The sequence below is a fragment of the Cucurbita pepo genome, chromosome LG01 (assembly GCF_002806865.2).
Source record: "Cucurbita pepo subsp. pepo cultivar mu-cu-16 chromosome LG01, ASM280686v2, whole genome shotgun sequence".
Taxonomy (NCBI): domain Eukaryota; kingdom Viridiplantae; phylum Streptophyta; class Magnoliopsida; order Cucurbitales; family Cucurbitaceae; genus Cucurbita; species Cucurbita pepo.
In genome coordinates, this window is record NC_036638.1 from 982879 (window position 1) to 1116017 (window position 133139).

The 133139-nt window shown below is 35.3% G+C and overlaps 21 protein-coding genes, 3 long non-coding RNA genes and 4 other non-coding genes across 49 annotated transcripts in view; 14 read left to right on the plus strand and 14 right to left on the minus strand.

Annotated features, from left to right (window-relative positions):
• The first annotated feature begins 2650 nt into the window (after positions 1-2650).
• On the plus strand, positions 2651-7967 carry LOC111779288 (actin-related protein 5-like). Of its 2 annotated transcripts, XM_023659409.1 has the most exons (12): positions 2651-2900; positions 3033-3103; positions 3379-3503; positions 3741-3785; positions 4618-4720; positions 4964-5073; positions 5530-5639; positions 5731-5821; positions 5904-6344; positions 6548-6675; positions 6868-7210; positions 7327-7967. In XM_023659409.1, exons 1-12 carry the CDS (start codon positions 2800-2802, stop codon positions 7822-7824), a joined length of 2166 nt encoding a protein of 721 aa, XP_023515177.1. In that variant the 5' UTR covers positions 2651-2799; the 3' UTR covers positions 7825-7967. The 2 variants fall into 2 exon arrangements, with proteins under 2 accessions (XP_023515177.1, XP_023515186.1); XM_023659418.1 differs by lacking the exons at positions 2651-2900; positions 3033-3103 and having other exon boundaries at positions 3459-3503; positions 4613-4720.
• Positions 7968-8324: 357 nt separating this feature from the next.
• LOC111800448 (telomere repeat-binding protein 4-like) lies at positions 8325-12302 on the minus strand. 3 transcript variants are annotated; one of them, XM_023684160.1, is made up of 10 exons: positions 12052-12302; positions 11339-11475; positions 10466-11252; positions 10170-10391; positions 10024-10080; positions 9865-9944; positions 9530-9774; positions 9002-9322; positions 8851-8914; positions 8325-8764 (listed from the first exon to the last, which is right to left on the minus strand). In XM_023684160.1, exons 2-10 carry the CDS (start codon positions 11417-11419, stop codon positions 8576-8578), a joined length of 2046 nt encoding a protein of 681 aa, XP_023539928.1. In that variant the 5' UTR covers positions 11420-11475; positions 12052-12302; the 3' UTR covers positions 8325-8575. The 3 variants fall into 3 exon arrangements, with proteins under 3 accessions (XP_023539928.1, XP_023539911.1, XP_023539920.1); XM_023684143.1 differs by having other exon boundaries at positions 10466-11255; XM_023684152.1 differs by having other exon boundaries at positions 10466-11255; positions 12173-12301.
• Positions 12303-14122: 1820 nt separating this feature from the next.
• On the minus strand, positions 14123-14982 carry LOC111779364 (NDR1/HIN1-like protein 6). Its single transcript, XM_023659520.1, has 2 exons — positions 14672-14982; positions 14123-14555 (listed from the first exon to the last, which is right to left on the minus strand). The coding sequence occupies exons 1-2, from the start codon at positions 14980-14982 to the stop codon at positions 14156-14158; spliced, it is 711 nt and encodes a 236-aa protein (XP_023515288.1). The 3' UTR covers positions 14123-14155.
• A 4975-nt stretch (positions 14983-19957) lies between these two features.
• LOC111789888 (expansin-A4-like) lies at positions 19958-22434 on the plus strand. Its single transcript, XM_023670610.1, has 3 exons — positions 19958-20167; positions 20702-21020; positions 21793-22434. The coding sequence occupies exons 1-3, from the start codon at positions 20023-20025 to the stop codon at positions 22100-22102; spliced, it is 774 nt and encodes a 257-aa protein (XP_023526378.1). The 5' UTR covers positions 19958-20022; the 3' UTR covers positions 22103-22434.
• Positions 22435-24378: 1944 nt separating this feature from the next.
• On the minus strand, positions 24379-24512 carry LOC111783099. The gene has a single exon (XR_002813282.1). It is a non-coding gene; the product is annotated as a small nucleolar RNA snoR143 (small nucleolar RNA).
• Positions 24513-25619: 1107 nt separating this feature from the next.
• LOC111789899 (AP3-complex subunit beta-A-like) lies at positions 25620-32944 on the minus strand. The gene is made up of 11 exons (XM_023670617.1): positions 32538-32944; positions 32300-32376; positions 31824-32073; positions 30978-31604; positions 30291-30464; positions 29911-30037; positions 29714-29823; positions 28611-28811; positions 27396-28366; positions 26989-27258; positions 25620-26114 (listed from the first exon to the last, which is right to left on the minus strand). The coding sequence occupies exons 1-11, from the start codon at positions 32751-32753 to the stop codon at positions 25739-25741; spliced, it is 3399 nt and encodes a 1132-aa protein (XP_023526385.1). The 5' UTR covers positions 32754-32944; the 3' UTR covers positions 25620-25738.
• Positions 32945-33463: 519 nt separating this feature from the next.
• On the plus strand, positions 33464-37950 carry LOC111811671 (protein INVOLVED IN DE NOVO 2-like). 2 transcript variants are annotated; one of them, XM_023698675.1, is made up of 8 exons: positions 33464-33830; positions 34294-35234; positions 35376-35557; positions 36126-36215; positions 36310-36597; positions 36713-36934; positions 37221-37463; positions 37633-37932. In XM_023698675.1, exons 2-7 carry the CDS (start codon positions 34313-34315, stop codon positions 37443-37445), a joined length of 1929 nt encoding a protein of 642 aa, XP_023554443.1. In that variant the 5' UTR covers positions 33464-33830; positions 34294-34312; the 3' UTR covers positions 37446-37463; positions 37633-37932. The 2 variants fall into 2 exon arrangements, with proteins under 2 accessions (XP_023554443.1, XP_023554436.1); XM_023698668.1 differs by lacking the exon at positions 33464-33830 and having other exon boundaries at positions 37633-37950.
• A 228-nt stretch (positions 37951-38178) lies between these two features.
• LOC111794366 (ras-related protein RABE1c-like) lies at positions 38179-55684 on the minus strand. Its single transcript, XM_023676338.1, has 10 exons — positions 55674-55684; positions 41715-41788; positions 41487-41603; positions 40791-40863; positions 40341-40441; positions 39832-39897; positions 39304-39401; positions 39029-39091; positions 38842-38934; positions 38179-38725 (listed from the first exon to the last, which is right to left on the minus strand). Exons 3-10 carry the CDS (start codon positions 41557-41559, stop codon positions 38642-38644), a joined length of 651 nt encoding a protein of 216 aa, XP_023532106.1. The 5' UTR covers positions 41560-41603; positions 41715-41788; positions 55674-55684; the 3' UTR covers positions 38179-38641.
• LOC111794351 lies at positions 42930-60030 on the minus strand. 3 transcript variants are annotated; one of them, XM_023676322.1, is made up of 19 exons: positions 59605-60030; positions 57884-57963; positions 56792-56842; positions 55008-55526; positions 54631-54888; positions 53661-53726; positions 52803-52982; positions 51580-51631; positions 51189-51473; positions 49909-50019; positions 49165-49353; positions 48520-48795; positions 46537-47160; positions 45493-45968; positions 45359-45419; positions 45196-45264; positions 43891-44180; positions 43540-43806; positions 42930-43337 (listed from the first exon to the last, which is right to left on the minus strand). In XM_023676322.1, exons 1-17 carry the CDS (start codon positions 59824-59826, stop codon positions 44094-44096), a joined length of 3606 nt encoding a protein of 1201 aa, XP_023532090.1. In that variant the 5' UTR covers positions 59827-60030; the 3' UTR covers positions 42930-43337; positions 43540-43806; positions 43891-44093. The 3 variants fall into 3 exon arrangements, with proteins under 3 accessions (XP_023532090.1, XP_023532081.1, XP_023532094.1); XM_023676313.1 differs by having other exon boundaries at positions 43540-44180; XM_023676326.1 differs by lacking the exon at positions 57884-57963 and having other exon boundaries at positions 43540-44180; positions 59605-59802.
• Positions 60031-60440: 410 nt separating this feature from the next.
• LOC111788183 (UDP-glucuronic acid decarboxylase 6) lies at positions 60441-63301 on the minus strand. 4 transcript variants are annotated; one of them, XM_023668451.1, is made up of 13 exons: positions 63211-63301; positions 62718-62831; positions 62227-62313; positions 62060-62147; positions 61877-61968; positions 61740-61804; positions 61568-61656; positions 61400-61477; positions 61218-61311; positions 61076-61142; positions 60920-60983; positions 60801-60841; positions 60441-60720 (listed from the first exon to the last, which is right to left on the minus strand). In XM_023668451.1, the coding sequence occupies exons 2-13, from the start codon at positions 62805-62807 to the stop codon at positions 60535-60537; spliced, it is 1041 nt and encodes a 346-aa protein (XP_023524219.1). In that variant the 5' UTR covers positions 62808-62831; positions 63211-63301; the 3' UTR covers positions 60441-60534. The 4 variants fall into 4 exon arrangements, with proteins under 4 accessions (XP_023524219.1, XP_023524226.1, XP_023524210.1 ...); XM_023668458.1 differs by having other exon boundaries at positions 62718-62834; XM_023668442.1 differs by lacking the exon at positions 63211-63301 and adding an exon at positions 62973-63101.
• Positions 63302-63753: 452 nt separating this feature from the next.
• Positions 63754-64365, plus strand: LOC111809115. Its single transcript, XR_002817175.1, has 2 exons — positions 63754-64061; positions 64141-64365. It is a non-coding gene; the product is annotated as an uncharacterized LOC111809115 (long non-coding RNA).
• On the plus strand, positions 64228-64300 carry TRNAR-CCG. The gene has a single exon. It is a non-coding gene; the product is annotated as a tRNA-Arg (tRNA).
• A 370-nt stretch (positions 64366-64735) lies between the features above and the next one.
• Positions 64736-66156, minus strand: LOC111806773 (CASP-like protein 4C1). Its single transcript, XM_023692225.1, has 3 exons — positions 65442-66156; positions 65124-65259; positions 64736-65044 (listed from the first exon to the last, which is right to left on the minus strand). Exons 1-3 carry the CDS (start codon positions 65687-65689, stop codon positions 64823-64825), a joined length of 606 nt encoding a protein of 201 aa, XP_023547993.1. The 5' UTR covers positions 65690-66156; the 3' UTR covers positions 64736-64822.
• A 537-nt stretch (positions 66157-66693) lies between these two features.
• On the minus strand, positions 66694-66765 carry TRNAP-AGG. The gene has a single exon. It is a non-coding gene; the product is annotated as a tRNA-Pro (tRNA).
• A 1378-nt stretch (positions 66766-68143) lies between these two features.
• Positions 68144-68916, plus strand: LOC111777589. Its single transcript, XR_002812403.1, has 2 exons — positions 68144-68536; positions 68636-68916. It is a non-coding gene; the product is annotated as an uncharacterized LOC111777589 (long non-coding RNA).
• Positions 68917-72263: 3347 nt separating this feature from the next.
• Positions 72264-73565, plus strand: LOC111805385 (dof zinc finger protein DOF2.2-like). Its single transcript, XM_023690463.1, has 2 exons — positions 72264-72444; positions 72567-73565. The coding sequence occupies exons 1-2, from the start codon at positions 72406-72408 to the stop codon at positions 73437-73439; spliced, it is 912 nt and encodes a 303-aa protein (XP_023546231.1). The 5' UTR covers positions 72264-72405; the 3' UTR covers positions 73440-73565.
• Positions 73566-74788: 1223 nt separating this feature from the next.
• LOC111777580 (actin-97-like) lies at positions 74789-77512 on the plus strand. The gene is made up of 5 exons (XM_023657241.1): positions 74789-74846; positions 75551-75620; positions 75737-76130; positions 76380-76993; positions 77069-77512. Exons 2-5 carry the CDS (start codon positions 75561-75563, stop codon positions 77132-77134), a joined length of 1134 nt encoding a protein of 377 aa, XP_023513009.1. The 5' UTR covers positions 74789-74846; positions 75551-75560; the 3' UTR covers positions 77135-77512.
• A 71-nt stretch (positions 77513-77583) lies between these two features.
• On the minus strand, positions 77584-78553 carry LOC111802207 (epsin-3-like). The gene is made up of 4 exons (XM_023686491.1): positions 78444-78553; positions 78246-78368; positions 77995-78156; positions 77584-77920 (listed from the first exon to the last, which is right to left on the minus strand). The coding sequence occupies exons 1-4, from the start codon at positions 78551-78553 to the stop codon at positions 77584-77586; spliced, it is 732 nt and encodes a 243-aa protein (XP_023542259.1).
• An 821-nt stretch (positions 78554-79374) lies between these two features.
• Positions 79375-80290, minus strand: LOC111779673. The gene has a single exon (XM_023659784.1). It carries the CDS (start codon positions 80225-80227, stop codon positions 79502-79504), a length of 726 nt encoding a protein of 241 aa, XP_023515552.1. The 5' UTR covers positions 80228-80290; the 3' UTR covers positions 79375-79501.
• A 1069-nt stretch (positions 80291-81359) lies between these two features.
• Positions 81360-86061, plus strand: LOC111779655 (serine/arginine-rich SC35-like splicing factor SCL30). Of its 3 annotated transcripts, XM_023659767.1 has the most exons (9): positions 81360-81475; positions 81798-81881; positions 82060-82246; positions 82418-82495; positions 83904-84065; positions 84294-84331; positions 85066-85141; positions 85197-85402; positions 85636-86061. In XM_023659767.1, the coding sequence occupies exons 3-9, from the start codon at positions 82068-82070 to the stop codon at positions 85770-85772; spliced, it is 876 nt and encodes a 291-aa protein (XP_023515535.1). In that variant the 5' UTR covers positions 81360-81475; positions 81798-81881; positions 82060-82067; the 3' UTR covers positions 85773-86061. The 3 variants fall into 3 exon arrangements, with proteins under 3 accessions (XP_023515535.1, XP_023515527.1, XP_023515541.1); XM_023659759.1 differs by lacking the exon at positions 81798-81881 and having other exon boundaries at positions 81361-81475; XM_023659773.1 differs by lacking the exon at positions 81798-81881 and having other exon boundaries at positions 81364-81475; positions 85217-85402.
• Positions 86062-86959: 898 nt separating this feature from the next.
• On the plus strand, positions 86960-87031 carry TRNAK-UUU. The gene has a single exon. It is a non-coding gene; the product is annotated as a tRNA-Lys (tRNA).
• Positions 87032-87837: 806 nt separating this feature from the next.
• On the plus strand, positions 87838-94004 carry LOC111779642 (2-oxoglutarate dehydrogenase, mitochondrial-like). 2 transcript variants are annotated; one of them, XM_023659738.1, is made up of 9 exons: positions 87838-87962; positions 88075-89746; positions 89970-90196; positions 90288-90620; positions 90832-91078; positions 92107-92235; positions 92651-92866; positions 93058-93181; positions 93364-94004. In XM_023659738.1, the coding sequence occupies exons 2-9, from the start codon at positions 88193-88195 to the stop codon at positions 93597-93599; spliced, it is 3066 nt and encodes a 1021-aa protein (XP_023515506.1). In that variant the 5' UTR covers positions 87838-87962; positions 88075-88192; the 3' UTR covers positions 93600-94004. The 2 variants fall into 2 exon arrangements, with proteins under 2 accessions (XP_023515506.1, XP_023515514.1); XM_023659746.1 differs by having other exon boundaries at positions 87842-87962; positions 88091-89746.
• Positions 94005-100337: 6333 nt separating this feature from the next.
• Positions 100338-102569, plus strand: LOC111793655 (WAT1-related protein At2g39510-like). Its single transcript, XM_023675640.1, has 7 exons — positions 100338-100595; positions 100674-100736; positions 100825-100941; positions 101023-101263; positions 101339-101500; positions 101923-102074; positions 102154-102569. The coding sequence occupies exons 1-7, from the start codon at positions 100402-100404 to the stop codon at positions 102356-102358; spliced, it is 1134 nt and encodes a 377-aa protein (XP_023531408.1). The 5' UTR covers positions 100338-100401; the 3' UTR covers positions 102359-102569.
• Positions 102570-106097: 3528 nt separating this feature from the next.
• Positions 106098-108198, plus strand: LOC111793663 (WAT1-related protein At2g39510-like). Its single transcript, XM_023675652.1, has 7 exons — positions 106098-106350; positions 106603-106665; positions 106753-106869; positions 106950-107190; positions 107266-107427; positions 107622-107773; positions 107847-108198. The coding sequence occupies exons 1-7, from the start codon at positions 106157-106159 to the stop codon at positions 108019-108021; spliced, it is 1104 nt and encodes a 367-aa protein (XP_023531420.1). The 5' UTR covers positions 106098-106156; the 3' UTR covers positions 108022-108198.
• A 955-nt stretch (positions 108199-109153) lies between these two features.
• On the minus strand, positions 109154-116084 carry LOC111793634. 4 transcript variants are annotated; one of them, XM_023675628.1, is made up of 7 exons: positions 115996-116084; positions 115544-115776; positions 111361-112770; positions 111182-111250; positions 110893-111091; positions 110288-110387; positions 109154-109499 (listed from the first exon to the last, which is right to left on the minus strand). In XM_023675628.1, the coding sequence occupies exons 2-6, from the start codon at positions 115544-115546 to the stop codon at positions 110317-110319; spliced, it is 1752 nt and encodes a 583-aa protein (XP_023531396.1). In that variant the 5' UTR covers positions 115547-115776; positions 115996-116084; the 3' UTR covers positions 109154-109499; positions 110288-110316. The 4 variants fall into 4 exon arrangements, with proteins under 4 accessions (XP_023531396.1, XP_023531370.1, XP_023531378.1 ...); XM_023675602.1 differs by having other exon boundaries at positions 115954-116084; XM_023675610.1 differs by having other exon boundaries at positions 115917-116084.
• A 6179-nt stretch (positions 116085-122263) lies between these two features.
• On the plus strand, positions 122264-123097 carry LOC111810929 (zinc finger protein ZAT12-like). Its single transcript, XM_023697782.1, has one exon. It carries the CDS (start codon positions 122367-122369, stop codon positions 122949-122951), a length of 585 nt encoding a protein of 194 aa, XP_023553550.1. The 5' UTR covers positions 122264-122366; the 3' UTR covers positions 122952-123097.
• A 2814-nt stretch (positions 123098-125911) lies between these two features.
• Positions 125912-128916, minus strand: LOC111790553. 7 transcript variants are annotated; one of them, XR_002814497.1, is made up of 5 exons: positions 128777-128916; positions 127934-128128; positions 126897-126974; positions 126473-126776; positions 125912-126248 (listed from the first exon to the last, which is right to left on the minus strand). It is a non-coding gene; the product is annotated as an uncharacterized LOC111790553 (long non-coding RNA). The 7 variants fall into 7 exon arrangements; XR_002814486.1 differs by having other exon boundaries at positions 126473-126803; XR_002814490.1 differs by having other exon boundaries at positions 126473-126541; positions 126612-126974; positions 127925-128128.
• A 516-nt stretch (positions 128917-129432) lies between these two features.
• Positions 129433-133139, minus strand: part of LOC111790991 (protein ALP1-like) — a 4249-nt gene continuing 542 nt past the window's right edge. Inside the window, exon 2 of the mRNA XM_023672153.1 lies at positions 129433-130621. Within this exon, the coding sequence (XP_023527921.1) occupies positions 129579-130621 (1043 nt within the window). The 3' untranslated portion in view covers positions 129433-129578. The remainder of the gene's footprint in view (positions 130622-133139) is intronic.

The following is a 133139-nucleotide window of genomic DNA, read 5'->3' on the forward strand; positions in this document are numbered from 1 at the left end:
AAAAAATAATAATAAGAAAAAAAGGGAGACAACAAAATCGTGAAAGATGATTTTGAGTGCAGACCAAAATTATGTCTCAATAAATTTTAAATTACAAAATAAATGTTAATGAACAGATTTGTTTTAGTTAGACGAAATAAATAATAGAAAAAAATAGGACTAAAATCCAATCATATGACCTCGCCAACTTGAATAAGAAAATTCAAATAATTTATCTATTATTGTTGTCAGACGAATACGACTCTCACAATAGTATGATATCCCTTTGAGTATAAGCTCCCATACCTTTGCTTTGGACTTTCTTAAAATGTCTGAAAAGTATTATTTGATTATAAACTTATGACTGTTCCCTAAATTAGCGAAGAGACTTTCATCCTCCAATAATTATTATTATTATGGAAGAAATTGATAATGAAATTAAACTCATTAATTCTCATGTCATAAAACAAATGAAGTAATTAGAAGGAATAGGAAAAAACCCCCATAGATTATGGCATGTTCATAGGTTAGGTAGCAGAATCTCTCTTAAACAAATTAATCCAAATTATATATATACACACATTTCTTTATCTTTGTTGTGCAGCTTTATTTCTTTCTTTTATTTTATGCTTTCAATTTGGAGACAAAAATATGCAAGTTGGACATGAAAATAATTTTTTTTTTATATACATTTCTTTATAATATTAATAATAATAATAATTAAAAATGAGGTATAATTAATAATTATATTTTGTTACGATATCAATCATGTATAATGTAGTTTAACAATAAAAAAATATCGTATCAAAGTGAATAATCATGATGCAAAATTGATAAAGATTAGTACGTTATTGAATCACTTAATCTATTATATATATATATATATTAAAAATCAAAATATCTTTAGAAAAATAAAATATTAAGATCGAGATTGTAAAATAAATTTGTTTTTTTGTTTTTTTATTAATTTCAGTATAACTCAACTGTTCCAAGTGCATGGATTAAGATTATGTTAGGATAGCTCCGGGCCTTTTTGGCTATTTTGTGCAACAAGCGCTTAGCTTAAGTATTGAGATTTTTTTCGAGGTTATATGTCTTATCTAATTAATTTTCGATTAAGAGAAATGCTAGTTAAAAAAAATATTAATATTAAGAGTAATTTTGTAAATGGTATAATGTTTTTATGTAATTTTTTTTTATAGTAAGTGAAATGAAATATACTCACGACTATATTTAAAACTTGCTCAAACATTATTATGTACATATACATCTCCTGTTGGAGCAACAAAGCCGAACAACACCTCCAAATCCGGCGGCCGAAAGTACCCGTCCTTCGGCGGAGCCTTGCGCTTCAAGCTAACCGACTTCTTCCTCGGCGCTGCCGGGCACAACATCGCCACCGGAATCCGGCAGCTCTTCCGTCGCGGCGTGCGGCAGATATCCTTCTTTTCCTCAGCCATGATACTCCAATTGAATCCTGAAATTTGAGAAGATTTAGTAAATTGGAGCTTTAGATTCAGAATTTATAAACGGAGATGAGAGGGGCTTGTTGCAGAAGATAACAGACTCCAAAAACGTGCAGCGGAAGAAAGAGTGATGACGTGGCGAGAGATCGAGCTTCGTTTTGAATCTCCACCGTTCGATTGTTTTCCCGCCTTCTTTCTTAGCGGCTGTAATTCATTGTTCTTCTTAATGCCTTGGTGGGGCCCACAGCGAACAGGATAAAAACTCGGTGTTTCATTAATTAATACTTGTATAGTATTTACTATTTATTTAATTTTTTCATCTCTATTTGTGAAAACATTCAATGTAGTTACTGCCTTCATTTACTATTTTCACCTTTTTCTTTTTTAACCTTTTAAGTCTCATAGATTCAATAATAATATTTGAAGTCTATAATGTTTCCAAGATTAACTAGCATTAGTTATTAAAATATACTTATTTTAAATTTAATAGCTCAAATATTTATTATGAAACTTTAGGATATATGTAACATATTTCATGTGTTACATGTTTCAATTAAACTATTATCAAAGTTAAACATGTATTATAATAATAATAGCATACTTCTATCATAGAGCTGTCATATCATAACTCAATTGCAGTAAATGGGTTTGATTGAAACAATCTGACAGTATTTAATAACTATAATTAATTTGATAATTTCATATTAAATTAATAATATTAAAAATAACTTCTTTGAGCTATTTTAATAAGATATTTATATTCAGAGTCGTGTCTAGCCTAGTCAACATCACATTTATGTAGTGTCTACATATTTTTAATGAAGATATTAATAAAATTTCACGTCTCTATTTATTTTATATTTATGTTAATAAAAATATTCATCAAATGTCAATCTCATACACATGTTTCAAAAAAAAATTATAAAGTCATGAAATTTATTAAAAGTATATATATATACACACAAAATTGTCAATTTATTTAAAAAGAAATTAGACTATGGTAAAAAATCTTACTTATAAAATTTAATGTACAAAGAATTTGATAAAAATAGAAAAATATTAATAATAAATACTTTTTTTTTTTTTTTTTTTTTAATTTTAAATATATAGAAACATGAAGCTTTGATTGTATGGACATGGCTATATTTATTCTCATAACGGTTCTCACAGACCGGTTAAACTAAACCGTCCGGTTGTGATTCGATCTTGGCCCGCCTTCGACTTTCTTCCAACAATCGAAAGATCATTCAGCGTCGTCTTCGTTCTTCTCCAGCTCGCTGCGAGCTAGGGCAAAGAAGAAGAGAGCTTGTTCCAATCCCGATTGGCTTCTGTTTCATCTTTTAAATTCACAAACATGCCATTCGTATCGGAAATACAGAGACAATCTGATTTCAATCACTTTTCTCCTACCACTCCCATCGTCATCGACAATGGCGCCTCCTCTTTTCGCATTGGGTATATCCATTTTTTTTTTGGCTTCAACTCTTAGAACAAGCTGAATGCACTTTCTTTTTTGATTACATTCATAAACTTTGTGTTCTGTTCTTCCCTGAATTTAGAGCTGTTTGTTGTGTGTGACTCTTTCAGATGGGCGGGAGAGTCCGACCCTCGTGTTATTTTCCGTAACATTGTCCAGAGACCTCGCCACAAAGCCACTGGTATGTTTACTTTCATCAGTTAACCTGTTAACATTGTTAGTTTGTTTGATTGTTTTGTTGAAGGTCTGCTTCTTATTTTCCCATGGTTGAAGAATTCACACTTCCAAAGTAAAATGAGGAAAGAATCATTGATGAAAATTTACAATTGGGGCTTAGTCTCATTCTTACTCCAGTTCGAACTCTCTGAAAAATTGAGATCCTCCACTCCTGTGGAAAATATCTCCATCTTTGGTTGTGTACTTGAAGCGTATTCTGCTGTTCTTATTGCGATTCAGGTGAAACAGTTACCATTGTTGGAGACCACGAACCGTCTTTGTTGAAATACTTTGATTGCACACGCTCAAGTCCTCGCTCTGCTTTTGATGGCAATGTTGTTTATCAGTTTGAGATTATGGAATACGTAAGTTGGATTATTGTTTTATCTTTTTTTTCATTAGATTCTATATACCTGAACTAGCCACATTGTCTGAACTTGTTAATTTTATTAAAATTGGAGATAATCGCATGTAGGCAACAATATAAGACATAAATGTTAGAAGAATGAATGTAGGTGTGAGTAAGTGCATCCCCTTGTGTATTTATGTGAATTAGGAGTGTATAAAGTTGTATCTTTTGATTATTTCCTTGCACCTTTTAGGTTCTTGATTTTGGATTTGATCGGCTGGGAGCAAATGGACCAGAGGTAATTTTGCGAACGTTAAGTTTCAACCTTTTTTTTTGTGTCTTATTCTGCCATTCCTCCTTGCCTTTTCTCACCTCTTATTGTTGGTAATACCTGTTGTATCTTTCCAGTCTGATTTTGGGCTCTTGCACTCCATTGATTTCCTGCATAACCCTACTATTTTGATATCTCTGGTTTCTAGCTTGAATTTATATGGTGATGGAGTAAGCTATCTTGGATCCTCCATTTCAGGATAAAGGCCGGCTATTATGGCAAATAGGTTTTGTGCTGTTTGCAATGTCTGGTTGGAAAAAAAAAAAAAAAAAAAAAAACTTCCTTTTGCGAAGTACAACTTCTCTCAGCATAACTTCTTTCTTTGGTTGCATAATTTGGAACTTCTTTTTGGAAATTATATTTTTCTTTCTGCAATCATCAATACTTGAGGCTGTTTCTTTTAACACTTGTGTTTGTAGACGCGGGTACTTTCAGGGTCATATGTGGTCAAATGAATGTTTGAATTCATAATTTTTATTTGGGTATAAAATTATATATAGTTTGAACATTAATAACAGTATCGAATATGACTTGGACTTGGTGAAACAGGTAGAGTATTAGTACTTATAATTCAATATGCATTATTCTTATTTATAACTATTTGTTTAACTCCAGTTTGCGTTATCTCTTAATTTAAACTTTTTTCTTAGAGTTTCAATAATATTATTTNTTTTTTTTTTTTTTTTTTTTTTTTTTTTTTTTTTTTTTTTTTTTTTTATATTTTATTATTATTATAATTCTTTTAATTTTTACATACAAAGTCCTTAATTTGATTTATGTCCCTTTGAGGGCAGAACAGATTGATCACCCCATCCTGATAACAGAATGTGTATGCAATCCAGTCCAATCTCGTAGTAAAATGGCAGAGCTTTTATTTGAGACCTACGGAGTTCCTTCAATAGGTACAATCCTTGTTGAACTTATTATGTTCTTTAATGACTGGGCACCATATTTTATGAAATAATGTTTTTAAGCTTTTTTCTATGGCTGCCCTTGTCTGCTGGGCTCCAGATTAAAACTTAATATATTATGTTTGGCTTGTTGTAGAAACCTCTAGACGTAACCTTTACTTAAATTTACTAATAATATTTGGTTCTGCTTCCTTGACAATGTATTTTTCCTTTCCTTCTATGACTGTACTACAGCATATGGTGTTGATGCGGCATTCAGCTATATGTACAACCAACAACTTGGGATTTGTGATAAAGATGGCCTTGCTTTATGCCCAGGCTTTACTGCAAGCCATGTTATTCCGGTTTGCTTTGTTCTTTCATCCTCTTACCAGTTCATTAATCTCATAAATTAATTGTTCTTTTTTCTTCTGAAAATCCCCCCAGCACACCTAGTCAAAGTCAGTTTTCCTACGTCTGTGTTGGCAGTCACTGTATGTATGAGTTTTCTTGCTTATAATGCATGAAATTGTGTATTGCTGTTGATCTTTCTGAGTATATCAATGCTTGAGTTGGTGTTAACATTGTTGTTGTTTTTTTTTTTTCCTTTTGTCAATTGGCTTTTCTTTTCTTTTCTTCAACAATTTTGCATCGTTATAATCTTGTTGATTTGAGGTTGTCTTTGAAGCCTTCAACTTTGATGTTTCTAGTTGTACTATTACATATATGATTTTATAATTGACTACTGAGTGAACTGCATCTAGGACACTTGATTTTAGTGGAGAGTCAATGATAATTTTATCACCTATCTTTATTGTCAGTTCATTGACGGGGAGCCTGTTTATAAAGGATGCTGCAGAACCAATATTGGTGGATTTCACGTGACTGATTCTCTGAAGCAACTTCTTTCGCTCAAATACCCTTATCACATGTAAGTATAATTCATTTAACATATATACCGGGTGTAAAGTTTAAAAAAAAAAAAAAAAAAAAAAAAATCATTATTTTTGTTCATGCAAAAGGGCCAGATTCACGTTGGAGAAGGTTGAAGACCTGAAGATGGAGCATTGCTATATAGCTTCAGATTATGCATCAGAGGCTCAATTGTTTCAAGTAATTTTCTTGGCTTTATTGTTATTGTTATCATCGTTGTGTCTGTCTTTTCACTCAGTTTGAGTCCTATATCTATGAACAGAAAGGGACCAAGGAAGCAGAAAATAAAACTAGGTGTTGGCAGCTCCCATGGATTCCACCACCTACTGAAGAGCCTCCCTCAGAAGAAGAGATTGCAAGAAAGGCTGCAATTAAGGAAAAACAAGGTCAACGATTGAGAGAAATGGCTGAAGCAAAAAGATCTTCGAGGATCAATGAGCTAGAAAATGAAGTGCGTGGTTTGGAGTTTCTTTTACATCAGCTTGTGCAAGTGGCAGAGGTTGATATTCCGTCCTTCTTGTCAGAGACTGGCTACGTCTCGAAGCAGGAAATTGAGTCCGCTCTGACCAAAGCAACACAATCTTTGCGGAAAGCAAAGGGGGAACCAAAGGATGACCAAGCGGAAGCTGAGGATCATACTGACGCTACAAATGAAAAGTTCCATCTCGTCAACGTCCCTGATGATGTGCTGTCACCTGAGCAGGTAAAAGAAGGCTGTATATGCATGATAAACGCCTGAATGTTTTAAATATTTGTTCTGTTTTGTTCAGCGTTGCCATGTAGTCTTCGTTAAGAGGTTCCAAATGATATATGTGAATTTTTTCGTAAAGAAACAACTCCCCTGCTGAAGTAAGCACTTCTCTTTTTATAATGATTGAAATTTATGCAGTTTAATTTTCTTGGCAGCTTAAGGAGAAAAGAAGGCAATTGTTTCTCAAAACCACTTCTGAAGGACGACAGCGAGCCAAGCAGAAACGTTTTGAAGAAGAGTTAGAACGGGAAAGGAGAAACCAGCTAGATGAAGAAAGGAGATTGTATGCACACAATTTCTTTCTACATTCATAATTTTAGTGTCCAGGGAATCTATTTATTAGTTATGTGCCTGCTGACAGTTACCATTGCTCATTTGAATGGTTCCAGTACTATGATGCCATTATACTGATTTTTTGCAATGACCCACTACTTGTTTAATGCTTATTTTCTCCTTTATGTTTCTTCTGTTGTAGGGAGAATCCCGAGATTTATTTAGAGCAACTGCATGCCAAATACAAGGAGGTTTCTGAAAAAGTGGAGCAGCGAAAGCGGCTCAAGACTAATGGAGGTCATGCAAATGGGAATAATTTGTCTGGAGGAGTAGGACGTGGTGAGAGGCTGAATGCTGCCCAGAGGGAGAGGATGCGTCTTTTAACAACAGCAGCCTTTGATCGTGGGAAGGGTGAGGACACCTTTGGTGCAAGAGACGAGGATTGGCAGCTTTACAAGCTTATGAGCAAAGATAACAATGACGATGACGATGACGGCCCAGATGAGGATGAAGTTGAATTGATTCGTTTATCCTCTAGGCTCCAGGTCAGTCCCATCACAACTTACATAAGTCAGCTTTACCTATTACTGATTTCACATTTCAGTATCTTTATCTTGAATTACCTGAGATATTAAGTGTAATCTCTTACTACTGTAATTAGGATATAGACCCCACTTTTGTTCCCAAGTCAGATGTTGCTCAACCAACCGAAGTGCCAAAATCCCGTCCTCTTACCAAGGAAGACTTCCAGATTGTTATGGGGGTTGAAAGGTTCCGATGCCCCGAAATTCTTTTTCATCCCAACTTGACTGGAGTCGACCAGACAGGATTAGACGAAATGACTGGCGTCTCATTGCGAAGATTGCCATCGTACAGTGATGATATTGCAGAAAGATTGACCAATTCAATCCTCATTACAGGAGGAAGTTGTCTTTTTCCTGGCATGAGGGAACGTTTAGAAGCTGGAATTCGGATGATCAGGCCATGCGGGTCACCTATTAGGGTGGTCAGAGCACTAGATCCAGTTCTCGACGCATGGAGGGGGGCCTCTGTTTATGCTGCTGGTGCACAATTCACAACACAGACTTTCAGTAGGATGGATTATCTCGAGAAGGGCGAGGATTGGCTTCGCAGATACCAATTACGGTACTCGCTTTAGTTAATTTTTAAGTTGGCTGATAGCTTCTGCTTCTACTGTATCCTTGATCATTTATTTTTAATTGATGTATGGTACTTACTACCCCGTGATCTAACATGCTTCTAGTATAATGTCAATAAAATCAATACGTCCTTTGCGAATTACCTGCCATTTCAACAGCTATGCTTGACTAATTCTATCGTTTTGGTACGAGGTACTTTCCAAGTTAAATTACTTTTTATCTTTGTATCTAATATGTTCTTGAACTTTCAATAGACTTTTGACTTATATTTAGTGAATCTATTAGACCTAAAATTGAATATTAAACTTATAATCTTGAACTTGGCCACCAAAGAGTGCTCAAATTCAACACTAATTGCCCTATTTCTAACACAGCCTGACTTTGTCAAGAACATGAAAGTACTGGTGGAATTCAATATACCAAAAAGAAAGGAAGAACCCTTAGGGTCAAAATATCACCTGTCTAAGATTTACAGTTGAGTTTCATGATATTCATCGGCTACAGTAAAACTGAACATATTGAATGTCTAAACACAGAAAGAATCCTGTTAGAATTTCATTATTACAAGAATCATATTTACAACTGACAACTCCTCCCAAATGGGTTGGCTAAACAATGAATCAAAGTGAGGATACAAGAAATTAAAATCATGCTTACAATTTGCCTTCCTTGATTGATTACAGCAGAGTCAAATGTACCTACTTTCCTTTTTTACATTAAATGTGGGAACTTTCCTGTTAGACGAGAAGCCTAACAGCTGGAGCCCTCAATGGCCTTCACAACTCCAGCTTGATGATGCTTGCTGTGTTGCTTTGCCTGATGCTGCGACCAGTAAGCATGTGCAGCCAGCACCCGGTCCAGAAGTTCTTGTGGGACAGGCTCGCCTCTTCTCTGCTGCGGCGATATTCTCGCCGTGTGAACCAGGGTTTTCCATTTATCCTGCAACACACCCTCATCAGGTTAGATTTTTATCTGTATGCAGGAAACCGATCACCTCAACACATGTTAAGGAGAAGGCAAATCACCTTCAAATCCACGTAAGTTCGGTGATCTGCATTCTCAAATGCACGAAACTTAACATCCCGCCACCTGCAAAAAGGAAACACCGGATTTCAATTGGTTTTAACTTGTGCTTCACAAGGACATCAATCATGTTGTTAAAGAGCATTGACAAACCTTCCAGTTCCTAGCTCCTCGACGGCTTGAACCAGTGCTTCTACTTCTGAAACAGAGAAGGGTCTCCTAGTTCGACGCTGTACAACTTCCGAACGCTTAGATTTTGGATTCAAGGGAACTACAGCTAATGCTTCCATAGTCATTTCTGGAACAGGGACTAAAGCTTTACAGTCTTGTAAAGAATTGTCAGGTAAATTGTCAATGCTGGTAGTAATCAGTTCATGTTTATTTTCATCTTGGATTTTGGAGTTGGTCAATGTAGTATTAGGTAAGGCCACAACATCTAGTATTCCCGAGCTCGAAACAGGATTTACAGGCGAGCTGTGAAGAAAGTGACAGCATATATATATAAGCTATCAGATAGAAGCGAACAATCCAAGTATAAGAACTCATGAGAACACCGAGTTCTTACATAATGAACTTGTTTACCCAAACCAAGAAAACAATTACGGAAGTTCCCGAGCCTTCGAAAATCTTGAGATAAAAGGAAACAAACCCAGGTTGTTTGTTTGAATGCAATGGTAATACCTGGGTACAAGTTCAGTTATGTCACATGCTAACATCTGAGGATGATCCTCAGAACACAATGGTGAAGTTGTATTATGCACAAGATTTGGCTCCAATGTGAAACCAACGGTGTCCAAATTGTCTTTACAAGAGAGTCCTGTCTGCAGTAGGGTTCTGTTGTCGTCCCTGACCTTCTTCCCGTGAACAAGAACCCCGACGTGTAATCCACCCTTGAGAATAGCGGTTACTGCCTCAAGTACTATCTTCTGGAGAAAAATAACATAAATACTGCTTTAGGAAAGGGAGAAAAAAAATCCTTTACCAACTGAAAGAAGGCGAACTGCACTTCATTTTACCTTCAGTGAACCAACAGTCGCATTCTCGGGGACATCAATGAATAACTCTGGCACCTTGAATGATCTAATGCTAAATTTTACTGTCGAACAATCGAGCAGATGAGAAACCAACCATAATGCAAGTTTGAAATGCAAGAAAGCTTCAAGAAACATTCATACCATGAGAATCATTGGAGTGGAAGGATGCTTGTTGAGCTGATGATGTTGTCACACTTGCTGCATTTACAGAGGAAATTCATTGAGATTACTAGAAACAAAAATGTTGGTTTTAAAGCTCATAAAGGACACTAAATTAAGCTGAGGACCTCCATGTAATACTGCAGCTAAGCCAGACTTATCGATGTGGATACTCTTTTCGGGAGAGTTCGATACACTTTCACTGCTCATCCCTTCATCAGAATTCACAACGGAGCTTCGGTCGAAAAATCTCCTCCTTTTGTAAAGACCATCCCCGTGGAATCTTCTCTCACTATTGGAATACAACTTCCTCTTGCGAAAAGAATTTCGCGTTTCGTCGTCTATGGAACCTGATGCGAAATGGAACAGTAAGTTACAATGAGTTAAGATGAAAACTCGAAAATCCATAGTTAAGAAATCTCACCCGATCTAGGAACCTCACAGTCCTTCAGTTTTGGAGCTGCTTTCCAGTGTTTTGAATTCAGTAATTTCCTTATTCGTCGGCCTGCTATTCGCGATGGAGGCCTGAAAGAGTTCGAGTGGAAGCTAGATTTATTGGACCTAAATTTTTCATCTTCATCTCTACTTGCTAACTTAAAGTAATTCCTATATCTGGAAAACGAACTGCGAAATCCAGTTTTGAAGCTTGAATTGGCCATCGTTGGTGATTTTTTCAAATCCTTAGAACCGTGTGAATCAGCCATGTTTGGAAATCCAATTCCAAATCCTTTAGTCTCATGCTGTTCTTCATTTATGATCTTCATACCAGTGTCAGTTGATTCTAGGGAATCTGGGGAGCCTTCCTCTGGTTTAGTACAATAATCTCCGAACTCTGTCTTGCAAACCACAGGCTTAACATCACCACAGGCCTCGTCCGAGCTGTTGGAATTTACGACTACCGAAGTACAATCGAAAACAGTAATATTATCTACATATTGGAGTTTCTTCAGATTTTGTTTCTGATCAGTTGTTTCTATAGCAAGATCACAACTTTGGCTGCTGCCACCATCACAGCATTTCACCTTAAAACCCTTCTCTTGGTTCGATTTATCTTCCTTGACGACATTCGTGCCGATCACCGAGTGATCTCCATCGGATGTGTTGCTGCACGCCGTGCTTTCGCCATCTTGCAGAAGCTTCCCTGCTAACGAAGCCAGCAGTTCAATTGCACAGATCTGGCCATCCTCGAAATCCTTCTTTGAATGAACCCTCTTCTAGAATCAACAAGGACAAAACTCAGTAACTAAGGTGCAGTTCAACAAATCAGAGAGAGATCTAAAGAGGAAATTTTACTCACTCGAAAAGATCTCGGACCTCTCGGAACGGTCCAGTCCGAAAAGCCATTGAATCCATTATCCAACCTCTTCTTCATCACCATATCTTAGGCATTCATTGTGATAAAAACTCATCAAACACAGAGATTCACCACTTTCACTGTCAAATCATCCAAACAACAACAGATCAAAATCATTCAATTTAGAAATTTGATTCGAATTGGAATGCAAACAAACACGATTCTTTACTACAACAATGTTAATGCAACGAAGTTTGAGGGTAAAATTGATAACCCAGATTTAGTCTCCAAGAATATTCAAAATTCGAATGCGACAACGAAGAAACTTGAACTGGAAATGTGGAGCAAAGCGATGAAAGAAGTTCCAATCTGAACAACTTGATTAGCTTAGAAGCAAAGAGATAAAAGAAAAGGAAAACACAAATCCAGCCAAAACAAGCTGATTCAAAATCAAAACCCAATCCCAAAAACATCTAAACCGAAGTTAAATCCACAGGATCGGATCTTAAACCCAGTAAAACTTTCGAACTTCATACAATTTCTGAAGACTCAATTGTTCATAATTCCAACACAAATGAAACCAACAACCCAAAACCCATCGAAACAAAAGGAAAAGATTCAAATTCTCAGGCAGATTCCCATTTTTTGCGAGAACCGAACATCCGATGAAACAAATCCAAACTCAGAAATTGTGCGCGCAAAAACAAAAAGCTCACCAGTAGAGGAAGGATCGGAATAAATCATGCAAAACCAAGATCCAAATTGGAGCTGAGATTTCAAAAGAATTCCAGAAGAAGAAGAAGAAGAAGAAGAAGAAGAAGAATGTTGCAGAATTACACGAAATTCAAGGTGGAGATCTGGAATTGAGAAGGGGAAAATGAAACAGATCCATGAAATTTCAGAACCCAAATCCCAAATCCCAAAGAAAGAGTTTGAAGATGAAAATCTCTCTCTCTCTCTGTTTCTCTCTCTCAAACGGAGGAATACATAAACAGTGCCTAAAACCTCTTACACACAGACATATATCCCAAAATGTTTGACCATCAAACCGACACATCCGGTACACACCACCGTGGTTACCGGCTATATCGGGTTAAACCCACCAAAACCCCTTTTTCTTCCCTCTTTCCCTCTCTAAATATCCACACACACACACACACACCGCTTCTTAACGTAATACTTTACCATTATATATTTTTTTAGAATAAAAATACGAAATTAAATAATTCATTAGAAAAAAATAAAAATAAAAAATAAAAATAAAATTATGCATTGTCTAGTCACCCTCAAGGGCTAAGTGGGGAATTTGGTGGACCTAATTTTTAATTAATATTTATTTTATTATTTTATTTTATTTTAGGGAAGAGATTTATTTATATATATATATATATAAAATTGAAATAAAGATAAAAAGGAAAAATTAAAGAAAAATTGAAAATTATGTGGCGAAGAGAGGCGTAAGAGTATATGGAGAAACGAGTGAACCAAAGTGGTTTGCGGATATCCCATTAAAATTCTTTTTAATAAATAAATATATAAATTAAATTAAATTAAATTAAATAAAGAGAATTTTGCATTATCCGTGTGGGACACGTCTCGTCCAGACACGTGGATAGATAAAGCGCGCTTTACTATAAGCCAATTGTTATTTTACTGGATAGGCTCTTCCTTAACCTCCACGTGTCCTTTCGGGGGCCCATTTTAATTTCCATGGGCCCGGTTTCTGGGCCGGGTTTCCTTACAATTTTCCCAATATTATATTTCAATCTTATCTTATCTTCTTTTCTACATCAAAGTTTTGAAATTTTATTTATTCCTAAAAACTTAAATACAGCTTTTTCATATTTATAATTCATTAATTTCAAAATTGAAAATACAAACTTTATAATAAAATATTTAATGATAAAAATTCAAGTTCCTAAAATTATATATTATAGTATGACACAAACTTCCCTTTTGAATCACATAAATGTAAGAGGATCTAAAATCAAAATTGTTTGAGAGGAGAGAGAGAGAATTATGTAAATAAATAAAAAAATAAAATAAAAAAAGGTGGAAGATGATGATGATGATGATGGGTTGGGGTGAAAGTGCATGTGATTGGTCGTGAATACAGCTAAAAGCAAAGCTAATATGAGTTAAGAATGGAAAGGGTCCTAGCCTTTAAAATAATTAACTATTCCTATATCATTTCTCCTCCCCTTCCTTTTAATCAAATTAAATAACCGTTCTACGTATCTACTCTCGAGAAATTTCTACGTTTTGTCTTGTTTTCCTCTCCAACTGATGTGGGATTGTCCAAAGAAGACAATATCCGGTAGTAGTAGACTTCAGCAGTTACAAATGATTTCAGAGTCAGACATCGAATGGTTTAAACTCAAGGAGAGTGAATTGTGAACCAGGGCTAAGTTGGAGAGGAAAATTAAGCATTCGTTGTAAAAGCATGAAAATCTCTTCCTAATAAACACGTTTTAAACTCTTGAGCGAAAATTTCAACTTTCTATCTTCTATAATTCAAATAATTTGTATGATGTCTACGTAAATAATTTCAAAGAAATTTATTTTTTAAATAATTAATTAATTATATTTTTGACATAGGAAACTTGAATTATATTTCTATGAAAATTCAAACAATAGTATTTAATTTTATTTATTTATTTCTTATTTTTGTTTTATACCAAATATTTTTATATGAGTATAAATTAAATTATATTAAGAATTCAAATAACTTAAATTATATGAGGATAGAAAATTAAAATAAATTAACAAAAGTTTTGAAAATTGGTAGAGAATTTTCAAAAAATAAAAAAAAAATAATAATTAAATTTTCAACCTAAACTTGCAATTACTAGCTTTAATACTAATGGCATTATTGGCGCTCAAACTATCCACAACCAACAAGCAATTCCCCAAAATTTTTACTTTCTTAAGCTTCAGCTGTCCCAATTTCACGGCCACCGGCGCCGCCGCACGGAGCTGCAATGGGATGCGGCCGGTCCGCTGCTGCTCCACTAACGCCGCCATCAAAGTGTTTCCTTTCACCGTCCTTCCCGTCAAATCCACGTCCAGCGCCGTCCTGTTCCGGTGGCCATGGTAGAACGCCGGCAAGGACCCTTGACAAAGCTTCTTGTCCGTATACCACACGCTCAATACTCCTCCCTTTTCGTAGTATATTCCGATCTTCTCATTCGGGTTGTAGGCTGTGATCTTCACGTCGAACCTATTAATGTTAACATTAATTAATACTAAAAAAAAAAAAATTAAAACCTAAGAGATTTAGCATTAATTTTACTCTAAACAAACTTTATGATTGATTAGATAATGATTTAACTAAACCTTGCATAGAGCGACATGTCGACGTTGAGTCGGAGATCGCTGATAGTTAAGGAGTTGATGGAATACGTCGGAATTTTCGGCTTGAAAACGAGATAGAGAATTCCAACGACGCCTCCGATCACGATGAGTAGAAGAAAAATAACACAAAATGTCCAACAAAAACATTTGCAAACACACGAAGATCTCGTCTTCTTGGAAGGGAGAAGTTTGGGAGGCGGCGCTGATGGCGGAGGAGGCGGTGGCGGTGGCGGTGGCGGACGTTCAACGTCGGTAACTGGGTGGATTCTTTGAAGGTGATCTGCAAGTGCCATTGGAAGAGTAGTATGAAGAGAAGGGTTTAGATGAAAGTTAGGGTTATAATAAGAAGGCCAAATGGGAGTGGTCGTTCAGCTAACTTATACTTACCATTTTATCCTATTCATTATTTTATGTTTTATTTTGTTCACCTAAATTATCAACTCCAAATAAATTAAATTAAATTTATGAATTACAAATTTTATGTAACAACCGCTAGTAGATATTGTTCATTTTGGTTCGTTACATATCGACATCAGTCTCACGATTTTAAAATATATCTACTAGAGAGAGATTTCTACACCCTTATAAGGAATGTTTCGTTCCCTTGTACAACCAGAGTGAGATCTCACAATCCATCCCATTGGGGGCCAACATCCTCGCTGGCACACCGCCCGATGTCTGGCTCTAATACCATGTGTGACAGTCTAGAAATGTTTCGTTCCCCTCTCCAACCAATGTAGGATCTCAAAATCCACCTCCTTGGGAGCCCAGCGTCCTCACTGACACACCACCCAATCTCTGGCTCTGATACCATTTCTAACAGTCTAGGAATGTTTTGTTCCCCTCTACAACCAATGTGGAATCTCAAAATCCACTCCCCTGAGAACTCAACATCCTCGCTGGCACACCACCCAGTGTCTGGCTCTGATACCATTTGTAATAGTCTAGAAATGTTTCGTTCCCTTCTCCAACCGATGCGAGATCTCAAAATCCATTTTCGGAGTTTAGCGTCCTTGCTGGCACACCACATGGTATCTAGCTCTGATACCATTTGTAACAGTCCAATCCCACCATTACGCATCGCCGTTAGCCTCATGGTTTTAAAACGCATATATTAGAGAGGTGTTTCCACACCCTTATAAAGAATGCTTCGTTTTCCTCTCTAGCTGACGTGTGATCTCACATTTTATCCTTTTATGAATTTCATTATAATAAACTTCTGTCATTTAACACATTTATTTAAATATTAATTCTTTAATGTTTAGGTCAAATTGATATAAAAATAAAAAAAATAATTAAAATAATTAAAAAAAACACACATTTATTTTATTAAAAAAAAAAAAAAAAAAAGAGGCATTTTCATTTTTAGTGGATACCGGATCCAAAGGAAACATGTTGGGTAGGCCCAAGCCTTCAAAATCATTTTTCAGTAACTTAAAAGGCCCAATTTATTATTATTATTATTATTATTTAAAAAAAAAAGTTAGACATAAGCACGTGGTATGTGAGATAACGAATAAATTAAAGAGGACTAAATTATTATTTATTTCTTCTCTTTTTTGAAGAATAATTCAAAATGTTAGATTTATAAAATTATTTATATAATTCAGAATTAAAAATTATTAACCATGAGTAAAAACATATAATTAATAATAATAATAATAATAATAATAACACAGTTGATTATCAAAAGGGGAGACCCTCCACTCATCAACCATTATGATAGAGTGATTTGAGGGCAACTCCTTGGAATTAAGTCCTTAATCTTTCTTTTAAATTCGAATATATTTAGTAAACACCATTCTACTTTTATTTTTTAGAACCCACGTCGGTTGGAGAGAGAAACGAAACGAAATATTCCTTATAAGGGTGTGGAAGTTTTTCCTTAATAGACGCGTTTTAAAACCGTAAGACTAACGACAATACGTAACAAATCAAAGCGGATAATATTTACTAGCGGTGCCGACGATACATAATGGGCCAAAAAAAGATAATATCAGCTAATAGTGGGCTTGGACGGTTACAACGTCCTTTCTCAAAATTAAAGAAGAAAAAAGAAAAAGAATGAATGGATGGATGGGTGAAATTTGACTTGTGATTGAAGAAAGCATGAGGTAAGGAAGAGAATGATGCATTTTTTGGGGATTCTATTGAATGTTTGAAGATATTGGAGGGTAGTTAAGAGTGTTTGATGCTTGGCCGTTATAGTCTCCATCAAGCGATTCCAATCCCAAAAACTACCCTAATTTTATATTGTAAAAAAAATAATAATATCAAACTCAAACGGGTTCTCGTTAATTTCTTGAATGGAATCAAACATTACGAACCAAAAAAGATTTTGATACGAAGAATAGGGACAACGAATGTGGGAAAGGAGGAAGCAAATGATAGCAAAGTTTGCTTGCATTGTAAACTTGGAATTGTGGTGTTCTTGTGTGTGTGGGGGTTGCGTAAAGCTCCACACATTCATACATTTTTTGAATCTAAAGGACAAACCTAAAATCATTATATATATTTCTCACACAAACTCCATTAAACTTCACTTCAAGCAACTCATATATACCATATATCTTTTTCGTCCTCGATTCGATACATGAGTATCAACTATTATGATATTTTGTCGTAAAGACGATGAATTTAGTTACATGTGGTAATTTCTACCCTCCATTCAATTTAATAATTGCTCGCGAGCTCATTGATATTTTATTTATTAAATTATTATGAATTTAGTTAGATAAATGTTTGTATTTATCTCCTACAACTCAGGAGGATCCTATGTGAGGGGTTGGCAGTTTGGTATGAAGTTGTTGAACCATATGCAATAAGGAGCTTAATTTGGTTGATGACGTGGCCAAATCTAATCACATTTTTCCCTTTATTTATAAAGTTAATTTCATCATTATCTTCAAATTTTAAAAAATAAAATAAAAATAATAATAATAAAGAGAGATGATGTTAATAAATGTTATAAAGTTGGGTAACCCAACGCCCTATCTGTAGCTTCATGCCCTAATTGCTGCCCTTTCTTAAAAATCATAACTTTATTTTCTTGTGATTTAATTATTGTGGAAATGCTTCTTTTTTTATTTTTTATTTTTTAATTTCTTTTTAATTTTATGTATTGCGAAGGGAATGATCTCACCGCTCGAGATTAAGAAAAGACGAAAAATGGAACGTTTTTAGACTTTGAGTTCTGAGTCAATCTCTATTTAGACGATAGTTTGAATCTTAATATTGGTAGACGATTATGGTTTCATACCTATCTGCCCTACACCCAAGAAATTAAAGAAAGAGATAAGATTATTTATTTAATTATTTTCAAAAGTTTATTAATTCGAACGGAATACTGAAGAAAACTTCATATGAACACGTTTTTTTGCTCGTAGTCAAAAGTTCCATTTTGGATAAAAAGTATGCACTTCTTGCTATTTATTACACTAATTCATATATTAATACCTACACCATAGGCTAAAATTCCAAAAGTAGTGGGTACGAGATAATTTCATTACTAAAAAATAATTGATAACTAAGGGTAAACACGAAATTAATTCTGCTTCTGAAAATGTTAGAGTCGCTATTGTGAGATCCCACGTCAGTTTGAAATGAGAACAAAATATTCTTCATAAGGATGTGAAAACCTCTTTTTAGTACACTCGTTTAAAATTGTGAGACTGACGACGATACATAATGGGTCAAAGTGCATAATAAACAGTGAGCTTGAATTGTTAAAAATGGTATTAAAGCCAGACATCCAATAGGATGTCAGCGATGACGTGGGCTCTCATAGAGATGATTGTAAGATCTAATATCGGTTAGAGACCAGGACATTTTTCAATCGCAGAAAAAAAAACGAAACATTTTTGGTAAATATATAAAAACGACAAGAAAAATAAGGTTAATTTATCTCAAAGTGGATGGATAATTTTGGTTTTAACGTACGGCTAATGCACGGCGTAATACGTGGACCGATAAATGCGGGGTATGTGGGACCCGCCCATTCTCATCGAGCATTGAAAATATATACATAATTATATATATAATTCATTTTTTGGTGCGAAAATAAAAAGACTTTTATTATGTTTTACCGTAAAAAGAAAAAAAATCAATAATTATTTATAAGTTTTGGAAAATTATTATTATTAAAAATTAAATTTGATTTTATTTTTTTCCCTAAAGAAATTAAACGTTTTGAAATGTTGGTCAACTTTTATATTATCTATTCTTTTTTAAAGGAGCTTGTAACTTTTGACTAACATTTTAAAATAATTTTGAAAAAAAATAAATTTGAGTAAAATAAATTAAAATTTACGAGTTTAATTATTCCGTTGTTATTAAAGATTTATAAAATTTATTAAAAAAAATAGTAAAAGCATTAATTAATTAAGAAAAATAAAATAAAAACTAGATTTACTAATGATTGAATTAAGACATTTTAATCTGCATCCAACGGCTCTAAATGAATCACGTGAAAATCCGATCCCATGATTGTAGTGCTGTAGGGGATTATTCATCTCCCATTGGATTCCAAAATGGAGAATAAGAGGACTTGTGAATCAAGCAAAACCGGTTTCATATCTAAAACCGTTTTGTTATGAGTTGTGATCCACTTTTGCCCTTCCCATCCGCCGAAACTCCATTTGTTTCTTATAGAACGGCGAGGGTATTAATGTCAATTCATACATTAAAAAAAAACATTATAAAAGCCATTTCAAAAGCATTATCAGCTCTATATTTGATTTCTTAAATATCTTTTTTCTAAAAAAATAATTAGAATTGAGTTATGTTTTTAATTTTAGTTATTGTAATTTTAATATTTATCTGAAAAAAATCAGCCGAAAATTTTAATTATTAATGTAACGTGTATTATTATATATATTTTAAATGATTAAAAAAAAAATAATAACTCTACAATACAAATGGTAATGACTCTTATTTTCCAAATTTAGAATAATGAAAGGATAAAATTCACATATAAGTAAAGTTTATTTTGTAAAGTAAATTCATATAATAATATTAATTTCTGAGATTTTGTTTGATTGGGTGAATTTTGAAATATTTATGACGTAATAATAATTGTATAGAAAAAAAAATTAAGAAAAAAAAAAAGAGAAAGTGAATTAAATTAATTATGGAGAGTAATCGGAGCGCGGAGAGACCAAACACCATTAATTAAGGGTGATTATTTNAGTCAATTTAATGACTTTTATTTCTTCCTTTTTTTGTACTCTTAATTTTTTCTTTTTCCTCTGTTTCCCTCCATAAATACCAATCCCCCATTCATCTCAATCTTCACATTCACATTCAAATTCTTCGCTTCATTTGCTGTTCTAACAATGGCTGCTATTCCTATTTCTCTTCTCGCCATTATTGTCTCCTTGCTCTCTGTCGACGCTAGGATCCCTGGAGTTTACTCTGGCGGCCAGTGGCAGAGCGCTCATGCTACTTTTTATGGCGGCAGTGATGCCTCTGGAACCATGGGTATGCTCTTTGTTTTTTTTTGTTTTTTTTTTTTTCACGCTTTTTAGTCTGGAATTATCACGCATTGTATCACCTTTTCTTTCGGTTCGACTGTCTCCGAAAATTCTAGGTAGTTGTAATTCTATGTTTGATCGTTTGACTTGATTGTGAGAGAATTGTCTGCGTTTCATTCAACCTAGTTGTGAATTATCGTTTGATTTTCCTGAGAGGAAATTGTGTGTGATTTTGATCGAATGATGCTGTGTTTGCTCTTTCTCGATCGGACTTTCTGTTAGAAACCTAGTTGTGAAGGATCATTTGAATTAACTGAGAGAGCGTTGTTTGTGTTCGATTCTAATGTTGTGCTTGCTTCTTCTCGAATTTTCTCTCTGGAAGCCTCGTTACTTATGATAACTTCAATTGATCTCGGGAGTATTGTGTGTATTTGGTTCAATTGTCGTGTTGCTTTTTTCGTCGAATTTTTCTCTGGAAAACCTAGTTTAGGACGATCGGTTGAATTGATTTGAGAAAGAATTGTGCGTTTGATTGATTCAGGTGGTGCTTGTGGTTACGGAAACTTGTACAGCCAAGGTTATGGCGTGAATACCGCGGCGTTGAGCACTGCTTTGTTCAACAACGGTTTAAGCTGCGGAGCTTGCTTCGAGCTCAAGTGCGCTAACGATCCGCAGTGGTGCCATGCCGGCAGTCCGTCGATTTTCATCACCGCCACAAATTTTTGTCCTCCTAACTACGCTCTTCCGAGCGACAATGGAGGCTGGTGCAACCCTCCCCGACCTCATTTCGACCTCGCAATGCCTATGTTCCTCAAGATCGCCGAGTACAGAGCCGGAATCGTTCCAGTCTCTTATCGAAGGTAAAAAAGAAGAACTCTCTTTTCTTTTCAGTAGATAACGCCGTCACTTTATTAAACTAGAAAACAAGCCAGAAATTTGCCAAACCGCGTGAGTAATCGAGATCTGTGAATGAACTGGAGTAATCTCGACCGTCTGATTTTCACTGTACTGTATTTTGGTACTTCACAGTGAAGTTGGAAAATCGGGTACAGAGTATTACTTTTTCCGTGGAATCTTTAGACCTAGTTGTCCTGTCTCTGTTCCATGACTTCATCATCCTCATGCCTCTCTTAAAGGAGAAATTATTGGACGCGATGGCACCCTCGAACATGCCATAGACAAATTATAGAACTCATTTTTTTATTTAACAGTCATTATTAAGAGCATATAAATTTTAGACGCAGCAGTTTCAATGAGTGAATTATAGATGGCATTAGTTTATGGCTCCACAATCAGTTCGAATCCTCCACAACCAGTCCGAATCTCTGCCACTGACTGAAATGGGCAGTTTCACGGAGTAAATTACCCATTTTGTCTTTAGATCAACCCCATCCCCTCCTGCTTTTACATTTTTATTGAAGAAGTTATTCTTTGTCGATTTCCAATGCCCTTCTGCCATTGATATGCTACTCTGAAGTTGTTCATCAACTTTCTAATCAATTTGCTTTTCGGTTGTTACCATGTGAATGCATTCATTCTTGTTTAAAATAAATCAGGAATGTGAGTAATTAGGTTGCCATGCCGAAAACAAAATCGTTGAGATTAATTTATTACTGTTTATGAACTCTACAGGGTGCCATGCCGGAAACAGGGAGGAATTAGGTTCACAATCAACGGCTTCCGATACTTTAATTTGGTACTGATCACAAACGTGGCAGGCGCAGGAGACATCGTGAAGGCGAGCGTGAAAGGCAGCAAAACAGAGTGGATGAGCCTGAGCCGAAACTGGGGTCAAAACTGGCAATCAAACGCCGTTTTGGTCGGTCAGTCACTGTCGTTCAGGGTTACATCCAGTGACCGTCGCACCACCACTTCGTGGAACATCGTCCCTTCCAATTGGCAGTTTGGCCAGACCTTCACCGGCAAGAATTTCAGGGTCTGAAAATTTTGAAACCCTTCCCGCTCTTTTTTTTTCTTCAACAACTTGCTTATCTTTTTGCTTTTTGCTTCAATCAAATATGGGTGGGGGTGAAGGGTTTCCTTAGAGGGACGAGAAAGTGCGAGAAAAATGAGAGAAAAGTGAGCGCGGAGTTTAGGGGATTTTAATGGTAGGGGGAAACTTTTTGACTTGTGAGGTGGGAGTGTGTGTGAATGCATGTTGTCTCTCTCATGGGGAAGGAGGTGTATTTCTTTTACTTTGTTTGTTGTAATGAGAAGAATGGCTGAAAGTGGCTGCTTATTACTACAGCCCGCAGCTTTGCTTATTACTATAAATGTCCTTATATATTAGACAGCTTACATGAAATTATTCCTGTTAACCCACTCTGCCTCCTTATAAGATAAACTCGATAACTTCCAAGAAAATATTACCATTAAATTTTGATGTGCAACATTTGAAATTAATGTAGTAACCACACCCATAAATCTATGGGTAATTTAACCAATACAAAAAGTCATTAAAGTAATATTACCTTTTAAAATGATATGAAACTCTAGAGGATTCCATCCAACAACCCTCCTTATTAACAAGGAACTTTAAATCTATAAATTAACCCTAGAATACATACCCAAAATGTTGCAACAGCTCAATTGAAAAATTGTAACTCTCATATGAAAGGTCAGTAGATATAACTGATGTAGATTCCCTTATAAACACAACCAAACTTGAAATCATTTGATGTAGATTCCCGTTTGTGTGTAACAATTTAATGGAACAAGTCTTCACTTTCAGGTTTGTGTACATATTCTCCTCAATAAAACCTTCTCTCTTTAATCTCTGTACATACATGTGCCAAATATCTCTCTTTTTCTCTTTTTATATTCTCACTTTTCACCTCCAATGGACATGGAGAATCATATATTGCACACTATCTTTGCTGGTCTTGGCTTCCACATCTTCAATTACAAAATCATCATTTCATAACTTTTGACATAATTCAAACATGAATTTCATCCAAATTTGCTTGAAAAACTATCCCAAATGAATAGTTATTGACATGATTCTGATTTCGTGCTTGATGAATTATAGATTTTGTTGACCTTCTTTCAAACATATTGCAAAACTTTCAATCATGTCCATATATATTTCAGCTCAAAGGCAATCACAAACTTGACAAAACTTTCGATCTAGTTCATACGAGTCAAGGAGAATATATACAATCAAATGATAGAAGTCAAGGAGAATATATACAATCAAATGATAGAAATCATACGCTCAAATTACTTGAATAAAAATCAAGCAAAGAAACAAAAGAAGTTACCATCAAAAACATTTTTTTTCTCCTGATTTTAATACCAAACAATCTACATAAATGAATGATAATTTACAGTTGGCCATAAATCTATGTGTAATTTAATCAATACAAACGAGAAAATAAAGTACTTCTAATTTTTCATCGCTCAAGAACCAAAAGTGCTTGAAACTGCACCAACACACGCTATTCCTCGACCTCTCCCAACCATTATTTCATATCTTAAAAATCACTCTTATATGTATTTTACATATCTCTCCTTTACTTGCAAAAGTACTCAATCTATTATAAGTGCTTTCACATAAACTATTTGCAAGCCCCAACAGTACCCATCTGTAAATCCCCTTTAAAATGGAGACAAGATTTATGTTCTCCTGATTGTGTGGGTAAAGGGCTTAAATCAATTGTATAACCCATTAGTTGTTGAAGGTTTAGATCGAAGCGAGCTTCACTCACTTAGTCCAGAATACCATACCAATAAGCTTCCTAATCCATAAACTTCATAGTGTTGTTCGAGAACTTATCTCCTAATCCATAAGACAATTGGTTTATTTAGAAGAGGGAGTCAAACATCACATGACTTGCAGGTTGTTTTATCCTTCCTTTTCATGAATGGGTCTGCTTCCCAATTTGTGAAGCTTTTTTTGTATTTAGTTGTTTGACGGAACTAATTCAAGTTTTGCCCAACGTTTAGCTACATTTCCAATATCATTCACTCTCTTAGAAGCATTGTTTTAGAATTCGATAATTTGAAAATCCCATGAACTTCTGAATCATATTGCTGAAAACATCATTCAATCAATAAATATTTCAATTTCCTTCGTTCCGGTCACTGACCTTCCTAAATATATTGCAATCACCTAAGTTTTAGTCAAACTCAGCCAAGATGATCCTTCCGATTTAGGCATTTTGAAAGAATTTTTAAACCAAACATGGAAGAAAAGAAAAAAAGAAGATCAAGGAAGAGAAATATGAGATGGAATCAGTAGACAAAATGGGATAAATTAAACCCATCATCTGTGGATACCATTCCTACGGTTGTCTGGCCGCTGCCTGATAGCCCAAACACCTTCTTTCCCGGAAAATTTTACTTTTCCGAGAAAATCAAGAGAGAGAGAGCGATCAGGCTTTCATTATAGCATCCATTGTTCTATGAGAAAACCCACAAAGAAAAGCTCGTTTCCTCACAAACAACACAACGAATGCCAACGAATGAAAATCATCAAACAGAAATGTGCCAGTCAGATAATGCTTGGGGCTCATATCAAGTGTATAGAAATTTAAAAGAACCCGTCACTGTGAGAGAAAACCCTAATTCAGAAAATCGCAAGAAAACAGATGCAAAGGAAGCTACACAGAAGATAGAAGATACCAAAGCCGCCATAGGAAGACGGCGGCACCTTAAATCAATCTTCTCCTCCATCGATCGCTTTTCTTGTAAAAATCGAACAGGGTTTTCGATTCGAATCCCACTCGAGCCTCTCTCTTTCTAATCATAGCCCACATTTGAGAAAAAAACAGAGAGCTGTGAACTCGAATCTCGGCCGATTAGGGCAAGCAATTCGAACAAATGGCGATTACGAGAAGGGAAAAAGAGACGAGTACAGAGAAGCGGCAAAACTGAGATTAAATAGGAGAGTTTTGGGCTTAAATTCAAGTGCTAGGGTTTCCCTCTCTCTTGAGGCACGTAGAATTTGACGACATGTCGAACCACATGGATTGGACTCGTTCAAATTTTAACGAGACGACCGGACGACAAGGTTCCAGATTCTTTTTCTTCTTCCTTCTTTATTATTATTTTTCATCCCTACGGTTATTTCAAATTAAATTTAAATGCCCAAAAAATGAATAAATAAAACATTCCTTATTTTCCCATAAAACCTTTTGTTTTTTGAATAAATTATTTCACATTCAACTTAAGAAGAAAAAAAAAAAAAAAAAAAAAAAAAAAAAAAAAAAAAAAAAANAAATAAAAAAAAAAAAAAAAAAAAAAAAAAAAAAAAAAAAAAAAAAAAAAAAAAAAAAAAAAAAAAAAAAAAGAGAATAAATTATTTTAGTCGTATAGAAAAATATTTTTAAATTATCTATATTTTTAATTAGACCATTTTTTTTTTTTAAATATATTGAAATAATAAGAATCCAAGGCAATTCCAAAGGTTCCATTTATTGACTCAATTTGATAAAATTAAAATTTTAATATAAAATAAATACAGTAATAAAAATTTACAAATAAATAAAGACATGATGATACTTGACAGCCAACATTTTTCTTTCTAAAAAACAACATTGAAACATCCACAAGTTTCGGTTAACAAATAGCTGAGCTGTTACCGTTTACTGCTGGGAACAGAGGGGTTCCCCAAGAAGTTCACTATCCTGTTCAACAAATTCAACCCGAATACAGTTTCTTCACAATTGACCTTCACGGTTACGTGTAGAGGTTCTGAGCATTTTCCTTCGATAGTCAGCGAAATCAAGCAGGGGGTCGAGTTGCTCAGAAGCTCTGCGCTGAACCGTAGGCACAGACCGGTTGCGTCGTCGAGAAAGTTAGCCACAGGGAGTTCCATGGTTACTAGAAAAAGGTTTGCATTGCTGAGCATCTTCAATGCTAAGCTCTTGCAGATGAGAAGAAATTTATCTTCTTCTATTGGACTGTCGTTCTTTTCATCGTTAAGCTTCCCAAGGTGGTCAGTGAATGTGCATCTGATGAACACAAAACAACCAGAGTTAGAACACCAAAGATGAGGCAGTTTTTGTTCTCTTGAATATGTTAGAGCCATATTACATACAAAATTGACGGTTCAAAAGACTATTAGACACTTTTTAAAGTTCGAAAACATTTTTTTGTAACGGCCCAAGCTCACCGCAAGGAGATATTGTCCTCTCTGGGCTTTCCCTTTCGGGCTTCCCCTCAAGATTTTTAAAATGCGTCTACTAGGGAGAGGTTTCCACGCCCTTATAAAGGGTGGTTCATTCTCCTCCCCAACCGATACGGGATCACACAATCCACCCTTTTGGGGCTAGCATCCTCGCTGACACTTGTTTCCTTCTCCAATCGACGTGGGACCCCCAATCTACCTCCCTTCGAGGCCTAACGTCCTTGTTGGCACACCGCCTCGCGTCCACCCCCTTCGGGGCTCAGCCTCCTCACTGGCACATCGCCCAGTGTCTGGCTCTGATACCATTTGTAATGGCCGAAACCCACCGCTAGTAGATATTGTCCTTTTTGGATTTTCCCTTTCAGGCTTCCCTCAAGGTTTTTAAAATGCGTCTACTAGAGAGAGGTTTCCACCCCTTATAAAAGGTGTTTCGTTCTCCTCCCCAACCGATGTGGGATCTCACATTTTTACAGAAATTTGAACATGAAAGGTCAACTATAACTTATAACTAAAAATTATAAATAATAAAAAAAGGCGACCTACAAGTTCTTTTGTCCACATCTAATCGGGAGTAAAAATCTCTGAGGTGGGCATCAAAGTTGCATGAAGTTTAAGAACACGGAAATAATCGTAGAGCATAAAAAAATACAAATATTCTGTTGCTTATGGTGAATGAAAGGCGGCAGGGATCTACTAACCTCCTCATGTATTCAAACATTCCCGGTAGCTGAGACTCCTTAGCTGTGAAGGCTTCAATGTCCATAGGAAGTGGTCTCACAAAATATCCAATGTCGGGGTGTAGATTAACAGGATGCTTCCTGCCATTGCAGTACAAATTTAACTTCATAGGCAAGAGGTGATGACTGAACTGAGCCTCAAGAATTCTATCGATCGTTTGATCCGGTCCCAGAGATGAAATGTTTTCCATGGAAACTGGTGTCGTTACACTGTTATTAGATGGAGAGGAGCTGCAGAAACAACCAAATTGAAAGAAGTTAGCCGCTAAATAGGAAGCTAAAAGAATTAAGGGCCTCACTACTACTATAAGGTATACATGTACGCCTTACGAAATGCCTAGATCCATCCATGCCCAACTAAATCTCACCTCTCAGTTCCGACCACAACTTCGTCCTTTGAGTCTACAACTTTGCCCGATTCCTCATGAGCCAACATAATTTCAGTCATGGGCTCAGTAGAACAGTTCTTGAAAGATGATTCTATACAAACATGAAGAGGAGATATGCTTGAAGTCTGTGACGAAAATGAGTATTCCACCTTCAAGCCATTTCCTTTACCAGGATCCAGGAGTGGATAGCTTTTACGTGTTACATGTTTCCCAAGATCACCTATAGATATTCTAGCAAAGGATCTTCGATCTTCAGGCTTCTCAGAGGTACTTAGACTTGCTAAATTTGGCTGTTCATTCAACCATGATTCTAAGGCATTCTTTGACATCAATTCATCCAACTCTGTAGAGCCAGAGGGAGAGGCTCCATTCTGCATTTTATGAGAATTTTCATGATCAGAAAGTTCAATTAGAGGATCAGCGCCATCATTTTCTTGTTGATTTTTTGCCCCATAGCTTTCATCTCTGCTACTAGAACCACTGGAAGAATGCTGAGAATTGCAATCAGAAGCACTCTCCTCGTCAAAGGATCCAGACGATGACTCTGCATTATCCGTCTCGTATGAACCACTCTCAGCTGCTCCATCACCTGATGCACTTGCAGCTTCACCCAAAGTGCATGGTTTTGGAAGAGGTTCATAACCAGGAGCAGCATGAAAAACTATTTGTGAAAGAGATCCTGGAAGATAAAAGCGGTAATTGATAGGTTCGGGTTGTATTGCTTTTAGCTGTCCTCCAAAAATGCGCTCCGCAAGTTCCAATGACTGATCCCTAGGCTTAGATAGACTCTCTTCAGGAGCTTCAATATCCAAATGAGATGACAGGAGCTTCTGAATAAAGGCAGCTCGGTCACGAAGGTCATAATTCAAATCACATTTTCCCACTTCAAGAATATAGCCTAAAATTACTTTAAATGTTAGCATATCTTCCCCCTTTGCTCGCAATAAGACCTACAGCAAAAGCAGAATGAGTTTAAAAAGATATTGAGTAAACAGTATTAACTAGTTATGACTGACTTATTAACAGTAGATCAAAAATATTTATCTAACATTTTCATACATCTTATTCTCAAATAAACCTTGAATTAACTGAACTCAAAATGTTAAGAGTGACTAATTAAAATATCTGTAAACTCGAAAATAAAATAATCAAACCCAAAGATCTGCAATTGCCAAATGCAGTTTCTTAAAATACCTTAACCATTGCATTCAGTATCTGAAGCTTCGTTTCCAATGCTTCTGAAATAAACGACCTTGCAAGATACTTGGCAACGACAACCAACATCCTAGGAATAATATCCCCTAAGGTGCTATGCTCCCCTACCATCCAAATAATCATGGAACGGGCTGCAGGAACCTTGACTGAATCTAAACCACGAATCAACTGAATAATAACCTGTAAATTGTGTAAAGAAGTACTTGAAAACCAGATTTTAAACAATATATTATGCATTTTTAAGGAAGGTAAATATGCATTGCGGCTGAACCAAACAGTTGAGAGATAGGAAATAGATACTTGAGAAAAGTTTGAAGTGCATCTACATGCTTGAAACAATGAACGGGGATTTCAAGCTCATCCACATGCAAATTGAATAAATTTTCCAATCTAACATTCATGCAAAGAGCAATGATATATTCAATCATTTAATATAAATGTGTCAACAATAATGGATAGACTGGTGCAAGGAAGAAACACCACAAAGTGATATTTCTAACCTAAAAGAGTTAACACTTGCGTGACCAAGGATGTAACTGAATTTAACATGAACCAAAAAATTTTGGGGCTAAATTATAAATAATACGTCAATTGATAATATTTTTCAGATAAATGAGAGTCGAGAAAAGTAGAAGCTAGTCTAACGGCCTTATGCAACCAACAAGGGATTAAAACTCATCAAAGTGAAAAGACACATAGAAAATGTTTAATCAAGCCATTATTCTTGAAAAGATGAATTAAATATTAAATCATACATCTAGAATCACTATCAGATTATAAACTCAACGAAATGAAGAACCAGCCAAACATATGATGATAATCAATAGACTAGTGTATGGAAGCAATACAACAAAGTAACACTTAAAACCAAAAAGAAAAATAAAATAGAAATATCAGCATGTCGCTATCATGGATATTGCTATTAAGAAGAAACTATACAAATGAAAACCTTTATATAAAAATTAAATGCTGCTTAAGCTCAACAATTTAAGTTCATAGCATGAGATGGGATAGCTACTAAAGATTAAACTCTAGACAGGGATGTGTAAAGGTTATAGATGAAAAGAGGTAGATAATAATGCCTTCTCGTGGCTAGCTGGATCTTCCTTTATAATAAACTTGATGGATGTGATTGCCTGAATCAGTACAGCTGCCTCTTCATCCTTCGTTTCATTGTCACAAGCTGATGTTTCTGCAATTTTTAATTTTCGAGTTGGAAAGGAAAAAAAGAAAAAAAAAAGCTCCTTAAAGGAATACTTTGCAAGCACAAATCACACACCCTTTCTTACTAAAGACAATAGCCAATTCAAACACGTGTTGGCTATTTTTGGGAGACGCCCGGCACATAAGCCAATTGCAGCAACCGTATCAGCTGCAAATCTTCTGTTTGGGTTTCTAATGTAATCCTAGAAACAAAAAGGAAAACTAAGTAAGCATATAAGACCTGGAGTCTAATGCAACCAAGAAAATAGTATGTAATAAAGTCAACTAAAGTTTATTTAGGTTCATTTATGAGGAAGCAGAAACATGAAAAATGATGATTACTAATTCAAAAGGAGCTATCACTCCATATCATCTCCGCTCACCCAACTTTCTCACTCCACATAACAAAAAACAAAAGAAAACAGTGGGAAAACAAGGGGGAATACAGAATGCTACCTGAAACTCATTAAAAATTGATAAAACAGATGAATCGGTAGCAATGGATGAAAGAATCTCAAGCTTCAATGCTTTTACTTGATATGAATCAGAAGAACAGATGAAAAAGTCTTCATAGTGAGGAGCAAAGAGATAAGGCATTGCCTTAGCAAACACTTGAATATTGCAGAGAACCTGTGGAAGTCAATTGAGATTTCTTACAATCTAAAAACAGAAAACTACTGGCTGATAAAAAAACGCAAATAAATAACACACACAGAAACGAAATTGGATTTGGAAAAAATGGCCTTGATTAATTGAACTGTATGTAAATTGTATCATAATTTGATATTTTCGATTTCTGATTTTCATAGATCTCGATATATTGCTGATGTTCATCTACCTTTTAAAATCCCTTTCAGCATGACAAATTGAAATGAAAATGATTTCCCCAGGAACCATCATCACAAAATTTCAACTTTCTCCCTAGCTTATTTAAACTTTTAACTTTATAATAATTCCAAATGAAAATCATGACTCTAAACCACAAAGCATAACATATCTATCTCATTTATTGAAGGATTGTCCAAGCTTCTCTAAGTGAATCTATTAATATAAACCTTATTAGGAAAGGAAACCATTCATAATGTGTTGTCTCCAAATGAAATATAAGATATGGTAAGTAATGTAATAAAATAAGAAAAATACCACATATTTTGCAGCATCACATGATCTGAGTAGAAACACAAGTGGTTTAACAATTCTTTTTATGTTTTCCATTGGAGACATAATCCAGTGTACGCCAGCAGCAGCAAGAACCACTGCACTATTGTTACTCCATAACAAAGGTGATGTACACTGCAATAAGATCCTGATATCATCATTCTCCTTACTAGACACAAAATGTCCATCATCCAATTTAGGAAAAACTTTGTTTGAATAACTTAATCGTGACAAATATTCATCTGGACCTTCAGTATAACATCTGGATATCATATTTGTTAACGCGGTATCACAAAAACCATTCATCTCACTATCTTCTTTGGCTGATGTAAAATTATTTGCAACGCCATTCTTTTCTGAACTTGAATCATCTACAGTATGCAGAGAATGCATAATGGATTCTCTAACAAGCCCAATACTTGCTACAACATAGCGCAAAAGGACTCCAATCAAGATTACTTGACCCCATTCCTCAACATCAGGTAAGACCTCACACAACCTTCGATAATTTCTTCCAATCAAAGTCAGATCATTTGGACAGATAGAAGCAAATGCAGCAGCAGCAGCACCAATGACACCAGGGGAGGAATCACTTAACAGTATCAGTACAATCTGCAAGAAAGCATGCCAAACTTAATTCAAGTACAGTAGCACACAGCAAAAATAACAACCATCTATGGAATAGGAATACTGAATACGAGTTGAGTGAGCAAAGAATCAGACAACGGACTAAACATAATATACACTTCCCCATCTATTTGACCTTCCACCAATAAGCATCCATGATCTAATAACGGCACGTTGTCAAGTCAAGACAAGAATCAAGCAAACCTCTTTAATAGCCGAGGCATTTTCTTCAAGGTGCAAATCATGAAGCTTTGGAAGAGCATTGGCTGCACATTTTCTGACATACACAGACGGGTCCCTGGCACATTTCCTCACTGCCACAAGAGCAAGAGGTGCAATGTCATGTAGACGAATTCCTGCCATCGTCCGCATTGCCCATGCCCTCACAAGAGGATTTGTATCCCCTAAATCCTTCTGGAAACAATTGATAGACAGCAACGCTTCATTTGGATGCCTAAAGTGCAAAACATAACTTACTGTAAATGTAACATAAATTGTCACACCTTAAGCATTACAAATCAGAACTCAAGAGCAGCTCATGATGGGCGAACTTAGCCCATACGACGACGCTAAGATGATAGCATTATAAGCGAAGATCGACCACAACGCAACCATTACTTAGATGACATAACAAAGAGAGCTAATTATGATTCAGAAACTAAAATGCGAAAATACCATACTTTTCAGCATAATGCAACAGGAACAAGTAGGCCAGCTTCTTCACCTCCAATGTCTGAGATGCAACATTCTTGACAACCTGAAGTTCCATTTCAACTAAAAGCATTCAGAACACATAACCACTAAGACCTCCACAGCTCAGTGAATTCACTGACACCGAATTTCCAGCAATTGAGATTGAATACAATGAACCATTATAGGAAATTATATAAATAAACTTGGTATTTCATGAAACATAACCTGAGGAAAAAAGTTGGACACATCAAAACCCTGAGCAATGAGAGCGAGTAAGCGTTTGAGTGCCTCGCATTTCTCGGAGTCAAACTTGCTGTCGAGTAAGGGAGCGATGTTGACATCCTCGGGATCGTCGTAGAGGTGAGCGTCCGTGCCGATCCGAAACACCATGGTCGAAGCTTTACTCAGTGTGTCGGAGGTTGATCCAAATTGAGTGAACATTTCTAGATTCGAATTCCAGCTTCTGAATTGTAAGGTTCGTGAAGAAAAACTTATTCAATATCACGAAGCTCGATTGAAATTCTAGCCGGCGATAGCAGTTAATCCCGGTCAGATTGGATGGATCGAAGAACGGATTCTATTGCCGCGCCATTTCGCTGTGTTTGTCGGAGAGAGCGACGGAGGCCAGCTGATTTTTTCCTTTTTTATTAAAATAAAAAATCATTAATATTATTTATAAATAAATTACAAATTTCGGAGTGCACTAAATTAATAAATAAAAATATCTATAAACTTCATTAGAATTTGAGGATGGATAAGGTAAGTTACGAAATATTTATTATAAGAACGTGAACTCGAAAGGGAAAGCATAGATAAAAATATCTGTTAGTGGTGAGCTTGAGCTATTACAAGTGGTATTAAGGTCAGACATCAGCCCTGTGCCAGCAAGGATACTGGGCCTAAATGGTGGATTATCCAATATCTGTTAGAGGTGGATTATATTTTTTTAAAAATAAATATTTTAATTAATTGAGTTATAAATTTTTTTTATAAAAAATATTTTAAAAGAAATTTATTTAATTTGAGAAATATCCAATATATGAAAAACAATACACTTTTATTAAATTAAAATATAGATAATGTGAAGAAATATTTAAGCAGTAATTAAGAGAGAATTATTGAAATTATTAAATTGCATAATATTAGGAGGCGCCAAATCCTAAGCATGGCTCGCCGCCACTTGGGGAGGCTCAGAAGTCAATAAGCTAAATTTGTTGGTGAAGCTCACAAGCTTCAGCCATGGAGATCAACGCTTTCGGAGTGCATGAGCCTCTAATGATTCCATCAACGCGCTCACACGCGCTACGATTTTCGTCAGGTTTTGGTCTGAGCCTTAGCGAGCGTACCCAGCGCAGGCCCCAATTCGACTTTCTCGCATTTCCACGGCGACTCACTTTTCCATTGTCGAGAACAGACTCGGTCCTCACTCCAACCCTGAGTCTTTGATTTGCTCTCAATTCGTGAATTCACTTCCCCTTTCTCTCATCAGACGCCTTTGGATTCTGCGATTCTTGTCAGGTGATCTATGTTGTGTTTTTGCTTCGTACCGGTGTTCTTTTCCGTTTGAATTGGGGTAGTCCAGATTTATCTGGATCATTTCATGCATGATTTTGGTTCTGTTGCATGAATTCAACTGCATTGCATTTCTCTTTTGAGCTGAGGCCTTGCGATTCTTGTGTACTCCGATGTTTGACATTTGGCTTGGAATTCATCGTTCTTGTTCTTTTTGACTGATCGGACTCTACTGTGCATGTTTAGATGTTATTCATGGGTTTTCTTTTCCTCCTTTCATGTGGAAGTGTAGGCTTAGTTAAGGAGCTACGGATTTTTGAGCAGCTGTTTGTTAGATTTCATTACTTATCTATGGGTTTTAGGATGGCTTTCGTTGTGTTAGGGGTTGGTGCTGGACACTTGAATCCTATAATCTGTAAAGCATCAATTACATATAAATATGAATCTAACTTGAGGTATTCTTCTCTAGGTGCTCTACATCTAGTTTTATGGGAAGTTCCTCATCTGACGATTCTGATGTGGACACTGATATCAGTGAATCTGAATTGGATGAGCGGGAGAGCAAGTCCTATGAAGAACTTAAAAATGGAAAACGCATTGTAAAACTCTCGCATGAGACATTTACTTGCCCCTACTGCTCGAGAAAAAGAAAGAGGGATTTCTTATATAAGGATCTCCTGCAGCATGCTTCTGGGGTAGGCAACAGCCCTTCAAATAAACGGAGTGCCAAAGAAAAAGCTAATCATTTAGCTTTAGTGAAATATTTGGAAAAAGATCTAGCTGATGCTGTTGGTCCATCAAAACCTGCAAGCAATAATGATCCTGTTATGGATTGCGATCACGATGAAAAGTTTGTGTGGCCATGGAGAGGAATTGTGGTAAACATTCCGACTAGGCGTACAGATGATGGGCGATATGTGGGAGAGAGTGGATCAAAGTTTAGGGATGAGTTGAAAGAAAGAGGATTTAATCCCACAAGAGTTACTCCCTTGTGGAATTACCGGGGTCACTCCGGTTGTGCTATCGTGGAATTTAATAAAGATTGGCCCGGTTTGCATAATGCTATTTCTTTTGAGAGGGCTTATGAGGCAGATCACCATGGAAAAAAGGATTGGCTGGCTAATGGTACTGAGAAACTAGGAGTTTATGCCTGGGTTGCTCGTGCTGATGATTACAACTCGAGTAATATAATCGGGGAACATTTGCGCAAGATTGGAGACCTGAAGACCGTATCTGAAATTATTGAGGAGGAAGCACGGAAGCAGGATAGACTTGTGTCCAATCTTACAAGTATCATCGAGCTCAAGAACAAACATTTGAGAGAGATGGAGGAAAGATGTAGTGAAACTGCCACCACTCTTAACAATTTGATGGTGGAGAGAGATAAATTACTTCAAGCTTATAACGAAGGTTTCTTATATAGAGCTTGAAAATTTTCTTTCTTGCACTTCAAAACCAGGAAATCTGTTCCATGTCATTGCAGATTACTTTTTCTTTCATGGACTTTCATGTTGTATCGATAAATTCATATAAGGTTTGTCACATCTACAGAGATAAAAAAAATTCAATTGGGTGCAAGGGATCACCTTAAGAAGATCTTCAGTGATCATGAAAAACTAAAGTTGCAACTAGAATCTCAGAAAAAAGAGTTCGAGTTAAGAGGAAGAGAACTGGAGATGCGTGAAGCACAAAATGAACATGAGAGCAAGTATTTGGCTGAAGAAATTGAGAAGGTACACTTTTCTTTTCTTCTTTCCCAGGAATTAAGAGATGCTGAAATTACGAAAAGATAAGTTGCATTCGACTTCACTTGAACTTTGGTTTTCAAAACAGCATTTTTTTTTAAAAAAAAGATCAATACCTGTCACCTTTTTCTTTTATTGTTTGCAAGTTTATTTTTTTAAGAATTGTTTTCAATCACACTATAGTAAAACAAAGTTGTAAGGCATAATCTTTGTTGCACACTATAGTCTTTAGCATTTTGGGATGTGTTGCACTTAAATCTTCGTGGAAATATTTCAACTGGGTTTTTTCCTTGCTCTTACTTCTTTCTTCACCTCTTCGACCTTTAAAGGCATTTGGCTCACGAGTTGGATTTGTATCGTTTGGAGTTTGAAATTTGGTAGGTAGGTTTTTCTTATTCTAGGCCACAAGTCTGCTAATCTCTTGGGTCATATGCTTTTAGGCATCTAATGCCCCTCTCTTGTGCTACATGCTTACTCAGAAATCACAAACTCACGAATCAGATGCAAACAACGTAAATTTAGGTTCATTTGATTTATATTCTTTTTTGCCTGTCAGTATGAGGTGAGAAATAGTTCTCTTCAATTGGCTGAGTTAGAGCAACAGAAGGCTGATGAAGATTTTATGAAGCTGGCAGATGATCAGAAGGTTTGTTGGCACATCTGCTTTATTAATTATCCAAATATTTCTTTATCAAATCTTGAGAGCAGGGTGTACTTATTTGTGATTTCTAATGATTCAGAAACAAAAGGAGGACCTCCATAATAGAATAATCCGACTGGAAAAGCAACTGGATACCAAGCAAGCATTAGAGTTGGAAATTGAGCGTCTACGTGGGTCGTTGAATGTTATGAAGCACATGGGAGATGATGAGGATGTGGAAGTCCTCCAGAAGGCAGAGACAATACTAAAAAGTTTGAGTGAAAAGGAAGGAGATCTTGAAGCTCTTGATGAACTTAACCAAACATTGATAGTAAAGCAGCGCAAGAGTAACGACGAACTCCAAGAAGCCCGTAAAGAGATAGTGAATGTAAGAATATTTTTTTATTGCAAATAACTTTCTTAGTCATTTAAACAAGATAAAAATTCAAGATTTTGTTCTAGTCTAAAACAAACTCATACTGTTTAATTCTCTCATTTCTTAGGCTTTTAAAGATTTGCCTGGTCGTTCCCACTTGCGTGTTAAGAGAATGGGTGAACTAGATACAAAACCATTCCATGAAGCAGCGAAGAAAAGATATAATGAGGATGAAGCAGATGAAAGAGCTTCAGAGTTGTGCTCATTATGGGCAGAATATCTCAAGGACCCAGATTGGCATCCTTTCAAAGTAATTAAGGAAGAAGGAAGGGATAACGAGGAAGGAAAGGTAATTCTTTTGCTACCTCCTTTCATCAGTTTAGCTTCTTGCAACTAAGAAATGTTGGCATTTTTTGTCTTTAGAAGATGAGATTATGTTTAAGAACTTCAAGTTTCTTGCCCCATTACTAAATTGTTTCTTGTTCGTAAACATTCTTGAGTTTGTATTTTTATTTTTGGCTCACTGGGACGATTCATACTCTTTTGAATTTTAGAGGCATTCTCGAGCTACATAAGTTTTCGTTACCTGAAGGCCCTTTAGATATTTATATTTAACTCTTATGGTGATGATTTAGGAAATTGAAGTTTTGGATGATGAAGATGAGAAACTGCAAGATCTGAAAAATGAGTGGGGGGAGGAAGTGTTCAAGGCTGTGACAGCAGCTTTAAGGGAGATAAATGAATATAATCCAAGTGGAAGGTATATAGTATCGGAGCTATGGAACTACCAAGAGGACAGGAAAGCAACGTTGCGAGAGGGAGTGAAATTCTTACTGGACAAGTTGAAAAGAAGCAACTAGGAAAGGGAACTCCCAAAGGTTGGTATTCGTTGTTGTGGTTGATAAACTTTTCTGGCTTTTTGACTGGAAATAAGAACAAAAATTCTTATTAGAGCTTGAGCTTGAGCTTGAATCTTCTTGAAGTAACTTGCTTATCTATTGATTTGATCATTTTGTCAATAACATTTGATTTGTTGAACTGCTGCAGCTGCCATGATGATCAAACCAACATATCATTGTCTTGAAACAAAGCGCAACAATGTTCTACACTTTAGATGAAGTATCACCAGGAGATGGAATGTGAGCCATTACGTTATGTCGGTGTATGTTTTCAAGTCAGTCATTTCTTTCCTTCGTACCAATTATTTCCAGATTATGAAGATTCAGATACTGCTGACTTGCTTATCTATTATCATTTACCCATCTTACTATTTAATTTGTTTGAAGATAAACCTATGATACTTTATCGTCTCCGATAACCTGCATGTCATGTGACGTCCAGTCTAGATACCGAATGTTTCTATCTTATTTATCTTCCAATAATCTAATCCTGAGCAGCTTTAAGAATAGCTTGCCCTCAAAAATTGAAGACAAAAATCATAGGCCACAAGAAATCAATATGCATACTAAAAAAAATTTCTTTCAATTTCTTTCTCAATTTCATTAGTGAAAAAACTAGAAGTGTTACTAAACCATCACAGAGACCTGAGTATAATATGCATGATCTAAGGAATAAAAAAATAAAATCACAAAATAATCCAACAAGCCAAGGAAATTAATTGCATGGATTTAGCATCGTCCAAGAGTTAACAACATTCAATAATTCCAATTAGAGTTGGGCGTTAAGAAAGGGTCTTATAATCCCAATTACAGAACAACTGATGCAGCAGAGACCATCATTCTTCCCTGCTCCTAAAGAAAGAAAATGCTTCAAGAATCTTGATTATCTATCTACACCAACAACACGTAACGTAAAATAATAGAAGAGTCCTAAATCCCAACCTCCAATATATAAAAAAAAATAAGAAAATGGAAAATCAGACTGTCTTCTGCCAAAGTAGAGGAACAAAAAGAAACAATCAAACACATAAGCATGGATGAACAAAAGCCCCACCACAGTAGTCTCACCAGAGGCTTTGATTTTGTTCCCAGAAGGCACCACCACGAAATGAAGAGCGTCTTCGCTCTTTCAATTGGTTTGATCTTCTACTACCATTTTACGAGCCACAGCAAGTTGACTTTTGAGCGGCTTGACCATCGCCACCACCTGCGTCTGGCTTGTTTATTTTGATTGTTTGAGGCTGGATTACAAACAGATCTCATCCACGTTAAGGATTTTATTGGTGACAGCAATTTCTTCCTACAAGGCTAAAGAAAATTCAAAGCAATCCAGGATTGAAGACAACGAAGTAAATACCTCTGACTTGGAATCAGTGTCTGAAAGCCTTTGCTTAATGTCCCTGGCAATTGAAAAGAAAACCTCCTCGACATTCATGTTTGTCTTTGCACTCTGCGGATTATGTTAAAATGCAAGAACTAAGTACAAATAAATAAATCCTACAAAGATTCCAACTTTATGCGATCTTGAATCATTTCTAACTTACGGTTTCAAAGAATTTGATTCCATATTCATCAGCAAGAGCTTGACCCTTAGAAGTAGGCACAGCCTGCGACAAAATAAAAGAAAGACACACACAAGGTAAACACAGGATAACATCAACTTGAAATATTAAAACTAATTCCTATTTTGTGACATTTGAAGCTAAGTATGAGCTTTAAAGTGGAGTTGCATTCTAGATTCTTGAACCTGTAATTCTTTGGTGCCAAGCAATAAGAAAGATAAAAGGTTGAGGGTAATTGAGCAATATAATATGCTTACCCTTTTACTTTCATCCATATCAGCCTTATTTCCTACCAGTATCTTGTTCACATTATCAGATGCATGCTGTTCAATATTGCGAATCCAATTCCTAATGTCTGAATAAGAAAAGAATAGACTTCGTAATAGATGGAAATAAGAAAACAGTAGAAATGATTAGAGACCATAAGGGTACGACTCAAACCCAAAAAGCCAAAAACACCTCAAAATATCCAACCAGTTGGTTGGTTCGGTTTTAATAGTCGTCAGTTGTGGTTAGTTCATTCCAATTTTGATCCATTTGATGGCTGGTTATTTTAGTTCAAAGAGTCATTTTTCTTAAACTATAGGCTAATTTGACATCAGGGACAAAAAAATATTCGACCCACTCATTCCCCTAACTAAAGCTCTAAGTTAGAAAATCTTGAATGAAACGGTAGATAGAATGAACAATAAGCCCATCAAGGTCAAACATTTGATATTACATATAAAAGATGAGCGGAGGTAATGCAAATCAACTAATCATAAATAGGCAATGAAATAACTCACTGTTGAAAGATGACTCGTCAGTGACATCATAAACCAGCAAAATTCCCATGGCTCCTCGATAGTAAGCTACAGGGTGACAAACAAAATTACACCAAAGGTTCAAACTACAATCTCAAAATTAGTGACATGATAGAGTCTTTCACTTCACTGCCATTGGAATAAAAAATTGTTTTAGGGAGTTGGAGAAGAAAGTTACTTCACCACCGCTTCTCTCAACAAATCACATGACAACAATTAGAAGCACTCATTCTCACGTTCGACCTTGATATTCAGTTCTAATCCTTTTCATTACTAAATTGAAAGAATTGAACGGTTGATGTCAAAATAAACATCATAAGCTAACATACCTAAATGAATAGAACTATATGTATATTTAAATTTCTAGCCGTCACCTTCAAGCTTTATTCCAAAACATTTTGATCATACAGTTAGATGCCCATCTTTCATAGAGGAAGCATCTGTTCTAGTACAGTACATAGAAGAAATAAAACCAAATATTAGATACATACCTGTTGTGATAGTCCGGAAACGTTCCTGACCAGCTGTATCCCAGATTTGCAATTTGATTCTCTTCCCATCAAGCTCAATGGTTCGTATCTTAAAATCAATACTGCCATAAGATGCATATTATCTGAGATTACAGAAACGTTCCAAACTACATTTTTTTAAAATGAAATTCTATACTTTCATTGAGAAAAAAAAAATGAAACAATACACGTACTTGGAAAACATAGAGTTTTTCGGGCAGAACTATTAATATCATACACACCAGTACATGAAAATGTCAAACCAGCTATCTGATAAACTGACAATCCTTCCAAACCACTCTTGTCCCTCATTTCAGCTAATAATCCCAACCACAAATCTATTTACATTGCTAAACTTTATGAATGTTTTCAAATTGATACAGCACTAAGACGTTTCAACATGCAAGCTTCAAGGGAACACAGGCTACAAACCCAATTGTGGTGATAAAACTGGTTGTGAAAGAACCATCAGAAAAACGCAGAAGCAGACAACTCTTTCCCACACCTGCAAAATAATCGAAATGGAAAAAGCTTACAAGAAGGCTATTGAAATGCAAAATGGTTAGGCTCACAAATCTGACGCCCATTTAAGCATAACACTCAATAATTTCACCTCGATTCCAACAGACATTTAAGCATAACACTCAATAATTAAATTAATGTTCTCGAAAAGTAATCCCAACGGCCAGCCTTCTTAAATTGAGAAATAAACTGTTCTCTCCGTTGGGCGTCAAAAGATCACGGTCCCTTTTACCAGGTCTTACGACGTTGTTGCACACAGAACCATGGCGCATACCACCAGAACATGAAATATAGAACACAGCATGTCGAGAATGCCAAACTTGAGCCCAAAAGAGTCCCAAATAGAGGGAGCGATCGACGAGAATCAACCATTTTCAAATCAAAAGGTCCAAACACAAATTGAGAAAATGCAATAAATTTAGTCTCACCAAAACGAGAAAACCCGAAATCATGTTGATGCAAACAAATCCACACCACGCTACACATAACCCATTCCATCAGATCTCTAACAGCACCACCCATTTCCATTCCCATCATTTCCTCGACACCCAAACATAAAAAGAATTCAAAACTCAAAAAACAAAAAACCAAGGGTTGGAAACATACCGCTATCGCCAATAAGCAAAAGCTTAATGAGGTAATCGTAATCAGCACGAGCCCTTGCCGGTGGTGCAGCCATCGGTTTCCAGTATCCTTCAACGAAATTCGATTCCCTTCTGCGACCTGGAAAAAGGGACAAACACAAAAAATGACTTCCTCTATGAAATGAAACGACAACTCTGTCAAAAGATCGAACGCAGAGAGGAGAAAGCAGAAGACAGAGAAGGAGATTACCTTGACGAAGCTTAGCAAATCGTCGGCGACATCGAACGGGGAGAGGGAAGAGAGAGAAAGAAGAGAGAGGGAGAGAAATGAAAACAGATACTATAATTTCGCGCGGAGATTGGCCGATTAGGACCGATCGATTGCGGCAAGACGCGTGTATACGAAAGCGCTTTTGCTTTCACGAAATGGGCTCACTGTTTCTTAGCCTATACTCTACTACACTCGATAATTGCTTTGTTGATTATTTATTTATTTGTTTATTTTCATTAATTTAGTGACAATAAGAAACAAACAAAATATAAGCACTTTTATTCTCTAAAAAAAATGAATTTACCCATAACGAACTTTTAGTTTGTGCTGTTTTTTTCTTTTAACATTATTTAATTTTATCTTACCTTTTAAATTTAATTTATATACTTTTAATAAAACTTAAAATTGATATCTGCGCCGTTTTAAAGTTTATTTTAGTTAAATTAATCAAATAATAATAATTTTTAAAGAAAAAATACATGATGTGAATATATTTTTAAATTTTATTAAAAAAATTAATAGAAAATATTACAACCACTTGATCTTATAATTTTGTATCTATGGATGACTCATTCCTCCGCATGAACTAAGAAGAGTAAACCATTTTGACACTAATTATTAGACAAATAAATATTACATTTTGACACTAATTATTAGACAAATAAATATTATTTCAGTCGTTGTCATGACTTCGATATAAATAGATAAGTAAAATTTAGAAGCATGAACAAAAGAGAACCATTTTGTTTTGTGTTTATTAAAATCATAATCTTAATAGCATAAAGTTGTCATCTCTTAACAGGCATTTGGAAATTTAAAGACCAGAATTGATTTTTGTACTCAAGATTAAAACGAGGATATTATTCTAATTTACTATATTCTTCAAAATTAATGGTTTATTTTAAAGCTAACTCGTTCAATTCAATTTAGTTGATTTAATTTTAACTTTGTTTTTCATTGTAAACTACACAAATCACCCTTGAATTATAGGGATAGTTAAAGTGCACCCAAAATCATTAATCATTGTATCAATTGGCAAAAATTACGATTTTAAGCAAAATGGTCATGAATTCTTTCATTTCTTGGTACATGAATGGAGCCTAAATTACTAAACTATAAACATTCATCTTCTTCTACACGTAAACAAAAGGGGAATCGACATTTTTGAGCAGCTGCACAATACACTTTCAGATATCAATATAACAAACAAAAATGAACATTTCAGATTACCAAGAACTGAATCACAAAAAAGATGAATGTTGAAACAATAATAATGGTTATCACAAAGATAGCTTCCAGAAAAACCCATACCAGGCAAGCAGGCAGTTGAATGTCCTAAAAATATCGGACACCTGCAATGCTCTGAAAAATGAGACTCCTGAGCCATGTTGAATATACATATTTTGATGATAATTTCTCTCAATCAGTTAAGCTGACTTTACAGACTTGAAAAAACACAGATAAAAACATGGTTAAAGGACTGCCCCTTCAGGAAGACGAAAAACAGAGGGATTGCTGGAGTAATGTGGTTCTGTACAAATGAAATGAATCTTCTCAAGTTTCACTTGCAATCTGTCCCAAAACATTATACACAACATACAGCTGTTTNAAAAAAAAAAAAAAAGAAGACAGTATCAGTACAGGAACTATTGACAAAATGTCAGATTCAGTCAATGTATGCAAGTCTCTAAGGTGATTTGATTGGTTTCTCACAGTATATTCCAAGTTGCAACATAAAGTAAACAGTCTTCATAAGAGAAGCATGGAGATGGTATTTAAAATTTGAAGAGATAATAGGTAGTACCTGATGAAAATATGAAAAAACTTCCATTCCCAATGATTTGTGGCAGAATGAGGCAGACAAATCAATTGATGGAGCAATTCAAACGGTTTTCCCGAATGCCTTAGTTGCTTTCTTCTTGACGTATGGTTGAAAGGAAGAGTTAATTGGCATATTCAGGGAGGAATCTCTACAACAGCTAATCACAGGCCCAGTCATCAAATTAGCTCACCATCTTTGTGCGTGCTTAGCATAGAAAAACCAGAGTTGATGGCCGAATTCAAGAACCAACTGTACAATGGCAAGATAAAACTATGAATAAACAAGATCGTCCCATTGTATCACTGCCGCCTTTTTCAATGGATAGTAATTGACCTAGCTTGAGCTAAATTAAGTTCCCATATGAGTAGACGAGCTCTTTCATGTACACTTAGTCAGGTGCGTTTCTTCATATGCTCTAGAGATGGGAAATAAAGAGAGTGATTGAACATCATGGGTATCAAAACTTGTTGAGCACACCGCTGAATGTGATAATTATCCATGTCAAGAGCAGAATGCTTCTAGAAAATCAAAGTAGATCACAACTCGATGCCCATATCATTTGCTAGCTTAAGTATACCACGCATCTGAAGGTATGGATTTTCCAATAGCTTCTCATTATTGCTCTGCATGGTGGGAGAAGAAAGCAAGCAAGCATGTTAGCAATTTGAGCTCAACAATCAAATGAAGAGAACATCTCGGTTAAAAGTTATTCGAGCAATATTGCGAGAGACCTGAAGGGGCGCAACGAATTTTATAAAATATGATGTAGATTTCCACTGATTTATTATTTAAAATCAAATTATACTTTTCTATAAAATAACTAATAGTATAAAGTTAGATCAAAATTCATCAATCAACTACTTCAAACGAATTTAAAATTAGTCATTTATAATTAAAAGAAAAGAAATTAGAACAAGTAATTAATTTGTATATCAATCATTTCTGTAATTTTAGGATGAGCAGGAACTTTTAGCATTGGGAGAAAATAAAAGAAAAAAGAAACGTGGAAGCATAATAGGGCTCTAGTCTTCTTTTTAATGTTTTTTCTTGTCTTTTTATTTCTTTGGGGACTTTCATTATCAGAGAGTACTGCCAGTCTATTGTAAATCACTAAAACCTCTATCTCCCAAGCTGTGAGAGTGACCGTTGGGTTTCTTCTTTCCCTCCTCTTTTTCTTATATGCTCTTTCTATTTCAATACAAGCCTTGCTTGTTCTTAAAAATAAAAACCGTACATGAAAAAGAGATAGTAAGCCAGCAGCCAAATCAAATATCTGCTTATAAAAAGGCACCACAGCCTCCAAGTAATAATGTTCAGTGCATGCGAAAACAAATTTAAAGTATATGATCCCTAGAGTTTCCAATGTACACCAATCATTACGGGGTTTATTTGATCTTTTTAATTCATTATTATTATTTGCTTCCCATTAAAACAAGGCTGACCAAAGGGCATGTCTAGTGTATAAACACCCCAACTTCTCTTTTTCCCCTCACTGATTTGGTAAATCAAACTGAACTTTGTTTATGGCCAGTAACAATACTAGAGATGATGTGATTGCCAAGACAAATAGATTAATGGTGTTCAGGATATATTAACCAAATCAGAATCTGTATTTGACAACAAATATGAAAACATCACCTGCTGAGCTTTAATTACAAGATTCTGAAGCATGTATTGGTACTTTTCAGGTTTCTCTGTCATCATACGCTGAAAATAAAAAAATTTCATTCAGTTACGAAAGGAAAAAGAAATTTGAAATTTCATACAAATACATTTTCGTGGTGGAGAGGAATTTCCTTGCCTTCAAAAGAAACGCTGAAGAGTAATAAGCCACCCTTGAATCCGTATCATCTAGAAGCTCTCTGCAAAACCCCAACAAAGTTAACATATCAGGGTCTGAGAGGGGGGGGGGGAGGTAGAACTATGTGGAATCACCTGAAAAATTGTTCCCCATCCACTTCTTGGAAAGCAGATGAATCAGAACTGCACTTAGCAATCAGGAGTAAGAGCAGTGCAGACCGTATGTCAGAGGCGGCACCTGGGTGGTTCCCTCTTGCTTGGCTTCCAACAGCAACACCCAAAGCAATGTTGTCTGTTGCTGCTCCAGCAAGTTGAATCAATGGCCAGTAGAACAGAGCAGCAGGAACATGCGAGATCAACTGCATCGGGACAATTGTCTGTCCCTGAAGCAGTAATGCAGCCATGGAGGCTGTCTCATGATCAAGAGGATTATTATAAGTTTTAATAAATCTGCCTTTCTCCTCAAGTTTAGCTTCAGATTCAGTAACCCCTATCGTTTTACTTTCACCTGAGTAATCCATAACTCTGCCACGTGGCATATCATCTCCAATTGATAGGTCAGAAACTTGTGGTACTCTCAAGCATAATTGAGAGAAGAGTATGTCACACATCTGTTCAGGAATAGCAGCGAATTAAATTCCAGATAACAAGGGTGGGAAGGAGATTCGATCAGTGAGCATAGCTCATAAAATAGTTCATTAAACCAGGATATATTAGGATTCATGAGCAACATAAACAAGAAATGTTATATAAAAGTCATACGATCAGAAATATCAAAATCAAGAAGACATCAGATTGTATAGTAGAAATAGCACTTCTTTTAAACTTTCTGATGCTCCAACAGGATCACAAATGGTATAGATAAAAACTTGGATTACTAGAACATATCCAACTGCAAATTTTAAAAGCATATTACATCTAAAATAACACCAAAACCAGAAATAAGATCATTCGCAAGATTAAAGAATCCTGAATAAACATGTAGTGGGTTCAAAGTTTCCTCAAAGAACTTTTCTAATCCAAAATTATATTTAAAAGATTAACTAGATCTTCCAATAAGTCATATGAATATACAAGGAGAACAAGGACTAGTGTTTTTCAGTTTTTCAATCCATGACTTCAATATGTAGAACAAGGAGAGCTTATGCTGATAATATGTTCATATCATTAAAGAGGTACCTTTAAAATATTGGTGCGATCAGTTTCATTTATCTGAAAAACCAAAAAAAGAGAACTGCACATTATGTCTATCACTGCATTAGCTTTCTCTAGACGGCTATCTTTTGATGCCTGGCCAATGTTGATGCTGCCAGAATTTCGCAATTCATTCTCATGCAACAAAAATTTGCATCGCATAAGAAGTCTTTCTACAACAAATAAAAAACCCCATCTAATGAAGTTGTGTTTTGACTTCAAAAGTCCGCACATGAGCCAGATTGAAAGTGGCACATCTGAAGTTGTTGAATAATCATTCAAACCAGCGTACGCAATTCTCTGCTGTAATCTTTTCACATTTGTCCACATACTTTCGTCCCTTTCACCAGTTATTTCTTCAAAAAGGAGATCCCCTAGCCAGACATAACCATTTTGACGATAAGCAATTCTCTCTGAATGAATCAGGGAATGCAGAGTGGCCCATGATAGCTTGGATTTCATGCTAACACCATTTCTTAATAAAGAACCTTGAATGCTTTCAAAAAGTTTGAGAGATTTGGTTATCTGTATCATATAAGAGAACTCATTGTCCAAATGTGTAAACGATTTGATTATTGTATTAAATTTCTCCATTACGTTCTCCAAGAGCTGCAAAAGAAGAACAATCAGAAGTTAAAACCATTATCAAGTTTAAGTTGGATAAAATTGAGAGAAAAATACATTTCATCTCAAAAGTCTTACAAAAAGAACTTGTACCTAACATGCAGGATACAGACACAAGACATAAATATGACATAATAAAGATATGATGACATGTCATTTTAAAAAATCTAGGACATAGACACAGGACATTTTTATTAAAATATATATCATTGTTATACAAGGAAATTAAGTCACTAAGTTTATGCATAGTATATGCTTAAAAATACGAGTTTAATCTATTTCATTCTCAAAATTTATTATTTTTGTCCTATACTATTACGTGACTATTCAGTTTATTTAACAAGTATTTAATACATATTTAACAAATGTTATCCTATATTGACTTTGTACAACTTGAGTCTAACATATTTTTCTATAATGCTAATAAGAGTTCGATCTGTGTCGAACATAGACAAGTTACCTAAACTAAAGTATCAATGTTTCATAGATTTATACCAACTTAAAGGCAAGAAATTTACGAGAAGGCATCCTGTTGGCAACAATAAGACATAAGTAATCTCATCGGCATCAGATTGTATTATTTTTGTAGAAAAGAGTAAAGGGGTGAAAATCCTCCTACAGAACAGGAACTCTCCCAAGACGTAACTCCTTTCAAAATAACCGATACACTCCCTTTCTCCCTTCTTTAATACATAAAAGGAATGTGCATCACTAACTAACTCTCTCAGTCCCTTACGTTCCCATTTTAACCCTCCTACTAGAATTTACAATAGGAGGCCTCACATAATCACAAATGCCACTTGAGCAGTTCAATCTAGCTTAATTGTGCACGTTGCATATAAGAGATTCCTTTCTTTCAAAATGGTTACTACTAAACAAAGTTAATAAAGACTTCCTTTGGATTTTGGCTTCCACCTTCACCCACCTCCCCACCATAATTGTAAACATAAATAACTTAAAGAGGATGCGAAAATTTCTACAATGTCCCATCCACAATCCCAGTCACACTATGAATGGTCAACCATCTCATATCATTGAGAAGGGAGAGAGGGGGCCGATGTTGATAAATAGGTGGTGGGTTGACAGGAAGAGTTAGAAGTAAAACGAAGTAGATAGAAAGGGTTAGAATAAACATTCAATACAATATATTCATTTAGTGTAAATAATTCCATGATTTGTGCGTAGAATGAGAGATATTTGAGGGGGCCTGGAAATTTCCAAGGATATATTATGTCAAGCTGCTACCACGATTTCAGAAAAAAATCATAACTCCACGCCATTTGAAACTGCTTTTTGACCAAGCAAGTAGATACCCTACAAAAACAAATTTAGATGAGTGCGTACCAAATTTAGTCGCTCACTATTAGGATATCTACACAATGCCGATGAGATAGACGCTTTCAAGATCTCTCCAACACCTTCCACTCCAAGCTTAACTGAGATGTAAAAGGCCTCAGGTGCATTGGCGAGGCTGAACAGGGCTGCAAGGGGATGTATCTCATCATCACTATACTCCATTCCTCCAGTTGTGATGCAAGATTCATTTATTTGATGCAAAACATAATCAAAAAGCACCAGAAAGAGGTTTCTCCGTTCTTCTCTTGAGTTTGCTAGAGAATACTGCAGTAGAGAAGCACTGAAAATATTAGAAAAGTAAGATGTATAGATTATATTATTTTTTTCTGTTATCATCATTCTGAACATTTCAAACATTGATATATGATCTAGTATATAAATCAACTTAACTTTAATCACATGAGAAATTCAAAGTAAACTAAGAAAAAAAAAATCAACTTACCACAAACTGGTAATGAAACCTTGAAAGTTAAAACTAGCAACTTAAGGATCTAACATGGGAAATATCTCTCAGGTATGAAATTATAAGCCTTCAAGAACAAAAATGGATGTAATCGTGATAATAAATTTAGTTCTTCCAACGGAGTCGGACTCATTACTCCATGCTGCTGAACTGTAGATTAATTAGCATACCTCAAAGAAAATAAACTTAGTTCCTCCAACCAGATCCACCTGATCTACAAGAAATATAGGGCTTGGAGCACCATCTGTGGACTCCTCCGGGACTTGATAAAACATATTTGTTAACAAGCAAATGAGCCTGCAATGAACTATTTCAGCCCAAGAATTTCTTCTGCTAGTTTCTAGAAATGCCTTAATAACCTGAAAGGAAAGAGAGAAAAAAAAAAAAAAAAAAAAAAAGAGAGAATAAAGCATCATACCCTCTTATTGATGAAGCAGCTAAATGAACAAAAGCATTATTACAATGAATATTTCCTTACGGCCAACAGGTCAAATTAACAAAAGCATTATTACAAGTAGGGGGAGCGACCAATGTACTTTTCACAGGAAAGAAGATACAAATAACATGACAACTACATGGCCTACACATCTGCTAAGTCTTTTTGTTAAGAACAGAAAAGGGGCACACAAATATATTTGGAATGAATTGCATAGAAGCCTTATTTAGTCTTTTTGCATATGGCTCTTCATTTAGCAGATCTGTTAGGTTGAGTTCCTTGATATAACCCCCCCAACTCAAACAAAAACAACAATTAAAAAACAAAGAATTTGTGGTAACATAAAATTAACCATAGAGATCCAAGATAAAATATTTACTGTTCAAATAGTATAACAATTTGTATCTTTAAGCGACTCTGGAATTCAGATGTAACCCCAACACCCCCCCNCTTTGAGGCAAGTTAACAAACAACTCACCCTTATGTCAAGACCCTTTAGTCGGCTTCTCCTGAGTCTGCCTCTGTCACAAACAAAATAAAGTAAACAGCTCAAAGCAGATGTCCAGACAGATTCTTCCTTCTCTTCAATCTGCAATCATAAAATAGATGTTTTAGAAATTGACAAAATAGTAAACATCCATTGAACTATTATAGTTACACATCTTCCATTAAGATTTTGTATCATCCCTTATTTGTGTTCTTCATACAATCACAGTTCTTTCTAAGAAATAACCTTCACACAAATTGCCCAAACCATTCCCTGCCAATTAAGTCGTGAGCTGAGTTAACGTTAAGTTCATAACCTACCTTATTCAGTCACTGATTCAATTACTCATGACTAATCATCTGCTAAAATGTAATCTCAATCAAGCTGTGCTCTAGCCCATAACAGGAAGCTACATATATGGATCACCTTATTCAGTCACTGATTCAATTACTCATGACTAATCATCTGCTAAAATGTAATCTCAATCAAGCTGTGCTCTAGCCCATAACAGGAAGCTACATATATGGATCACCTTATTCAGTCACTGATTCAATTACTCATGACTAATCATCTGCTAAAATGTAATCTCAATCAAGCTGTGCTCTAGCCCATAACAGGAAGCTACATATATGGATCACCTTATTCAGTCACTGATTCAATTACTCATGACTAATCATCTGCTAAAATGTAATCTCAATCAAGCTGTGCTCTAGCCCATAACAGGAAGCTACATATATGGATCACCCATGCAACACCGTAGTGCAACAACCAGGATGCATTTTTCTAACAAGATAATTCATGGGAGTAAGAATTCAACATGAACTGTCGGTCAGCTTGGTAGAGCTCATTTAATAAGTTGTACACATTATGATAAAAACTTATATGTTTATGTATTATTTCATTGAAATAGACATAGAAACAAAAGGCCATGGGCGTTATAAAATAATCTTGAGTTGGCCGTAATGGAAGACATTGTAAATTGTAATTATAAAAATAGTTTACATAAAGAACTCCAAAAGGAAGAATCAATAAGCATTTTCTCCCATAACGTGTCTGCACTCCTATTCTCCCCATTAAAAATTCTGTTTCTTTCATTCAAGCCAAATTTCCCAAAAGAATGGATAGTATTGCATCTGAGAAAGCACCTACTTTTTTTTCTTGGAGCCTCTGCCAATATTTTCCAAATAAAAATAATTTTATGTACTTCTTGACTGAGCACTACTGATTAGAAGAAGGAAAATTTTCGCAAAAGAATGAAATACCATACATACTTGGACAAGAAGAAGCAGTATCTCATACAAGATGTTAAGAATCCAACATTCGAATTTGTTAATAGATGAAGTTGCACTGATATTGTTAGGAGAATCAGGATTTTTCTTCCCCTGTGAATTAAATTGGGTTTCTTCCGCAAGATATGATTCTTGAGAATACTCTTCTTCAATTGTAGAACTGTCATCCAGTGCGATTGGTTCTAACAAGTGAGCATGAACGCCAAGGTTCAAGATTAAATCAAATGCACGAACTCTGCAGGTTGATCTTGGAGAACTAAGCATTTCCTTTTAAGGAAAAATAAAAAAACAATAATAATGTTAAAAAAACCTTAAACGTAGGAAAATATGCTATTGGGATAATTTAGAATGATAAATCAATCCAGAACATCACCTCAAGCATGGATAAAGTGAGAGGTGCAGCAATCCCAGAATCCAAAACATACCTGTAAGAGAAATTATTGAATAACTTCATTCATGCATGAAAAATTCAAAAAATGAAAGTATAGAAAAGACATAGAGAAAACATTGAACAAAATAAATAAATAAAGACATCATAATACATTCAGTAATCCATCAAGACCAGAAAAAATATATTGTAACATCAATCGACTCAATAAAAATTATTTTCAAAGCCTTGAACTTCGAAATACAGATAAACTTGGATTAAGATTATCATTACATTCCTCAAAGACAGATAATAGTCCGATCTATCAGATTGTTCATATCTTGAATAACATCGTCTCAATATATAAGAAAATGGTGCACATTGCTATAGCTAAGAATTTGGATCAGAACAAATGAAAAAAGATGGCAAAATAAATTCAGATGTCCATTTTTTGTTAAAAAAATTCAAATTTCATTAAAAATGATGAAGGGAAACAAGGGAATAAATAACACTCCAAGAAAAGCCCAATTAACCTAAGAAAGGGCTCCAGTGAAGAAAAATAAAAAAGAAAAAAAAACTAAAAGATAATTACATAAGTCTTTAAGAAAGGAGACCCAAAGAGGCATGATATCGAAAAAGTTATCACATTCATAAAGTGTTTATCCTTATGTAAACCATATCGAGTGCTTATCCTAGTTGAAAAAGGCATTTCAGCATCAACTTTGGAACAACTAGTTCTCAATTTTAACATCTATAACACAAGTTTGTTTGGTGCATAATGCCAAAATGTGTTTTGCACACAAGTGCATTGAATTAGGTATAAGAAACCAAGCTTTCATCAAGGGGAAAAAAACCCAAGAAAAAGGAGTGCAAATAACTACAAGAAAGGACATTAATCCAAAAAAAAAAAAAATGGAACTTAGTGGACAATTACGAACATGTTAGTCTCCAAGGCCCACAGCGAAGCATTAATCCTAAAATCTCCCATAACTCGCTCTCAAATGTGTCAGCTCCTCTAAAAGCATATAATTGCTCTCAAGCTATATACCCAAAAAAGGGCATAGAAACAAGCCAACCAAAGCATTAAACCTAACAACCTCACACAAGTAATTGTATGAGAGAGTAACAAAAACATAAACGCAAACAGGTTGAAATGAAAGAGAGTGATGAATAGTAGATGAAATTTGAAACAATCGGTGTAAGTTAAGCATCTAAAGGGACAAACTTACATGTCAATAATGAGTTTTACGAGAACGCTCACGGCCACATCCATCGATGGCTTCCCACTATTTGTACTTAACCTAGAAGTTACTGTAAGGGGATTAGCGATGGGTGAAGACATTTCAGAGCAAACTGCAGCAATAACCTCGCACACCTCAGCAGGATTCAGTCTCAAAGGCTGCTGTTCACTGATGGGCATGAAGTTAATTTTGTGAGATACAGATGCAACCACAAGATATTATGAACTTGATTAATAAAAACTTCTTGTTGAGTTCTAGTCTTTTAACTTTTTAAGAGCAAGGTTACCTTACAATTTTTTTATTTTATTGCATCTCAAGGCCGCATGTTAATTTGTACTTAAGAAAAGAAGAAATATTACGGGCATACATGTTTACTCAGCGCCTCAATTTAACCAGTATCTTAAATCAATATTACATGCCAAAGTCTCATTTTAATTCATACCTTCAAAAAAAGAAAAGAAATTGTGTGAAATGGTCACTACGATATGATAACTCCAAGCCTACCAGTTCAATAACATCATAGATCATGCATGAAAAGCCTATAAGTTGTTAAGTATCCAACAGAAAGGAAAAACCTTAAAGTAATAATTCAAAATGCAAGTTTCCCATATTGCATGAAAACGAGACCAGTAATTTTTCATAACAGCGAGACCCCCATATATTAATAAATCCATTTAAGCTATGATGATCAATTTCATAATTTAAATGGGAATTACTCTTCACTTGACACCACGTGGCTGTACAACACCATGTGGCTGTAGAAAGTGAAATAAACAAGTACTAGCTTTATCAATATCTATCCGTTATGAACTTACAGAGTTCCATATCAGAATCTATTTTTTGTACCTGTAGTAACGATATTGGAAAAGTGGTCGGGCCTTTGGTCGAAATGTACTCCCAGGAGAATCTTCCCTAAAAGACATTATGAAATCATCAAGAGAAAATTTATAAAAGTTAACCTTTATTTTAGCATGATTTGGAGAAATAATTTGGTTGGTAGCTATCATTGGACATCTGATATAAAGTTAATAAATATGAATTTTGATTTTTGTTTACAGATCCTAATGATGGATGCAGCCTAAGCCTGGACTTCTCAGAAAGAACAAGGACATTTATATATATTGTTTTTTTATTTTATTTTATTTATTTATTTTTTTATTTATTTTTGGGTAAGGGATGGGGGGTTTGGCAGTCTAAAGTATTTCAGTTTGTATTCCTTTTAACAACTTTGCTATTCAATATTGTATACCATCCAACAACCTTAATATGGAGCAAAACAGAAAGCAAAACCCACAGAATGGAAATCCTTCCGGTTGACAATTCCCCACCTGACTATTTAGTTTCTGGACACAGCTCTTGCATCTCAACAAAGACCAACATTTGGTTTGTAAAAAAAATTCATCAAAACACTTGTTCAGGGTTCTTTGAATTAATCACCCTACCAGGTTCCCTATCATTTGGTGAAAAAGACAGTATATTCTAATAATTTAGTTAATGATATCTTAGGTTCCTAAACTACTAACCATATAACCATTTTTTGTCTAAGTTAGATTTTTCACCCAACATTTTAACAATAAATCCTTAGTATTACATTTAGTCACAATAACTATGTCATTTCTATTAAATACCACAATTTTTTGTTGCCAAATGCCATGGCAGCAAGGACCCAAATGCAACAAAATAGTAATTAGGAAGGAAACTAAGATCCCAAAGGCGAAGCAGAGAGAAAGTTTAGCCAGTCCTTTCTCTAGATTATCTTTTAAGTAGAGACTAGCAAGCATAAAGAAGATAAGAATTGGTAAATGAAAGGCTGTACCAAATCTGATGCAAGTCTGGTTTTGTGCGCTTTGATGCAGTTATAGCCCTCAAGTGGAGACGAGCAGAGGAAGAATTGGTTATAGTCGCTACAGGCGAAGGCTGCAATAGTTGATCAACATATGGCATATCAGCTGTTCCCAAAGCTTTCCAAGGTTGATCCTTCACTTTGGCTTCTGTATCTCCCACTAAAAGTGCTGCTGCACCTACCTCTAGAAGATTACGTGTTCTCAAGTCTTGAGTATTAACAAAACTATCACTGTACCATCAAAAAGAGCCAGCATTTAACTTAACTAATGCAAAATAAGCAAACTACTTTGTGCTACTGCATGCATAAAAGGAAAAACTAAAATGAAGGTTGTTAGAAAAGTTAATTACCCCTCTCTTTGCAAAAGAGATGACCGTAGTTCCCCAAGCCATCGCCATTTCAGTGCATCATGTGCAATGTATTCAAGATCGACCATACCATCAACTTCTTCAATGTTAGATAAATTTGATATGGATAAAACAGTAGAGTCTTTATGTTCTGCAGATTGTCCACTACTTGCAGCATTTAATTGTGAATTGAAGGATCTACTCAGCATAGATGACAGTGCAGGAAGCGGCTGTCTTGACATAGAAGGTGCACCAGCAAAAGCAGCTGGTTGAAACGATCTCCTTGGTATGTGTTGTGCCACCAAGGAGCGAACATATTTCAGTGATTTTAGAAGTGCTCCAGAGGCAATACTTGATACAGGCAATGGTGAAAAAGTAGAAGGGGTTGTAGTCGCAGCAGATGCTTGACTTAAAGAATGAGTCCATGGTGACGACCTTCGGTTTGGACTAAAACTACACTCGCCAATCGTGTTTAAGCAAAACCGGTCTATCTGCATTAATGTTTCTTCAGAGGGTTTGTATCTGCAAAAACAAAGCATAACACAAAGTTGTATCAGGGAACAGCAAAAACAGCCATCTAACGAATTTGTAGTCGGGAAAAGGCATGTGAGGATTCCAGAAAAGAGCATCCAAGAGCAGTAAAATCATTTGATCTTTACAGAGAGAGAGAGAGAGAGAGAGAGAAAAAAAAAATTTATGGTCAAGTAGAAAGCAGAAAAGAAATTTTTCATTGAAAAAAATGAAAAGAGACTAATGATCGAAGAATACAAACTCCACGTGGAAGGCAAGGAGAAGACGGCAACAAAACAAGATCAAACTAAGAAAAAAAATACAGCAATGGCCTAAAGAAGAAACGAAAAGGTATAACTAAGAAATGATAAAGAAGGACATAAAAACAATCCAATTGATAAAATTCAGAAAAAGACTATGAAAAAGAGCTCCAAGAAAGAGGCCATGAGACAGGCAGCTTCAAAACTTTTGAACCAACAAAGCAAACAAAATCAGATATGAGACTAAATTTCCTGTTATTCTTATTGATTTTTTCCTGTTTACTTCTCCAGAAAATGTCCAAGCCCGAAACTAAACTCCATAAATTCAGGCTTGTGTGCAAAGGTAGACGGACTCTTCTTTTGGATTCATGTGGTACGCAAGAGACATCATAATGTAAGCCTTGTGCAATCTCTTGCCTTTTTGTTCGAGATTTATAAAAGACAAACAACTGTGGGGGTGGGGGTTCATAATTTGTTTAAGGCTTCGGCTCCAAACATGAACTGAATGAGAGCAAAATTTCAATTTTAATATCTAGAAAGACAAAGACAGAAATTTTACTGAATATTGATTAACAAGTGAAAAACAGACATAAATGACATATAACTACAAGAATAAATCACTAAGCCTGCACCAAATATGAGCTTCTACTATTAACTGTGAAAGAAACAGCTTATAAGAGGGAACTTCAATCACTGAATTAGGAATCAATAGCCTGTGACATGGGAATCAAAAGGAGTGGAGAAAAAAGTAAATTCATGTTGTAAATTCATGTTATAGAAGAAGAACATGATGAGTTGAGTTAAATAGAAGTTATATTGCATTATGTGCACAGTGAGTAACTGTAGTGAACGTATTCCGGTTCAATAGAACAACCCCTGTGACATGAGAAGTAAATATTGAACTAAAAGATCGAATGGTCCGTATTGAAGGAGAATGAAGTCCATCACGAAGACATTCAACCCAGTTCAACAATTATATGGGTACAACAGAAATATAAGATGATTTGACAAACATACCTAAGAAGGTAGCGTTTCAAAAGTGCCACCGACCTTGCAACTACAGCTGGGCTGGATGCACAAAAAGAAAAATGAGTTGTATAACGACAACACAGGAAATGCAAGAAAAATTAACACATCGTGAATAATAAGGATTTAACTTTTTCTACCCAACAATTACTAGCGGGTAATCAAGCATATAGGATAATGGGTTCGTGAACAATCAAAGATAATTTACAAACCCAAATGTTTTTGAGGTCATAGCTCCATCCTTATAGGCACCTGCTTAACATATCATATCACACGAATTTCTAATGTCAAGGGTTACAGGAACCTACAACTATTCAGTGAGACTAGTCAAATGTGCAATGCGTTAGTTAGCATTAGCACCAACGATTATTCAAAACAAGAATACAGGATATTGATGTAATTCCTTCTCAGAATTCAAGCATAAATCAAAAGTATTTCCTGTCTCGAATTTCCAAATATTATAATTGCTCCTGTTGACGAGTAAATAATAATAATAGCAGAATACAAATGATTTGCCTTCTACTTTAATTCTTTTATGAAAAACATTTTCCCTCTAGTGAATACAGTTAAACTAAATCTTCTTCACAAAGATCTGGGTATCAGCTAGTTGTAATGAGAGAGATACAATAGCTCTTGGATTCTCTAGGGTTGAGGCAATCTTTAGGGTTCTTTCCCTTCAGCTAATCAAATAACTCTCCCTCCCTCATTTTGAGTAAGAACATATCGTGGTTTCAACATACGCTCATACAAGAAGGTTGAAAATACATGTATACATGTATCATTATACTCTTTATCCATAGAACCAATAATGTCACTAAGAAATAGTTCAAAGTTGGCTCTGAGTCATGGGGCATTACTATCAACAGTTGTAATTGTCAAAAGATGGTTTTATAAAAAAAAGATACAGATTTTATGAACCATTTGCTGATAAGTAAGAAGGATAAAAAGAATATGTTATGTGGTACAGAACCATCTTCCTTCAAAGAATGTGAAAAAATTAAAGCAAGCATTAGAATTCACCATCTTATGCAAAAAAAATTCATGAGTCTCTTCAAAACCAACATGATCAACAAGTTTGGTTACCTTCGTTCCCTCTCTGCAATTGTGTGTTCCAAGATCACACAATATGCCAGGTCTGTCGTTGCAGGTGTTGCCAAATAGTCCTGTCATTTGATAAAACTTGTGATGTTAAAATTAAGTCCTAATGAGATGATACCTTGGTAATATATATGCAATTTTCACTAATTGAGCCTTAGAGTAACAAGCTACTCCAATCTCACAGAAGACAGTAGACACTGAAAAGTGTTCTAAATGTCAAGAATCATCGAGTATTGAACTGAACTTAAGAGAGCTGCCTACTTAAAGAATCTAACCCATTATTGTGGAAGGGAGGGAGGATGAACCACCACCTACTCCATATTCTGCACCTTTATTTGGGTTCAAACTAATACTGAACGTCCAAACAATCTTCAAAAGCATTGAATAAGACATATGATGGTACATAGTTAAACTTGTTAGCTATGATGTTTTTGAATTGTATGGATGAAGGCCCACTCTTATTTTAAAGAGGATTGAATCCATGCTATTACTGACCTGTTACTAAGCTCGAGGCTAGCTGATTTATAATGAAGTGGGGCAGGAATATCATACTTAGGTTGTTGTGACTGGATGAATTCTCAAATAATTTCAATTTTCAACTCAGGTGAAATGGCTAATCTTTATAGAAAGAATGTTTTACACCTTAGCTCTACTTGACTCAAGCGTATCCAAGAAATCGGTAAAAGATAGGATGCGAGCAATGCAAATCATTTGTGCATTCAATGACAGATTAGCAATGGGTAGTCCGATGCAGGCTACCATGCTGCGATGAAGAGCTATTGGTACAGAAATGAGAGCTTCCAACATGTGATTTTATCACTTCTCCATAAATTGAAGAATTTGGTAGTAAAGAATTTCCGGGCATGCCTAACTGGACAGCATTATTAAAATACTAAGTAACGTTAGCTTAATTGAGTCTAATCTCCTGACCTTGCCTCTTAACTAGATTCGAAAGCTTTGTACTGCCGAACCATCCTTATATTCATTACTGTTCTAATTTTTACGCCATTATTAGAGAAAAAGCACGACATTGTGCAGATATAAAAATACATCAATTAAACAAATAAGAAAGCAAATGATTGAGAATGAAGATGATACCGTCTCATTATAACAGGTGAATAATTAAATATGAGAACTATCCCATGATGCAAATAAACCCCAACGGAATAGATTTATATAGTTCAACTCGACACGAGTATTTGAGCGTTCTATTTTAGTTTTCATTTATTTCTTTGAAAATAATTGATTAACGGGAACGCATTCACCTAAGAGAAGTAAATTGCCATAATTATACTTCCACTTGAACGCTATAGTTGTATTCTTACATTACCAATAATCTACAAAAAAAAGCACAGACGATACTTCCAACATCCAATTCCGAATCATACAACANAAAAAAAAAAAAAAAAAAAAAAAAAAAAAAAAAAAAAAAAAAAGATGTATATCGACACAATTCAATCGGAAAAAACGAAACAACCATTCACGTTCACAAGAAGCCAGCCAATGTTAGAAATCCCAGCCCTCAACCAGGCAACAAATGAACCTTAGACCCATAGAAATTCCCACAGAACCCGCAGCTTAAGTCAAACAAACGGAAAATTCCAATTAAAAAAAAAAATGAATCCGAAAAGACGGATTCTGGAGTAATCCAAGCAGAATTGCAAGATCCAAACAAAATGAACACAGGAAACCTCGTAATTACTCACCCGAAGAGTCCTGGAAGCTTCGGCAACGACGACTGAAGCAGAGGGACCTCCATGATGCGAATTAGCAGCAGAGGAAGAGAGGCAATCAGCGATGGCTCTACGTAGCGGTTCAGGAGGCTTCTTGAGCGATGAAGATCTCAAACGAGAGACACCAGACACCGGTCCCAAGTGTTGGAGCCGAGAACTCCCTGGGCTCCGGGAAGGACTGAAGGCGGAAGACATAAGAACACAAAATTCCACAGAGAAAAAGCAAAGAAGAAGAAGAAGATGAAGAAGGAGTGAGTTGAAGTTGTTGGATGCCGGAGGTCGGAAGTGCTTCCTTCTACATTTGAAACAGAATCAGAAAAAAACTGTCGGAAGCTTCGCTGCCGGTGAGAGAGTTTCAGGAATGAAAGAGGAATGAATGAAAAGGAAGACGAAAATATAAAACAATTTCTAAAAAAAATAAAATAAAAAGGAAATAATGGAGAAGAAATTAAATCGGAGTTGGAAAATTTAGATTTCGAATAATAATAATAATAATAATAAACAAACAAATGAAATGAAATAAATAAATAACAAAAAATTATTTTTCTTAAATTTAATTTTTAAGAAAAAATAGTATTTATCTATTTTGTCCTTTAAAAAATAGTAAATGTTTTTAATCGGTTTATTTTAATTTTGTATTTAATAGGAAGTTTTCTGATTTATTATATATAAATTTAAATTTGATGTTTAATAAAAAAATTAAATAAAATTTATTTCATCTAAATAAATTGAATTTTTAGCGAGTTATGAGATATTGTTTATTTTTATTTATTTTTTATTCATTATTCATGTAAATTTAAATAAAAACATAAATGAAAATAAATAATTTTATTAAAGACCAAAAACTCCTCAACATCTTGAGCTCTCAACAACAACAATGTTCATCATCCAACAAACCAAAATTTAGTTCTTTCTTGGCACTTGAAGCCTTGCCCTGAAATCATCCTCCATTAGAGGCAGTCCATCTCTCAGCTTGATCTTTGGTTCCCATCCAAGAACCTCCTTCGCTTTCGTAATGTCTGGCTTCCTCTGTCTCGGATCGTCCGGGGTGTTCTCGACCATGATAATCTCGACGTCAGGATTGATAAGCTGCAAAAACGAACGACATTCAAACTTAAACCAACAATCCGAAAGCTTTGTCTATCCGTACTTCTACGGAGATATCGTACCTCCTTGACAGTTTTCGCGAGTTCGAGCATGGTGAATTCACCTAACACAATAATGATAGAGTTACTAACGACAGTTGAACGATAGATTTCTTAGAGTTCATCGTTCTATGATACCGAACCTGGATTCCCGACGTTGATCGGCCCAGTGTTCTCTCCTTCCATGAGTCGGATCAGTCCATCAACCTTGATCAGTTAAAAGTAGTAAACAATGAGCCAAGAACAGTCTCCATATACAAGTAAAGCTCAGGACTGGGTCGATTTTAATTTTCACAAACCATATCAGAAACGTAACAGAAACTCCGCGTTTGTGTTCCGGGCGCCTGAACGGTCAATGGTTCACCACTGCATTTCAAAGAAAGGAAAAAAAAAGTTCAGGAAATATACTTCTACTTCATAGAAGTACCGACGAAAACTTACCGGATTGCCTGAGCAATGAAGTTGCTAACAACACGACCGTCATCGATGTTCATTCTCGGTCCATAGGTGTTAAAAATCCTGGCAATCCTTATCTCTGTTACAGAAAAAGTTCTTAGTTTTACTATATCGACGTTAAAACAGGTCGAAGTTAACACGGACCATAACAAGAACATGGGTCTCACCAATCCCATGCTGCCTGTGGTAATCAAACATTAATGTTTCGGCCACACGCTTTCCTTCGTCGTAGCAACTTCTTACACCTTATGGAAGCAGAATTACGAGCATGAAAATTACGAAGGCGGAATTCTAAGGCTATCAGTAGACATCAGTTTTGAGAATATTCGACATACCGATTGGATTGACATTTCCCCAATAGCTTTCGTCCTGGGGATGAACAAGAGGGTCACCGTACACCTCCGAGGTCGACGTAAGCAAGATTCTAAGAACAACATAAAAGACATATACATTAAACCAGTTCATTACTAAAGAACAATTCAAAGTCATGAAAGTTATTGTCCTAACCTAGCTCCAACTCTCTTGGCAAGTCCCAGCATATTCAATGTGCCAATAACATTTGTTTTTGTTGTCTGAACACCATGACTTCAAAGTTACAACATCATATTTGCAATAAGAATGCAGCCAATTTCAAACTCTAATACCTTTACAGGGTTGTACTTGTAGAAGATCGGCGAAGCAGGACAAGCCAAATGGTATATCTGATCCACCTCGACCAGCAATGGCTCGGTGACGTCTAGCATTACGACATGGACGAAAACGGGTCATTTCGAGTTCGAGTAAACAAACCAAAAGGCAAAAAGAGCTTAAAGATGCAGAGTATATACCATGTCGAATGAGCTCGAATCTAGGATGACCGATCCATTTTCGAAGGTTGTCTTTCGAGCCAGTAAAATAGTTATCCGCAACGATAACCTAAAGAGAAGTAAAATCGACTTAGAATATCAACTTCCAAACGTCGTTGTTTATAACTCGTCCATCAACATTTTTATACCTCATTCTTTTCATTCTCCATCAATTTGTCTACTAAATGCGAGCCGATAAATCCCGCTCCTCCCGTAACCAAAATTCTCATATTGGCCTGCCACCGAATCACAAAACATAGAATCATGCTAATCTTCTTGAAAGATACACTCTTAAATCAACAAAAAAGTTCAGAATCATATAAGATCTTTCATTAGAATGCCTCAATAGTTATTACACCAACTCAATCACTCCCCTTAGCCCTGTTAATCGACCGTTAGACTCATATCCTTCGAGGGCACCTAGTTCAACCGGGGTTGCTCCAAACTCGGTAAAGTTAGCCTTTCTAAAGCGAATCCATTCAAACTAGAACCCAAAATGTACAATATCAAATCAACACAACAGATATAAGAAGCTAAGAACAAGAAACAAAAGAACCAATCAAATTCATCAAAGAATCCATCAGAAAACTCAAGCTGATCAAAGATATCCCATGATCTGATCTGATCTAAAGATTGTTACCTGAAAAAACTTTGCACTTCGCAAAGGAGAAGGGGGCGGTGGGGGTTTTGTAGAGGTATAAACCTCTCCATTTGACGACTCCCTAGCCATCACTGAAACTTCTCTTCAAAATCTCTGCTACACAAATAAGAAACAAAACGGAAAACAACTCAAAATCAGTACTAATCATGAATTGGGTCAAAAACAAATCCACAAATAAAATCTTCCTTTTGAAGAACAAAGCAAAAGGGTTAAAAAATCGAAGAACTATCTTACTCCTCAAACAATAAACGAAGACCCCAAAAATCGTGGAATTTAATCATGTTGAATGGAATTGGAACACAATCAACGCTTTAAATTTTAAAAAAGATGGAATCTGAAACAACGTGAGAATTACGAAAAGGGGAAAAGAGACGAAAGCTTCCTTTTAACAACAATGGCTACCGTCACAAGACGACGACATTTTGAATCGGAACAACGGTAACTGTAAATCCAAAGGGGTCAGTAAATTTACCTGAGAGAGATCGAAATCTGGGATTCCTCTTGAGGAAATTGAGAATTTAACAGAGATATAAATTTACGATGAAAAAAGAAGGGACTATTGGATGTCGTATTTATAAGAGTTGGACATCATATTGTCAATATTTAAAATAATTTACTTTGCTTTTTATCAAGTGTAAGCCAGCTTAGTGTTACATTTCCACGTGGTAAGCGAAGATTGGTTGGATGGCTAAATATATTATGACGTGTTATTTTTAATTAAATATCTTTTCAGAATTCTTTCCAGAAAATCACTTTTTGTAGATTCCAATATATCGAATAAAATATGTTTTTACGGATAGTTGAATTCTTGTAATATTTATTTATTTCTTTATTTACCGAATAATACTTATTTGAAAATTAAATTATTTCTATTTTTTGTTAATATTTAGTTTATTTTTTACATTACACAATTTTTTTAAAAAAATGCGTTTTATATCTAATTGAAAATATAAATATCAGAAAATTAGATGAAATTACAATTAATTAATTTAATCTAAATTATAAATTACTCTGAAAACAAGTGGGGGTCATAGCTTCCGTGAGCCCCAAATCAAATATATATAACCAAAAACTTAGGTTATAACTATGTTTGATCTTTAAGAGCAATCTCCAAAACCAATTCCGTATCGGCCGTCGCTGCAGCGTCCGGCAGAAATCCAAATCGATGGAGTTTTGATTGTTGTTGTTTCAATCCTGATCTGCTCGAGTGAATAGCTGCTGCAACAGGCGAAAATCGAAGTTAATCGAGTTGATCGCTCTTGTTTCACTCAGGAATCTGTTCGAGTCCAATCGCATCGAACAAAGCCCTAGACGAACATAAAGGTACGCAAAATACAACAGATCGTCCTCTTCGCTTCTTTTTCTGCATCGTGAAATCAGATCGCCGCCTGTTCATCTTTAGGCCTTCCCAAACTCGGTTTCTGAGCAAGATCCAACTGCTCCTAATGCCTCAATCAAATAGTTTTTTCAAACGGAGATGACACCGAGCGGTCACATAGCGGAGTGGATATCGCATTAGACTCCGGATCTAAAGGTCGTGGGTTCGAATCCCACTGTGATCGCATCTTTTTCCCATTTTCATTTTGAATCAATAATAAATCAATAAATAATAAAACTTTATTCTCTATCATATAGCTGGAAAAAAAAACATACATAAAGGAGAGAGCTACAAATACTATCACTATGCAAAAAGAATCACTCAAAATGTTGACAGTGAAGCTACAGACGACATGTCGACATCATAGAGTAGAGAACAGCACACACACGCAAGCAGCACAGCCGACGCAGTAGTCCAAAATCTTTTTGACTAATTTTTCAATTTGGTCCTTAATTTTTTAAATTCCAATTTTTTAAGTACTAAATCAAATCGGTAAACAAAACAAAAATTCACAAACTTTAACTAATTATAATTTTTTTAAATAATTAATTATAATTTTTTTAATACATTTGAGCTAAATTTTAATGTATTGGGTAAAATTAAGGAGCAAATGGAAAAAAATCAAAAGATGAAGGACCGAGAGATGTAATTAGCCAAATCAAAACGACATGACGCATCAAAATATTCGGCTGTCGGAGTTTCAGGGTTAGAAATGAAAACGAGAGCCGTTGATTACGAAACAGACGACCCGAAAACCCGAAAGCAGCGTCGATAACCCGAGAAACAGGAAACCGGCGAATCCCAGTGCAATCGAGATCGTTGATTGAACGCAAAAGGCGGTCGTCACCCTACACGTGTCGGTTCCCCTAAGAGTTATCGCGAGAGCCGTCCCTGCCGAATCCGCAGAGAGGAGGAGGTATGCAAACGCCTATGGAATCAGAGCCCTAATTCCGATTAGACCAGAAGAGAGAGAAAGAGAAAGAGAAGGAAGGGGCTAGGGTTTTGACCTGGTCATGGCCGAAGTCGAACCAGACTTGTAAAATCTCAGGGAAGAGAGTCACTTCTCTCGAGATTTCCCACACGGAAGCGATCATTTCAAACAGTGAGTACACTGCGACTATGGCGTTCGCCGCGAAAACGTACCTGGTTGAAGATTCTCAGTCGTTGTTAGAGTTCATTTTAACAAATTCAATCCGCGTTTAATTTTCAGGAGAACGAAGATGAACGAGCCAAATAGTCCATTCCTATAACCTAAATTTTCTCATGAACCAAAGCTACACAGAAACAAGGTCGACGCGATAATCGGAGAAGAAAGAGAAGCGTACCTGAAAGCATCGAAATCGTACCAGCGAGGGGAATCGGATCCAGAGCCTCGAGAGTTAGTAATCATGAAGACAGCGGAGGCGAGGGAGAAGCAGAAGGTAGATAGACGGAAGACAAGGATGAGAGAGTTGAAGCGCTTGAGTTTCTGAACAGAGACAGTGGAGTGGAAGTGGTGGTGGTGGTGAGGAGTAGGCATTCGAGCATGAGGCGATGACATTCCGCCGTTGCGGAGGGACTGAGGGGATCGCATAGCCGCCGCCGCCGCCGCCGCTGCCGTTCCAGTCGCCAAGAGCTACAGGAAGAGAAGGACATACATGAAATGGGAACGAAAATAAATCAACGAACAGACCAATATCAGGGAAGTCTATTCGATTAGCTCTTCCTTTCCGCCCTTATGGTGAAAGACAGAAAGCAAACGATTCAAAGCGGCGGTGGAGGAGTGACGGAGAAGGGCAAGAGTTCCATGAGAGAGGGATTCGAGGGAAAATGGGTGGGAAATCTGTGGGGAAATTATTCAAAGCGGCCACCTGAGAAATGAAGAGAGAGAGTAGCAGACGGCTCTGAGTAGTAGTAGTAGTGGGAAGTGACAGAAATTTGCTTTCAAAATTTTATCATTTCTCTCACATTAATTTGAATAATGGTTGAAACATTGGTAAACCGCAATAAAAACACTCAAATAAATAATGCATAAAATTATTAAGATGTAATAAATAATGATTGAATAATTTTAAGCATGAGATTGAAGTAAACAAATAAAGTGTATGTCTGCGTCAAAAATAAATGTGTGAATAAATAAATGCAAAGTGGTTACAACATTAACATGTGTGACATGAGACTATACTATATTACATGTTTTATATGATGATTTTCAAATATTTAAAATCAATTTAAATAAAGTAAGGATATGACAATCCAAATAAAAATAAAAATGAAGTAGAAATTGAAACACCATAAACTAACATTGGTATATTTGTAATAAATAAAAAATAAATAAATAAATCCTAATTTTTAAAAATCTTGATTTACCATAAAGTTTTCCATATTTTTAAATATTTTTACAGTTCAGTATATTTTATAAAGATGAAAAAACCGGAAGCCCACAAGGGCCCACGAAAATTGACATTGTATCGGTCGTGTTTGGTAAGCCGGACCGTTATAAATAGTATGGCCCAAAGCGCTTCTTTCGAGAACAAAATAAAAATATGAAACGTGCGGTTAAAAAATAAAATAAAAATCTTGGAAAAGTAAATGGTTGGGGCATTCCGAGAATTGAACTCGGGACCTCTCGCACCCTAAGCGAGAATCATACCACTAGACCAAATGCCCTTAGTTGAGATTACTTTTTCCTAATAAAATTTAACTTAAGTTGATACAGAATAATTTCACACAAGGACGAACAAGCTTTCATTTATCCCAACCACAAAATGAGAGTTTTTCTTGCTCTCTAGTCATGCTCCCGTCTCATCATACTAGGTTGGTTGAAGTACTCGATTTTCAACATCCCATAACATTACTACAACAATTTATGCTATTAAAACTTTCTGATTTTGTGAAGAAGTTCCCTTCCATGACTCAACATGACTGCTACGTTCCGACCTACAAAGGCGATTCTAAGAGAAGAAGAATCAAAGGGATAAGGCTATAAGAAGTGTTAGATGAAAATCCCACATCGGTTAATTTAGAGAATGATCATGGGTTTATAATCAATGAATACTCTCTCCATTGGAATTAAGTCTTTTGGGGAAGCCCAAAGCAAAGCTAGGAGAGTTAATGCTCAAAGGGGTCAAGGCTTGGCCATGTCAATAGAAAGGACTCCAAAAGAAAAAGGGGTCAAAGATGACTAAGACTCCAAAAGAAAAAGGAATCGAGTTCAAAGTGGACAATATCATACCATTGTGGAGAGTCGTGTTCATCTCACAAGACATTCTTTTCCGAATAAAAAGTTCTGTTATTATCCTAAGGAGAAAACCAAACAGTGGCTAAAGAAACACGCAAAAAAGTGGCTAAAATGGGGTTTTCATATTTGGATTGTAATGCGTCCAAAGCACAAGCAGGATAGGGATCAAAAGCACCCCACCTGATAAAATTCTAAAAGAAAGAAGACAAAAGGGCTAAAAGGGAACATAATCAAGTGCCTAAATGCACCATCAAACTTTATAAGCACTGTCCAATACATCATCATATATTGTCTCATTCTTAGTTCTTCCTCCACAGATGAACTGATTTAAAGTAATATAGTCGAATTACACTAAAAGAAGATGAAGATTTTGCTGAATTTTAACCTCCTACTTACTTTTAAGGTGACATCTTTCAATCCAAAAAGAACAAAAAGATTGGAGTGGGATTCACTATATAATGTAAATAAAACAATAGAAAGACAACATATAAGAAAGCAAGAGCGACATCTACTCATCTTTTTGTTCTTTATAAGAACAACAGATCAGAACAATACACAACAAATTCAAGGTTACCAACTTTAGTGCTTGCTTTGATGAACTTGGGATAATCATTCACAAGCAGCTTAAAGGTCTAAATCAATTGGAAAAAGAAGAAAAAGGATGAAGAACTCATAATAATGTCATTGGGGCATTTCATCAAACAGGTATGCTGCACAATGAAAAGTGACCACAAAACCAATATTTTAGATTTCATGCGTGGAGAAAATTTTGGAAGCATGCTATGAATTTAATGGGAATGAATGTTTTTACAAGATGATTACTCATTGCACACTCAAGTCAACGAAAAACGACGCAGAAATCGACATCACAGATCTGTTTTGGCATAGGATTCCCAGACACAATTTGGATCGAAATCTCAAATCCTTCAAATAAGCTATGATTATGTTGCGAATGAAATATAACTGTACATGTATGTACATTCTCATGCTTATAAATATCAGCAGAAGTTGGCTTCTCAATTCGACATAGAAATGCATCGACAAATGACAGAGCAAAAGAGAACGCTAGTTCTTGCTTACCTCCTGTTCGGCCTCCTCATATCTTCTCAATGCGTTCATTCAATTGGCTTCGTGAATCATTTTGAATCGGCTGAATCCAGAGAAGCGCAACTGGGAAGAAAATTCATGTTCGTCGATACAGTGAGTACTGAGTCGATTCCTTCCGCTTTTTACATTCAATTCTTGACAAAATCTTCTTGTTTTTCTCACGAATCAAAAATCTTGCTTCTGTGAGAGAAGATGAAAGGTAGAGAACAGGTGAGAGCTAGCGGTCGGAAGAATCCTTCAGGACCGAACCCCATTGGGAATCGACACCCACCGTCAATCCAAGGCTGAACCAATGGCGCATCTATCAGTTCGTTGAAGTTCATTTTGGAGTTGAATCAGCTGAAAATCTGTCAAATTTTCGTTTGTGAAGAAGATGAACACCGTTGAATTTATGGAGTGTTTTTTCCATTGCGTTGGATTTTGCTTACTTCTTTGAATTTTTAGCGGAATTTCCATATAAATTATTCATATTCAAAAGTATCTTCATAAATCAGCAATAATTTAATTTTAATTTTAATTCAGGTACAGAACCGCCCGCAATTTAATATTGCATTAACTAAAATATTTAAAATGTAACAAATTTGAAAAATTATTAGAAAATAAATAGATAAAATTTCCAGCCCATTTGGAAAACTTTTTATTGGGCTTCTAAAAGACCAAGCCCATTTTCATTAGGTTTGGGCAGTCCAAGTTGAAGGCCCAAATCGGATTTTAATCTTTTTATATTTTACTACGTAATAATTTAATTTTAATTATTTTTGTAAATTAAAATAGGTAACGATTTAGTTTCTATGGTTCTTATTCCGAAATATCAAATTCAGAATGTGAAGTGGATTTGATATGATATCCACTCTAAATTCCATCAATATTTTTTATGCGTATAAATCTATATGGTTAATTATCATGTCAAATCATTTTATACCATTACGTCAGTTTTATAATAAAAACATGTCAATAAAGTTTATTAATTAAATCATTTGTTAATAAAAATATAACAACTAAGTATAAATTTTGATTAATAATTATAATTTAAATGTTTATATTTTTAAGTTATTTTTTGTAATTATATTAATTAAAAATAAATCTTTTCAAATTTTAAATTATAATTAAAAAATAATAATAATCATAAATTTTATATTGGATATATCTTATTCGGGAGATTAATGGTAGACATACATTATAAAATTTAATGAACATAGGATGGCAATAATAATAAAGTATATAAATAAAAAATAAATAAATAAAGGACATAAAAATATATTTTTAATAAGAAAAGTAAAATACATTCCCTCTGCAAAATCAACATGGAATCTGATGCGAGAATTGGATTCCATATCTTATATTTATTATTATTATTTTAAAACTTATTTCTCTTATTTTCTGCATTTTCCTCTAAACCCAAAAATTAAAAATTAAAAAAAATTAAAAAAAATAAAATCTAAACAATTTTACTTTTAACTAAGGAAATTAATTAAATATTGGATGTAAAATTAAAATTTTGTACATTTATTTAGATTATGAAAATACCAAAAACTTTACGAAAAAATTGAAATATTTTTTATTTTAAGTTGAAGCTAACATATTATAAAAAAATATATCATATTATTTAAAAAATTAAATTATATTGGATAAATAAGACAACACGACAATCACCTATTTCATTTGAAATTGAATTAGATTAGGTTCGAATGTTCAACTAAGTTAACTTTTCGTCCGACTGATTGATTTTCTATTTCATTTGAAACTTATATTTAAAAATAATATAAGAAATAGTATAATTTTTATTTTAAATTAAAAAAATAACATTTATGTCTAATAAAATTTTGCTATAAATATTTTTTAAAATTATTATTATTATTATTATTGTGAGTGTTTAAAATTGAAGAAATGTGTTAAAAGAGGTAAGAATATTATTGATTTGGATTCATCCACCACCTTTTTTTCCTCCCTTTCTTTTATGATTGATTGAGACTAAATTTCAGCTTTTAAATTAGACATATCCATTCACGAGGGCCCTCCTTGTTCCTATCCCATGCATATCCCCATCTATAATTAATTATTTCTCGAGAAACCTGATGGACCATTTGGCTGAAACTAAAACTAAACTAATCAACATAAGCTTGATTAAGCGGTAATTGACGTTTACTCATTTTCTTGAAGTTTGAAGTTCAAATTTTGCTGAGAGAATCTTCCTTGTCATTTGATCACAGAAATCAGAATCAGTGTAGTGCTTGTACCAACACTCTCTAGTCGAACATAACATGGTCGACCTCATCCTTCCTTGTTGAGGTCGAGGTATGCATGTTACGTGCCAACCTTTGGATCAAATTTGCGCCTGGACCCAAATCTTTATTTTCTCCTTTTTCACATGGCCCGGGTTTAAATTTTGTCACCCATTAATATTTTTTCGATTAGTTTCGTTTCAAATTTCTCTCGTAACTCATAGGCTAATTTTATCCAACAAACTAACACATATTACTTAAAACAATACCAACTTTAAGGAGGTAATTAATGCGTTGATTTTGGCAATTAATGAAATAGGACGATAATTATTGATTCATTTCTAACTAAACACTCAAAATTAAATGACTAAATCTCGAGGCTAAAATCTCGCCATTAATAATGTTTGAACTGAGTGGCCCCACCGCCCAAAATGGATTGGTGTTCAACTTTTCCGACAACGAGCATCCGATGCTGCCGCCGCCGCCGCCGGCGGCCTCCGCCCCACCCCCAATAATTTACTACCTATACCTTTTAATATGAATTAGGTTATCATATTATTTTTTTAAAAATTAATTACTTATCTACCGTAAATATTGCATTAATAATTAAAATTCAATCAATCTCAAATATCAAATATTTACCCGTCAAAATACCTCGGTTATAAATGACAAATATTCTGAATTTTTCATAATAATTTTAATTTTTTAATAATACAGTCTAATTCAAAAAAAAAAAAAAAAAAAAAAACGAAAACTAATTAAATTTTTATGATTTGAGTTAAATGTTAATTAATCTTCTTTTAGAAAACTTGAAGGCTCACCTAACTTGATTAGGAGAATAATTATCTTTTTTACACAATGCGACATATCGAAATCCCTTAAATCAAATATTTTAATTAAAGTTAAGCCTCTGTATTATTTTGACATTGTTGATTGTCGACTTGTCGTCAAATCACTTCAATTTAATTAATTAAGATTCCACTTTGTTTTAATTAATTAAAGAAAAGACCATTGTTACCACTGACATTTATTTATTTATTTTCAAATTTACTTCATTTTAAATATAATACGAGTTCATATTATTAATAATAAAGGTATTTTTAATTTTTTATTAATAAAATTATGGCTAAACTCATTCAATTTTCAAACGTTTTAATAATTCTCTTAAATTGAAAAAAAAAATTAAAAATACCATTAACCTTTAAAAGTTTCACTAAACTAAAAATAAAAAAATATATATATATATATATACTCGATGTTATGAAAATAAATGTATTTTTAATTTTTGTTTTCTTAATTAAGAAGTATTAAGTTTTGAAGCGTATAAAAATAGAATTAAGAAAAAAGTGAAAATAATAAAAGAATATAATTAAGAAGAAAACAAAAGAAGGGTAATAGTGGAAACAAAGGTACATTCGATTGCGACACTTCCACCCATAGTATTCCTCCACCCATCACCTTTTTTATTTTTCTTTTATCTTCTTTTTATTTATTCATATTTTAATTAATTAATTAATTAATTAATTAATAATAATAATAATAATAATATTCCTTGTCTCACCCACTAAAAAAGGTTAATTTATATTATAATTTCTCTCTCTAGCCACAGCCGCATGCATGGCTAATAAATTAGAATCTAGAGAGAGAAAGGCATAAAGTAAAGAAACCCTACTTTGGTGGCCATCTTCTTTCTCTCATTTCCCAGCAAATGTGATTCTCCACCATATCTAACCTTTTACAATGGTTTTCCCTTTGGATCCTCCTCCCAACTGGCCATCCGTGAGTGGTTTCGAGCCCTACAATTCCCACTTTTTTTGTTTTTTTGTTTTTTTAAATTTTATTTTATCTGTTCTTGAATATACTCCATCTTTAATCCTTATTGTTTTTTTGGTTTTTCCCAGTTCTCCAATCCAGAACAAAATAACACTGCTTCGGATTCCGATCAGGTTTTGCTACCTCTGCCACCTTCTGGTGGTGGAGGTGGCGGTGGCGGTGGCGGTGGTGGGTTGATCAGACCGGTTTCGATGACCGATCGTGCTCGGTTGGCGAAGATACCTCAACCGGAGCCTGGATTAAAATGCCCTAGATGTGAATCTCCCAATACTAAATTCTGTTACTTTAATAACTATAATCTTTCTCAGCCGCGCCACTTTTGCAAGACGTGTCGGCGTTACTGGACGCGTGGTGGTGCGCTGAGGAATGTTCCCGTTGGTGGTGGCTGCCGGAGGAACAAGAGGGCTAAACCCCCGAATCGGTCCAAGTCTCCGATGGCGAGCGAGCGACCGAGCTCCGCTAATTCAACGCCTGCAGTTTCACTTTCACCTCAACCCCATTTGCCCTTTTTGTCATCTTTACATAATTTCTCTAATTACCTAAACTTGGGTATAATTCCGCCGCCACCTCCTCCAACAAGCAGTGGCGCCGCCGCCGGAGGACCGGATATTCATGAATTTCACGGTGACCATTGGAGATTACAACAACCACAGCAATTCCCTATCTTGGCTAATAATCAACAACCTAATCTACTTTACACTTTCGACCCACCAGAAGGCGCGACAACTCGATACAATCTAAATGAGTTATCGAGATTAGAGATGGAGAACAACGTCGGAATGACGATGGCGGGGACGGTGAAGGTGGAAGAGAGTAAAGCAATGAACTTGGGGAAGAATTTCCAATTCTGGGTCGGTGGCGGCGACACGAATGCTTGGAGCACCGGCGCCGATCTTCACAGCTTCACTACGTCCTCCGCCGGACACTTATCCAGACAGTAATTTTCCTCAATCCTTCCGAACTTCTCTCTTTTTGTCATTAAAATGTTCAAAGTAGAAAACAAAGATCTTCACAGCTTCTCTTCGCAGGCTTTTTGAATTTTGAATTATATATATATATATATATATATANATATATATATATATATATATATATATATATATATATATATATATATATATATATATATATATATATATATATAGATATGTAGATACATGTGTGTTATGATTATGCATTTGAATTTGGAGATTTATTTCTTTTATCTCTAAGTTTTTATAGCTATGTATTCTCGAAATTCAATGCATAATCTATTAAACTAAGGTATTTAGATACGGTATTAAGTAGAAAATGTTACGCGCACACACAGCTATCCGATATTGTCATGTTTTTTAGCTTGTCTGAGTATTTTAAAATGAGTATAGGGAGAAGTTTCTATGTCCTTATAAATAATGTTTTATTCAGAGTTTACAACCGAAACGAAAAAGGGTATTAAAGGTATTGGATTGTGTGGTCATGGTTAGATACATTTGTTTTATGAACCTAGAGCTGGTTTTATGCTTAAAATCTGCCATTTTTGGGCTCCAATGATGTCCTATGAGAACTTTAATCCAAACCCGAACACAAAAATTTTATTTGGAGTGTTTGAAGCATTTATGTGAAAAAATAGAGGCACACTGAATATTTTTTTACAGTATTGTGAGGAATGTTTAGATTTGATAAAATTGACACACATGTTTAGTAAGAAAACACTTTGAAATAGTTTTGCTCTCAGGTCGTTTTTTTTTCACAAGGGTATTGTTGATCGTTATCACCGACTTTAGGTAACGTTTCTTAAAGGGTGAGAAACGACAAATAGAGAGACACATAAGACGATTGAGATATGTACTCTCGACCAAATTGTATGAATTTTGAATTTAAAATATATCAGACAGTTCTCAATCTCAAGCTCCTTCTATAATCTCGATAATTATTTGGGTTCTATATCGATGTCCTCCGGCTCCTTAGGTTAACCGTGGACAATAATTTATTAAAAAAAAATAAGATTTATGATGTTGTATAATTTAGAATATAATTTTTTAAAAGTAAAAAAAAAAAAAGGAAATAAATATTTTTATTGTTTTTGTTGAATATATAAAAACAAAAAATAGTAAGGGAAGAAAGCAATGAAAAAAAGAAAAAAACTAGAAAACCGGAAGGTGGTGTGGCCAAGAGGTGGTAATGAGTCCCAGCAATGGACGCGTTCTCCTGGATCCAACGGCTCATATTAAATCTCCCTCCCTTCATCCAATCCGTCTTCTTCGTTTCCCCCTTTAAATTCTTCTCTCACTCTCTCTCTGTTTTTCCCTCGCTTTCGATCTTCCCTTTCACTCCTCCATTTGGATCGCATCGCATCGCATTGTCTAAAGGTCCAATTCTCATTTCTCTCTCTCATGTTTTGATCTATGTTTATCATCTGTTGCCTTGTTTTGTTTATTGTTTGTGGTTTGGATTAATCTGCCGCTTCTTTGATTGTTTCTATTGTTGTTGTGCATTTTGATTATGTTGTTTTGTTTTGTGGATGTTTGATGTTTGAATGAAGTATTGGATGAAAGAAATGGAAGAGGAATGAGAATGTGGTGGATTTTTTTTGTTCGCGCTTATTTGTTTGTTTCGTGTTGGAATGCGGATTTTGGACGTGGAGATGCTTGTGTTTTTATATTTCGTTTGAGCGTCCATGCGTCGTGGAAATCTGGAAGAATGAAATTGATTTCTTGATCGTTTTTTGGAAACAGCTTCCGTACGTGTGGAATCAATTGGCAGATCATTTCATTTCTCCATTGTACCTATTGTAAATATTTAAGAATTGCAGATGTATGTTGTTCGATTACTAAAGTTGAACGAGGAGAAGATATCTTTTTATGGTGTTGCAATTTGAAGGGACTAGGGGGTATCCTTTACAAGTATAACCAATTCCACACTCTATTTGGTTAATAAGTAGACAAATTGTAGGTGTAGACAGTTTTTTCTGGCTGAGAAGTGTATATTCTTGAAAGGAACGAAGGATGCACTTGATATTTAAATTTCCTTTTGTTGTTTGTTCAAATTTCTAACTTGCATTTTCTTCTCGCAGGTATTAGAAGATGGCAGATTCTGAGGATATTCAGCCTCTCGTTTGTGATAATGGAACGGGAATGGTCAAGGTATTAAGAGTTACAAAGTTATACATATCTTAATAAATTATCTGCAGTCACTGTTTAAATGGCAGTGAACTCAGTGTTCATCTAAGAGGAAATAATGATTTTGTGTTGAATTCTAGGCTGGGTTTGCTGGAGATGATGCTCCAAGAGCTGTGTTTCCTAGTATCGTAGGTCGTCCTCGCCACACTGGTGTGATGGTTGGGATGGGTCAGAAAGATGCTTATGTTGGTGATGAGGCTCAATCCAAGCGTGGTATTTTGACACTGAAATATCCAATTGAGCATGGTATTGTTAGTAACTGGGACGACATGGAAAAGATTTGGCATCATACTTTCTATAATGAGCTTCGTGTTGCACCAGAGGAACACCCAGTTCTCCTAACCGAGGCTCCTCTTAATCCAAAGGCCAATCGTGAGAAGATGACACAAATCATGTTTGAGACATTCAATACTCCAGCTATGTACGTGGCCATTCAAGCTGTTCTTTCCTTGTATGCAAGTGGACGTACAACTGGTAAGTAGCCCACTTCAATCATTTTACTTGGTGAGTGTTTTAATTTTATTCAACTCATAGGAGGCTAGTGCTGCCATGCAACTTTAATTGTTCAGAAATACTTTGAAAGTGACAATAATACACGTGTTCTGTTTTGACATAAATTGGACATAGTTGTGTTCTTTCCTTGACAGTCTGAACAAGATTTTTCAGTAGAATTTGTTGCGTGTTTGGCCTTGGCTTACTCGTTCTTTGTGTTTGTCTTCGAAGGAATTGTGATGGACTCTGGTGATGGTGTCAGTCATACGGTTCCTATATACGAGGGGTATGCCCTCCCACACGCCATCCTTCGTCTTGATCTGGCGGGTCGTGATCTCACAGATAACCTGATGAAAATCCTCACTGAGCGTGGGTACTCTTTCACCACATCTGCAGAGCGGGAAATTGTGAGAGATATGAAAGAAAAGCTGGCATATATTGCCCTTGATTATGAACAGGAGATGGAGACATCCAAGACCAGCTCGTCTGTCGAAAAGAGCTATGAATTGCCTGATGGACAGGTGATCACCATCGGATCGGAGAGATTCAGATGTCCTGAAGTTCTTTTCCAACCTTCCATGATAGGAATGGAAGCAGCAGGCATTCATGAGACTACATACAACTCCATCATGAAGTGTGATGTGGATATCAGAAAGGACCTGTATGGCAACATTGTCCTATCTGGTGGTTCGACCATGTTCACCGGTATCGCTGATAGAATGAGCAAGGAAATCTCTGCCCTCGCCCCTAGCAGCATGAAGATAAAGGTCGTGGCGCCACCTGAGAGAAAGTACAGTGTCTGGATTGGAGGATCCATCCTGGCATCCCTTAGCACCTTCCAACAGGTTGTTTTCTACACTCCAATGCCAATTACTAGTAGATAAGAACTAAAACAACACAAACTAACATTTTACCTGCAGATGTGGATTGCCAAGGCAGAGTATGATGAATCTGGACCGTCGATTGTGCACAGGAAATGCTTCTAAAGGAAGAATAGAAAGATTCATTGGTGAAGAGATTGAATGGAGCAAAAAATGGTGTGTTTTCTTCTGAAATGGAAGCGTTTTTCAGCTCCTCCCCTCTTTCACCTTAGCTTTGTTTATTCCTCCTGTCACTCAAATTTTGGAGCCCAACGTTAAGAAGGCCTAAATTTTGATTGCTAAAATGGTTCAAATTCTTTCATATGTTTTATAATTAATTTATTTATTCTCCCACAAGATTTATCTCTAAATCTATGAAGGGATAGGGGTTTTAGATTTATGTGGGTTGTTTTCATTTTTATGTTGTTGTTCTTCTGAAGCAATTTATGTATGTAATATAATTTTATCAAGTAGTACCGTACTTGATAAAATATTATTTATGGATACTCCATTCTTTGTTTTTTTCAAGAACCTCATATCGAACTTTGAAGGATTGTGAAACAAAGGGCTGTCCATTATAATACAGAAGAAATCAGAGATTGGGAAACTTCCTCCCAATCAGCAGCCTCCTCCCATTTTCTGACTCCTTTCCAATCCCCGCTCCCTTGTCTCGTCTCTATTAAGGAGAGATTTCTAGTTCCATTATACTCAGACTCGTGTTGCTTCCGATTAAATCTGTTGGAATGTGATTCATCCTTCGTCGGAGACGACCGGCGGCTGAAGCTTCCGAATCCTTGGATTCCACGTGTAAGGTTACGAGCTTTGATCCTCTCCTGTATTAGAAAATCTTCCTCTTCCAGAAGTTTGAGAACTCTGGCACTTAATTTTCTCACACTCTCTCCCCAGTTGAATCTGCATTTTGTTTTTTTTTGTTTTTTGGTTTAAATTAGAGAACTTAAAGGTCAAAATAACAATAGGAAACTAACCCTTTGTCATCAACAAAGTGGAATCCCTCCATCTCCCTCAAAACAGCCCTATCGTTTGCAAATTCCTTTGCAAAGCTGTATGGGCCATGTGTTAGAGCATGTTCTACCAATATCACTGCATTATACGATGCTCTCCATTGCCTTGCCTCAAATCTCTCCAGTCTGAGAATTTGGCCCCCACGAATGAAATCATGTTCACAAATATAATAACATTATCACATTTACTACAAACTAAAACTCATAAAACAAACCTCTTGTGAAGAATCTCCACAATTCTGTAAAACTCATCAACTTCAAAACTTGCCTTCGTTATCTCTCTCATGCTCGGCGAATCCGGTGGCCATGGATTCCCACTTATCGCTTCTTCTGTTAACCTAAAACATTCAATATTATAGTTTAACTAGTTGAGATATATATTCTCGAGCAACCAAAGTCTAAAGAAAACTTACAATTGTGCATGAGTAACATCAGTTAGAGCCAAACGAACGATTTTGACATGTTCTTTGAGGAAGAAACAAGCTTTCTTCTTCAATTCATGGAGGAAATAAGAGTCTTCCATTTTGGTTGAAGAACAATTGAAGAGAAACCCATTTTATTTAAGGCCTCGTATTCAAATGACATAAGAAGAAATATAACTGTTCCATTTATGTCTCAACTGCTCCCTAGAAGTTGATGTGCAAATCAAATACACACAAAGGCAACTCCAAGAATTCATTCAAACCTTATTATCTTAAGCTTTATGATTTAGGTATCTACCTAATATGCTTTATTTACTTATAGTCATATAACGGTACTTTCTTCAATTTTTTTAAATTTATTTCTTCGCTTACGTTTTTTAAAACATTTCTTGCAAACTTGATTCGAAGTTCGATACGTCGACGTTGTCCACTCACAGCTAACTTGTTCACCAAATTATAACAAGTATCGCACAATTGTTGTCCAGTTACTGCAATAATGCGATTATTTTTTTTTTTCCTCTCACTAGTAATCCTACAAATTATACAAATTAATTCATGCTTAAAAAAAAATGTCACAAATTGATAAAAATATCATATAAAATTTTATAAAAAATTATTGAGATTTAATATTTAGATAATATATTAGTTATAAAATATATCTTAATATTCTTGGTTTATAATTTGATTGGTAGTATATTTTATTTTATTATCTACATTTAATTAATTTATATTTTATTTATGGGTAGATATTAGTTGGTATCTTGTATCTTAATATTTAAAGGTTAAGGTTACGAATATCATGACAATATAGATCCCTATTCTATTTCTCATTCTTATTAATAAAACTCTTGTGATATTTATTTAATGAATTATATGGTNTGAAAATGTGTAAAAAGTGGCATCCACTTGAGATTTTTCCCCTTTATTTGACGATTTAATTTACATTATTTTCAGGGAAAAATGATGGAAAATTACAATTCCAAACAGATGAACAGAGGACGAAATTCAGGGATCAGTTTTAGAGAGAAAAAGAAGAGGAGAAGCGGGATTCAATGAACAACGGTAACCGGCGGCGGCTTAAATCTGCTACCGGCGCCGCCGTAACTGATAGTTCTCTGATGCGGCAACGCGAGCATGGCGGTGTAGTCCAAAAAATCATTCAGCGCAATAACGGCCTGCAAAATCCGTTTCAAATCATCGGCGGCGGAGAATCCGAAGCATCCTCTTTCGCGGACAGCGTACACGTAAAAAGTTAAACAACCTTTTCTAAATTCAAACCTAGCCATCTCACAGCCGCTCAGTCCCCGAATCAGCCGTCGATTCACATCGCCGAGAGTCATTTCCGCCGGCCACCTGTGGCCAACGGCAGCCTTCAGAGCCTCCGTCTCGAACACAAACAGAATCACCTTCGATTTCTTCGTGCCGAGGCCGAGCGTCAGATTGTGCCAAGCGTGGTGCGCCAGAATCGTGAAATTCGTCGGCAGAAACACGGCAGTGGAATTGAACGGAAGGCGATTTTGGTTGTTATTGTCGCTGTCCGTATTGCCGTCGTGGTGCGGCGGCAGAGAAAGTAGCTGGAGGAATTCAAGAGGCCAGGCTCGGCGAATTGTGAAGGATTTGACAACGAATTGTGCGCCGAATCGGAGACCTTTGACAGCGGTAGATGGCTTGAAGGAGAAATCGGTAAGCGCTGGATTGGCGGTGGCGCCGCCTGATTGGTGGCGATGCTTTTGTTTCTTGTTATTGTTATTGTTCTTCTTCTCTCTATTTTCCATATTTTTCCTTGTTTTCAACCGTCGGAGAGTTCTGGATTTGAAGCTCTGGTTATGGCCTCTTCTTTTTTGGGGCAAAAACAAAACAAATTAAATTGCATATATATATATATATATATATATATATATATCCACTTTTTTAAATTAAAATAAACATTCATTTTTATCCTCGACACATATGTCGTTTTTCTGTTTTTTTTTTTCCTGTCATTTTTCAATTTTAGTCCTCTTTTTTTTTCTTTTCTAATTTTACTGTAGTAATTAAATTATTTTAAAAATGGAATTCTGTTATTTCCCCCCTTTTTTTGTCCAGTAATTTTAGGATGATATTTTTAATGGGAATTATTCTTAATTATAAATTATAAATATATATATATATAAAGAGTTTTAATAATAGGAACTTTAAAATTAAGTGTGTTCTTGAGGAAGCAATTGTTTTTAGCTATCCTCCTAGAAAATTTCCTAAGAAGCATATGATTGAGATCAAATCATGTCGAAATGATCCATGTGAGTCTTTGGTGATATTCTTCACCTCTTAGAAACTTGGTGTAAGTAACTTGACCATGTCACTAGGGTTGCATAGGAATGTCGGTGCCATCAAGTATCGACTTCAGATTATGAATCCTTATATGAATCCTATGCATGTGGTGTTATAAACGGTATTAGGAGACACCTTTCCTAGTAGATACAAACAATGTGTAAATTTCTTTTCAATGGCTCAATCACATGACTTCTAAGTATGTTAGTGAGAACAAAACATGTTGGTATGTCGGGACTGTCTTCCCTCTTAGAACCAAGGACTAGGTACGTGAGCATGTTNTATATATATATATATATATATATATATATATATATATATATATATATATAAATATAAATAAAAGAATATTTTAATGAATAATTTTTATTTTTATTTTTCTAATTGTATTAAAAAGAAGGTAGAACAATAATAAAATTTAATAATATTTTATAAAAAAAGAATGTTAAACATAATTTAAAATAAAACGAACCAAAATATTTAATTATGATATTTATTATATTATTTTTTGTCCTGAAAAATGGTGTCAAAATTTAAACTTTAATTTTTTTTATTTTTTTATTTTTTATTATATAGATTCGCATTTGAACAAACGCAGATATAAAATGCTAAACCCTACCGTCGAAGTCTTCTTGCTCCCCAGACCTTACAGAAATTAGATCGAGGGGAAAATTTGTCTCTGCATTTTCTCGTATTCCGTCTCCTTCCTTCAGGTAATTATGCACTTTCGATTTATGGTTTCTTTATTTTGGTTCTCAATCTATAGATGAAGATTTCGCATTATTTCCTGATCGAACCCAAACCGACATGAAACCTATCAATGGTTGTTATACCCACTTTCTTTGTTTCGATCGTTTGGATTTAGTTTTTTGTTTTAGGTTTTCTGTTCATCTGAATTATCTCAAAAAAATTTGGGAGAAGTGTAGAGATGAGCCTCTTCGTCGAACATTCTCGATTCGTTCTTCATTTAGTCGATTTTCTTGCCTTTTCTCGTCTTGGTTTGTTGTCTTCATAACTTTAATATGTTTCTTGTAGCCTAGCTATCTGGAGTTCGAAAACAGGCAGTTGAAAGGTTTAGCTGTCGAATCGGAAACCTGAGCCTGTGAATTGTGTTTTAGGGTATGACAGTCGAAGATGTTATCAGTTTAGGATGATGTGTGGGTTTCGTTGGTTTTATTCGTTCTTCATTCTAATTTTTATTATTTTTCTTTGCCAGGAAGTTATTGGTTTGAATAGATATGAAATTTTGACGACATGCATCTTAGTTGCTGACCTTACCTGGTATTGTTTTGGATAGGTTGAAACATGAGAAGATACAGTCCACCATATCATAGTCCTCCAAGGAGAGGATATGGCGGTCGAGGAAGAAGCCCCCCCGGGAGGGGTTATGGTGGTGGCGGCGGCGGCGGCGGTGGTGGGTATGGAAGACGAAGGGAACAGTCTCACGGTAGCCTTTTGGTTAGAAATATTCCTATGGATTGCAGGTCAGGATTTGGCCCCCTTTTTTTTTTTTTTTTTTTCCTTCTTTTCTTTTGCAATTACCATAGTGCTTTGTTCTAATTTTGGTTTTAATACTACTGTTCTACTTCAGGAATTTGTTGTTCTCTCTCACTGATTTTTAACAACTTGCGTTCTGGTTATATTGGTACTTGCAGGCCAGAGGAGCTTAGAGCTCCATTTGAGAGGTTTGGACTTGTGCGAGATGTGTATATTCCAAAGGATTATTACACAGGGTAAGCATCTGGTGTTTATTTTTCTTATTTATTTTTCACACTGCTCCAACCATGGTATGTGATTGGATTTATTTAGTTGTTAATTCAACTTTATTTCTGAAGGTGTACATTGTACATTCCTTGCGAGTTAGGTAAGGACACGTCTTTTTATGGTTAATATCTTAACTTCTGAGCACCAAGTTGCACAAAGATTTGATAAAATTAACCTCAAACAGGGTTCAGGTGGCGATTTAGATTTACTGATTAAGCATCAAGCCAAGCCTCTTTCGCTAGAAATTGAGCACGATCATTCACTCTTGTTTAATGCTCTCTGCCATGTGTCATAATACTAAGCTTGCCAATAAATGGTGAAAGTTGAAATATATGGAGTACGTTTAAAGCTTTTCACTTTTGCAATTCAAGATTCTATTTTCAGAACAATCTCTAACTTTATTTTTCTTCTTTCTGGGGGAAAAAACTCGTGTGTCTTCATACACGATGAAATACTCATGCAATTTTCAGGGGTTTTTTTTTACAACTATTTGAACTTGATCAATTCTTGAGGGTGTACATTTGTGCACCAAGTTCTAAATTTGTAGAGGAATTTTTAGATATCATGGAACTTCCGGTTGGGTTTGTTATTCATAGTTTGGGAATGAAGAGGATGAAAAATGTCAAATGAAATTTCACCAGACCTTATTTTTTTCTAGGTGAATTTTATTCCCATTTCATAGTGTGTTAAATTTTGAACTGCTTTGTCAGGGGGTATGTTGGTTTGAACTTTGAAGTTAAAACAAGCCCAAGCCCCTATTAATGAGGGTGTACTACTTTTCACTGCCTAACATATTGCACATCAAGAATGTAAAGAGTAATATCGAAATGAGGGTGTCTCTCTCTGAGGAGATCTTAGATAATTACTTCATCAACAGAAGTTGATGAGGAAGAAGATAGATTCTTGAGCAATTGAAGCCAACAAGGTGAAGGTTTTAAGGTTGTGGAATGTTTGTTCAAGTGCATCGTGTGTTTCCAAGTATTTGAAGAATTTTCAAGTCATGAATTGTTGGTTTCAAGTACTTATATCAAGAAATGTGAAGATTTTTCAAGTCAAGTTACATTGAAACGAAGTGCTTATAGTTTCAAGAATATGAAGATTTTGCAAGTCTCTTGCCTCTTTCATGCTTGATTGTAAAGAGAAGGTTAGCTACTAAACTTTGAAATCAGCTGCTTTATATAACTTCAGCCTCATCTTTGAAGGAAGCTGTCTGAAGCTAATATTGGATATGAAAAGAAAGCTATTTAGTTTATGGCTCCCTGAATCCTTTTAGGCATGAAAATAATACTAATGTGATGATTCAGTCTTTACCCAATATTTTTGTCCAGAATTAGTTTCTTCTTTTTATCATAAGCATTTTGTTTGAATTCTTTGCAGTGATCCACGAGGATTTGCGTTTGTGGAGTTTGTTGATCCTTATGAGGCCTCTGAAGCTCAGTATCATATGAATGGGAAAAAATTTGCTGGTAGGGAGATTACTGTGGTCCTTGCTGCAGAGTCGAGGAAGAGGCCAGAACAGATGCGTCAAAGGAGTAGAAGGTAGTTTGTGTATTCTCAGTTACCTCTTTTTCTCCATTCTTTCAAGAGTATAATTTTACAATCCACCTGACATTCTGTTAAACTGAAAGCAATCCATCTTATTTTTACAATCCAAAACTCCTGTGTTTTCATTCTTCATTCACTGTGTTCAATGGAAAGTAGTCTTTTACGATTTTTATTTAGTTGCGAGTTACTTATGCTTTACTATTCTGTTTTCCCTTTCTGTAGGGGGCCATCTGGCTATGGTGGACGGCGTTCTTATTATGGTATGGGTACAGTAGTCTCTCTTCAAATTTGATGTGTCTTCTTTTAAATAATCTTTATATGTAAATGAGTACTCCAACCAAAAATTGTTCAAGAAAAGAAGAGCTTGATGGTATGGGTACAGTGTTAGGTTGTTCTTTGACTTATCTAAAGATTTAGGATTGGTTATTTATGTAACAACCCAAGCAATCGAGCTTATTTATAAGCTCTAAGTTCAGTGGTCATATAATATCCTTTATATGGACCTTTTTTTTGTGTGAAATGAACTGAGATGTTCCTCACATGCTACATCCTGAGGAATTTTGGTTTTTGATCGATCCTTCAAACATTCCCCCCCCAGTTTGATGCTTTTATGTGGATATATTGTCTCTAAACCTTTTGTTCCCATATGGGCATCCCCATGTAGCTTTTATTAGGTGTAAATGTAAGCCTATAATAATTCTTTTGTTTCTGTGAGCCTAATTGCAGCTCGTTTGTTATGAATTTGATAATTTTCCGTCTTGCAGGTTTTGTTAACTGATTGAATTAAAAATACAAAATTTTGTACATTCAATTTGTTCGTGGATATTATAGATTTTTGTAGAACACACACTAAAGCTTGGAATCAAATCAATCATTAACTATTGTAGTAGACAAAACATGTCCATATTAGATTACTGTGTTCAATGATCAAAGCGTAGTTTNGAACGATATAAGTTGAGTTGAATTTTTTTTTTTTTTTTTTTTGACAATATAGGGCGTTCTAGATCTCGTTCAGTGTCTCGATCACGCTCCCCCCATCGTCCTTCAGGTTCAAGTAGATATCGATCAAGGTAATCTATTTAAAACAGAATGTTCCATCTTTTATTTATGGTTTTGGTTGTAAAGGTGCCAAATGCAATTGCCAGGTCATACTCTCCTGCTCCGAGATGGCGAGGCAACTATTCTCTTTCCCCCGATAGGCGTCATGCAGAATACCCCAGATCACCAAGAGGTGCTCCTTGTGAGCGAGATGGTGAGAGGAGTCATCAAGTATATTCTCCAGGTTATGATAATGCTGGTGGTCACGATCACGATGGAAATGGATATCATGAGTAAGTTGGATGATTTACCGATTACTTGTTGCTTTTTGGGAGCACCTCGAATATGCAGCTAGTTTTAGTGTTTTCTTGTTTCTGTGTTTTTGCATGCATTGCTTATAGCATATGCTAGTCTCATTATTGAGAATGTTCGCTTAAACTTAATTTTCTCATCTTTGTTTACTATGCTACTATAAAAGTGCGTCCTGTTCTGCTTTATTTATTTGTCAATCCTATTTTTTCTTTAGCAAGCCTGCATTTGAAGGAGAGGATGCACGAGCTGACTGGAGGTCTTCTCCTGGTAGAACATCAAGGTCTCCTTCCGGGTCCCGATCCCGCTCTGCTGATGCTTCACCAAGACATGGTAGATGAATTTTCTAGATGATGTAAACCTTCGTTTCTAACATGTAAGATTTGTTAGTCTCAAGTTAGAAAATTCCAAGATTGTATCTTGTTACATGTTCCTAGTGTTGGGATTTTCAGGATCTGGGCAATTTACTTTGTGCTTTCATTTGAAGTTTTAAAATTGTAATGGGTAGACCAACCAATCCCTTGTACTAGTTTTCTGGATTGTGCAAGCTCTTCTTCTTCATCGATGTCTCACTCGGCATCGTCGGTGAGATGGTGACCCGTCCCATTCACGATATAATACCCATACAAAGGTATTGATCTCTCATAAGATGGTGGCACTCCATAATGTTCTTCACCAGCCTTTCCTCCGCATTATGTTCTGTTTTGAGTTCTGACTTTGCTTATTCTCTCAACTTGCGTTGTGTCCTGGATAGTTGCTTCTCTAAAAGGCTTCTCTGTGACAGAAAACTGTACCGACAAAGCTGCAGTGTAGTCTATGATCCTCCATTTTTCTTGGGTTGGAGAGCTTGATTGAATTTGGATCATTTGTGAAATTCTAGTTAATCTAATTATTTTTTTATTCACTAAATATACTTGGTTTATATACATATGGGCAAATTGATGTCCGTTCATGAACTTTCCATCTAAAATAAATAAATAAATAAGCTCACGAAGTTCCTTTATATCTGAATTGAGGGCTAAGCTTTCCATATTTAAAGAAAAATGATTAACTTCTCTGATGTTTAATAATTATATCAAATTATTTCAAAAAGTAAATAAATGATACCAAAATTCTATTAGATCATAGTTTAACATATAAAATAAAAATTATTATCTAGGTTCCGTTTTCCCTCTAATAGTAAAGGGTTGAATAGGTTCATTGTTCCGGCCTAGAATACGATTAATCCGCTTTTCAGACTGCTGCTATGAGCCGAAAGAGCTACACTCAGGGCGAAGCCGTCGGCCCTAAGACGGATCAAAACAAAGCTAATTCGAAATTAATCTTTTATTCCAAGGCATAACTACTCTCTAGCAAAATAATTAGATTTAAGAGTTTTGATGTTGTCCAAATCATAATTAGCAAATTCGTACGTTCAAGCTTAATGATTTGATTTACTATTTTTTTTTTAAGAATCTATAAAATGAATAGTGAAAGTGTTTACCGTGGAGGGAATAGATTAAATAAGTATTATATAAGTGTTTATAACCCATATCGTGTGAGCCGTCTTAGCTCAGTGGTAGAGCGCGTGGCTTTTAACCACGTGGTCGTGGGTTCGATCCCCACAGACGGCGAACATTTCTATTTTTTATTTGTTTTTAGAAAAATAAATTTAATTAAATGTGAACTTCTTTATTTTATTTTTTGAAGTTGTAAACTTATTTTTTAATATAGAATATATGCAATTTTTAAACATGCCTAATTTTATATCTAAAAAAGGTATTTTGGTGTCAGTTACATATCACTTTCTAACCTATATTGACCCTTTAAAATAATCATAAAATACAAAGGAAATGAATTTCTTTTTTTCTCTTCCTATACAAATATCTGAAAAAAAAAAAATAAATCAAAATTGATGTTATAATCAATTTAGGTAACCCATACACAATTAACAAAAAGACAATAAATTAAATAAAGTTTTACGTTAGCTGTTATAAAAAAAGAAAAATGAGAAGAAAAAAAAAGTAAAATTTATAATTTTGTCCAAATAATAAATATGGTCAAATAAAAAACACAATTTTCTAAAACTAAAAAAAACAATATATATATTATCAAAGGAGCCTTAACAATTAATTTTATCTCTCAAACGCCATTCATTCTTCTTAGGACATTCAAAACAATAAATAAATAAATAAATAAAAAGTTATTTTATGTCTCAGATTATCCAAATTTATTATTTAATTAATTGGAATTTTTTAATATCTCTTACGTTAAAAAGAAAAAGAAAAAGAAAAATATCTGTGTCCAAATTAGGAGAGGGTCACCGCCAGAAAGATAAGAGTGGGGACCACCTCCACGTAAGATAGAAGAAGACTAAAATTTAAATAATAATAAATNAAAAAAAAAAAAAAAAAAAAAAAAAAAAAAAAAAAAAAAAAAAAAAAAAAAAAAAAAAACTAAAAAATAAAGAAAATGAATAAAAAGCGGAGCTGGGGTTTTCTGTATGAAGCCATCGCAGAATCGGTTTACGGGTATTGGAGGGTTTCGAATTTCTTCATCATTTCGGTATGTTAAATTCTATATAACGACGCCATTTATATTCTTATACCTTCCTTTTTTTTTTTTTTTATAATTATTATCATTTTGTTTTTCTTTGTCTTGATCTAATTCCTTATAGAATTGTCCTGTGGAAGGTACTGATGCTTGCCATTGTGTGTGAAGTCTGATAAATATTGATTTGGAACGATTTATTTTGTTTGTTCTCCGATTGGTTTCGGTAGTTTTGATCGGTGAGAATGGGGTTGTTTAGAGCTGGTTCTGCCTTGGCAAAGATTGCCATTAGGAGGACTTTAGCACAGGGGGGAGGATCGTATGCTGCGAGATCACGGATTGTTTCGTCTCAGAATCGATATTTTCATACTACGGTTTTTAAGCCTAAAGCTCAATCTGCACCCGTGCCTCGCCCTGTGCCTCTTTCGAAGCTAACTGATAGCTTTCTGGATGGGACGAGCAGTGTGTATTTGGAGGAGCTTCAAAGGGCTTGGGAGGCTGACCCCGACAGTGTTGATGAGTCGTGGGATAATTTCTTTAGAAATTTTGTGGGTCAGGCTGCAACATCTCCTGGTATTTCAGGTCAGACGATTCAAGAGAGCATGCGTTTGTTGTTGCTCGTCAGGGCTTACCAGGTTAATGGCCACATGAAAGCCAAGTTGGATCCCCTGAATTTGGAGGAAAGAGAAATCCCAGATGATCTTGACCCTGCTCTTTATGGATTTACAGATGCTGATCTTGATAGGGAGTTTTTCCTTGGTGTGTGGAGGATGGCTGGATTTTTGTCAGAAAATCGTCCAGTGCAGACTCTGAGATCGATATTGACCCGACTTGAGCAAGCATACTGTGGAAGTATTGGATATGAATATATGCATATTGCAGATCGTAACAAATGTAACTGGTTGAGAGACAAGATTGAGACCCCAACACCAATGCAGTACAATCGGCAGCGGCGTGAGGTGATTCTTGATCGTCTTATATGGAGCACGCAGTTTGAGAACTTCTTAGCCACTAAGTGGACTACAGCAAAAAGATTTGGGCTTGAAGGTGGCGAGACTTTAATTCCAGGGATGAAGGAGATGTTTGATAGGGCTGCAGACCTGGGAGTTGAGAGCATAGTGATTGGAATGCCTCACCGAGGAAGACTAAATGTTTTGGGAAATGTCGTTCGGAAGCCTCTGAGGCAGATCTTCAGTGAGTTTAGTGGTGGTACAAAGCCTGTGGATGAAGTTGGACTTTACACAGGAACTGGTGATGTCAAATATCACTTGGGTACTTCCTATGATCGACCAACTAGAGGTGGAAAACATATTCATCTTTCATTGGTTGCAAATCCAAGTCATTTGGAAGCTGTTGACCCAGTTGTTATTGGGAAAACTAGAGCAAAGCAATATTACTCCAACGATGTTGAAAGGATCAAGAATATGGGTATTTTGATCCACGGTGATGGTAGCTTTGCTGGACAAGGTGTAGTGTATGAAACTCTACATCTTAGTGCCCTTCCTAACTACACCACCGGAGGAACAATCCACATTGTTGTTAATAATCAAGTTGCTTTTACTACCGATCCAAGGGCTGGAAGATCATCACAATATTGCACTGATGTTGCTAAAGCTTTGGATGCTCCCATTCTCCATGTAAATGGTGATGACATGGAAGCAGTTGTCCATGTCTGTGAGCTTGCTGCAGAGTGGCGCCAGACCTTTCATTCGGATGTTGTTGTTGATTTGGTTTGTTATCGTCGGTTTGGACACAATGAAATCGACGAGCCATCCTTCACACAACCTAAGATGTATAAGGTCAGTACTTCTAGTTTTGATGATGTTGTTGGACGTGTATAATGCAGAATATTATTCTTTCTATGGCTTCAGAAAGTTACTTTAGTTCTCTGACTTGTTATTTCTTTCCAACTTGTTCCGTCGTGCTTGGTTTCTTAGGTCCTATACCTCGATTATGTATTTGCATTATTGCCTTGTATACTCTTGGTTATATGTTACTGATTACTGAGCTGATTGAGAACAGGTCATAAAGAATCATCCTTCATCCCTTGAGATCTACCAGAAAAAACTCTTAGAATCTGGACAGGTGAGTCAGGAGGATATCAATCAGATACGTGAAAAGGTTAATAAAATCCTTAATGAAGAATTTTTGTCGAGCAAAGATTATGTACCAAAGAGAAGGGATTGGCTGTCAGCATATTGGTCTGGTTTCAAGTCACCTGAACAGATCTCAAGAGTTCGGAACACTGGGTAATGTTAAATTTTATAGAAAATCATTTCATCTATTACTTCATATGCGGTACTTTAGCACTAAAAGTTTATACTCTGATCAATTGTGCAGAGTTAAACCAGAAATACTAAAGAATGTTGGAAAAGCAATTACTGTATTTCCAGATAATTTCAAGCCTCACAGAGCAGTAAAAAAGGTTTACGAACAAAGAGCACAGATGATTGAAACAGGGGAGGGCATTGACTGGGCACTTGGTGAAGCACTTGCTTTTGCAACTCTGCTTGTGGAAGGCAACCATGTCAGATTGAGTGGCCAAGATGTTGAGAGAGGTACCTTTAGTCATAGGCATTCGGTTGTGCATGACCAAGAGACAGGTGGAATCTACTGTCCTTTGGACCATGTTATCATGAATCAGGATGAGGAGCTGTTCACCGTTAGCAACAGGTATTATCCCTTTTTGCCTATGTATGTGAACAATTTTCCTTTTGAAGTTGTGTAGAATAGTCACTAGCGCTTCCTGCCAATGTTAGAGTTGCTACCTGCCAATATGAGCTTTGTAATTGAGGGAATCTGTCTATTGGACATCTTTATGAGTTGAACAGTTTGCCTTATTGCATGAGTTTCTCTTTACGTGTTGTCTTTTCTTGTTCAACAGCTCTCTCTCAGAGTTTGGAGTTCTTGGATTTGAGTTAGGTTACTCAATGGAAAATCCTAATTCATTGGTAATCTGGGAAGCGCAATTTGGTGATTTTTCAAATGGAGCTCAAGTTATCTTTGATCAATTCTTAAGCAGTGGTGAAGCAAAGTGGCTGCGGCAGACAGGGCTTGTTGTGCTGCTCCCCCATGGGTATGATGGACAGGGCCCTGAACATTCGAGTGCAAGGTTGGAACGTTTCCTTCAGGTATCCAACAAAGATCTTCTTCTTCTCCCTCCTTTTTCTCTTTAATAAATAAAATTACTTTTTATTTTCTTCCTTTCGTTTTAATGAAAGCTCAAGTTCTTTTTAAAAAATAAAATAAAATAAAATTGTTCCTTTTGTTTTCATTATCTTCCCCTTTTTTTCTAGGTCCACAAAGCTCTCTTTCTAATGTTATAAGTTAGTTATTTGTCCAGCTTGTTTGTTTTGATGATGTATACATGTTAGATGTAAGGTTTTCATACAAGAAGTTAGTTTAGAGAGAAATATTGAAATATTTTACTTCTATGTAGTTATATATTGTGCAGTATTTTTTAAAGCATGAGGCACAATCATAGTTCCCTCTCAGGCTCAAGGGGAAGCGCCTAGAAAATCAAAGGTTTTCTTTTGGTGTTTGACTGTAAATTTATATATGAAAAAATGTAGTATCATGAGTCATAATATAATGGAAAATTTTCAATTTGAGCTTTTGTAAGGGATAGTTTAGAGTTTTTTTTTTTCCTTAACTACTTTTAGAAAGAAAAGGTGCTGTGGCACGCACTTTAATGAGGATATCTTTCTGAAGTGTGTTTTTCAATAAACTGAATGGTTCATCTTTAAGTATTCTAGACTTAGCAACATGCACTTGCGATTTGTGATTGAATTTTTAGTAATGAAATTATCTTCCTGTTTGGATTTAAAAAATTCAATGACTTATCATAAATAGTTATGAGGAGCTGGTATAACACTGTTGCCTATTTCAATTTGGTAGCTGTGGGTTAGAACTCATGAACTACCATTACGCAAAAAATGTGGTTGTATGTATTTCACCCTTCTAGGCTTTTCCGGCCCCAGGATGTCCATACTTGCAGTGTGTGGTTTTTCTCACCTATGACTAACAATGGTTGCTTATATTACTGGAGATTGAAATAGATTATGTTGGAATGGTGGATGAGAATGTTTGTCTTGGTTGTATTGTGAGACAATTCAACTGGGATTCTTGAATAATACAATTTTTCAAAAATTCATGGCAGATGAGTGACGACAATCCTTTTGTTATTCCGGAGATGGATTCTACTCTTAGAAAGCAAATTCAGGAATGCAATTGGCAAGTTGTGAATGTTACCACTCCCGCCAACTATTTCCATGTTCTGCGAAGACAGGTTAGTGGATATTTTTGGTTGATAATTTTAGTTGTTTTCATTATTGTTACTACTTCAACAAAAAATAAGATTGTTTTGAAACGAAGAGGCTTTTACTGAGAGGAGGATGGAAGTCTCCTTGAACTACAAAAGAAAAACCCTCCCAGAAATGAAATTTGGATCCATCTATAACAAAAAGTGAATCGTATTTGAAAAAAAACCTGAGGAGTTTCAACCATTATTGCAAAATCTACACTTATTATAAAAGAATCCAAAGAGAAGAATAATTGGAGAAACTCAACAAACACTTGTTACCTAGGGGAGATAGGTTCTACAGTAAGATCAGCAATTCCCAAACCCTCAAAGATTTTGATTTTTGAAATCGTTCCCCAATCAATTATGACTTCATTAATATCTTATTTTCTTTTGTCTGCAGATACACAGGGAGTTCCGTAAGCCTCTAGTTATGATGGCCCCTAAGAATCTGCTTCGACACAAGGATTGTAGGTCTAATTTGTCTGAGTTCGATGATGTTCAAGGTCATCCAGGCTTTGACAAACAGGGAACCAGATTCAAGCGCCTTATAAAGGACCAGAACAATCACTCTGATTGTGAAGAGGGTATTAGACGACTAGTCCTTTGCTCTGGAAAGGTTAGCATCACAACTTATTTTTCTTTCCTACCTGGAATGTCGAACATAATTGAGTTACCGTTTGTTTTTCTTTTGCAACTACTTTAGTACGAAATTTCCGATCATATTTCAAATTCATTTTCTTTATTGAATGGTCTATGTGATCTTTCTATTCAGCCTGCTGACGTGTTGTGTGCATGTTTTGTTGCCAGGTATATTACGAACTTGATGATGAGCGAACTAAGGCAGATGCAAAGGACGTTGCAATATGTAGGGTCGAACAGCTTTGCCCCTTTCCTTATGATCTCATCCAGCGAGAGCTGAAGCGCTATCCAAGTATGTAGTTCAACGATTCGTATAATGTTATTCGATTATTCAAATATTCTTTCGTATAATGTTATTCAATTATTCAAATATTCTTAGTTTCTGTGCCTTACATGGTAACATTGTTCTGGGCTTTTGCCAAAACTTTTTATAAAAATATTTCTCTTAATCGTCTCTATCTTTTTCTTTTCAAGATGCGGAGGTTGTCTGGTGCCAGGAGGAACCAATGAATATGGGTGCTTTTACCTACATTTCTCCACGTCTTGCCACTGCCATGAGGGCGCTTGGAAGAGGCAAAGCAGAAGATGTTAAATATGTGGGTCGTGCTCCATCGGCTTCTACAGCTACTGGATTCTATTCGTTCCACGTAAACGAACAAACCGAGCTTCTGAAGAAAGCATTGCAGCCTGAACTCATCAAGAGTTCCTGAAGTTTCTCCATCTGAACCCATCACTCCTCTTTTCTGAACCATCGAGCTTTCTCCTGAATAATCCCCTCAAGAACATACCATTACTGGTAGTACTGGTAATGCTTCTCTTTCCTCCTACCTATTCATTTTTTTTGCTTGGAATGAGATACCCTGCTCATCTCCTAAGACCAGTTTTGAATTGAGTTGGATGTTGATATGTCAAGATAGCTTTTGTGGTTGGTTGGATATACTGTGCTCAATAATTGCATACTATCCACTCACCAATGAATGTAATCTTTGATTTTCCTTTTTCTTCCTTTTTCTTCCCAAGTGATCGACGTGGGAGCAGTTAAGTTAAGCTCATGGACAATGTGATCTCATTCTAAACGCTTTCAAATATGTATTCGTGTCTTGTTTCTCTTCGAAGAAATTCTTCTAAATCTCATTTATTTATTGAAAATCGACACTTCAGGGTTATGCGTACGATGGCAGGGTGATTTTTGAATCTATTAAACTTGTTTTATCATATGTTTGTTGATTGAATTCGTATTACTAAACCATCACGAGTCGAGCTTAAAGAAAATAAATTCAAATTCAAATTGTGGTGGGCACGGTCACATATCTAAGATTTAATATACTATGAGCTCCTGTTGGTAGTCAATGGTAGTCAAATGTAGCTGCATGAGTCTGATATTTGTGAGAATAGTAGCTTCACTCTCCCCTTCACTTCATTAAATGGAAACCTCCACTCATTTTTTTCTTCTTTCTTACGTCTCTCTCAATCAGAGCCGGGACCTTGAAATAGTAGCTGCATGAGCTACTGTTGGTACTGTTGATAGTCACGATATTTGTGAGAATAGTAAGTAGTACCGAACGAGAATAGTAAATAGTACTCTGATCTAAACATTTATGGATATGAATTTAAAAATATGAAATTATTATAATATTGTGAATTTCTTTATTGACCTCCAACCTTTTTAACAAAAGTAAAAGAGTAGGAGAGTAGGTGAATTTAATTGAGAATGACATCACCTCGAAAGAGTTCACTTTTATGTCGGATGATTTACCAAAGAAAATATTCTATTTTATTTTAATCATTATTTTTTAAATATTAATTTTAGTATGCCACGTACGTTGCAAGTTAACATTTTTTTTTATATATAATATTTAGTATAGTGGAAAACTACTAATAAAAGTTAAACCAATCAATATAGAAAGTAATCTTTTTATATTAATTATTAGCATACATTATTAAATATTGATTATGATTTTATTTTATGATCCCTAAGTTTTCCAGATTAATTTATTCTCATCTCTAAATTTTTAAAAAATCTGTTTTAATATTTGAGTTTTTTTTTTTATATATAATGATTATTCTATTTTAGCATTTAAATTTTAAAATGTTTATTTTAATCCTTGAATTTTTAAAATAATATATTATTTTTTGTTTGAGTGGACACTCAATCGCCAAAATAATAGGAAGACAAATATTTTATCATATTTTGTGAAATGGAGACTCCATCTCTTGCAAAAAAAAAAAAAAAAAAAAAAAAAAAAAAAAAAGTTTTAGGATTAATATGATGATAATTATAGCATTAATTTAAATGGTTTGTGACATGTATAGCATTTTGGAATGAATAATATTAATTTATTATTGTGTCCCAAATCTTAAGCCACAAGTTATTGCACTAAATCTCCACCTTGGGGTTAGAAATTGAAAGTAAATGATTAGAAGGACCCATTTTTAATATATAATAATATCTGATATTTTCTTTATTTTAGAATCTACATTAAATTACCTTTTTAAGCAAAATAAAATAAAACATGGTGGGATGTTTAATCTTTTATATTAAATATATATATATAATTACTTTTATAGTTCATATCATTGGATTTGGTTGATGTTAAAAATAAAATAAAATAAAATAATTAATCAAATGAAAACTTATTTTTAATACCTTAATTATTGTTTCTGGCTTTTAAAAAGTTGAATTATTGCTCAAATGATAATTATTATTTATACGTTTAATTAAATTATTACTTAACAATGAGTTAATTTTTTTTTTAAATGATAGTAATATTATTTATTTATTTATTTATTATTATTATTATTTTGTAAAAAAGTTGAGCATGTAACATAAATACTGTTTAAGATGATAAGATGATAAGATGATAAAACAAGTGTGAGGTCCCACGTGAGTGGAGAACCAAACATTTATTATAAGGACGTGAAAACTTCTCTCTAATACATGCGTTTCAAAACTGTGAGGCTTGACGGCTATACATAACCGACTAAAATGGACAACATTTTACTTTTTTAGTGAGTTGTAATCTCGAACCCTAACATTCAAAAGAAAATTACAATATTGCCCTTGACCCTTCATAAACATTTTACTTTTCTAGCGAGCCGTAATCTCGAACCCTAGTATTTGGAAAATTACAATATTATCCTTGATTCTTCATAAGCTCTAAAATAGAAAAACATTTCATTGATTAATTATAAATTGAAATGAAATAACAAAAGAAAACAATGAACACATAATTTTTAAGCCGTAAACTTAGGTTTTAGAAGTAAATAATCCTCAATTACTACGAGTAAAGCATGCCCGAGTGCTCAATCTCTCAAAATAGGTTTGAATAAAGATGAGTACATGATCCAAAACACCGTCAAAATAAGCATAACTGAACGTATCTCATATTGTTGTATTAAAAAAAAGACGATCCAAAATACGTGTAAGATCCCACATTGATTAGAGAGAGAAATAAAACATTCTCTTACTTTAGACGCGTTTTAAAATTATAAGGGAAGAAAAAGTCCAAAGAAGACATTTTATTATTATTAATAATAGAAAAAAAGATGGTTAAAAAAAATTGGGATTTAAAAGGAAAGGGACACAAAAAATGTGTACGTAAATTTGCACTCTTTAAAAGCCATTTTTTGACACCTGTGGTTTTTCGTATAAATATATATATATATATCAAATTAGAATCATTGTTCCGATCCAGAGGATATTTTTCTAAAATGAATATATCTATAACTCGAGCTCGAAGAAGGGAGAGATAAGAGGGCTCCATAGAAAATATGGTAAAAATTCATAATAGAGTCCAACCACAACAACCAACATCTTCATGTGTAAGGATACTCGATTGTCGAGTGAGTTGATACTTGATAGCTTCAACTATCCCCATAAAAACACATTTTAGCATGGTTTGTCTTCATTCGTATGTGCTTGGAAAATTTCCTAAGAAATCATCAACTTATGAGAAATGTTTTGTTTCCCTCTCCAATTGACGTGGTATCTCACAATTCACCCCTCTTAAGTGCCTAACGTCCTCGTTGGCATGCCACACAATGTTTGGCTCTGATACCATTTGTAACAGCACAAGTCAACGGCTAGCCGATATTGTTTGCTTTGGCCCATTACGTATCGCCGTCAACCTCACGGTTTTAAAACACGTATGTTAGGGAGAGATTTCCACACTCTTCTAAGAAATGTTTCATTCCCCTCTTCAACCGATGTGGGATCTCACAATTCACCCCTCTTAAGGGTCTAACGTCTTCGCTGGCACACCACCCGGTGTCTGGCTCTGATATCATTTGTAACAGCACAAGCCTACCGCGAGTAGATATTGTTTGCTTTTATCACCGTCAACCTCACTGTTTTGAACCGCGTCTGTTAGGGAGAGATGGACCCTTCTAAGGAATATTTCTTTTCCCTCTCCAACCGATGTGGGACCTCACAACTCACCTCTCTTAAGGGCCTAACGTCCTCACTGGCACACTGCCCAGTGTCTGGCTCTGATACCATTTGTAACAGCACAAGTCTACCGCTAGCAGATATTGTTTGCTTGGCTCATTACGTATCGCCGTCAACCTCACGGTTTTAAAACACGTCTGTTAGGGAAAGGTTTCCACACCCTTCTAAGGAATGTTTCGTTACCCTCTCCAACCGATGTAGGATCTCACAATTCACCCCTCTTAAGGGTCTAANCGCGTTTTAAAATTATAAGGGAAGAAAAAGTCCAAAGAAGACAATATTTACTAGCAGAGACCAGTACTAAACACAAACAACGGCGCTGCTAATTTGTGTCCCGAACCCACAAGCTCACACTCTTCTCAACATATTTTATGATTGGTGAGGTGGATAGCATTTAACCACTGCAGCTAACTTGTGTTGTGATTTGTGAGGTGGATAGCATTTAACAACAAAGCGTAGATATCTAAAACTAATCTTCAGCCACAGTTTATGCACTCAAACCTCATCATGCCATAAATACAACTTTAGTTTTGTATTATTGTTGGTGCTTTTCGGTTGTCGGTGTTTATGGGTTGTGTGAGATTTCACATCTGTTGGAGAGGGAAACGAAACTTTACTTTTCTTATAAGGATGTAGAAATCTCTCCCCGACATATATGTTCTAAAATTATGAGACTGACAGCGATTCATAACGGAGCAAAACGGATAATATCTGCTAACGGTGGACTTAGTTGAGTCGAGTTGAGACATTTTATAATATTTTTTTGAATTTGGTTGGTTCAGATTGTTGGAGTCATTTATCTAAAATTTTGTTTTAAGGTCAAATCAACTTAACCCAACCATAAATTTTTTGAGTTGGGTTGATTCCGATGGACTGAGTCCTTTATTTAAATTTTTTTTAATAAAAATAAAATATTAACTTATAAAACATCTATTTATTTATTTAAAACTTTTAATTAAGAATTACAACACAATATCTATTTATATTTTAAATTTTGTTTTTGAAATAGTTAAAAATTATTTTTAAGAATGGAATAAAAGAATATTATTATTACCCTAAAAAAAAATATCTTATTCGGTTCAATACATAGTTTTTATTATTATTAATAATAGAAAAAAAGATGGTTAAAAAAAATTGGGATTTAAAAGGAAAGGGACACAAAAAATGTGTACGTAAATTTGCACTCTTTAAAAGCCATTTTTTGACACCTGTGGTTTTTCGTATAAATATATATATATATATCAAATTAGAATCATTGTTCCGATCCAGAGGATATTTTTCTAAAATGAATATATCTATAACTCGAGCTCGAAGAAGGGAGAGATAAGAGGGCTCCATAGAAAATATGGTAAAAATTCATAATAGAGTCCAACCACAACAACCAACATCTTCATGTGTAAGGATACTCGATTGTCGAGTGAGTTGATACTTGATAGCTTCAACTATCCCCATAAAAACACATTTTAGCATGGTTTGTCTTCATTCGTATGTGCTTGGAAAATTTCCTAAGAAATCATCAACTTATGAGAAATGTTTTGTTTCCCTCTCCAATTGACGTGGTATCTCACAATTCACCCCTCTTAAGTGCCTAACGTCCTCGTTGGCATGCCACACAATGTTTGGCTCTGATACCATTTGTAACAGCACAAGTCAACGGCTAGCCGATATTGTTTGCTTTGGCCCATTACGTATCGCCGTCAACCTCACGGTTTTAAAACACGTATGTTAGGGAGAGATTTCCACACTCTTCTAAGAAATGTTTCATTCCCCTCTTCAACCGATGTGGGATCTCACAATTCACCCCTCTTAAGGGTCTAACGTCTTCGCTGGCACACCACCCGGTGTCTGGCTCTGATATCATTTGTAACAGCACAAGCCTACCGCGAGTAGATATTGTTTGCTTTTATCACCGTCAACCTCACTGTTTTGAACCGCGTCTGTTAGGGAGAGATGGACCCTTCTAAGGAATATTTCTTTTCCCTCTCCAACCGATGTGGGACCTCACAACTCACCTCTCTTAAGGGCCTAACGTCCTCACTGGCACACTGCCCAGTGTCTGGCTCTGATACCATTTGTAACAGCACAAGTCTACCGCTAGCAGATATTGTTTGCTTGGCTCATTACGTATCGCCGTCAACCTCACGGTTTTAAAACACGTCTGTTAGGGAAAGGTTTCCACACCCTTCTAAGGAATGTTTCGTTACCCTCTCCAACCGATGTAGGATCTCACAATTCACCCCTCTTAAGGGTCTAACGTCCTCGCTAGCACACCGCCCGGTGTTTGGCTCTAATACCATTTATAACAGCGCAAGTCCACTACTAGCAGATATTGTTCGCTTTGGCCCATTACGTATCGTCGTCAACCTCACGGTTTTAAAACACGTATGTTAGGGAGAGGTTTCCACACATTTCTAAGGAATGTTTCATTCCCCTCTCCAACCGATGTGGGACCTCACAATTCACCCCTTTAAGGGGCCTAACGTCCTCGCTGGCACACTGCCTAGTGTCTGGCTCTGATATTATTTGTAACAGCGCAAGTCTACCACTAGCAGATATTGTTCGCTTTGGTCCATTACATATCACCGTCAACCCACGATTTTGAAACACGTCTGTTAGGGAGAGATTTCCACAGCCTTTTAAGGAACGTTTCGTTCCCCTCTCAAACCGACGTGGGATCTCACAGAATTGCTCCAAATTAAACATAGTTGACTTTAAGTTCTTACCCGTATCAAAGAAAAAGAAGATGAATCTTATTAGTATAGGCAGTAGCTATCGATACTTTCGGGTGGTTGAAGTTTTGTGTGGTTTTGTTTTGTATTTGTGATGGGCATCACTTTCTAAAGAAGGCAAATTAGTGGCACTTCACTTTACACATCTGGAAACCTTTCTTCCAATTGTGTCCTAATTTTTTATGAATCCTTCAACGAACTTGCTTCTCCTCTTGTGTGTGTGTGTTGAGCTTAGTGGAAACCCTTCTATAAAAACCACATTTACTTCAGCTTTTCACATGAATTCAACCACAAAAGGCTGAAGAACACAACAAGAGATACACAAAAGGGTTTGAAATGGAGCGTTTTGAAAGGCTTTTTGGAATGGCTAAGCCATATTTGATGGTCATTTTTGTGCAGTTTGGTTATGCTGGAATGACCATTCTTGTTAAGTCTGCCTTGGACAAAGGCATGAGCCCACATGTGTTTGTGGTTTATCGTTATGCTGTTGCTACTCTTGTCATTGCTCCTTTTGCCATTATCTTTGACAGGTCCTTTCATTACTCTCCACCAACTAGCTACTTCCTCTGCCTCCATATAGAAGGTTGAGTTCTTAGTTTTGCATGCAGGAAGGCGAGGACCAAGATGAGCTTTTCAATACTCTGCAAGATTGTGTTGATGGGTTTATTGGAGTAAGAATGATTGTTTACTCAATACCAATTAAAATGTGATAAGTTTAATCTTTTGTTCATGTTCTTAAATGGGGTTTGTGAATTTCAGGCCAGTGATCGATCAAAACTTGTACACTACTGGTATGAAGCTCACAACAGCAACCTTTTCAGCTGCCATGGGCAATATTCTACCAGCTTTTTCTTTCCTCATGGCTTGGGCTTGCAGGTACTTCAAATTTTGTGCATGAAAGCTTTTAAGCCCATTTTGGTTTGGTCACCCAACATGGTATGAATATTTGTATGGCAGGCTTGAGATAGTGAGTATTTTGAAAAGGGGAAGCCAAGCAAAGATCTTAGGAACCATAGTGACAGTTGGAGGAGCTATGATTATGACGTTCATAAGAGGGCCAATGTTGAATCTGCCATGGACAAAAGGGAGCCAGCCCTCTGCTTCTTCTGGTGGCTCTGTAACTCACCAGAGCCAACTTAAGGGCTCACTCATGATAGCAGCTGGCTGCATTTGCTGGTCTGCTTTCATCACTCTTCAGGTAAGAACTGGCTTCTTTTTTGGTTTATGGAGGTCAGAGTTGGTGATGATGTTAACTCGATGTCGATGGCGTTAGGCGATTACATTGAAAGATTACCCGGCCGAGCTGTCGCTTACGGCGTTGATATGTTTGGTGGGCACCATTGGAGGGTCTGGGGTGGCTTGGATCATTGAGAGGGGGAACCCTGCTGCTTGGGTTTTGCACTTTGACAGTCAGCTTCTCGCTGTTGTTTATTCCGTAAGTATTCTAACTATAACGGTCCAAGTCTACCACTAACAGATATTGTCTTCCTTGGACTTTCTCTTTCGGGCTTCCCCTCATTTTTTCTTCACTAATTAATGGTTCAAGTCCACCACTAACAGATATTGTCCTCTTTAGGCTTTCTCTTTCGGGCTTCCTCTCATTTTTTCTTCACTAGCTGTAATGGTCAAAGTCCACCACTAACAGATATTGTCCTCTTTCGGCTTTCTCTTCCGGGTTTTCTCTCATTTTTTCTTCACTAACCGCAACGGTCCAAGTCCACCACTAACAGATATTGTCCTCTTTAGACTTTCTCTTTCGGGCTTCCCCTCAAGGCTTTAAAACGAGTCTACTAGGAAGAGGTTTCCACAACAACCGACATGGGATGTCACACTAATAACAGTAATGTTTGGTTGCAGGGAGTAATATGTACAGGGGTGACTTATTACCTTCAAGGAGTAGTGATGCAAACAAAAGGGCCTGTTTTTGTGACAGCATTCAGTCCTCTGGGCATGGTTCTTGTTGCAATCATGAGCTCCTTCATATTGGGTGAGATGATGTTGTTGGGCAGGTAAGAACAATCATGTTCCAACAGCCTTCATGTTTGAACCAGCTCAAGCTAAAGCTAAAGCCTTTCAACTGTTTTGCAGGGTTCTTGGAGCAGTGGTCATTATCAGTGGCTTGTATTTGGTTCTGTGGGGCAAAAGCAAAGATGATCATGTTTCAGCTAAATCTGAGTGTGATAAGATATCACCTAGTGACCAAAAAATGATTGGAAAGGATGAGTCTTTGAAGATGGTTCAACCAAATGACGAATTTGTGGTGCTTCATCTTCCCCAAGAGGAGAAACATTGATGAACTCGACCCGTAATCGTCCTAGTACATATTGTATGAGCACGTGTAGAAAGGTATAACAATGTCGAGGTCTAAATGTTATGGAAATGTCGATAGAACTAGAAATTTTAAGAAACTTTCTGAACCTTGTAAAAAGTAATTGAAATGGTTTGAATTGGTCGAGTAATCAAATAAAAGTAAAGATACTCGACATAATTTTTAAATGTTATGATTTGTAGGGTGTCTATACAACTAAATCCCACACTACAAGAAACAATGGATACAGTAGCATACGAAAAACGTTACCGTAGACTTTTGATAACGTTTTTAGTATATCGTGACAGCCCATGTTATCAAAAGTCTTTTTATAACGTTTTTTTTATAGTTATAATAGATGCTATAATAAAGTATAAAACTATAGCTTATATACGTTGTTATAAAAATATTTTATAGCATTTTATTAAAGCTATAATAGGTGGAATATAGCTAGAATATTATGCCAATATTTAACTTATTATAGCATTTTTTTAACGCTATAATATAGTATTCCATATTCATTTTTAACTAAATATACATTAAATACTATAATTTTCAACCCAATTGAAACTTTTTATCTATTTAAATTCAATTACAAAATGAGTATTCAGTAATTTTATAGAATAAAAAAAGTGGTTCAAACCATTGCTATAACATTGTAGGAGTTTTCACATTTCTTGTGCGGCTGCGACTTCTAGTACTGAGGAGTTTTTCAAGGTTTATATACAAAAAAAAGGTTCGAATGGACTAACCTTACTCTAATTCATAGCTTTGAGAGAATTTTAAGTAACATAGGGCCGTAAACAAACTCCCAAAACCATTACCTGTGATGTGAAGCCTGACAGTGATGATATGAAGAGAAACCAGTAGAACAAAATGAAAAGGTTATTGCAACCCATAATCAATTCATCTAGCAAGCTTCATCAGGTATGGAGGGGCTTGTTGTGTAATCCTACTCGGTGTCCCCAGCCATTTTTAGAAACATCAAGCATTCGAGTATTCAAACCAAAGATGGTTATGGATCGAGAGGTCCTACTATCTCGGTTGACAAAAGAAGAACTTGTGATTACATTTTCTAAAAGAGAATTAAACAAACAGAGAGTTGTATTCTACAAGGACGCGAGGAGGGTTTAAGGTTTAGGGTTTTGGAAAGTTGCGTTGTTGCAGAGGAAGAAGAAATGGGTTAAACCCTAAATCATCAATTATCACGAGAAAAGCATGCCCGAGTGTCTCGATCTCTCAAAATAGGTTTGAATAAAGATGAGTACATGATCCAAAACACAGTCAAACATAGCTCAACGTAGCCCAATTTTATTGTATTAAAAAGAAGACGGTTCAAATTACCATTCTCTCCCCTCACTTTCGACACTCATCAAAATCAAATGAATTGAATATCAGCTGTCATGTCAACAGATCTTCATCTATAAGTTAAACGGAGAGTGAAAAACTTGACAAGGTGACGTAGAACTTTCGAAGAAGGATGAGGTTGAACGACCTGAATAATTACGTTCTAAATTAACTTGAACGACGACAAAAACAAACCGCTCGAAAGGATTAAAAGAAAAAGAAAAGGAATAGGTGAATGAAGATCTTAGATGGATATCCATTGAAACAAAAGGCAATTATTTAAGCTGTGAGTAGACAAACAACTCTGCTACTAATTTGTGTTCCAAACCCACAAACTCATTCTTTTATGATAATCTGTGGCATCAAAAACTAGCAAAAATTGTGTATTGTTTTAATATTCATAATGGTACCATTAAGTGTCGTATTAGAATTGGATTTGCTTCAAAAGTGCTCAGTTTCTCATCTGTGGCCTTGTGATTTGTGATGTGGATAGCATTTAGGTACCAACAGTAGATATCTAATCTCCACCATCATGCCATCCATACCATTTTACTTTCTATTATTGTCGTCGGTGCCTATCAGTTTATGTACGATCTCAAGTTATTTGAAGAGGTGAATGAATCATTCCTTATAAAAGTATGAAAATCTCTCCCCAACAGATACGCTTTAAAATGATGAGGGTGACGGTAATACATAACGAGCCAAAACGAACAATATCTATTAACGGTCGACTTGAACGATTACAAACTGGGTTGGGTTCGGAAATTTGTAATACTTTAAATAATGAAACGATTGTTTGTAACGTTTACGTGGAGAATCGACTTTGTGAAATAAATTAAAGAGTTTGAAATGTTAATGATTGTGTCTATATAAATTATAATGCTCGGNTTTTTTGTTTTTTTTTTTTTTTTTTTTTTTTTTAATTATTTAAAAATAGAAAAAAATTAGTAAAATGTGTAATACGTAAATTTCCACTCTTTTAAAGCCATATTTTTGTAGGTTCATTCAATTATTTTTTATTTATTTTATTTTTGGATTTTTCCAATTATTATGACAATAATATGATGGTTTTCGTACCATAAACGCTCCTAATCTATTTTTTAAGGCAAAAACAAAGTGATGGTGACATATGGACAACTACAAATATGAAAAAAAAACAAAAAAAATCAAATTAGAATAATCGATCCTATCAAGAATTTAGAATTCGGAGGACATTTTTGTAAAGTGAATACACCCATAACTCGAGCTTGAAGAAGGGAGAGATACGAGGGCTCGGTAGAAAATATGGTCAGGAATCCATAATAGAGTCCAAACACAACAGCTGAACGGAACATTTTCATGCATAAGAATACTAGATTGCTGGATAAATCGACATTTTGATAGCCTCGACTATCCCCACAAACCACCGCATTTTAGCATAGTTTGTCCTCACTCGTATGTTTCTTGGAAATTTTCTTAAGAAGTTATCTAACTTATAAGGAATGTTTCGTTCTCCTCTCCAACCGACGTAGAACATCACTATCCACCCTCTTGAAGGCCTAGCATCTTCGTTAACATACCGCCCGGTATCTGACTCTGATACCATTTGTGCCAGCCAAAGTCCACCACTAGCAGATATTGTCCGGTTTGCACGTTACATATCGTCGTCAGCCTCACGATTTTAAAACACGTATGCTAGGAAAAGGTTTCCACACCTTTATAAGGAATGTTTCGTTCTCCTCTCCAACCGACGTGGAACATCACTATCCACCCTCTTGGAGGCCTAGCATCCTCGTTAACACACCGCTCGGTATTTGCCTTTGATACCATTTGTAACAACTTAAGTTTACCACTAGTAGATATTGTCGCTTTGACCCGTTACGCATCGTCATCGGTCTCACGGTTTGAAAGCGCATATGATAGAAAGAAGTTTTCACACCTTTATAAAAAAATGTTTCGTTCCCTTCTACAACTGATAAGGGATCTCACAGAATTGCTCCATATTAAACATGATTAACTCAAAGTTTTTGTAGTTCGAAAAAAAAAAAAAAGATGAGTCTTATTGATATAGATAGTAAGTATCGATTGTTGTAAGTCGCTCGTTCATACGTGATATTAAAATAAAGAAAACGGTAGAAGATAGATAAAATGAAGCATTAAGAGATGTATAAACTATGAGCTGTGTGGCATCACTTCTGAAAGAAGGCAAATTGGTGACACTTCACTTTACACATGTGGAAACCATCTTCTCTTCCAATTGTGTACTAATTGTTTATGAATCCTTTAACGAATTTGCTTCTCCTCTTAGTGTGTGTGTGTGTGTGTTGAGCTTAGTGGAGACCCTAGACTTTGCTTATCCCGCCATCAAAAACCCTTCTATATAAACCACATTTACTTCAGCTTTTCATATGAACTCAGCTGAACAACACACCAAGAGATACACAAAAGGGTTTTGAAATGGAGGGTTATGGGAGGCTTTTTGAATTGGCTAAGCCATATTTAGTGGTCGTTTTTGTGCAGTTTGGCTATGCTGGAATGACCATTCTTGCTAAGTCTGCCTTGGACAAAGGCATGAGCCCACATGTCTTTGTGGTTTATCGTCATGCTGTTGCTACTCTTGTCATTGCTCCTTTCGCCATCATCTTTGACAGGTTCTACATCATTCTCGATCGTCTAGCTACTAGTTTTTCATTTTTGGGTACGTATTTAATGTTAGGAATCACGACTCTCCACGCTGGTATGATATTGTCCACTTTGAGCATAAACTCAAAAAGGCCTCATACCAACCGTGATGCATTCTTTACTTATAAACTCATAATCATCCTCTAAAGTGGGACTCCGTCCCAACAATTCTCGACATTTAATGGTTATGAAATGACGATAATATTCAAATTTGCATGCAGGAAGGCGAGGACGAAGATGACTTTTTCGATATTATGGAAGATTGTGTTGATGGGTTTATTGGAGTAAGAATGATTCTTTACTCAATACCAAAAAGAATGTGAAAATTTTAATCTTTTATTCATGTTCTTAAATGGGTTTGTGAATTTCAGGCCAGTGATCGATCAAAACTTGTACTTTACTGGTATGAAGCTCACAACAGCAACGTTTACAGCAGCCATGTGCAATATTCTACCAGCTTTTTCTTTCCTCATGGCTTGGGCTTGCAGGTACTTCAAGTGTTTGAGTTGGTTTTGTTTAACCCATTTTGGTTTGGTCACCCAACATGGTATGAATATTTGTATGGCAGGCTTGAGAAAGTGAGTATTTTGAAAAGGGGAAGCCAAGCGAAGATCCTAGGAACCATAGTGACAGTTGGAGGAGCTATGATTATGACGTTCATAAGAGGGCCAATGTTGAATCTGCCATGGACAAAAGGGAGCCAGCCCTCCGCTTCTTCTGGTGGCTCTGCTACTCACCAGAGCCCACTCAAGGGCTCACTCATGATAGCAACTGGCTGCATTTGCTGGTCAGCTTTCATCACTCTTCAGGTAAGAAATGGCTTCTTTTTTGGTTTATGGAGCTTAGAGTTGGTGATGATGTTAACTCGATGTCAATGGCGTTAGGCGATTACATTGAAAGAGTACCCGGTCGAGCTGTCGCTTACGGCATTGATATGCTTGGTGGGCACCATTGGAGGGTCTGGGGTGGCTTTGATCATTGAGAGGGGGAACCCTGCTGCTTGGGTTTTGCACTTTGACAGTCAGCTTCTGGCTGTTGTTTATGCTGTAAGTATTCATTTCGGTCCCTTTTTTTTCTTAACTAACTGTAACGGTCTAAGTCCACCACTGACAGATATTGTCTTCCTTGGGCTTTCTCTTTCGGGCTTCTCCTCAAAGCTTTGAAATGTATCTACTAGGGAGAGATTTCCACAACAACCGACGTGGGATGTCACACTAATAGCAGTAATGTTTGGTTGCAGGGAGTAATATGTACAGGGGTGACTTATTACATTCAAGGAGTAGTGATGCAAACAAAAGGGCCTGTTTTTGTGACAGCGTTCAGTCCTTTGAGCATGATTCTTGTTGCAATCATGAGCTCCTTCATCTTGGCTGAGATAATGTTCTTGGGAAGGTAAGAACAACCATGTTTCAACAGCCTTCATGTTTGAACCAGCTCAAGCTAAAGCCTTTGAACTGTTTTGCAGGGTTCTTGGAGCAGTGGCCATTATCAGTGGCTTGTATTTGGTTCTGTGGGGCAAAAGCAAAGATCAAGCTTCTGTTAAATTAGAGTGTGATAAGATAACACCTTGTGAGCAACAAATGGCTGGAAATGGTGAAGAATTTGTGGTGGTTAATGTTACCAAAGAGGACACAAATTGATGAATTCTAAACGAATTGCAATTGTTTTGGAATGTATTAATATATGAGTTAAGTGAGTGAACTGGTTGGGGTATCCTTCATTTTCATTTCAACCAAAGTGTATTTGTGAGTTTTGCATTCATGGAAGGCAATCAAGCAATCAAAATCAACTTTTGAGATTAACCTCACTCGATGCCACACGATTGTCCTTTCTCGATGCTTGTGGTATCTCGACGCTTGAAACATATGGCACATCAATCTCTATCAAAAACATCTCCTAACGCTACAGTGACCGCCTCAATGCTTTCTACAAGCTAGAGTATTAGAATCCATTTTTACGATTGTATAAACTACGACTGACATTAATAAACTATAGCTAACATCAATCGTAGTTTACACCAATAGAGTACGAGAAACGTAGCCTATCGCAATAGACGATGATTGACAGCAATCAGAGACTATGCAAATATAATTTTTTTTTTTTCAAATTTGAATATTAGTTAATAAAAAAAATTCATTTACAGAAACAAAATCAATTGTAACAACACTTTTTCCTTAGAAAAGGTACTAAAACTAATATACATTGAGGAAATAGAGGGTTAACTTACAAGTATGCAACTTAATCACAAATTAAGCCACACAAACCAATATTAGGGAACAAAATTGACAACAAAATCCATCAAGACCTTTCTATATTTTAGATGCAAGAATGATGCAAGTAATAAAACACACAACGTTCTTGGGCATGTAAGAAATATGCTTCAAAAGCCTGTATTGTTCCAAAATTTCCCTTGAACAAATCTGATAGGAAAATAAAATAATGCTGTGTAAGAGATGTCATTTCAGTTGCTTAATGGGAAGCCGGCTTGCTATAGCTTTCAACTCTGTTTGCAGGATTATTGGCGCAGTGGTCATGATCACTGGCTTGTACCTGGTCTTGTAAGGCATAAACAAAGATCAGCTTTCAATTATTAAATCAGACTGTGACAAGAAAACACCTTGTGAGCAACAAATGACTAAAGGATGAGCTTCTAAAGCAATTCAATCAAATGAAGGATTCATGGTGCTGCTTGACGTTGCCAAAGAGGAGACAAATAGATGAATTCTAAACACCCTGTAATTGTCCTGAAATCAGTTGATATACGAGCACGTGTACGCGGTTAAAGTACCTGTATTTTCATTTCAACCAAAATGTACTCTTTGCAATTGAAGAAAAGGACCAGATGGATGTTTCAGACTACTCTATGGTAAAATGCTTCAATACAATTCTGCCATGAGGGAACAATATAAAGAACAAAATGTAACATGAAAGGAAAAGCAGGAAGGCATTCTTCGTAAGTTGGCAGGTAGCTGACCCGACTGAAAACGCCTTCACCGATTGCCATTCATCCATAGCATCTTTGATTGCCACTACTGGTTTACAATTTACTCACTTTAGCAATGTTTTGATTACAAACCCATCCTGTCATTAAATACCCTGGAGGGTATATCTTTGAGGTCTACAAGTGGTATAATACAAGTATCAGCAAAATCAAATAATAAATAAACAAAATAGAATAAGTCAGAAAATACATCTCAAGCAGAGATGAATGAAACACCATCAGCATACACACCAAACCTTTGAGCTCCAAGTCCTCGAGATGCTTCACATTATCTTAAGCTCATTTATCCTAGGTTAGTGAAAAGGCTTGGAATTTTCCTCCTCTACATGCGTGTAATGTAGAGAGCTACATTGTGTGAACTTAAGAATAAGACTAATAAAAAAAGAGAGATGGAAAAAATTAAGATGGTACAGTGGTTCAATAATTCAAAACATTTTGATCACTACTTTCCCTATTTCATGTCTTAATTTTGTACATGTAACATGAAATAACACTCCACACTACGCTGCCCGAGAATTAAAATAACTTTTGTCATCCCAAAATAACTAAAAAGGTATGACAAAAGTAATTTTGTCAATTCCAAAATTACTTACAGACATACCATACGTCACCGCGTGAGGTAGGAAACGACACATCACAAACATGCCTTTAGTCATACTACAAGTGAGGTAGGAAATGGCACCGTGCTTGCACAATCTAAAGTCATTAGCCCCCCACCCCCCCACCCCCACTTACAAGTACATGGATATCCAAAACTTCACCTCAATGTCCTATCAACTTAATCTACAGGGAACAAAAAAGGGATATGTTTACAGACATTGGCTTCCTCATGTAACAAAAGTCAACTTGAAACCTAATGTATACAAATCTGAACAAAGCTAAGCACAGATGCAAACATAACCTACCTCAAAATTTAGTAAGGTAAATCCCCATCTCAAGAAGGAATAGTTACTTCATCTTTTCCATAAATACGCTGGAGTTCAAGGGTGGCAGCTTGATAAGATGCTGTGTAGTAGGAATGTCAGAAAAAGTGAAAAACTTAAACATAAATTTTTATTATAAATTTGAAAAGAAAAAAAGTCAGACAAATATAAAATGTGTTTACGTGAAATCTACTCCAGATACCAACATATATTTTTCTTCCTAGAAAAAAACAAGTGGCTCTAACATACTGCAAGGAAAACAAGTGGTTTTAGTTGCTCTCATGCTATTCTGATTCGTGTGGTATTTGAAAACCATGGCAGTCAAAGCCAAACAAACCTTCTTGGCTGCCCACCTTTGACCAGCCAAGAAGACCAACACCCTGCCGTTCTCTCTTTTTCTTTCATTTATTTAAACTTCTCCTATATTTTATTTGCACAAGAAAATTTTGTGAAATTTGATTGAATATTAGTCATCTCGTACAAATTTACACTCCCTAACGCACTAGAAATAAATAACCCTTCATATTTTTACTAATGCAGTCACGCAAAGATTGTATGGAAGTTACAAAAAAAAAAAAAAAAGTCACCTTTCCAAATACGAAAATTCTTCTGATTAATGGGAGAACCAGTCACATTCTGAATTGCGTCAAATAACAACTCCTGAGGGGTGTTCTTTAGCTCTTGAACAACAGCATAGATAGTTTTACCATTCTCAAAATAAATGTGATTGTTTGGATGTTTGGTTTTGCAGCCAGCATGCCTCTCAAATTCATAAGCATTGAGAGCCTGTGGAATGTAACTCATTTGGAAACCTTAATCGTAGAGCTGNAAAAAAAAAAAAAAAAAAAAAAAAAAAAAAAAAAAAAATCAAGGTACCTTAGAATGATTGCAGTTGTCACAGCTGCACAAATATCCAGTCCCTTTTATAATTCCCTTGAGATTTTTCTTTCCAACATAAAAAGTTAAAAAAGGTGGCAGAAAAGACATTAGTTCCATAGCCTTCTCCATATTTTCAAATTAAAAATGAAAAATATATTTAAGAAAATAAATATTACCTCCCGTGACCAAGAAACATATTTCACAGGAACCCCATCAAGCATACCAGTTGAGAGCAAGCTTTTAACATTTGAAGGGAAGCTATTTGGTGGCACCTTCTTAGTCGTCCTAGGCTCTTTATTCTTGGAACTAGTGTCAATCTTAACATCAACTTTTGTAGCATTATTAAAGTTTACTTCCGCATGAGGATCAACTGAATCTCTCAGGTTTGACACTTCTGATGCTTGGGCAGAAGCCTGATTAGCCATCAACAAGTCGTAACTGCTAATGATCCCACCAGATGGATTATCTGCCGCATTCTCATCATCAAACCCTCCAAAAGATATGGTATTACTCTCACCCTTATGATAGTTGTGAGCCATAGACACAGCACCAGAATCTGCTTTGTCATATTTGGGACCCACATGTACAATATCAGAGTTCACCTTGTCATAGGTTGGACCCATTGATATATCATCATTTCCCTTATTATAGGGGGAAGCCATTGAAATGAAAGTATCACCTGCCTTACTATAGGCTGGCCCCATTGAGATAAAATTTTCATGCCCTTTATTGTAGGAGGCACCAAAAGAAATGATATTGCCTTCTGCCTTCTCATAAGACTGACCCATTGAAATAAAAGAGTAATCCCCCTTGTCAAAAGGCTGACTCATCGATAGGATGCTATTGTCTCCCTTGCTATAGTTATGACCATTTGTAATAAAATTTCCATCACCCTTGCTGAAAGCATGACCCATTGAAATAAAACTATCATCTGTCTTGTGATATGCAGGGCCAACCGAGATGCTATTCTCATCTCTACTATTATAAGATTGGCCCAATGATATGGCGTTCTCATGAATTTTCTTAAATGCTGTACCCATTGAAACTGTACCATCACCCCTGCTGCTATAGGCATGTCCCAAAGAGGCAGACATGCCAATGTCAGCGTCCCTGACTTGATTGACTTTAACCTTTCTAATTCCACCAAAATTGAGGCATGATGAGGGATCCTCAATGGATTGTGACATGGACAAGCCAACTGACGGGTTGTTTGCAAAATGATTCTCAAACTCCTTTCTTCCCATGTCCATATTTGCATTTCCAACAGTGATGCTTCTATCAACCACATTGACTGTTCGTATTGGCTCGGAGCCAAAGAGGCGATCAGTGAAGGGCCCAGGAACTGATTGAAAACTTGAAGTGTTTTCCCAGGGAGAAACATTCATGTGTGGAACGCCTGGAACAGTTCTAGTATTTACAGTTTCTATTGCTTGCTTCTTGCTACTGAATAACTCTGGTGCACTGCCATCCATAAACCATTGATGGCCACGCTTGTTTTCAATTCTAGAGGAACTATCATAGTTCATCTCTCCATCAGTTAAACACCCAGCATCCCTAGGTATCCAAAAGCTTTTATGCTGGAAGGACTGCCAAAAAGCAAATACTTGAGAAGCAACTAAATACTATAAAATCATAATGAAAAAACAGCCTGCACTTCCAAAGTACAAGAACCTACTCCAAAACAACCCAAATGAAAATTCAGAAACACAAGTGCAAAAGATAAACTTGACTGCAATATCATATGGTTAAGTATATAGTTTGCATTCAAAACAATAAGGGAAAAGACTAAATACTAGAAGTTAACGTTAACATTCCACATTAATTTTCTTAAGCTTCTAGGATAACAACAAGAAGTTATTGATTCTTTTTTTTTTTTCTTTTTCATTTTCTGGGCACCTCACATCCAGACAGCAACATATAACCATATTTACAAATAAAGGGAAAGGCTTTACAGCTACACATGAACAATTCATGATTTTTTATTTTTNAAAAAAAAAAAAAAAAAAAAAAAAAAAAAAAAAAAAAAAAAACTCTAATTATATCAGTCATATGGTATTCTAGAACATAGTCATGTGAACATAAAAACTAACTACATTATAAACGAATAACTGGAAGTGAACTATTTATTGCAAAGAAATTTGCTTCAGAATAATTAGGCAGAGCTTCCTTGAAGTACTATATTATTTAAAAGCATATTTTCATGAATTCATTTTCAGAAAATTTCCAAACTGTAATAACTGAGAACTAACATGAAAAGCATAAAGTTGGTTTTATCCATTCCAAATAAAAACTCGACTAAATGTAGCTTAAAGTTATATCTTACACAAGCAAAACGTACACAGAATTTCATTTTCTGAATAAAGTACCTAGTTAAAATCCAATCTATTTATTCCATAAATTGAATTAGAAAAGAAATTTGGCATGATGTAATAATAAAATACAAATTTAAAGGTACTGTACAAGCTTATTCATGTCTGATTACAAAATCCAATGTCATGCTAAAAAAATTTGTGATCAATAAAGTGTACAATTAATAAACCTCTGACTTTATATTTTGGTGAAACAGTAGTGGATCAAGTATTACAAAAGTCTAAGCTTCCTTTTTCTCTCTCTCTTCTCTTTTTCCTCCCCCTCTATATCTGTTTAATTTCTCTTGCATATCCATACAACTACCTAACAAGTTGACATCCCTGTCGAGAGTCTGTGAGCTAATATCTCTATCTAAATACTGTCCAACTCTACCTTCAAACAAGATAACATATTGAATGTTGTCTTCATAACTTTTGAATAAAATATTGTAAGCATCAATTCATCCAACATTGAGAAATGATACTGACAACATATATTTTTCGGACTAATGGAACCATTAAGATGGTAGACTTTCACTACTTTTCCTGTCAAGTCTTCTAGTAAGGGCTTTGAGTTTTGTTGGCCTTGCAGGAAAGTTGCTTGAGGGCCTTTATTCAATCAACCAGGCCCATAATCATTAAACAACTTCTTATCCCTAGCTAAACCTTCGGAAGTTCATTTTTTATTTCAACTCCTCATTAACCATTATTTTTCTTCTTTGCTACAAAAATAAATAAATAAAAACACTTCTTACCATTTACTATAGTTAGACTAAAATAGACATGCAAATCAGATGCCTATCATATTCTTTATCTTTTACAAACATACTTTTAGATTTGGGGAAATATTGAATGAATCCAAATTTATTGAAACAAGTGAAATTATAATGAAGTGTGGAATATAATTTCAGATGAAACAAAAGTTAAGACTTCCGCCAATGGAAAGCATCCAACGCATAATCCTTGGTTTCCATCCTCATACTCACAATGATTGACACGGGATGAGTACTGTAGGAGTTCTGCTCACCTACTGAGGTAAATGGATTTACGTTTTGAGTTTTAAAAAAATCATAAGGAAATGAACTGAAAGCAAATATGGTTGCCAGAATAGGCAAGCACAGATTCGAAGAAAAAAGGAATTAATAAAATAATTTTGATTCAACAAAAGGGAGTTAGATCAATAAATTGTTTATAATATTTCCTGAAATTTTTCATACTTTTTCATTAATTGGCATTTAATTGCTGCAAAAGTTGTGAAGGATTGGATGACCCAGCTAAAAGCTTTAACTAGATCTAACTAAAACAGAAACCTCAACATTCTGAGCTATTGAAGATTAAATTTTGAATGTGAAAAACTGTAAACTCTTAGAATACATACCAATTCAAGCAAGTTGCCTAACATCCATTCATGTACATCTGCATATTGGGCGACCTTCAGTAATAGTCAAAAACAATAAAAAAAAAATTGGGGAACCATATGAACACTAGGCAGGTGTCAATTATTGAAGGTCCAAAGAGACAAACTCAATAAATTCTTACAGATCTCTTTCTCCCATTCATTGACTTGTACCCTTGAGATGTTATCGCAATTCATCATAATCTCAAAGAGCATTAACTCATCTGATAATGTTATCATGGTTTTGAAGTCACAGGAATTCGTAGCTCTATCTCAATGAAAGATACAGCCTAGAGTTAGGTAAATTAGTCTGTGAAAATTGAAGATTAACCTAGTCGCTGATTAATAAAGAATGAAATAAAAATGATGTTCTAAACGCAGAATTATTCACTTTAACTAGAGATAAGCGAATCTCTAATAAAGGAACTAATTTTCTGTAAACAATCAATTTCAATGTCTGCATTTTGAGAAAAAAGAAATGCGGTAGTAATAGATCAGTACCGGCAAACACCTATGGCCAACTAGAAACTGAAAATTAGTCTTTCACATGGATAAGTTAGAACACAGCAACGTGCGCAGGAGGGAAAGTATGCAAAATTACCAATTCAAACGTACCATTCTTTCCGCAGACAACCCCGAACCAAAAACCCCAAAACTTCAAAGTCACTTCTCCAATCTATGGGACTCGACCTCCGCCCAACCAGAACAGCTCCTTTCACAGCGCACACACTCGAACCAGACTCCACGCCTAGTGCCAGATGTAGACAACGACACTGCTCAAGTTAATGACGAAAAATACCAACAAAGCACCACGGAAAGCCCAAACCTCTAAGATTTCCAAAATCAATCTGCAGATAGATGACCAAAAAATCTCAAAAATCAAAACTCGCATAGCAGCAATCGAACCACGATCAGTGCTAAACACGATCGAACTAAATTCCAAACACACACAAAAAGGAAACTCACAAATGCACAAGCAATTTAATACCAATCAAAATCAAAGAAACCACCAATGAGAGAGAAACCTTCAAAATTTCACCACTAACAGAGATTTCAAGTGAACTGACCGTCGCCGGATAAATTGTCGGTGAGGTTCACCGGTGAGGACATTCGATCTTTCTCTCTCGGTGAGAAGAAAGAGAAAGGGACTTCTGGAGGAACTACTGGATAGCGACGGAAGCTGAGCTTTGGTATTTTACTATAGCGGATGATCCTCTACGACGCGGTTTTACAATATCAATTCACAACATATTAATCCTACCTTACACGTGTACAGCAGGATCAATGGGCCCAGCTCCATTCCGCAAGGCTTAATATGGCTCTGGTGACATTTAATACGGGAAATCCGGCCGTTGAAATTTACCATATGTGAAGGCTCTGTACATGGTGATGTATTGAATTGCGGCTCCACAATCTGGCTTTACACGTGGAGCGATTCTATAGGTTCCACTTCACTTACGGGATGACGGATCTGGTGTGTTTGGAACACATTATTAAGGTGTCTATCATTCACGTGGAGGGACGATATTGAACTTCGAGAGAAATCAACCGGTAGATTAGTGCCACGTCATTAAGCTCAAAGATATTTTGTGTAGGGAATTGTACGTGAAAAAATATCTCTTTATTTATTTATTAGAAAAGGAAGAAATTAATTCTTTAATGGGGTTTTTCATTATTATTATTTTAGGTTCTTACATTGACACATTCCTAATATGGGAATGCATCGGAGTATGATAATGTAGGAGATGGCACGTGCCTTGCATGCGTGGTTGCCTCAAGCATGGAAGGAAATTGAGTCGAGACAACATTAATGACACTCTATTCCGTACAATTGTGCTCGGGTGCTCGGTAAAAATATTAGTGGTATACAGAGTTGGGTTGAAGAAATTTTTGGGGTCAATCTTAAATTTCGGGTTGGTTAGGTTGGTAACTCAAATAACTCGAAATTATTTCACAGCCCAATCTAGATTTGGGTTGTCACGGGTAATCTAACTACTATTTTTTTATACATTAATATATTTTTCTTGAGTTTTATTATTAATTCATTAATTAATATGTGAGATCTCACCCGGGGAGGGAAACGAATCATTCCTCATAAGATTGTGTAAACTTAAGGTTGACGACAATACGTGCTAAAACGGACAGTATCTGTTAGCGATGGGTTTGAGTTATTACAAATGGTATCAAAACCAGACACCGAGTAATGTGCCAGCGAATTTATTAGACTCACAGTAATACGTAACGGGTAAAAAAAACAAACAATATTTATTAGCGGTAAAATTTAATTCTTCGCATATTATAATTATGGTTTTGACTAAATATAAATATAGTTCAGCTCCGTATTATATTTCCTACCAACCCCATAAATATTGGTTTAATGTAAGAGGAGATAAATACAAATTTTAACATTTGACTTTCAAAAATTATTATTATTATTATTTTCTTTTATGTTCCAATAATTGAGCTAAGAAATGATTTAACAGCTACTAACCCTAATTACTTTAAATCACAATCCAACATTCTTTCAAAGTCATCTCTTATTCAAATAATTGTTAACATTTTTTAATTAAAAAATACTCTTAAAGTCAAACTAAACCTAAATTTATATAATTGTTTATAGATTTTTAATTACAATATATTAATCTCTTAAATTTTCTTTTTCAAAACTTTCTTCGTGGCACACTGCCCGGCATCTACCTTTGATACCATTTATAACTGTTCAACCCATTCTTAGTAGACATTGTCCGCTTTGACCCGTTATGTACCGTTGTCAGTTTCACAGTTTTTAAACGCGTGTTAGGAAGAGATTTTCATCATTTTATAAAAAATATTTCGTTTTCCTCCTCAACCGATATAAAATAATAAATAAACATTATTAATTTATGACGTCAATAATAATTTTCTCTTCTACCATGATTGGGGTTCTTCAATTATACAAATAAAACAACAACAAAAAAATGAAATTTGAACAAATTTGACATTGATTGTGCCCATCCCTTCTCAAACAAATTTCCTTTTTTACCCCTTATTTAAATTTATAAATCATATCAATTAAAGTCACGTATTTATTACACTTCTAGAAGAAAAATCATCACAAAATTATTTTTTGAATTTATTTGTATATATTTACTTTTACGACAAATTAAGTTAATGGGCCGGAATGGGCCGGAATAAAGAAACATGGACCGACATAAATGTAGCCCAATAAAGGCAGGTAAATAGTGCAACGGTTGTGGGTTTTGAAATATGTCCAACCAAGTTTTTTATTAAATATTATTTGGGATTTATGTAAAGACTAAAATGCCCTCAAGAAAAATAGGGATCTAAATTTTATAATTTTATTAATTATAAAAAAAATTCATCTCAAATTTAATTAAAACCACTAAAATTCCATAAATCAAGGTATATTTTGGACAAATAAATAAAATCCAACTCTCTCCTCTTTAATATATTCCATTTTGTTGTTAGTTGAGCTAAAAGTAGAAAATTGAGGGTATTTTTGTCTCAACAGATCCTATTAAAAAATACATTGCCATTTTTATAAAATAAAATAAAAATTAAATCATTTTTAAAATTATTTAAAATTACTTTTTTTTTTCTTATTACTCCTTTGAAATGACAAAACAATCCATTTATATTGTCCCATTATCAAAATAGTCCCTCTATTAAAAAAAAAAACTCCATTTTTATCCAATTTTTAATATAAAAAGATTTCCGAGATAAAATAATATATATTTTTATTTATTTATATATATATATTATATAGTTATTGAAAGCTTGAAATAAATGAATATCACGTCCAACCACTTAATTAAAATAGAATGGTACGTACATAAGCTTTGGTAGTCTATCATCAACCATATAATAAATACATTAATTATTCAAATTGACCACGTGGCGGTTGCGATCAAAAAAAAATTTCAAAGACTTTGTGTTGGTATATGATAATGAGCCCGATGGAGAATGGACATGCTAAATTATGTTGTTATCGACAATAACGTCTCCGTACCTTAAAATTAATTAAAATAAATCGTACTTAATTATATAATATTACATCTCGTGTATGGATGAAAAATACAATATACGTCTAAAAAATTATGTTTAATGGTTTATATTGGTTGATCTTTAATTTGAAATTATTTATTGAATAAATATTTAAATTAAAAATAAACTTAAAGAAAATTTAATAATTATTGAAAAGATGTATTGAGATTGAGAGGGAGAGGTGAAGCGCGTGGAAAAAATAAAGAAAGAAAGTGTACGGAATTCAAGTAAGCAACAAAATATGGGAAGCTTCGTTCCGCCGTGTTTGAAGGCACCCGCCCAAGCCCGGGATGTGGTTTCCACCACCTCCGTGCCGTTTTAAATTTTTGAATAATTATTATTTAAAAGACTTTTTCATTTCTTAATTTTTCTTTTTTAGATAGGCTCAACGTTTAACGATTAAATTTATAGTTGTAGAGTACGATGATTGCCCTTATAAGGAATGTTTCGTTGAACACATCGTTCTGTATATGGCTCCGATACCATTTGTCCCCTCTCTGACCCGTGTCTTGACTCTGATACCGTTCGTCTTGTCTCCAATTAACATTAGACTTCATTAACATACTGTCTGATATCTAACTCTAATACCATTTATAATAGTCGAAATCCACTGCTAACGGATAATGATTGCCTTTATAATAAATGTTTCGTTTCGTCTCATATTTAGCTTTTATACCATTTGTAACAACTCAAGCTCTCTCTTAACATATGATTATTTCCCTTATAAGGAATGTGTCATTCCCTTCTCCAACCGATATTTGACTTTACTGGCACATCGCTTTCACATCATTTGTAATAGTCCAAGCCGACCACTAGTAGATATTGTCCATTTTAGTCCGTTACATGTCGTTATCAGCCTAACGTTTTTAAAACACGTATACTAGGAAGAGATTTTCACACTCTGAAATGATTCATTCCTCTATCCAACTAACGTGCAGTTTCACAATTTCGTGTCTTTTTTTTTATTTTTTTTTAAGAATATTAAATTTGATTTAAAAAGAGAATCAAACGTAGCAATATCTAGAGATACTTTAATAACAATATAACCGTAGAAATTTAATAACTTAAACGGTTCCGGTATTATAACATACTGAAGTCCGAAACATTCTATCTTTCTGAATGAAACTATGATATACGAGCGTTACATAAACGTTCGCCCTTCCCTACTAACTTTTCTCTAGGCCAATGGTTTTTTTTTTTTTTCCTTTAAATATTTTGAAAAAAAAAAAGAGAGAATTAAGTCAATGTTGTGTACTGATAATAAATATAAAATAAAAAAGATAAGGCCTCCACACCGCCCCCACCCCTTTTCCTCCTCCTATTAAAATAAAATAAAATAAAATAAAACAAAATAAAATAATAATAATTAATAAATTAAAAGAAAATTTTCAAAAGTAGATGGAGTTGAGTTGAGAAATAATCTGCCACCGTTACAACAGTTCCTCATGTTCTGGTCCTAATCAATTGCCACCAGACCCCCAAATCTCTTCCATCTCATCAATTTATTATATTTTATTTACTCTAATTTTAAAATATTAATTATGACCTGTGATATTACAGAACCAATTCGAAATGCTTCCTTATAAATGCTTTTTTAAATCTTGAACAAAAATATAAATATGATAATATCTACTGAGGATGAATTTATTATTATTATTTTTAATTAAATAATTTAGGGTTAGAGAGAAATCCAAAAATACAAAACAACTTTCTTTTTCAATAAACTCTTTTTGTCAATTTCCAAAATTGACAATCAGATTTTAAACAAATGGAATTGAAAACAGAAATTTCCTAGAAATTATGCGTTGGCAATTGGCATGTGCCCATGTGGACCCCAATGGGGTGGCTTCCCACATCACTATGTTGACTTGGACAGACCAGTCATCTGAAACCGTACACGTAAGCATTTAAATTTAAAAAATAAAAAGAAAAAGGAAAGGGGATGGTCCCCACCTTTTTTGTTTTCCGTTGGTGCCCTTTTAAGTACAAGTGGTACAACGGTCAACGTCCATTAAACTCCGCGTTTTACTTGCGGCGTTCATCTCTTTTTTAAATTGCAAAAATTAGCTATTTTAATTTTTAAGCTTTTAAAATATGTAAACTTATTTATTTTCCTTTTGCCATTAAAAACATTTATTTCTGTTTTTAGATATTAAAATTATTATATTTTAAATATTGTGTCAGTCACCGTGATTTTGACACGTTCACGACAGCCTTAAAAGAAACTCAAGTCCCATATTCATTTTTCATCTAGTTGCGTGACTTTGACAAACCTTCGCCAACTAAACATTGCTTGTGCAGAATCCAAACTTGTTCAACCATGCACATTGTTCGTGCGTTTATGTCAATCATTGCAACACAGCAACGTCGCATCTCATTATCATCTCAAATCCCAACAACATGACTCATGCATCGTGATGTTGTCCCATGTCTCAGGATACATCGACCATCTAGACTTGTTCCGATACAACTATTAACAACTGACTCATGTGTACAACTATTAACAACTGACTCATGTGTCAATCAATCTTAGTTTCAAGAAAATAAGCATATATCAATCTGACGTGATAATGTATTATAATAACATAAAACAATAAATTAAATAAATACTCTAAAAAAATTTGTAATTAAAATAAAAAATAATAAAATTTAGAAATTAAAATGATTTTTAATTGTTTTTTTATTTATTATTTCTACCGTTTTGAATAAGATTTTTTTGATTAAAAAAAAAATTTGTAGAGTGTTCTTGAATATCAACTGTCATAAATTATTTATTTTAAAATTGACATAATTATTAAATGAAGTAATAGGAGCGTTTTTTTCCGTAATTAAAAATAAATGTCGCGTAGTTCATTGTTTTTGGTCACACACCCTACCCCTAAAACTTCTATAGGGCATCCCTATAGATTAAGGACTCAATTTGCAAAAGAAAAGGACATTTTGGGAAACTCCAATCATTAATTTTCTTTTTTTTATCTTTTTAATGTTACAAAAATAAATTCCTAAATATTTTTAAAAAATGATTAAAATAAGATTGAAATATATTAATCTTTACTGAAGCACGCGGCCATGTTCTCATGCTGACGCGTTTATTTTATGTCGTTTAATCCAAATGACGAAATTACCCTCACTGAATTCCCCAATTTCTCCAATACTCCCTCTTGCTTCTGGAACAAGATACCGAGGGCCCAACTGTCATTACAAAATGTCAACTGACCGTCTTTCTCTCTCTCCTCTCGCGCATATATAAACACCACCAATCCAGTTCAGAGGTCTATTCCTTCACTCAATCGAAACAAAACGCCATTTCCGTTTCCATCTCTTCACACACACACCAGCCAAGAGAGAGAGAGAGAGAGAGAGAGAGAAAGAATCATTTAATTTGCGTTTCATCATGATGAAAAGAGAGAGAGACCTGGAGAGCGTAACAACCATGGCGAACTGCTTGATGTTACTTTCTCGCAGCAGCGCTACCACCACTACCGCAGATTTCGAATCTTCTTCTTCTCCTCCTTCTTTATCTCCGAATCGTGTTTTCGAGTGCAAGACTTGCAATCGGCAGTTTCCGTCGTTTCAGGCGCTTGGCGGCCACCGTGCCAGTCACAAGAAGCCGCGGATTGACGGTGGAAACTCAGATGGATCTTCCTCGCAAGGTTCTCCAACAAAGCCGAAGACGCACGAGTGTAGTATCTGTGGATTGGAGTTTGCGATTGGCCAAGCCCTAGGAGGACATATGAGGAGACATAGAGCCACCACGTTGTTGACCGATCACGGTCGCCTTACGAATAATCATCATCCGAGTAGTTTATCTCCTCCGCCGCGCTCTCAACCGCCTCTGGTCAAGAAGACGAACGGCGGTGGGAGGATTTTGTGCTTGGATCTCAACTTGACTCCGTCTGAGAACGATAGTAAGTTTCTGCAGCTTGGAAAGAGTATATCCATGCTTGATTGTTTCTCTGAATTTAAAGTACATATTTAAGCAGATCGAACAGGATGAGTTTTTGTCTTTTCGATTTTATTTTTTTTCCTTTCCTTTTCTTTTTTGATACTGTATTCTAGATCTCTTTGTTCGTTTACAACGATACATATATATATATAAATCCAGATCTTCATATAGTTGGAATCAATCTCCGTGCCGATAATTCATGTGAAAAATTGCTTTTAATCAATTTGGTATGCGATCATCATACGATCTCTTGGAAGTAATTTTAATTCGTTGTGCTGTTTGGTTAATTTCGATCTTCTATCATTTTAGCACAAAGATACTTTTTAAGTCGGTATTAGTTTCAAGAAATAATTCATTGTTGTTCTTCAATTACATTTCACATATACGTAAATTTCCCAAGCTTTACATTTCTAATAATTACGGTTCATTTAATTAGGATTATGCTTCTGAGAAATTTCCGTATATATTCTACATTTTAGGATTCTTAGCCAAATTTTAAAGATTAAAAAAAAATCTTGGGGCTATTTTGGTGTAATTTCTACAATAATAATTAAGCGTGTGGAACCGTACACTTAACAAAACAGACGGAAAAAAAAAAAAAAAAGTTTCTGATCTTTTGTTTCAGTTTCGAAATTTGTTTTTCAAACTCATCGTTTTTAATTTTTAATTTTTAATTTACGAAAATACTAGGTATAATAATAGCCACTCGACTCAATTTATAAGGCTTGGTGGATAATAACTGAAGAGTCTTAACTTTACTAGAAGAGACTCTTTAATTAAGACTCGCATATTAATTAATGTTTTTTTCTTATAAAAAAATAAAAAATCTTAAAAATGAGAGAGATAGGACTAAAAATTGTAATCTTATTATAAAAATTAGCATTATTAGAAAGTAAAAATAAACAATTTGAAAAGATAATCCAATGGGTGTAAGTATATGATAATATTAATAGAAATATATTGAAAGATAAGGAATATGAATGGGTAGTTGCATATATAAATGTTGTCAAATAATTTGGTAAATTGCATATGGTAGCACCAAAATCCAACACACCCACTACGCCAACAAAAACAAACCCTTTTCCCACTAACCCTAATTTCCGTTCCTTTTTTTTCTTTTTCTTTTCCCATTTTAATTCATTTATTTAAATTTCTTTTTTAATTACAAGATTAATTAATAATAGACTTATAACATTGTCTTTTTATTATTTATTTAAAAAAAAATTGAGTTGTTGAGATAAAACAATACCCATTAAAAATAAAAAATAAAAATTTCCAAGAGTTATAAATTTTGGTAAAAAAAAAAAAAAAAAAAAAACTATGAAATGAATAGTCTTAAATTATAATTTGGTCCTAAAATTTTAAAGAATAGCTCATTATTAGTCTATAGTTATGAAATGCTCTATTTTTTTAGGGTTTTATTAAACCATAGAAATTAATTATAACGTTTAAGACTATAAATACTAAATTATAACAAGTTTAACTAATAAATTAATTCAAAACATATAGCTAAATAAAAATATCATATTTCAATTAAAAAAATTAGAAAGATGTTTTATAATAACAAATAAATTTATATATAAATTAATTGTACACAAATAAATATAAAGTTTTATCTATAATCCTTAATTTTCTTTAATATATATATATATATATTAGAAACAAGAAATTAATTTTTGAGTATGGTTGGGTTGGGTTGGACCGACGCTACCTCATAATGTTCATACTTGTTGATTCATTTTGATTTCTAAGCTTAATTTCGATGGCTATGGTCAAGATGACTCGAACCATTTCCAGTTGATTTCTGATATCCCATTTTTTCTATCTCAAGGTTGGATTTGGTTTTGGGGAAGGTTGAGTTTGGTAAATAGTTGTGATTTTTTAGTTCAAATCTTGACGTATTACTCGACTTTCGTATCTATTTTATTTTAGCCTCTAAATTATATATAAAATTTTATCATAGTTCCTTTCGTTACATTTAATACATTTAAATAAGCGGGTTTATATAAGTCATGGAATTGATTTTCGTGGCAAGCCGCAATCAATTGTTATCCATAAGATCTAAAAGTTCAGACTTTTTATTAATAGGTTAAGATACTAGTGACACAAACACGAACTTAAACTCTTCATTTATTTAGAGCTCAAATAATTCAAATACTAAAAATAAAATTTGAGTGAGCGTTGCATTTAGACCAGAAATAATATATATAAATAAATTTTATATATTGATTTTTTATTATTCCTTTTTTTAAAAAATTAAGTTTATAAACACTATTTTTTAAAAACATTTTTAAAAAATTAACCCAAAAATTGAAAACTAAAAAACCTAATTTATTAATAAACTAATTTTATAAATTAAAAAAAGAATAGTTTTCGTATGGAAAAGCATTATTATTATTTCTTTTTCGTAGGTAAAGTGGAAAAGTGTTGAAATTGAAAGCAATATATTAAATAAATCTAAGAAGATTATAAAATACGCAAAAGAAATATGAGGGAGATTCACAGCCTCCATTTTCGCCTATAATTAATAAATAATTAACATTAATAGATTAATAAATAATTAATATTAATAGATTAATAAATAATTAATATTAATAGAGTAAGTGGATGAAATAATTTTAGAAAAATATTGCTAATACATCACCTCATTAATTAGAAATTAGACTTTAAAAAAATTACTATATTAAAATTTTACTTGCAATTCTTTCAATATTAAAACACCAAATAATCGATTTTTTATTTTTGATTTTTTAATTTTCATTTTATTAACTCTTGAGATAAACCCAGGTTCGAGCAGGAAAGAACACTTTTTTTTAGTTCAACCGTTCACAATGTAGAGATTCGAACTCGACCTTTTGGTCAAAGTTGTAACGTCTTAACCCATTAAAGCTATGCTCGGGTTAGAAAAAAGGCATTAAAAACTCATAGAACCCTTGAATAACACTTTAAATCATAAATACTGAATGAATATAAGTGAAGAGAGGGTTCCAATGTAAAGAAACATATTCATTGGATGATGGAGGAAGGAAGAGAGTACCAAATGCAGGGAATTTCAAACAAGTGGTGACATTGAGTATAAAAATGAAAAGCTAAGACAAAAAGTAAACTCAGTTATTTATTCATTTATTGCATATCTATCGGGTGAGGTCAATGTTAAGTGTTCTCTTCTCTACTTGCACCTACTCTTTCCTAATCCGAACAAGTGGAATTGGCCTCTTTCGTGTTGGAAAGCTTCCTTCAGCGAGTGCACCTGTTCAACTGAAACTCTTGAAGATGTCAGGGAGCCTAGTGATAGGAAACTATTTAGCTTGGTTCGGAGAGCCATACAAACTACATCCATCACCGTTATATAAAACAGTTCTTTTAGTTCATCAACATGTGAGTGGAGAGATTTTAACTTTCGATCTTTTAGTCATAGACATACGTCTCAATGGCTAGAGCTCAATCGTTCCAAGCATTTAAAGGAATATCCTCCAATAATAATAAAAAAAAAAACGTCCAAAGATTAATAAATTCGGCAGTTGATTCATACAAAGCTATATTTTAAAGTATACCTCTACACCCGGTACTCGGTCAGGTATCGTCGTGTAGCTTGCATTTGATGTGAAGTCAAGGAAGGGGCTCTAGAAAAGTCAAGACTAAATGCTCATAAACAAATCAAATTAAGATTAGTCCACTTCACATTATTCTCACCTTATTGGTGACTTGTTGAGAGATATGCATTGACTTAAGCAAGTACGGAGCCATTTGCACACTAGATTTCGAATAAAGCTCAAGCAATCTTTTTGATCTTATCGTTGAAACCTTAATTGCTAGAACGTCTTAATGACAGCTAAAAAATCTTAGCCGAATCTCCTTCTGTGGTCAATGACAACAAGCAGTGTCCTAAAAACTAAGGTCAGCTACCATTTATAATCCAAGCAGGCAGTCCCAAAGGTTTGAACATCAAACAGAAAGAGCATAATCATATACGGTTACCTATTTCGCACGGTGTCTCGAGTTCTTCAGCATAACACTGATGCCGATAAGAATCTTGATGTTTGAAAATCTTGCCCTCTGAAATGTAAATTCTGGAGTGTTAATTACCGGGTGGGTTGGTTGTTTAGCAGCACACATGGAAAACAGTAAGAACAAACAAAAACAAGGCTGCTTCAAACAAAAAAAAGGCTGCTTCTTTAAACTACCAGTTCACACAAATATAAGCCAAAAGTCAATGGTGTTAAACAATTTAGCCACCTTTCAGGAATTTTCTACTCAAGCTAAAAAAAAAAAGAGACCAATAGCAATGGTAGTTGTAAACTCGTCGTCAAGTTCCCATTACAAAGGAGACGTTTCGACGCCAGGAGCCATATACCCCTGTACATGGCCAGCACCTGTAGTAACAACCAAAACATGCCTACATACATGGAACAAATAGTAAAGTCCTAGTCACCATTTTTTCAATTTGTCTTTAATGATTGAGTCTAAATATAGCTTTTCTAATAACATATGCTCTCGATTAAAAGGTCATAGGTTCTATAGGGCGTCTCATCTTAGTGAAAAGCAACCACCGACTAGCGAGCGTCAGACAACCATGTGCAAGCATCATCTAGGCGAGTTCACCATTTCACCTCGACTCGACATCTCACTATCTCTCCCCACCCCACTTGTTGAACTAACGAAAAAAGAAATCAAGAACTTGAAACTGACATATTTTTGTTTTTTTCGTTTGTAGCATTCAACAAATGTGGAGATGAAAATTGGAAGCTCCAACATTAAAGCAAGGTAGTGAGTGTAGCCAAAAACATGTTTGTCTTTGCCACTTTGGATCCCCAAAAGCCAAAAGTAGCTTTAATGAACAGAGCTTTCAAGTATAAATGCAAGAGGTCCAGTCTAGTCTTACTTTTGGACTAACGCAAGTTCATGGTCTTAGGGGCCAAATATAGAGTTCATATCACAAGGCATAACATAACCATTTCCAAATTTGTAGTCATTTTTCAAAATCAAAACTAATTCTAACCGCTAACCTTCCTCACCTGTAATGTTCGTCCACAGTAGTTAGCAGAATACAAAAAGTTGAGGTGGAATTGAAGAACGCCATCCTTGAACTGCAAAGTCAAACAAGAAAAGCTCTAACATCATTATCCCAACAACTTGCTATACTTTTTACCTATACACACGCAAGCCCCACTCTCAGGCAAAACCATGGTTCTTCTTCTTCTTTTTCTCCCCTGTTTGAAATATTCAACAAAAAGAAGATTGTCAAATGTTCTTACTAGCCATGTTTGATCATACAACGAGTTTCATGCGTTTAGTTTACTGTAAATACAATGCATTTTCTTACAACATTCCAAATTCTCATGTTTCTGTTCAGATTTATAACAACAAAACTTGTCCCTCCCCAAACCAACTTGTTCCACTATGAAAATTGTTGCTCAATATGAATGGAACTAACTATTGAGAGGTCATTTCTGTACACTTTCCTGCTGTTCTATTGATACCCCAACCTAGAATGAAGCGATCATAATTCTCATCAACATAATTAGGGATTTAACGAGGGAAAAACATTAGATAAACGAGATAAGAGCTTGATGATATAAATCCAATAGAAAAATCATTTCTGATATTCAACATAAAGAAAATACAGATCAAGTAGGGCGCAAACTTCCAATGGGAATTGGAAATTTGGCGGTATTTAGGCCTCTAACCAAGCCGTAGAATATGATTAGTTATACCAACCCCCTCCCCTCCCCTGAAATTCCAACCATTACGAAACTGAATGCGAAATTTCTAGCACGATTCAAGCATTCGATTAAGGTTAACAATGAGAGAGAGGCATGATTATCAAAGCAAAACACGGAAAAAGAAGAGCGGTTTACTGGGCAATGACGACTGCGCAGCGGACTGGAAATTATCGCCTTCCATCAAATGCTACATTTCCATTTCCGTTCACATCATACGGAGAAGTTTAATCTTCAAACTTCAATCATCACAGAAACGTCTTGCCGCCTGCCTCCCAATTTTCTTGNAAAAAAAAAAAAAAAAAAAAAAAAAAAAAAAAAAAACTTTTAATTTTAAAAAAAATTCAAAAATACCTAAAAATCTTTTTTTAAATACATTTACGACCTCGTGTAAAAAAATATTCATCAACTTTTAACAGTAATATTAAATTTTTTTAAGATAATGTATGAGGTGTAAATAGACAATCTTCGTATGTATATATATTGACGGTAAATTTTTTTTATAAAGGTAAAGAATGTTAATACTATTTTAAAATGTTATAGGTATGTTTTAAATATAGTACTACCCGTAAGAGTATTTTTAAAAATTTTAAAATTCATCAAAAGTAACCGTTAGAATGGACGAACCATGAACGAAGCATGAATGCAAATATATAAAACAAGTGGATATAAACTCTAAATCCAATCAAGAACAGTTGTAAATTGTAAACAGTTTGGTATGATTTAAAAAAAAAAAAGGGTCCAAAAGAGCATGATGTTTGTAGAAAAAGGAAACTGGGAATGATATCTGTTCAGCAGACCATAATCTCACCAGAGGCTATATAGATATGAATCAAATTTATGTCATCCATAACATCTAAACCACTGAATATCAATTAACACCACCACAGATCAATCTATGAAAAGGAAAAAGAATGTTTTGATGCACGACGACGTTTTCTTAGGGCGGTAACTTTCCCAATAAGTACATGGAGAGCTTCTCCCTTGCCATGGAAGCGGTATTGTCGACGAATTCACAACTTTGCTGTCGGTAACTCGGATCGTGATGATGGGACAACGGCATTTCGTCTTGCACCTCGTCCTCCATATCGATCACGATATTGTGAAGTAAGCAGCAAACAAGAACAATCCTTGGTAGCCTATGCTTGTCAGGCTTCCACATTACCCCTTTAATGATCTTCCACATCTCTTTCAACCTTGTCAATGCCCTTTGAGCCACCAATCTCGTGGCGAAATGTCGCTTATTGAACTCGGTTTGATAATCCGAAAGCCCTTTCCCTTGATACGGAGTTAGTAGCCATGGCAAGAGGGGGAAGCCAGAGTCTCCTATAATGTATTCTCCTACTTCTGAGCTTTCTGACAGCTTCATCTTCTTCCCGTTTAACCGTTCCCCATCTTGGGAAAGTTTGAAAAATCCCGAGCTTTGGAGCACAAGAGCGTCGCTCAAACTTCCTGGCCAACCTGTGATGATATCACAGAATCTCATTTCTGGATCTACAATCACTTGCAACAGCATGCTACAGTTTTTCTCACGATCCAGCCACACGCCGTGTGCAGATTCTGTCGTTGGCAAAGTCATCATAATGTGCGTCGTTTCGATTACACCGCAACAATTAGGAAGCCCTTTGATTTTCTTAAACTTCGACTTTATCTCATCCATACCTTCTTCGGTTGAAGGCCACGAAAGATGATGGAGTCCTTTCTCTTCCATCGCCTCCACGAAACGCCAAGTTATTTGGGAAACTGATGATTGATTCATTCCAAATGAATCGCCGATATTCGATAACGATTCTCCAGAGCTAAGCCGCCTAAGAGCAACCGCGACTTGGTCATTTATAGACAAAGGCTTCCCGTTTAAGTCAGTAAAATTTGAAGTTTTGGCCATCATTGCTTCTTTCACAAGAGAACTGATATAGCTGAATGTCTTTCTTGAAATTTTGAATACTGACTCAAAATTTGTGTTCTTTGACTCAGATAATGGTCCTGTTTGGAGGCAAAAAAACATGGATAAAAAAAACATATTCAGTTCCTGCTGCAAATCTTCTGATCCTGACAACAACTGTTTTCTCAGGTACGACAGACATAATTCATAGTAAAGCTAGATCGACTGACATCATTAGTAACACAAATTAACATCAGACCAAGATGTCCCAACTGACATCATTTGTGACACTAATTAACATCTTAATCTGTAACCAACATCTCATGAAATAGGAAAATAGATGAAATGGTAATCAATAAAACTGAACTCCACATATAGCAGGATAATACTTAACTACATGATCATGTTATTATGTTCTTTTATAAGCCCACCGCTAGTAGATATTGTCCGGTTTGACCCATTACATATCGTTGTCAGCCTCACGGATGCATTTGTAAGGGAGAGGTTTCCACACACTTATAACGAATGTTTCATTTCCTCTCCAACCAATATGAGATCTCATAATCCACCCACCTTGGGGGTCCACCGCTTGATGTCTGGGTCTAATACCATTTATAACAGCCCAAGCTTGCCGTTAGTAGATATTGTCCACTTTGACCCGTTACATATCGTTGTCAGCCTCACAATTTTAAAACACGTTTACTAGAGAGATGTTTCCACACCCTTAAAAGGGATGTTTTGTCCCCCTCTCCAACCATCTCCAACCAACGTGGGATCTCACATTCATACTTTGGTTACTCTTTCAATGGCCAACTTCTCAATATTTCGGGGACTTCGAGATTAAAGTTTGAGCCATTAGGTTCTTCAGTTGATGTATACTAAAAATCTTTGTTTTTTGAATAGGTGGGCTAATAATCTTTGCTAAAATAGGTGCCTGAAACATGCTACTATTACAATGGAAAGAAACTGTGACATGGAAGAAGTACATATCTAATTTGAAAAGAAAACTTGATAAAGTATATCAAGTTTGAAGAACACTAGACATGAAATATAAAGTATATATCATGATAAACCTTAGGAACTTACTGCTAAAAGAAAATCAAATTTGTATTAAGAATAATAATTCCAAGGGGATCGTTCGAGAACGATCCGTTTTTTGTTCTTTCACTAAAGAACAGCTTCATGCACTGCTGTCCTAATAAAGCTTTTGAATGTCAAGAACAGAAACAATTTCTGTCTCATTTGTGAATTCAATCAAAGAAACATACTAAAAATATGGGCTGCCCTAAACTTCCAGTTTTCTTGTCATTCTAATCTCCTGGAAAGTGTTGGCAAAACATACAAACCATAAAAATCTTGAGCATTTGGCCATATCAGTACGTTGAAATAAACGTGAACATGTCGAAGAGGTCCGAGAGTATGGTTTTCTATGATCTTTAGTGCATTGCAGCTTTACTATATTGAATCGAACCAGAGCTTAAACGTCTATATTCCCAAGATGGCTCAAATGAGCCACCGGAGGATAACATATGCTAAATTTTCGGCTAAATCTGGTTACATTATGGTATACAACATGTAATGAATCGAATTCGGTAGCCATCAGCCATGATTACTTTAACTAGAACAAAGAGTACTAACCAAGAACATTGGCTCTCAGAATCTCATCTATACTATTGTTCTGTTTCCCTCGTATTCTATACTACATAGCAGGCCATAGAAACACATACTTGAGGTTGAATACGGTCCATCCCCGGCCCTTCTTCTCTGCATTATGTACATTATTACTTCAGAGTCATCCTTCCATCTGCTAGTAGATATTGTCCTCTTTGGGCTTAATTTCTAGGCTTCCCCTCAAGGTTTTAAAACGCGTCTACTACGGAGAGGTTTCTACACCCTTATAAAGAATGTTTCATTCCCCTCTCCAACCGATGTGGGATCTCACAACCCACCCCCCTTCGGGGCCCAGTGTCCTCACTAGCACTTGCTCCTCTCTCCAATCGATGTGGGAGCTCACACTAACTTTAATGCAATAAAAATGAAAACGAGAGTTGTGAATCATAGGGAACTCAAGACAGCCATGTTAGGAAGTTCCACTTGATGTTGGCAAAGATAAAGTAATGGTATAGCACATATCTATGTTAAACACATCATTGCTGGTACTAGCAAAGGAAACCAAGAGGATATTAGGGGGATGAAATTCATATAATAAGATGGAGTATTACCCCATTCTTCAAGTAGCATTGTCATTATCTCTATGTAAAGCATCTCAATATAGATATAGCATAACAATCCAATCTAAATGAGTAGCCACTTCTAGAATACCTCAATCACCAAATGAACTAACATATCCAAGTTAAGAACAGGTGCCGAACAGACTCGATCCATTCCAAAACCAGTAATGCTCATAGGATCATAAGAACATCCAGCCCCTCGTGACCCTCTCAACGTTAATGAGATATGAAAGAAAGAGTTGAAGATTCAAGAGATTATGAGGAAGAATATGAGAGTTTATGAACAGAAGCGAAGATATATGATTACTAAACAGTGCATTCCATAGGCGTCAAAGAACCACAGCAGAGACACAGAATTTCAATCGAGAGACCCAATAAACAGCAATCA

What these genes read in the sequence shown, in the direction of transcription:
- LOC111779288 (XM_023659409.1), top strand. Translation starts at nt 2,800, where the DNA reads ATGCCATTCGTATCGGAAATACAGAGACAATCTGATTTCAATCACTTT. An exon ending in AGTTTGAGATTATGGAATAC is followed by an intron (nt 3,504 to 3,740) that starts GTAAGTTGGATT and finishes TGCACCTTTTAG; the next exon opens with GTTCTTGATTTTGGATTTGA. An exon ending in CTAGATGAAGAAAGGAGATT is followed by an intron (nt 6,676 to 6,867) that starts GTATGCACACAA and finishes CTTCTGTTGTAG; the next exon opens with GGAGAATCCCGAGATTTATT.
- LOC111800448 (XM_023684143.1), bottom strand. Translation starts at nt 11,419, where the DNA reads ATGGTGATGAAGAAGAGGTTGGATAATGGATTCAATGGCTTTTCGGAC. An exon ending in GAGGTCCGAGATCTTTTCGA is followed by an intron (nt 11,256 to 11,338) that starts GTGAGTAAAATT and finishes TGTTGATTCTAG; the next exon opens with AAGAGGGTTCATTCAAAGAA. An exon ending in AGCTGCAGTATTACATGGAG is followed by an intron (nt 10,081 to 10,169) that starts GTCCTCAGCTTA and finishes CTGTAAATGCAG; the next exon opens with CAAGTGTGACAACATCATCA.
- LOC111779364 (XM_023659520.1), bottom strand. Translation starts at nt 14,982, where the DNA reads ATGGCACTTGCAGATCACCTTCAAAGAATCCACCCAGTTACCGACGTT. An exon ending in GACATGTCGCTCTATGCAAG is followed by an intron (nt 14,556 to 14,671) that starts GTTTAGTTAAAT and finishes TAACATTAATAG; the next exon opens with GTTCGACGTGAAGATCACAG.
- LOC111789888 (XM_023670610.1), top strand. Translation starts at nt 20,023, where the DNA reads ATGGCTGCTATTCCTATTTCTCTTCTCGCCATTATTGTCTCCTTGCTC. An exon ending in TGATGCCTCTGGAACCATGG is followed by an intron (nt 20,168 to 20,701) that starts GTATGCTCTTTG and finishes TGATTGATTCAG; the next exon opens with GTGGTGCTTGTGGTTACGGA. An exon ending in GTTCCAGTCTCTTATCGAAG is followed by an intron (nt 21,021 to 21,792) that starts GTAAAAAAGAAG and finishes TGAACTCTACAG; the next exon opens with GGTGCCATGCCGGAAACAGG.
- LOC111789899 (XM_023670617.1), bottom strand. Translation starts at nt 32,753, where the DNA reads ATGTTCACTCAATTTGGATCAACCTCCGACACACTGAGTAAAGCTTCG. An exon ending in ATCCAGCTAGCCACGAGAAG is followed by an intron (nt 28,812 to 29,713) that starts GCATTATTATCT and finishes CACAATTTACAG; the next exon opens with GTTATTATTCAGTTGATTCG. An exon ending in GTTGTGGTCGGAACTGAGAG is followed by an intron (nt 27,259 to 27,395) that starts GTGAGATTTAGT and finishes TTGTTTCTGCAG; the next exon opens with CTCCTCTCCATCTAATAACA.
- LOC111811671 (XM_023698675.1), top strand. Translation starts at nt 34,313, where the DNA reads ATGGGAAGTTCCTCATCTGACGATTCTGATGTGGACACTGATATCAGT. An exon ending in ACTTCAAGCTTATAACGAAG is followed by an intron (nt 35,235 to 35,375) that starts GTTTCTTATATA and finishes TCACATCTACAG; the next exon opens with AGATAAAAAAAATTCAATTG. An exon ending in TGGCTGAAGAAATTGAGAAG is followed by an intron (nt 35,558 to 36,125) that starts GTACACTTTTCT and finishes TTTGCCTGTCAG; the next exon opens with TATGAGGTGAGAAATAGTTC.
- LOC111794366 (XM_023676338.1), bottom strand. Translation starts at nt 41,559, where the DNA reads ATGGCTGCACCACCGGCAAGGGCTCGTGCTGATTACGATTACCTCATT. An exon ending in AGTTTTATCACCACAATTGG is followed by an intron (nt 40,442 to 40,790) that starts GTTTGTAGCCTG and finishes ATCTTATGGCAG; the next exon opens with TATTGATTTTAAGATACGAA. An exon ending in ATATGGATGAAAGTAAAAGG is followed by an intron (nt 39,092 to 39,303) that starts GTAAGCATATTA and finishes ATTTTGTCGCAG; the next exon opens with GCTGTGCCTACTTCTAAGGG.
- LOC111794351 (XM_023676322.1), bottom strand. Translation starts at nt 59,826, where the DNA reads ATGTCTTCCGCCTTCAGTCCTTCCCGGAGCCCAGGGAGTTCTCGGCTC. An exon ending in TTCCAATATCGTTACTACAG is followed by an intron (nt 52,983 to 53,660) that starts GTACAAAAAATA and finishes CATGCCCATCAG; the next exon opens with TGAACAGCAGCCTTTGAGAC. An exon ending in GATGGGGAACAATTTTTCAG is followed by an intron (nt 45,420 to 45,492) that starts GTGATTCCACAT and finishes GGGGTTTTGCAG; the next exon opens with AGAGCTTCTAGATGATACGG.
- LOC111788183 (XM_023668451.1), bottom strand. Translation starts at nt 62,807, where the DNA reads ATGGCTAGGGAGTCGTCAAATGGAGAGGTTTATACCTCTACAAAACCC. An exon ending in GAAGTGCAAAGTTTTTTCAG is followed by an intron (nt 62,314 to 62,717) that starts GTAACAATCTTT and finishes ATTCGGTGGCAG; the next exon opens with GCCAATATGAGAATTTTGGT. An exon ending in CCACAGGCAGCATGGGATTG is followed by an intron (nt 61,312 to 61,399) that starts GTGAGACCCATG and finishes TTTCTGTAACAG; the next exon opens with AGATAAGGATTGCCAGGATT.
- LOC111806773 (XM_023692225.1), bottom strand. Translation starts at nt 65,689, where the DNA reads ATGCGATCCCCTCAGTCCCTCCGCAACGGCGGAATGTCATCGCCTCAT. An exon ending in TACGATTTCGATGCTTTCAG is followed by an intron (nt 65,260 to 65,441) that starts GTACGCTTCTCT and finishes ATCTTCAACCAG; the next exon opens with GTACGTTTTCGCGGCGAACG. An exon ending in TCGACTTCGGCCATGACCAG is followed by an intron (nt 65,045 to 65,123) that starts GTCAAAACCCTA and finishes CTGATTCCATAG; the next exon opens with GCGTTTGCATACCTCCTCCT.
- LOC111805385 (XM_023690463.1), top strand. Translation starts at nt 72,406, where the DNA reads ATGGTTTTCCCTTTGGATCCTCCTCCCAACTGGCCATCC. An exon ending in CTCCTCCCAACTGGCCATCC is followed by an intron (nt 72,445 to 72,566) that starts GTGAGTGGTTTC and finishes GGTTTTTCCCAG; the next exon opens with TTCTCCAATCCAGAACAAAA.
- LOC111777580 (XM_023657241.1), top strand. Translation starts at nt 75,561, where the DNA reads ATGGCAGATTCTGAGGATATTCAGCCTCTCGTTTGTGATAATGGAACG. An exon ending in TGCAAGTGGACGTACAACTG is followed by an intron (nt 76,131 to 76,379) that starts GTAAGTAGCCCA and finishes TTGTCTTCGAAG; the next exon opens with GAATTGTGATGGACTCTGGT. An exon ending in CCCTTAGCACCTTCCAACAG is followed by an intron (nt 76,994 to 77,068) that starts GTTGTTTTCTAC and finishes TTTTACCTGCAG; the next exon opens with ATGTGGATTGCCAAGGCAGA.
- LOC111802207 (XM_023686491.1), bottom strand. Translation starts at nt 78,553, where the DNA reads ATGGAAGACTCTTATTTCCTCCATGAATTGAAGAAGAAAGCTTGTTTC. An exon ending in GTGGAGATTCTTCACAAGAG is followed by an intron (nt 78,157 to 78,245) that starts GTTTGTTTTATG and finishes CCAAATTCTCAG; the next exon opens with ACTGGAGAGATTTGAGGCAA. An exon ending in CACTTTGTTGATGACAAAGG is followed by an intron (nt 77,921 to 77,994) that starts GTTAGTTTCCTA and finishes AACAAAATGCAG; the next exon opens with ATTCAACTGGGGAGAGAGTG.
- LOC111779673 (XM_023659784.1), bottom strand. Translation starts at nt 80,227, where the DNA reads ATGGAAAATAGAGAGAAGAAGAACAATAACAATAACAAGAAACAAAAG.
- LOC111779655 (XM_023659767.1), top strand. Translation starts at nt 82,068, where the DNA reads ATGAGAAGATACAGTCCACCATATCATAGTCCTCCAAGGAGAGGATAT. An exon ending in CCAAAGGATTATTACACAGG is followed by an intron (nt 82,496 to 83,903) that starts GTAAGCATCTGG and finishes AATTCTTTGCAG; the next exon opens with TGATCCACGAGGATTTGCGT. An exon ending in TCAAGTAGATATCGATCAAG is followed by an intron (nt 85,142 to 85,196) that starts GTAATCTATTTA and finishes TTGGTTGTAAAG; the next exon opens with GTGCCAAATGCAATTGCCAG.
- LOC111779642 (XM_023659738.1), top strand. Translation starts at nt 88,193, where the DNA reads ATGGGGTTGTTTAGAGCTGGTTCTGCCTTGGCAAAGATTGCCATTAGG. An exon ending in TCAAGAGTTCGGAACACTGG is followed by an intron (nt 90,197 to 90,287) that starts GTAATGTTAAAT and finishes TCAATTGTGCAG; the next exon opens with AGTTAAACCAGAAATACTAA. An exon ending in CTGTTCACCGTTAGCAACAG is followed by an intron (nt 90,621 to 90,831) that starts GTATTATCCCTT and finishes CTTGTTCAACAG; the next exon opens with CTCTCTCTCAGAGTTTGGAG.
- LOC111793655 (XM_023675640.1), top strand. Translation starts at nt 100,402, where the DNA reads ATGGAGCGTTTTGAAAGGCTTTTTGGAATGGCTAAGCCATATTTGATG. An exon ending in TTTGCCATTATCTTTGACAG is followed by an intron (nt 100,596 to 100,673) that starts GTCCTTTCATTA and finishes TTTTGCATGCAG; the next exon opens with GAAGGCGAGGACCAAGATGA. An exon ending in TTCTCGCTGTTGTTTATTCC is followed by an intron (nt 101,501 to 101,922) that starts GTAAGTATTCTA and finishes GTTTGGTTGCAG; the next exon opens with GGAGTAATATGTACAGGGGT.
- LOC111793663 (XM_023675652.1), top strand. Translation starts at nt 106,157, where the DNA reads ATGGAGGGTTATGGGAGGCTTTTTGAATTGGCTAAGCCATATTTAGTG. An exon ending in TTCTGGCTGTTGTTTATGCT is followed by an intron (nt 107,428 to 107,621) that starts GTAAGTATTCAT and finishes GTTTGGTTGCAG; the next exon opens with GGAGTAATATGTACAGGGGT. An exon ending in GAGATAATGTTCTTGGGAAG is followed by an intron (nt 107,774 to 107,846) that starts GTAAGAACAACC and finishes ACTGTTTTGCAG; the next exon opens with GGTTCTTGGAGCAGTGGCCA.
- LOC111793634 (XM_023675628.1), bottom strand. An exon ending in ATGTTTCTTGGTCACGGGAG is followed by an intron (nt 111,251 to 111,360) that starts GTAATATTTATT and finishes TATGTTGGAAAG; the next exon opens with AAAAATCTCAAGGGAATTAT. An exon ending in ACAACTGCAATCATTCTAAG is followed by an intron (nt 111,092 to 111,181) that starts GTACCTTGATTT and finishes TACATTCCACAG; the next exon opens with GCTCTCAATGCTTATGAATT.
- LOC111810929 (XM_023697782.1), top strand. Translation starts at nt 122,367, where the DNA reads ATGATGAAAAGAGAGAGAGACCTGGAGAGCGTAACAACCATGGCGAAC.